Source organism: Lytechinus variegatus, chromosome 19 (assembly GCF_018143015.1).
Source record: "Lytechinus variegatus isolate NC3 chromosome 19, Lvar_3.0, whole genome shotgun sequence".
Taxonomy (NCBI): Eukaryota; Metazoa; Echinodermata; class Echinoidea; order Temnopleuroida; family Toxopneustidae; genus Lytechinus; species Lytechinus variegatus.
The window spans coordinates 9,387,764-9,499,435 of NC_054758.1; the positions used below are offsets into that span (position 1 = coordinate 9,387,764).

At 35.8% G+C, this 111,672-nt stretch overlaps 3 protein-coding genes across 3 annotated transcripts; all 3 read right to left on the bottom strand.

The window, feature by feature from the left end:
- Positions 1-1,334: 1,334 nt before the first annotated feature.
- On the bottom strand, positions 1,335-61,409 carry LOC121405893 (receptor-type tyrosine-protein phosphatase beta-like). The gene is made up of 38 exons (XM_041596885.1): positions 61,179-61,409; positions 60,511-60,765; positions 59,668-59,922; positions 58,892-59,146; positions 58,140-58,394; positions 57,355-57,609; positions 55,824-56,078; positions 55,073-55,327; positions 54,354-54,608; positions 48,410-48,679; positions 46,493-46,765; positions 45,453-45,722; positions 43,934-44,230; positions 40,353-40,622; positions 39,409-39,660; positions 36,826-37,089; positions 35,984-36,241; positions 32,241-32,507; positions 31,597-31,872; positions 30,492-30,764; positions 26,593-26,892; positions 25,127-25,390; positions 22,788-22,918; positions 22,196-22,288; positions 20,717-20,789; positions 16,969-17,121; positions 16,214-16,327; positions 14,101-14,224; positions 13,219-13,286; positions 11,789-11,915; positions 10,850-10,960; positions 9,790-9,871; positions 8,329-8,419; positions 7,392-7,603; positions 6,401-6,523; positions 5,504-5,658; positions 3,902-4,037; positions 1,335-2,973 (listed from the first exon to the last, which is right to left on the bottom strand). The coding sequence occupies exons 1-38, from the start codon at positions 61,393-61,395 to the stop codon at positions 2,821-2,823; spliced, it is 7,737 nt and encodes a 2,578-aa protein (XP_041452819.1). The 5' UTR covers positions 61,396-61,409; the 3' UTR covers positions 1,335-2,820.
- A 1,236-nt stretch (positions 61,410-62,645) lies between these two features.
- On the bottom strand, positions 62,646-63,700 carry LOC121405892. Its single transcript, XM_041596884.1, has 2 exons — positions 63,372-63,700; positions 62,646-62,950 (listed from the first exon to the last, which is right to left on the bottom strand). Exons 1-2 carry the CDS (start codon positions 63,679-63,681, stop codon positions 62,646-62,648), a joined length of 615 nt encoding a protein of 204 aa, XP_041452818.1. The 5' UTR covers positions 63,682-63,700.
- A 4,131-nt stretch (positions 63,701-67,831) lies between these two features.
- On the bottom strand, positions 67,832-74,205 carry LOC121406264 (receptor-type tyrosine-protein phosphatase beta-like; the record flags this gene model as incomplete). Its single annotated transcript, XM_041597283.1, has 3 exons — positions 67,832-68,887; positions 69,517-69,792; positions 73,953-74,205. Coding segments are annotated over 3 exons (996 nt in total), but the record flags the coding sequence as incomplete, so codon positions are not given.
- Between the last annotated feature and the right edge of the window lie 37,467 nt (positions 74,206-111,672).

A 111,672-nucleotide genomic window follows, 5' to 3' on the forward strand; every position in this document is an offset into this window, starting at 1 on the left:
ATTCTACAGAACAATGACAATCATGGTACATGCAGTTTTCACACACAAGCCTTCATCCATTCACGCTCAATGTTATATACCAAAATAGTTGTAAAAACTAATTCCCAACATCTACATAGGAAGGTGTACATCATACTTTTAAAGATAAATTCCAGTTTTGGTAACGATCTCAAAATGACTTTTTACAGAATCTAATATAATGACCACCCAAGTGTCTGTTTGTATGAATAAAAAATATGTGCCGAAGGATTCTGGGAGAAATTGTGTAATTGCTGAGAAATAAGCAAAATAAGCGCGGATTCGGTCACTTCCGTCGGGTCTTTATTCCAGCAATAATAATACACTGTCCCACGTGTGCCTATCTGTGTTGGTGATGTTCAGTGTGAACATTTTTCAGCGTAGATTTCAAGATTTCACAAAGTTCAGTTTATTTAACTGTACCAGATCTAGATCCTTGATGATATACTGACAATTAAGCCTGGTTTTATAGACTTTCTCATGAAATCAGTGTTTACTGCAACTACTGGTATTTATCTTTCAAGAAATATAAAATAGTTGTCAATACTAAATTCATGTACTGAAGATAATGTGCATATACACTGAGGGTGAGTAAATATCATCTGAATCACATATGCGTACATGTGTAGTACATGTATATCTGTCATGATGATTTTTTTTTTAGTTAAATTTCTGATAATGCTGTCAACATTTCATGCTAATCATAAACATGCCCTTCATTTTTTTAACATAATAAAGCAAAACACACAAAAATCATTTGAAATTCACATGCAAAAATACAGAATATATCTAGGTCTTCATATGAAATTCTTCAGATATTCTGCTCTGTCATTACTTTTGGTAATGATCACATACATATGTACCTGATTTCATAACAAACAATATACAAAAAAATTATAGCAGGAATGTTTAATATAAAGTATAAAAATGGTTACCACCATAGGCCCATATTCTAATGACGGGTTTGATTTACACTCTGGTATTAAGTTGCGATTTAACTATGGATAGCAATTCGAGAAATTTATCAGCTCAACTTCAAATAATTATCAACTGTCTGGGAGCGAGCACAGTTGACATTTCAGAAATGTACAACGTAAACAGACATATGACATTTTTGGCTTTCCATAATTTTAGCGCAGATGTAGACCATGGTCCAAGTTAAACCTGGGGCCCGTTGCAGAAAGAGTTGCAATCGATCGCAACTCTAAAAATAATGCGCAACTTGATTTTCAACCAATCAACAGTGCGCATTTGGGAGTTGCGATTGATTTTTGGACTTGCGTTTAAACACAACTCTTTCTGCAACGGATCCCTGGCATCAGAATACGGGCCATAAAGTCCCTCCGTCCTCATCCTGTTTTGCCAAGATATTCCTCATATATCCACATGTGCTCCATACATGCAGTGAAAATAGAACAAAAGTCTGACCCGAGGTCACAGGTCATGTCATAGCTCAAGCCATTGTTTCCCATTGGTGTCGATGCGACACGATGCAGAAAGACTTCAGAACAATTTTGGCAAAAGTGTGGGATATATTGCACCATCGCAAACAACATACCTATATTCATTATCTTTTGTTCTCCAAGATGTTTGTTCTTTTAACAAAGCAAAACAAATCAAATATCAACATTAATACGCATTATCAGTAATACATATATCGCTAAATAATATGCAGTCTACATGTTTGTCAATTACAGAAATTTGACTATCTTTGTGAGCAGATCTTTGTTTACCCACAACCTACATTATGTGTTACATTCTCCACTCCCGGGGGAAATACCAATGTAATTATATGTCTTCATTGTCTAAAGTTTGCTTAATAATTGCTACAATGCATGGTAAAAATCTCGTAAGCTCTTTTTTATCAAATGAAAATTTATTTTATGAAAATAGTTGTAATCATACACACATATATAGAACTACATGTAAGTAGAAGCGTGAGACAAAATGTACAAAATATAAAGAGTGTCAGTAGAAAATTAAAAAAGTGAAAGCTACTGTGTTTTTGAAAGATACCATAAATTCAATTAAAAAAAAACAAATTGTAAGAAATGTGGCATGGTTGTTTACAGTATCATATATAAACATTTAACTACATGTATGAATTTAATGGAAAAAGAATGACTTATTGATAGCAAAGCAAGTGCTTGAAAAAATACATGTTTCCACAAGTCTGGCTATTAGCCAAAAAAACAAACATTGTGATTTAGCTTAAATGGCAAACATTAGAGAAGGCAACTACATGTAATTGTTTGACATTCCTATACAGCCTTGGATCACTTCATTATCACACAAATTCCCAGAATGAAACAAAGCATAAACACCCTTTATTGGCAAGCTGCTGAAAAATGTGAAAAAGAAGCAATTTTTTTGGTGATGATTGGCACGATCGAACCTCTAATTATTTGTTATCTTGTGATTCAGATATCACAAACTACATCAATGCACCAGACTTTTTTAATATTCTTCTTCAAAGCGGGAAGCTCCATGCAAAGCGCATATCGGAAGGCAGTTCAAACTTTTTCAAAAGCTGTTTTGTTGCAGATGAGACTGTCTCCTCTGTTTCGTAACAGTCCATCCCATGATGCATTTGGACTCTTACAGACCTTCCCATGATGCAATCCAACCATCATAATCATTCCCATGATGCATTGCAACTATCATAAACCTTCCAAGATGCAATCCAACTGTCACAATCCTTTCCATGCCGCATTGTAACTGTCACAATCCTTCCCATGATGCACTGCAAAAATCATAACCTTTCCCATGATGCATTGCAACTCTTATCTTTCCAACAATGCACTACACAGCCTGGTCCAGTAGATTCTGACTGACGTCTTCGTGACCGAAACCATTAGCGGGGAGATTGACGTAGAGGCTTTCCCCGTTATCGTTTTCATCGTCTCCTCGTCGAAGGAGATCCATGACGCACTCGTGAATGAAGATATATTGTTTCTGTTCGACAAGCATGATTTAAGAAGACAAAGGACATAAGAACGATTATTTATTGTAACAATTTCATACTCCTTTCATAAACCCAATTATGCAGCTACCAGCAGCATAATTTGGTCGTAAAATCGGAGGAGGACCAGAGTTATCCGCATTATTTTGATGCTGCAATTATCTGCATAATAGCAGCATCGAGACCAGATTTTGACTCTATGAACGCATTTCAAAAGTAATGCGGATAATTGCCATAGAACGGTCACAAGGTCACCCTTCTCCAACGCATCCGAGGGAGTGTGTGCGGTTGCCATGACGATTATCCTCCTTTTTCAGGATGGGCACCCGTAAAAATAGTGCGGATTATTTTCGGAGTTTATGAACGCAATTTTTATTGAATTATCCGCATTACTTTTAGGCGGCTAATTGGAGGATAGGTTTATGAAAGGGGTATAAGTATATTATAAAGTTACATTGTGCTTGCCACAATTTTCAAATAGTCATGTAAATTAATCCATTCTTGCAGCCTTGGGTAAATTTTTCGTTTCAATAAGAACAATGTGCAATATTCATCAAAATATCTAAAAATTTATATATTTTTTATGTGATTCACATGAGAAATCCAATTAATGTTTAAGGCTTTGTTCATAGTCAAAAGGCCACTGCACAAATCATTGGTCTGTGACCCAAATCTGAGAATTGAAATATCCAGAAAATTCATTTTGCCCAAATAATTGAGGGCCTGGCAGCCACTGTGCAGCGCCAGATCGACGAGGCTCTATCCATCAAATGTTGAACGCCAAACAGGGTAGCAGCAACTCCCATCTTTTTACGTCTTTTGGTCTGGCAAGGCCGGGGTTTGAACTCCCGACCTCCCGGTTGTGAGACGGACGCTCTACCAACTGAGCCAACAGAACACAGAAAGAAAGGAATACCATACCTCAGTCTGAACCATGTGGTTCCTCTGCATCCTCATCTCACATATGATACCAAAGATATCAATAAAATCATTCTCTTGCATGGCCTGCATCAGACGATCAAGGGCAATATACGTCCCCGTCCTACCAACACCGGCACTGCAATGACAATGGCAATACAATATTAGCATTGGTATTAGAGAGTGCGCCTGTAATCCAAGCTATTTGGGGAAGTTAAAATCTAATGCAGAGGTTCGAAGTTCGAGCCCTGGTCACGGCTTTTGGATGGTGGCGTAAAAGGTCGGTCCCAGATGTAAATAATCATATCTGATTTATACACATCTGTCAAAACTCAAATACACTCACATGGTAATAGTAGTAGTACTTGTAGGAGTATAAGTAGTAGTAATAGTAGCAGTAGTACATGTAGACGGTAGTTGTAGTTGTAGTAGTAGTAGTAGTAGTAGTAGTAGTAGTCGTAGTAGTGGAAGTAGTAGAAGTAGAAGTGGTAGTAGTACTAGTACTACTACTACTACTAGTAGTAGTACTAGTAGTAGTAGTAGTAGTAAAAGTAGTAGTAATAGTAGAAGTAGTAGTAGTAAAAGTAGTAGTAGTAAAAGTAGTAGTAGTAGTAGTAGTAAAAGTAGTAGTAATAGTAGAAGTAGTAGTAGTAAAAGTAGTAGTAGTAAAAGTAGTAGTAGTAAAAGAAGTAGTAGTAGTAGTAGTAGTAGTAGTAGTAGAAGTAGTAATAGTAGTATTAGTAGTAGTAGTAAAACTAATAGTAGTAGTAGTAGTGGTAGTTGTAGTAGTAAAAGTAGTAGTAATAGTAGTAGTAGTAGTAAAAGTATTAGTAGTAAAAGTAGTAGTAGTAGTAGTAGTAGTAGTAGTAGTAGTAGTAGTAGTAGTAGTAGTAGTAGTAGTAGTAGTAGCAGTAGTAGAAGTAGTAGTAGTAGTAGTAGTAGTAGTAGTAGTAGTAGTAGTAGTACTAGTAGTAGAAGTAGTAGTAGTAAAAGTAGTAGTAGTAGTAATTGCCATTGTTGTAGTAGAACTACAGGTACATGTAGTAGCAGTATTATCAGCAGTAGAGCTACTTGTAGGAGTTATAATACTAGAGGCAAGTACATGTAAAAAGGGCAAGAGAAGTAGTAGCAGGATAAAGGAATAGTATAGGAAGTAGTAGTAGAAGAACTAGGAGGAGGAGTAATACCAGCAACAGCAGCAGAAATAGTAGGAAGTTGTAGTTGAGTTATCAGAAGTACATGTAGTAATACTGGTACTGATAGTTGCAGTGGATCTACATGTACCTCTAGTAAAATTAATGAGAGACACTTATCTAGTTGATGCTTAAATGCAAATTGTTTTCACTGTTCACAAATGTTGCAAAGCAAATGACTTTTACGATCTAATTGCATGGTCTACATGTACATACAGATAAAGTTGTATCCTGTTGGATTTATAACTTCAAGAATTACCGACTGCAACAGCGATCACCGTGATCAACACTAATTCAAGGACATTTTCAAAATGAAAAAGAGAAAATGAAAATGAAATGTAAGGCAAACTAAAAATGAGGTTGATACTTTCCGCGAAACCAGGAAATCATGGCTCCTGAATGCCTGACTCACCTGCAGTGCGCCACGATAGGTTGTTCGCTGGCTCCTTTCCGGATTGCTTCGCGGACCGTCCGGACGAAGTCCAGCATGGTAATAGTCTGGTCTGGTACCCCGTGGTCGGGCCAGGACATGAAGTGATATTGGGTAAGCTTTCGAATTTCATTCCCCTAGAGAGAGAGAGACACACACAGAGGACATTAATAAATGATAAGGATATGTTCAAGGGGGAATTTCACCCTGACAAAAGGTTTGTTGTAGAGATACCAGAAAAAATAATGACAAATATAGGTGAAAATTCGAGGAAAATCCATTAAAGATTAAGAAAGTTATCACAACTTCAAGTTTTTGATATGTGACGTCATATACAAGCAGCTGCTAGTTTATTATACTTACCTGTGCTACATTTTATTTTCTTTAACCCAGCGATCATACTGTTGTATACATGTACTTATACAGAAACAGGCAATAGTTAATTATATTTACCTGTGCTACACTGAATTCTCTTATGACCCAATGATCATACTGTTGTATACTTATACAGAAACATGCAATAGTTTATATTTACCTGTGCTACACTGAATTCTCTTATGATTCAATGATCATACTGTTGTATAACTTATACAGAAACATGCAATAGTTTATTATATTTACCTGTGCTACACTGAATTCTCTTATGACCCAATGATCATACTGTTGTATAGCTTATACAGAAACAGGCAATAGTTTATTATATTTACCTGTGCTACACTGAATTCTCTTATGACCCAATGATCATACTGTTGTATAACTTATACAGAAACAGGCAATAGTTTATTATATTTACCTGTGCTACACTGAATTCTCTTATGACCCAATGATCATACTGTTGTATAGCTTATACAGAAACATGCAATAGTTTATTATATTTACCTGTGCTACACTGAATTCTCTTATGACCCAATGATCATACTGTTGTATAGCTTGTAAAGAAACCTGTATCGATCCATAGGTAACAGGATTGTAGTCGGCTGGCCAATATTGATGACATTTAATCTGAAATAAAGTCAGTCAAAACATAAACGATCAAAATTGACATTCACTTGCAAGATACCCAACATCATTTGTAATATTTTCATTTTATCATTGAGATTTGTCCCACAAATATACCCTTAAAATTTAGTACTCACCATTAAATCTTTAACAAAATGACCATTAAATCATTTGAACATGAGATATTAGTAGAATGACAATTGGCCCTATATTGGTGACATTACATTTGCTGCTGCAACACAGTAGAGTGTTTGGTTAAGAACAATGTAAATATAAGGATTAAGGTTTATTTAGTTTTAGATTTAGATTTTGCGCTTGGCTTAAAGTGCAGATTTTCCATCAGAGAAATGGTGGCCAGAGCAAATGTCACAGAACCCCCATGTGAGTATTAGACCTATTTCTGATTAGACCAACATGGAATTACATTTATTAAGAGCTGGCCGTAACATAAAGAAAACAAACAATACAGGAACAAGTATCCCAAATGTTATCTAGAATTAAAAACAGTGCCATCCCTAATCTTGTACGTGTGCTTAACAAATACTACAAATCATTACTGGAATAATTTGAAAATTCTTAAACGACTAATATATAAACATGCTTAGAAATTGTGAATTCTTTTTAATAACAATTAACTTATTGTGTTTTTAGAAGTTTTATTATGAATAATTTTATCAATCTATCAGAGGCATTCTCCTGTTATTCATTCATCTTTATCAATAATTTACTGTGCAAATGGATGTGAATAATTGTAATTGTCTCTGTATTTTTCTTACCATGTATTTTTAATTGATACCCTGTAAAGCATGTGTAATTCAGTTTTTACTGCGATACATGTCTATTGAATAAACCATTAAATGAATCGTCTAACCTTGCCCTTTTCTACCAGTTGAGTTAACATGACAATGATTGAAGTATTCTTCTCCCAGATCATCCTCCAGACATCGTCGACCGTCCCCGGTAGAGGACCTTGGCAGGCGATGAATTCTCGCGGAGAGTTGAATCCGGGCATGTAATTTGCGTTGATGTAATCAGAGTCCGGTTCATCGGCGAGCGCTGCCAGCTTGACACGCGAATGTTCATCTGTTTCGAGAAGTGAGGTTTCAAAATCAGGGTGAAATTCAATTTTCATCATTGCGAATAAGCATTGAAATACTCGTTTTGCTACAAAATGGGCAATCCATACAATACATGTATGTACATACGTCCGACCCTCTACAGTATATGTGGGACATTCATGACATTTTCTGTTTCTGATTTCTGGTTCTTTTGACAGCCTGTAATGTTCTCAAAGGACCATGACTTGGTCAGTTTATGAAGAGAAGTAAGACTTGAGAAACAAGATTGTCGCTAAGACGAGCACATACTACGCCCACCTGTAACACGGAAAATGGAGTTATTGGTCAAGCAAGAAAAGTGGAAGGTGGCGACTTCACCTTTGACCTTCTGACCTCAAAATCAATAGAATTGCTGGAATCTATGCTGGTATCATACACACCAAATCATATGAGCCTACATTTAGGTTAAGTTCAACTAGAGTTATATCGCGTTTACAAGGACTTCAGAAGGGTAAGATGAAAACATGTCACTGTGACAGGCTTCCTGGGATCAATGCTAGTATCATACACACCAAATTACATGAGCCTGGGTGAAATTAAACTGAAGTTAACGTGTTTACAAGGACTGTACAAGGGTAAGATGAAAACAAGTCAGTGTGAACTTGACCTTTGACCTTTTGACAATTAACCTAGATTTAAAGGACTCTCTCATGAAAACAAACAAATAAGCAAATAAATAACTATACTCACATGGAAGAATATTGGTGAATCTATTCTTGGCCCTATTAACCATTTCTGTAGCTGCAATAATGGCCTGGTCTTTACCAACTTGACGAATTTCCTATTTACATGGAGAGAAAAGTGATAATTCTTTTAAAAAATCTGTATTTTATTGTTCCAAATAGACATGAAATAAAATACATGTACTCCAAAAAATTTGATCGTGGACCCGGCAGCCGCTGTGCAGCGCCAGATCGATGAGGCTATATCCCTTTGATTGTTGAATACCAAACAGGGTAGCAGCAACCCCAATCTTTTAACGCCTTTTGGTCTGACGCAGCCAGGGTTTGAACCCCCGATCTCCCGGTTATGAGACGGATGCTCTATCAACTGAGCCAACACACCGGTGCATTCTATGAACAGTAATAATAATAACATGCAAAATTTGTATTTTTCTAATCTTTATTTATTGCAACAATGCCAGTTGGATGATTGACAATATGAAGATGAATACATGTATATCACAATAATTATCATCAATTGTTTGGTGTCACCTATGCCTAGGAGGTGAAAAGCGAACTGAGTCACTACTTGTATGACCTGCAGGTGTCTCTCCTCCTAATATACATGTAAGTGATTGGGGGAGTGCAGGTGGACCACTACACCAGGGTTAAATTAAATTTGATAGATAAATACTTAAAAGACGAGTGTGAAATCCATAAAAATATAGACTGCAAATGCATATCAGGATGAAAAGGGAATTGATCAGCATCAGTAGTAAAAAAAAGAAAGAGAAGAGATGCAAAGTAGATGAAATATAATAGAAAACAGAAGAGGGATGATGAGAATGAAAGAAGAGAAGAGAAAAAGAAGAAAAAATAAATGAGTGTACATTGAATATCTCAAAAGGCAAGCATTACATGTACCTATTCATAGTTTACAAAATACTCAAATATAACACTTTATGAAGTAAATGTTTCTAATCGCACATCGTCTTCTATAAGAATTAAGATCAGACACTATGACTGATTTACCTTGATGTAAAATGTTTCCTATGCATTTTGTTATACCAGCTTGGGGTTGATGCAGCAGAAGGCTGCGCTACCGAGTTTTCTACGGGAGTTACTTCAACAGAATATAGTGATCATGATGATGATAATGGTGATGATGATGGTGGGGATGATGATGGCGATGGTGGTGATGACGACTATGGTGATGATGATGATGAGGATGATGATTATGATGATGTTGGTGATAATTTCAATTATGATTATGATGATGTTGATGATGATGACAGCGGTGGTGGTGATGATGACGACGATGGTGATGATGATGGAGGCGGTGGTGATAATTTCTATTATAGTGATGATGGAGATGATGACGATGAATAATGATGTTGATAATGATGATGATGGTGAAAATGGTGGTAATGACAATGATGACGATGATGATACAGGAATTACTTCAACAAAAACACAACAGAAAACTTACATCATACTCCTCTGTGAATCTTAAATCTGAATCTGCTTTCATCCGCTTGTAATGGTCCTCAAAATCATTTAGGAGAATGGGCCTGGAAAAATAATAAACAAAGCCAAAATCAAAAGCTTCTCCAAGACAATACCTTAGAAAATGTTTGCAATAAATGATATTGTAGAGATATTGGATACAATATCAGAGCTTGTATATTGAAGTCTGAAGAGCATCAAATTTTCATTTTCATTTCATTTATTGGTTTCTGCAATACTTTTCATAAACACTTTAACAAAGAAAATATAATATTATATATATATATATATATATATATGTGTATAACTGACAAGCAAAACATTGAACAAATTTGCATTTTCTATTAATACAATATCGATTTTTAGAAGGTTGACAGTTTCTTTCTACAAATGATATGATTTTGTGTGTCAGTAATATATTCAGAAATAAGCACAAGATTATTATCATTAGTACCAAGATTATCATTTTCATAAAACGGTAGTAAATATATTTTTACTTGGAATTTCAAGAACAAAATGCAAAGGACAATGTTTGAGTAAAATAAAGGAGGAGACAATTATTACATAAACATCTGCTACTGTATATGATGGGGCTAAAACATTCGTGGCTGGCCTGATAAAACCTCGCATCTCAACATTAAAAAATTTGGATGGCAGCTTAGAAAAGGATGTATTTTAAAAATAGAGCTATTATCAGTCCCATATTGTCTGAATACAGTCTCCTGAAACGTGTGAAGAACTCTTTCGACGCAAAAGAAGGTTGCTACCTATGTTATGTAGCTTTAAAATCTAGCTTATTCAGAGCTGTCATCAAATATTTAAATTTTGAAATACAAGGTGTTATCCACCTAGCCATAAGGATGCGTACCTGCCAACTCTAAAAGTCAAGAAAAAAGAAATTTCCACTAAGATGAACATCCCTAAATTTCCTTTTCAATACAAACGCATGGGCTAAGATGGCAAATTTCTTTTCCACCGTATAGGAATATTCCCATTTTAATATGAACACTCAGCAAGTATGAATGACGTATGATTATACTCACTTAGAATGACTCTTTCTGTGCATTGAGCTGCCGATTTTTCGCCGAATCTTATTCCGATTGCCCATTTCCATATCGGGCCCGACAAAGCCGGGGTTATCGCTACCTTCCAAACTTCAAAAATAAAGAAAAGGATTCAGATTCATCAGACTGGGTATCAATCAGATACGTGTATTACAATTGATAAGCTACTGAAATCAAACATTTTGAGAGGTTTGGGACACATACATGTACATGTATGTCAGAGAATTCCGGCAGTTGTTACAGAAATATGTTTCCTTTAAACATAATAACTATAATATATACATGTAATATATAGCATTTATGAGGTGCTAATTATCTAGTTACCTATCCAATGGCGCTCTGTATATTACCCCGGCTTCAGCTTCAGCTGCTAAAGGTGCTTGGTGCATTCAAGGAATTAATCCTGCTGGGTACCCATTCACCTCACCTGGGTTGAGTGCAGCACGATGTGGATAAATCATATAATTTTGTCCCATATTACGTGGTTGAAATCAGCACTGGGCATGGGCGCACCAATTAAAACATTATAACAAAAACAGATGAACATTGAACAGGTGCTACAGGCTCATATTACCCGTTTGATATCTTTTACAAAGTAAATTAGCTAATAAGGGTTTGTCTCACAAACAAATCGACCAATCAGATGACAGAATTCATGAAAAAAATGACCCACTAAGGGGGTGTTGAAAGAAAATATTTGCCATTAATCACAAATATTCTGTTTTACAATTTTACAATTGATTGATCACTTTTAACCTAAGCAAATCAGATTACACTCCATGTTTCAAGGAGCAGAGTGGCAATCAATCGCAAATTTGCAATTAATTACACAACATATGCTTGATTTCGGGAACGAAAATAGACTTGCAATTGATCGCAAATTTCTTGCAATGCCCCAATCGAGATATAAGTCCTTACCTTGGACGTGGCGATGGTTCCTGTCCACGTCGTTTCCTCACAACCACCATAGAAATCACAACAACCATAAGGATGGTAACCACTGAGACCGTTACGCCAACTGCAATGCCAGTCGTGTTGTCTTTATCTGAAATATTGGTGGAAAAGAAAGAATTTCCTTACAATAACATTTAAAAAAAAGTCTCATTCCTAGATAATAATAATAATAATATAGGGTATTTATATTGCGCACATATCCACCTTGTTAGGTGCTCAAGGCGTTCCTATATTACCCGGCTAAGCTAGGAGTTCATAGCGGACACAGGTTTTTAAGGAATTACTTCCTACCGGTACCCATTTACCTCACCTGGGTTGAGTGCAGCACACTGTGGATCAGTTTTTATAACTTTGTTGTGAAATAGTGTCAAGGATGAGTTAAATCAAAGACTCACTCTAGGGTAAAATTTTTACCCATAAGTAGCTCTGAATGACTACAAATAATCTAAGAAGAACACAGGATTCAAAGAATTTCACAAAAAAACTCAAACTGACAATACAAAATGAACATAACCGCGCATTAGCAGAAAATCTTCTGATTAAACATGTTTGCATTGTTCGTGATGGGCCGACTGCAGTGGATGGGTACAACTGAAACTGTACTATTTTCTAAGATTTTCATTATTTACCATTGCTCTCTCTGTATATAAATTTGTTTTCAATAACAGTAGATAACAAAATAATAAAAATCAAAACTTTTGGTTTAAAGTCATTTTGCATTTATGAACATTTATGTACAAAAATCACTTTAAATATTCAAGATTATTCAGAAAATCAATAATCTAACTCGGGCAAAATAACAACATTTGCATTTTACCTCATATTTGCTTGTTGCTCCTAAAGAGTAGCCCTTAAAATGAAAGGAATAGCCCCTAAATTCCGCAATCCCCCAAATCAGGAAAAAAAAGCCCCTTAAAAAAATCATTTTCCACCCTGTATTACAAGATAACCTTTCAAGAATGTGATTGGTCCACAATGTTTCGCACTATTTTGTTGTATCATACATGTATCTGATTGAGCAATAATATACATGTAATAATATACATGTAGGATTTGTATATTGCATGTATCCACCTTGCTAGGTGCTCAAGGCGCTCCCATTTTACCCCTGCGAAGCTAGTCTACCGATTCCAATGCGCACAGCTTTTTGAGGAATTACTTCCTGCCGGAACCCATTTACCTCTCCTGGGCTGAGTGCAGCACAATGTGGGTAAATTTCTTGCTGAAGGAAAACGCGTCATGGCTTGGAATCGAACCCACGTCCTTCAGATTGAGAGACGAGAGTCTGAACCACTAGACCAGGAAGCCACCTCCCCCTAATGTATGGTACAAGTATATCACACGCTAATCAGCTTAATTGCAAGTGTGAACAGACCTATACACAGAAACCTTACCTGTTTTCACTGGTCCGAACGTGCTTGAAGTTTGGTATCCTTGTTCATTATAAGCTCTGAATGCATAACTGAAAAGAATTAAATTCATATTTTAACGTCCAAAATAGATATCTGAAATAGAAATACCCTAAAAACTCATTTTGCCCGATTAATCGTAGGATTGACAGCCAATGTGCAGCGCCAGATCGACGGTGCTCTACCCCTTACATCATTGAATGCCAAACAGGGAAGCGACAATTGCCATCATTTGGTCTGACCCAGCCGGGGCTTGAACTCTTGACATCTCGGTTGTGAGACGGACACTTGACCAACCGGTCGATGTATTCAAAATTTAACAATATGAAGTATCAACAGATAGTATCTATATACATTGTACCCGTAGTATAGGATTGTCTGCGATATACATGAAAACGTTTAGCTGGTAGCTTTAATAAGTTTCTAATCCTGCATTTTCAATCATAAAATTATTTCCATCATTTCAAAAAACTTAACTTTAGGGAAAAAAATACTAATCTTATTTACACGTGTTTGGATAAATCAGACACATCATTTGATCCACTTTTCTACAAGAAAAATATTTTCATTCATTATGTTCCACTTATCAAAAATGGAATTCAACAAAGAGCTTCTCAAATATTACATCAAAACTTTTAAAAATTCATGACTTTTGTTACTTGGTGGATAATCGTCAAACCTTCACCTACAATCTTTTCTTAATATACATGTATAATTAACACAAACTTATCATCAGAGTAAACTTCGCCTTGAAGGAAATGTGATTTTCATTGTCAATTTCATATTTTTTTTCTCAGGAAAAGGCATGCAAATTTGGCTTCTCTTTTTTCTGATACACCAGATAGATTTAACTCCTGACATACTCACTAATATATAGTGTCATCATTCAAAGGTTTGTTACAGTACTCCTTGGAGCTTTCAGTAACACAGCTATTATCACCTATGACTACAGTAGCTGCTTCATTTGTTGTTTGTCTCTTACGTCTAGATTCTGGTAAGAAAAGAAAAATCGTCAAAAGGGAGGGAGTATTTCACAAAGATTTAGATGTGATTTTTGAAGTTTCTGCTTAGTGCCAAAGCGCAGAGGGTTATGCCCAAGATCAAATAAATGCTACCGACACTCCCTGTATCCCAAGACCATCCCAGAATTGAACCTTCTTGGTGAGGATGTCAGAAATTCTACAGACGTACATGTAGGAGTATTCAAACTCAAACTTAAAAGTTTGGACATAAACACCCTTGTCTCAAAAGCACACTACCAAAATTAACTGTGTTTAGCACTTGACCCCCTAAACCCAAACGTACGCGACAACCAGATACTGGTGATTGTACATGTACGTCAACGGACAGATACAGACACTATGCGATCCAATGCGACACAATTTTTTTAATAAATCGCATTTTTCATTAAACATGAAAGTACCAAGAGATAAAATTATTTCATTTGAAGTGTGGCATAATGAAATCATAATTTTGCTTTGCAGCAAGCCATTTGGTCAGAGTAAAGTCCAAATTGGCTTCAAGTTAGCAGATGACGACGTCATTAGGATTTGAATTTTCTTTTATTCCTAGGAGAATTGAACTAGACTGAATTTCGATTGCAACAGTCAATGGTTGGAACGTTCATATCATACAATTTCTTTGAAATTCGGATCGCAACGAATCGCGTAGTGTGCGCCAGGCATTATTAGGGTTGATATCAAACATGCAATCCATCAACTGATAAATATGCAGTAATGCGCATCCTCTGAGCATGATTCTACCATATAGTTAAGATATAGCGCACACAATTTGATTTTTTTTTGTATGAATAAAGTCACACCTTATCTTTGAAAAAAAAAAACAGTGCTATAACACATATAATATCAATTGAAGTTAATTAGTGATGAATGCAGAGGATTTTTTATATTACTACATGCACCTTTGCTTGAACCTGGGGGCCATTTCATAAAGCTGTTCGTAAGTTAAGAGTGACTTTAAGAACGACTAGTGATCCTTTCTTACGCGCTCAACCATCGCCAATGAATATATCATTTACCACATGAAAGGATCGCCAGTCTTTCTTAAAGTTGCTCTTAACTTACGAACAGCTTTATGGAATGGACCCTTTGTCTGCCTGTTAATTCTGTGAATATAGAATATATTGTAAATGCTTATTTGACTGATCATATTTACATTCAGTAAAACCATGGTTCAAACATGGCTCAGGCATCCAGGCGGCCCATTTCATTAAGAGTTACATGTACAACTATTGTAACTTTGTTATTGTAATTACCATGGTAACCTAGATTTTGATTGGCTGCTGAGTCATGTTACCATGGTAACCTTGATTTTGATTGGTTGCTGAGTCATGTTACCATGGTAACTACAATACATTAGTTGTAACTCTTTATGACTTGGGCCGCGGGTGCAACAGCCCCACAACTTATTTTATCTTGTTTATATGTGCTCATGCATGGCTGAACCCACAAAACAATACCCTCATCGCAGCTTTAAAATGATATATAACTCACTACTAAAGGATATTTGTAACCAGCAAAACAAAGAGCAGAACATTGACTAAAGGCCTGGTCCCACTGTCCAACGGACACAAAACGTTCTCATAATGGATACAGTGGACAAGCAATATTTCGGGGTGGCTCCATCCGTTTTCATCCGCTCCAGACAATGGGCAAACAATGAAATCACAGTGGACGGATGCTCGATGGATATATAGCGTATGAAACACGTTTGCAAAGAGTACACAACGGATACATAATGTTTTCCAACGGATGGTAAGACTCTTTTCCGTTTTACATCCTCTCTGCATCCACAAGTGCAGTGGGACCAAGCCTTGACACCGTAGAATATTACTTTTGAAAAAAAAAGAGAGATTAAAGTGTTCCGAGGTCAAGCCCAACATCAGCCTCATTTTAAGTATGGTGTTATCACAACCTCAAGTTTCAACACCATACTTGAAATCACCCTTCATTGTTCTTACCATATGTAGCAGGATATGGATATGGGTTATTGATGGAGGTGATGTAAGCAGCCCAAGACTGAGCTCGAGCCTCATCGAACGTCAGATTAGTCGTGGCAACAGCCGGATCGCCAGCTAAAAAGAAAATTTCACATTTTACTCAATAGATAGGTGAATTCTACTAGTAATAAAAATAATAATCATTATATAATAATACTAATACTTGCTTTTACATAGCACTTTCATAACACATACTTTAACAGAATCTACAGTAATGCAGATTTTTTAAAATTTCATCTATTCATTTATTTTGTGTTACTTGTGTTGGGTACATTCTACAGAAAAATCAAAGAAACAGATCAACAAGGATTGAGAAAAATTGAATAAATAATAAGAAAGTTATGAGCATTTGAAGTTTAGATCATTATTGTAATGTAGATCCTCCAAAATGCAATGCGACAAAGATGGGTGATATCACATGTGAACAACTTTGCCATTACTTTTGTACGTACTTCACTTAAAATGCCCCTTTAATCACATCTATCAGTAGATCATGTATTCTTTCTACAGGAATGCATGTAATGCAGATTTTAAAAGAATACATTATGGATAAAGAGTTTTTCTCACCATAAGAGCAAAAATAGACATTTTGGGGGCATTGATTGTCAGGGTATAGCTGTGGCAACAGCCGGATCACCAGACAAAAAGAAAAATTCACATTTTACTCAATAGAGTTATTTGCGTTGGGTACATTCTAAATCTCAATTCAAACTTACCCACTCTTGTGATGATGACGGCAAACGTCAGAAGTTCTCCATTGTCATGGCTGAACAGATCCTCCGGAAGTTGCACGGTGAATGAGGTGGTTGAAATATCAGAGGTCACTTCATTATCTTCATAAGGATAGTCGTCAGGCACTGGGGCAGGTTCTGTGGTAAGATGTGGTCACAGACGTTTACCTTCACTTTTTTTTCTCAACAATCAAATTCATATTACATCACATACCTTCTTAATCTTATATCATACCTTGTACCCACGTTCACGATTCAAAAGGCATACGTAATAGTAGAGAAATCATAGTTATCAGATCGTATCAGATCTGTTCAGGGCTGCGTAACACAAAGGTTTGCGATGGATTGCAAATATGAAAGAACTGTACTGATTGGTTCTTGGTCAGCGATTGATCACTAATCTTTATGTTACGGAGCCCAGCCCAGATCTGTTGGGGCAATCGAACTGATCATAGAAACAATTTGAATGGTTCAAAAAATGTCCGCGATCTGTTATGAAAGGCCAGTCGTGGCTTTCGTAACAAATAGCAGGACAGGGAAAGGAGGTACTACTACCTTCTTCAAATTTAACTGATATCCAGAGTGTACAGATGAGATCAAAATTTAGTGAACCCCACTGCAAATTGAAGTCTCTTTTGTGTCACCACGTGGCGAAGTACAAAAATGGGACTGAGGTACAAAGGAGTGATTATTGGATATGGAATTGCTCAGCGATGATAAAATATCATTACGGTGTCACCTGAACATGCAGAACTGGAACATGGAATCAGGGTCCCGTTTCGTAAAGACTTGTTACAACAACAAATGCAGTTTCTTTAACAAATTTACTACCAGCCAATCAAATCGAAGGATTTCAGTAGCTTTCAACTTTTATTGCAAAATTGTTATATAACCAGTTTCATGAAACGGCCCCGCCGGAATATGTATAAAGATATACATAGAGGTTCAGATAATGGAGAAGAGACTTACAGCTCACGACGTGGTCAGTCCGGAACAGGACTGCTAGATGGTGGAATGAAAAGAGAAAAAGGTAGAAACTGGTGGAGGAGAAAGAGTTACAATGTAGATGAGAGACAGATGTATCTTCTGTAAATTAAGGTAACATCCTAAAAAGGACTGCAAACCACGGACCCATTTCATAAAGAGTTACAACTATGATAACTTTGTCATCATGGCAACTACCATGGTAACAGGGCTCCACAGCCAATCAGAATCAAGGATTCCATGGTAGCTACAATAATGGCCAAGCTACGATACATGTAGTTGTAACTCCAATATCAAAAGGGTCCGGGTCCTGTTCCAATGAAGACTTGTTACAACAACAAATGTACAATAACAAGTTTACAATCACCCTATCACACTAAATGATTTCGGTATCATTAAACTATTATTGCTCATTTGTTGTTATAACAAGTTTTACGGAACGGGCTCCTAATGAGATGCGATGACTTGGTGCAGAAGTGTTCTTGATAAGCCCTAGCAGTGAGGAGTAGATGCAGATGAGCAGTGGAGAAACGATGCGACGAGGAGTCTCGACGTTCATTGAATGGGTGCACCTGTGAGGGTACTGGCAATGAACCTTCACTGATAAAAGACATCTACTGTATGGACCATTCCCTGGTGCTATGTCAGGGTCAAGTGTTGTTTCGGTGTCAGATATCTGAGTGCATGAACTGTGACATGTAATAGAAGTGTTCAGATAACAAACAAGGGACTTCTGGAAAATTTGAAAATGTTGCAACTCAGCGAGGTCGTTGAACTGTCTCTTCCTATATGCAAAGTGCATTTTGGAGTCCTAGAAATGGCGGTACTGTCATACAGGGTGTACAATGAATATCTGTATATTTCTGTAAGTCATACAACAGATTCTCCAAAAGGATCCATCCAACATCTTTGGCAGATATCTATTAAACTGCATGAACTGTAACAAGTGATAGAAGTGATAACAAATAAGGGATTTCTGGAAAATTTCAATAAGTATGTTGCAAATCAACGAGGTTGTTGAACTGTGTCCTCATATATGTTCAGTGTAATTGGGATCCTAGAGAGAGAGGGGGAGGGAGAGGTGTGGGGTTGGCGTTGAAACAGGCATCTCAGTCAAGGAGAGAAAACAAACTAATGCATATCAGGAACGTGTCCACCCAAGATTTCAGTCTGTTTGTGAAATAGATTCTCCATCAGGATCCTTCTTACTTCTTTGAGGCAACAACTGAAGGTTCCCATTGCTGGCAGTTTGGTGGATTCAGTGGACAGGCCCAAAGTCGCAATGCCTCATGGGAAGAAGTCGGCATCTGTACGCTGCAGGCGCTAGTACTTGTGCTTGCATGCGATTATGCTGCGCTGGCCGATGTGACGTGGCTCGGCTGGCTTGCATATGCTGTTTACAAGGGTCCAGGAGGTGGCCAGAGAGAAATTTGCTGCATGTTTCGATAGGATTTATAGACCGTTCTCGGTGAATTCTTTCTGTGCTTTTGCAATATGCTTTTCATTTTTAAAGCATCACAGTCAAAGTAGCACTGTGCACCGCTTGCATGTGATGTCGACCAGGGTCCCGTAACACAAAGGTTAGCGATTAATCGTATGCTTGATTTTTACGATTGATCATACATTGTAGTCAATGCAATCAATCGTAGAAGAATGTTCTACGATCATTGCTAAGTTTTGTGTTACGGACTCCTGAAGTTAGAAATTGGCCTGAGTACTGCAACCGATAGATGGCCCACTGCACTGGGAATCAATCTAATTGAAGAAAAATGTGATGAAATGCATTTATGTTTAAAAAAAAGTGTGTGAGAAAAAAAAAAGAGTCAGGTTGGAGAACGGATTCTCTGAAAATGATCCTTGCAACATCTTTGACACAGCAAGAGAAGCTTCTGATGGTTGGCCATTAAAGACCAATGAGTTGACAAGCAGTTTTAAAGAAAACATGGATAAGAAAAGGGGAAAAAAGAGGTTTTTTAACAGGTTTTCCTAGTAGAATCTGTCCAACATTTTCAACACAACACAACAAGAGAAGGGTCAGACTGCTGACAATTGAAGAGAGATGCTTTGAAAGTGATCATGAAAAAAAATGAGATGAAAATAATACTAAATATGAAGAGAACAATTCAGGTTATTGAACAGATAATCCTAGTAGAATCAGTCATTTGTCTTCAATACACCAATATATGATCCTAATCCTTGATCTTAAAAAAATGTTATGAAATGTAGTTACAAAAATCAGGGAAAAGAACAGAAAAGAGGTCTATCTGGAACATGGACTCCTGGCTATTCAGTCAAGATTCAGAAGTAATTCCTCCCTCGTCCCAGTCTTCCCGATACTTTGTAGTTCTTCCAATCCTCTACACATTCCCGCTGGATGAATTACCCACAATCCATCACAAGTCCTATTTACTGCTTTTGTACAATACCATGTTAACAACATTCTGCGAGTATGAAAGTATGCACTAATTTTCACCATTCCTGCGTAGGTACATTGTAATGTAACTATGCAATCTCCTTTTGGCGCATAAAAATGAAGTTGACAGTGCAGCAGTATAAAAATTTAAGTCCAATTTCGTTTTTTTTTTGGTGACAATAAATGAGGGAATGACGATGAGGAGCAGCTAGATGATCCCTCTGATCTACATGTACATGACGAATGCAGTTCACAGCTTCATGTCATGCCCACCAATTCTCTATTTTCATTTCATGTTTTCCAGTGGTTGGAGGAGATAATAATAATACACATTACCTTCTTGGAACGTTGTAACTGGCTCAGTTGACGTCGCGTTACTTTCAAAATCCCCATCATTCACTGCGATGATCTGTCAGAGAAAATACAAACATGTCAACTTGAGCAGAAATGCCAGTGATGATTGTCTAAAAATAAGTTCAAACGATTTCAATTATTATATTTCTTTGACGGCCCCTCCTGGGGGCATAGAAGAAAAATAACAAGATATAACAATGGTAATAATAGGCATACAAAAAATACAAAGGTAACCCCCGAAAAAATAAAAAGATAGGAAAAAGAATCAAACATGATGATAATAAACATATGTACAATACAAGAGCAATAATAGTAACTGGCACACATTAACCCACCCCAGAGGGTACCCGGAAACCGGCACAAAGACACAGACCCCACTGAGCAGGTGTGGGCCCAATCCAACAAATCATGCCCAAATACGCAAAAGTAACAAAGACAGCAACTACATTTGAGATGACATCAACATTTTGACATAATGAATTTACAAAACCTTGACAGATTTTTCAAGTCTTTCGTATTTGTCATATTAAACAGCTTGTGTATTTTAATCACATTTGGTCTGACAAGATAATACCCTCTAATCAAACATTATCCAATAAAATGACCATCAAGATATATGCTAAATGATTCTGGCAAAAAGTGTGTAATTGCTGAGAAATTGACAAAATAGGTATGCTATTTTTTTCCAGGTTTTGGGTCATTTTCAAAGCAATGAAAGTGCACTGTCCTACATGTACCTTCATTAGTCAATTATTTGTTTTGTACAATGCCTACTTAGCTTGTTGTACGCGAGCAAATGGGAGGCTGAATGTCAAACATTCGTAACGTTGCACACACAACGTACCATCCAAAATGTACTGTTGCACGGCTTTTGGAGGTGACGTGGCAATATGGTTTAATTCATTGCGCTCAGTAAATATGAAGTTGCAATACGCTTATAAGCCTGCTGGCTAAATGTGCAATGCTGCCTAAGGTCATGTGCACTTGTGGGAGTTTGCTTTTCGCCTTCATTTTTTTTGCTCCCTCTCCATAGATTACTGCATGAAAAAAATGTTTTTTCATAAATTCGCTAAACTCCGAGGCGTTGTACAACACAAATGGCGAATATTCTTAGTCGTGCAATGTTGCGTGATTTCGCATTCGGTGAAAGAAACACTCTATTCAAGAGCATCTTTCTTTCACCTCGTGCAAAATCTCGAACCGTCGCATCCATGCCTATTCGTTATTTGTATACTGTTGCATTGGTGTACTTGAAAAAATTATTTTACAACAATGAGATATGACAGGTGCACTTGATGACCCACAGCATTTTAATACATTGCACCATATTTCTGTTACCAATCTTCATAGGTGTGGGCTCATCCTTGACCTTCACCTTGTTTTCAAATTATACAAAGAAAAATATATACAAATGCAATATATGAATGAGAAAAAGGAGCGACATTTTTTTTTTTTACTTACTTTGAATACGTATGTGAACCCTGCACGCAGGTCAGTGACTGTCACAGTCAGTCCTGTTACATTGAAGGAAGGAGGCTCATGATCAGATAGGCCCTGTAGATGAGTAATAACAGGTAAATGATATGTTGTAGTGGAATATTGGCACCGAGATCACAACGATTTGTTTCAACTTGGGAGTAGAATGCCTCCATGGAGTGGAATACAAGAATATGAGAGCAAAATATATACTTGTACAATGGCACAGCCGCTAATCGGCATCACTACTACAATCATTATCATGATCATAATCAGTATCATCATCATCATTATCACCATCATCATCATCATCCCTCTTCTCCTCCTTGTCAACACCATCATCACCATCCGGACAACCACCACCACCAACACCCAACAAACACCATCATTAGCATCATCATCATTATCATCACCACAACCACCATCATCAACATCACCATCACCCCTCTTCTCCTCCTCATCATCACCATCTGCACAACCACCACCACCACCATCATCATCATCATCATCATCATCACCATCACCACCACCACAATCATCATCATACACTGTACATGTATATGCAATATTGACTTACATCTCTTGTTCCAACATAGCTTATAACATAATGTGTGATTTCACCATTAGGTTCTGCTGGAGCCTCATACGTGAGAGTGATGGTGTTTTTATCTATTACTTCTGCCTGAGGGTTGCGGACTTGACTTGGCGCTGTGCAAAAAAAGGAAAAAGTTTTAAAAACATACAAAGAATGTCAATAGGAACTGAACTGACAAACAATATGTGTGGTCTCTAATTGAATGTATGTGATAAATAGCTAATATTAAAATATACCTTTTTGCGATAACTATTAATAATAATAATAATAATTGGATTTATATAGCACTTTTTGCCCGAGGATACAAAGCACTTGCTATCATTACCCCGGCTTCAGCTCGAGCTACCATCACCGGTGCTCAGTGCATGCAAGGAACTAATCCTACCGGATACCCATTCACCTCACCTGGGTCAAGTGCAGCCAGTGCGGATAAATTTCTTGCTGAAGGAAAACACGCCATGGCTAGGCTTCAAACACATGACCCTCTGTTTGAAAGGCGAGAGTCAGAACCACTAGACCACGACGTGCCCATCATAACACAGATAACAAATAAGCATATAATGTTGTTTGTAAAGAGAAATTAAAATATTTTGAGAGGAAAACTACTTTTTTTTCTTCTTTACATGATTACTGTGAGAGAATATACTGAGAAGTAAGTTATATCTATCAATTGGGCCTATATGACAAAACTAACTTCTTGGAATGTTGGTCACTGGTAAATCATGAGCTGGAAATGATTGAAAACTTCAAGTACATGTACACGTAGAATCCCTGTTGGCTTCATAGGGAGAAGAAAGACCAAGCACGTCGAATTAGAAATTTTAAATCATTAAAACATAATCTATATATAATATTTTCAAGTTTACTGGATGAATCACAATACGCATGGATTCTCAGCACGTTGCATTATGGGTAAGGCACCCTGGCCAGATTTGAGTACCTAAGGATTTGAGGTGGCGCTCTATTCAAAACCCATCTAAAGCTTTAGCAAAAAAATTAATACTGTAAATAACATTAAAGTATCATCTAAAAAAACATTGAATCTTTTTTTCAATAAAAAAAATATCAAACTTGAAGTAATATTAATAATAAGTCATATTTCACCCAGGATAGACACTTCAGTTTGGAAAACTGCAGCGGACCCTGCTTAACATGATAATATTATCCTGGCCTTGGCACGGTTGCATCTAGTACCCTCTCGTAGTTTTTTTTTCTAAACGAATGGTTATTTGGGAACTTACCATAAAAAAGTCAGTAACAACTCCAAATGCCAATGTACCCTTGAACACCAAGACAAACACCACAACATCAGTATTTACATTCAACCTTACCTTAACACCAGTACCAAGACAAACACCTGAATGTCAGTATGAACATTCATCCTCTTAGCTTAACATCAGCACCAACACAAACACCCCAATGTCAGTATGAACATTCATCCTCTTAGCTTAACATCAGCACCAACACAAACACCCCAATGTCAGTATGAACATTCATCCTCTTAGCTTAACATCAGCACCAACACAAACACCCCAATGTCAGTATGAACATTCACCCTCTTAGCTTAACATCAGCACCAACACAAACACCCCAATGTCAGTATGAACATTCACCCTCATAGCTTAACATCAGCACCAACACAAAAACCACAATGTCAGTATTAACATTCAACCTAACCTCAACACCAGTACCAAGACATACACCCCAAGGTCAGTATGAACATTCACCCTATTACCTTTACACCAGCATCAACAAAAACACCCAAATGTCAGTATGAACATTCATCCTCTTAGCTTAACATCAGCACCAACACAAAAACCACAATGTCAGTATGAACATTCATCCTCTTAGCTTAACATCAGCACCAACACAAACACCACAATGTCAGTATTAACATTCAACCTAACCTCAACACCATTACCAAGACATACACCCCAATGTCAGTATGAACATTCATCCTCTTACCATAACACCAGCACCAACACAAACACCCCAATGTCAGTATGAACATTCATCCTCTTAGCTTAACATCAGCACCAACACAAACACCCCAATGTCAGTATGAACATTCATCCTCATAGCTTAACATCAGCACCAACACAAAAACCACAATGTCAGTATTAACATTCAACCTAACCTCAACACCAGTACCAAGACATACACCCCAAGGTCAGTATGAACATTCACCCTATTACCTTTACACCAGCACAATACCAACAATAACACTAAGCAAGAGCACCAAGACAAACATCAAACACTAAAACCAACACCGCACTAGAAATCACCTACTACCGTACATGGAACAGATTATCAAAACTCACTATCGGGTAGAGTTCGGTTGCTTCCCACTTTCGGTTCACTTCGTTCATCACCGCTGAGGGCTACTACGCTAACACTATATATCGTCCCCGGGGTAAGGTCAGAGATCTCCGCAGACGGGTGAGTAAGGTTTCCATTAAACACAACACTCCCATGGTTTGGTGTAACCGTGATGTCAAAGTTGTCAACATCTCCGACGGATTTCCACACGGCGGTGAGCGTCCGCTTTGTGGGGGTAATGCTCAACTCGGTTGGAGTGGCAGGAACTGAATGAATAAAGTTAGAAACAAAGTACTTATTATTTGATTAATATTATTTATTTGCTGGTCGGCATCACCCGTGCCTATGGGTTATGAAAGCGAACTGAATCACTACGACCCGCAGGTCTCTCCTCCTGATATAACTGATTGGGGGAGCACAGGTGGACCACTACCCCAGAGTTTCCCCGGTGGGTTCTTCATGTGCAAAGTTGGCGACTGTTCTTTATACATGTACAAATGCCCTCCATTTAACATCCTATCCAAAGAATGAATTGTTTTCCACTGTAACAGAGCCTGCATCTATATCTATGAAGCAAGGGAAGGGCTTGTTAACACACAACACAGTTTTCAGTCATCTACTGAGGGTGGAATTGAATTCACTATCTTCCATTCAAAGGGCAGATGCATAGTTGAACAAGACAACTTGCTCCAGTAGACAAGACAAGATTAAGCATTTTAGGCAAAAATATCATTGAAATAATCCTATACTGCAGAGGATTTGCTCTTAATAATCCCTGACAATACAAAAAAATAACAGGACAGCTGAAACTCTAGTCCAATGAGCCAGTTCACGGTTAGCTCATGATCAACTTTTCTCAAATGACCTTTGTGATTTTTCATTAGGATAAGCACTATCATTTTCAAATGTAGTTGTTGCATAAGCTTTACCGGTCGAGTATTCAAATTCTGAGAACAAAAGGCATTGTATAGACCAGGTGACTAGAATCGTACATCAGGGATAAAGTTTGGAAATCTGTTTATTGTCTGCCTTTGGCACATTTGACTATTGTTTAGGCTACTGTCAAATATCGGTGATTATGAAGGCTCTATTTATTACTTTTCAGCTTGGATGTGATAAAATGAATATTTTGATAAGAATACATGAATAATCATCAAATCACAAATGCCTATGTCAGTGAATTTAAAAGCCACCTTCATGTTTTTTCTCAAATGACCCTTTTCTGCTCGTGTGCAGTTTACAACCGTGAACAGGCTTATATATGTCTATCTGTGTGAATGTGACCTTTTGAAGAATTGAGTCAATTACAACAAATATTAGTTCTTATGTAGGTCTATCATATACCCTCACACGTCACTTTGAGTTTTTGCAAAACTAGAACTAAATACATGTATCATCTTTAATTCTCCTCTTTCCCTTACTCTTTTTCATTTCAGCTCCTTTTTTTTAATCATTTATCACAAATTACCTGTTCTTTGTTCCACTGTCTCTGCTGCGCTATACTTCAGTGTGGCACTGTCCACGTCGACCCCACTCACCGACACCACAGAGAAGGAAAAGTTCCTCCCCTGGACCAAACCGGACACTGCGGTAGAGTACTCTTTTTTATCTGATACATAATACACTCGGATTGGGTCCTGAGTATCAGGTTCAAAGGTCAACAGGAAATAGTTGTAGACGCAGCCTGAGCAATCTTTGAGACGCCACTGTACAGTGACAGTGGTTGTGGTGTAACTGGTCACGGAGATGTCTTCAACCGACTCGGGCACTGTAATGCCGGATAGAAAATAAACACAATGATCAATCAAATTTTCTAAGATGGGCAAATGTTTGTCAATTTTTTGCGCACTGAATTAATACTATGGAAAACTGCTTTCATAACATTTTCGTAAGATTTCCAATTTGTACCACTGACACCGATAATCGCTCTTCAGATCTTATCCAAGAAATAGACACATTTAATAGCTTCTCTGCAAAGGTTAGGGAAATAAATGATTGATTGTTGAACGTGCAAAATTGCTCTATTCCTGTGCACGGGGGTAAAAGGCAGATCAAAAGTAGGTTCATTATTATGCTCTCTCTGGGAGATAGAGGGCGCCCTCTAACCAGCAACGTCTAAATTTTAAGTAAAGCACACTCGGCACATCGTTTGGCCAAGGTTTAACTGATGAATTAGCAAGCATGCTGCTGAGATTAAAGGAAACCAAAACCCAAGAAGAGAAGCAATCTTTAATAGTGGAAAGAGTAAAATGAGAGGAACAATTTAAAAAAGTTTCATCGAAATCGGTTATGAAATAAGCAAGTTATGGGAGTTTGAAAACTTTTGTTGTACTTTCTATGGGCATCCTCCAATTGGCAAACGTGCTTCAAAATGGCTGATTTTGTGGACAACTCTCCATTTGTTTTGTACACAAATTTTCAGATTTTCCTCATTATCTTTCAAATTGCATCTTGCCTCCTTCTGAGCACAACATATGTCATGGGAAAATATAATCCACACCATATAGGTCAAGGTCAGGAGGAGATAATATGAAATAAGTAAAATAAAGGGGAAAATCTGAAAATATGTGTACAAAACAAATGGAGAGTTGTCCACAAAATCAGCCATTTTGAAGCACATTTGCCAATTTGAGGATCCACATAGTAAGTACAACAAGACTTTTTAATCGTCCATAACTTGCTAATTTCATAACCGATTTTTATGAAACTTTTTTTAAATTGTTCCTCTCATTTTTCTCTTTCCAATAAGATTGCTTCTCTTCTTGGGTTTTGGTTTCCTTTAAAGATATGAAGGGGGCCCCACATTTGCGCACCTAAAAGATTAACTTGAATTTGTCTTAAATTCCACAAAATTTTTCAGTTGATAATGTTCCTTATATTCTTATAAGTACGCCAGAAATCTTTATGATTTTCTTGGAAAAAACCTTGCCCAGTCATTTTCAGATTGAACAAATTAAATAATGGTGCCTCATGTCTGCGCACCCATTCACTTCACACGATTTTCAGGCAATTTGTTGAGAAAGGCTGCATTTTGAGGCCATTATATGAAATGCATAAAGTTAAATATTTTCACCATTTTGAGTTGGATTGTTTAATGAATATCTATCACGTATTGCAGGTGAACATTCTGTAGCATATCTTCTTTTATTAAAATCTAAGCTTTTTCGGTATTGATATTTTCAATACCGGTATTACTAATAGCTTCAATACCGGTATACCGACTAATACCGAGTAAATTCCCAATTTATTGTACAAACAGTGTCCAATGTTTGTTTAGCCCTGATATGGCCTCGGATAAAGAGGGGATGCTTGTGGTCAGCTGAGGAATGCTCAGCATGGTCCGTTCTCATTGACAAAAACTTTCTTTCTTTACCAAAAGTTATACGATCATGCTCTCTCCCCAACGAGAGCTGTGAATTACCTGTGCATGTGTGCAAAATTATTTCAGCAAGCACATGGTACGAAATCAATAAGTCAAGTTGCCAAATGCTACACGGCACAAACTCACTGCTACTTACTTTGCTAAACGTGTGTACATGCCCTAACTTCCAAGCACCAAAATTCCCTGCTAAAACTGTCAAGGATATATGCGTGATTTTCCCTTCACCGGTCTGACCCCACTCATTCACATTCAGATTCGCCCCTTTTGTTTACCACTCACATCAACACGTGTTCGTCGAAGGTTCAAAGTTTGTTGACCTCAAATTTTGACGTCTCGTACATAACTTTTCTTATAAATGTCCATTGTGTTGAACCCCCCCCTCTTGTGAATCTCCACGTTGTCTAAAAGTAAAACCCTCCCCCCTAAACTTCTTATCCCCGGCTGCCTCTTTCTCACTCATTTTTTCTTGCTTTTGTTTTTCTTTATCTCCCCAGCCCCTTAATTCTTCACTCTCTCTTTCCCATCGGCCCATTCTCTCCCCGTCACCACCCCTCTCTTACCACGAACAATCAACATCCTCCTCTTCTCCGAATCTCGATCTTCCCCTCTTTTTTTGTCAATTTCATCTTTCACACATGCCAAATTTTAGTTGATCAACATCTTATCACGCCACGAGACCATCATACAATCAATCCAATAGTTTATTTTATTTTATTCATGACCGCACATGCACAAAACGGATACAACACCCATCACAAATCACACAAATATTCTCAGCCACTTTCTTCCATTTACAATCACTTCACAGATCAAAATAAACAAAGAGGGATGGCGTAACATTTTTTTCCTGTTAATTTTATCAACATTTTCTGTCATTTTTTTATTTTCATATTTAATTTATTTATTCATTAATGTATTATTTTTTTCTTTATGTATTTATTTATTTTTTTTTTGGGGGGGGTCAGACGGTTTTTGTAGCAGGCTTATAGTATAAAAGTAAACTTGTCATAATTGAAACAAGTCAAGAGCAGTCCAGAAAAAAAACATTGCATAAAGAAAAAAAAGTGTTAATCCCTGTGGTTTGTCTGTCAATGCACAGCACCCCCCCCAAAAAAAAAACTAAAAAAAACTCAGTGGATATTCCAATTGATACAAGAGCAGTCCGAGAAAAAAAACTTGCATAAAGAAAAAACAAGTGTTAATCCCTGTGGTTTGTCTGTCAACGCCCCAAGCCAAGGTTGATACTTTGTTGAAGCCCGCAATACACCACGTGGTCAAAAGGCAGGCTAGGGAGTGTTTCAAAAAGAGTTTTGTCAGTGATTTTGTTTGTGTAGAGGGATGATACAAGCTATGAAACCCTCGCATGTGATTGGCGGAAAGCAAATCTGTTGTTGAAACCACTGAAAAAAACTCTTCATGAAATGCTCTCCGTCTCGGTCGACTTCGTTGTTTACTGTAGCTGTGTACACGAGTGCATGGAGCTGAGCCGACATGCACCCCAGTAGCGGTGGGGCCGAGGCCTTATGCAGCGGCTAACGGAGCTCAGACAGTAGTTAAGGGGCGATGTATTCATTTCGAGGTTAGATTATTGGATTCTGATTTCATTAAATACGTTGAGAGAGCCAAAGAACTTATTGTTTTGGCTTAATTTTACTGTAAAAATACCCATAAACGACAATACAGAAGAAAATACCGGTATGATATTTTCAACTTTTGGTATGACGGTATTTCGGTATTGAAATTTCAACGGCGGTATCCATACCGGTATGACTTTCATACCGAACGGTATTACTAATACCGGTATATCGAAAAAGCTTATTAAAATCGCTCAGATATGCGTACGCAGACGAGGGGCACTGGGCAGACCTTTGGGCACCTAACCATACATGTACATGTAATTCTGCCAGTTTGCACATAAACTGAATATTATGTGTCTTTGTAAAATTTAGGGAAACATCCTTATTAGGAATGATTTGAATACACACCTGCCACAAGAGAGATGATACTTGAAGCTCTAGAATTGTTGGATATTCCGACCTCACTAAAGACTTGCAAACTGTACGTAGCTCCTGGATAAGGCAGGTCTACACAAGCTGCAGAATAGGATTCTTCATGTGTATCATTGATGGTGCGTGGGTCAGCAGTGCCACTGGAACATTTGATACTGTAACTCTCTACCGTGCCATTCTGCTTCGTCCAAGATGCGTTGACTGACGTCAGGGTTGAAGGTCCTTCCTCTAGGACAACTCCCTTTGGCACTACATACATGTGGGTGAAAGATAATGATAATACAACAAGAGTCAAACCAGTCTATCAAGGCCACCCAAAGAGACAGAAATAGCGGCCATTGGAGACAGCATGAACATTAACGTCAAATTACAATATTTACATGAGTTTCACTGAACTCGGAAGATACACGTAGCTATCAAATTTGTTTGCATTTTTTGCAATAACATACATTGATACAACCAAGCACCTTTTCAAGGTAAATACCCCCAGCGCTTCCATTAAAGCCATCACCCCAACAAGATTTGATAAAGATTTCATACATAGGCCCATATTCTGAAGTCTGTTTTAACTTAGACCATTGCCTAACCTTGTGCTAAAATTATGGAAAGTCAAGTCTTACAAACTGTTACAATTGATCCAATCAATTGTAACTCTATAGAAATCCATCAGTGTCATAATTCTTTCTAAAGGAAATTTGCACAATGTCCTTTGCAAACAAAGAGAAGCACAGTGAATTTTCAAGAAAACAATAATTCCATAATTATTTTTTAAAGTGAAGAGAACTACCCTAGTTTATTAATGTTTCATAGGGCCTGTTGCAGAAAGTTGCGTTAAAATGCAACTCAAATTATCAAGCGCAAGTCCATTGGCTAAAAACTAAGTTGAGCAAGATTGCAACTCTCTCTGCAAAGGGCCCCTACACAGTTAAGAATGATTCTCGAGTCAAATGAGCTGGTATATTGATCCACTGATTGTTAAAAATTGTAATCAGCTATACACAGTGAAAACAACCAAGAGCAGAGTTTAAATCAAACCCAACTTCAGGATACGGGCCATAGTTTCCAGTACCGGTCCACTTACATGCGTAGATTTGAATGACTCCGGGGGCGCTCTGCTTGTCCTTGCTAATAGCGACGACAGAGAGGGTATACTGCTCTCCAGATCGTGGTAACTCTGTGCAGTATGCCGTCAAGGTCCTCCCTTTTTGACTCTCGTTCACAGATATGGACGCTGGGGAGGCATTACCATCGGAGCATGTGATATTGAAGGTATTCACCACGCTGTTTGGGACTGTCCATGTAGCGGAGATGGTCGTTGTGTTAGAGTCGCCCTCTTCAAGGTCTACAGCCTCTGGTACTGATTTCAAGAGAGCATGACGAAGAAAAAATGAGGCAGGAATGAAAAAGAATGAAATCCCTAGTACAGAAGATATAGATTTTCATATACAGTTGTGCTAAAAAAAATAAGTGAACCCTGCCAGAAAATGAACATATTTTATTAAAATGTTCATGTTCTGTGGGATTCTTCTTCAGCCAATATATCAATATCATATTTTGGCCCCTGTAAAACTAAATCTACTGTCAGTGAAATCTGCACAATTCTTGGTTCAATCTATAGACTCAAAAAGACCTATGTGAATTTAGTCTGGCCTGTATGCACAGGCCTGTATGCACCCGCTCCTCCAACAAAACTCTTTCTCTCTCGTATTCCTGCGAAAAACTTACATGCCGTGATTGTGATCGTGACCGTCTCACTACGCTGACCGTTGCTGACCGATGTCACAGATATCTCGTAGTCATCTCCTGGAGTTGGAAGATTGTCACAAGATGCTATAAAGCCACCAAGCAGGTTATTCTCAACCGATGAAGAAGTTCCATTTGAGCAGCCGACCTCATAGTCTTCCACGATTCCATTGGGCATATCCCATGTTGCAGCTATAGAGCTCGTCGTCACATGCTCGCTTGCTTCCTTAAGTGTAACAGCTTCAGGTACTGTGAGAGAGAAAGAACCAAATTGGACAAATAAAGGGATATCTGTTCATGTCATCTATTATTTGATGTTTCACTACTACTTGTATATGAAGTTAAATTTATAATTAAAGGATCTTATGAAGGTTTCGGTAACAAACAAAAATTTGGGAAGTAGCATTAAAGATGGTCATACTGATGCTTTTCGACATGCACTCATCGGAGTAAAATTACATGAATGAAGAGAAATTTGAAACAGCAGCATAGGCATTCTACACACATGTGAGAAGATCACAGCCAATTCACAGAAAGCTTACGCTCTCAATTTCGCGCGAAATTTGAAATCGCAGCGTAGGCATTCTACACACATGTGAGAACATTGCTTCCCAAAGAACGATTAAGTCCTCACAATGTACGCTAAACCCAGTTTAACGAGGCAAAGCGATCTTGAAAATTGAATCGCGATAGGGTTTTTCTGAACCCTTCCAAGACCACTTGACTGTTCTCCTAACATAATAAACCAGTTTCCAGTAAACCAGTACATGGACAGTAATGAGAACAGGGTCTAGGGCCGCAGAAAATCATCGCTAAAACTTGCAATGATACACATGTACATGTTCAATGGCGCAGTATAAAACATAACATACACCTTTTTTACTAAATACATATCATCATCCATCATGATCCATGACATGATAGCATCTCAAACCTTGGCATGAAGAAAGTGATACTTTTTTACACACTTTAACCCACTTTGTGATGATGCATGGAAACATGATAGTTGGGATTGAATAAACGTTGGAAAATTAAACCTTGAGTTGTCGGTTGAACAGTGCATCTGTTACACAAAACAAAAGGAAAAATGAGGCAATGATGAACTTGTCAGTCAATAACATCTCGGTCAGACATGAACATGAGAGCAACGTGATTCATTGATGATTGTACAGTAATGTACACAGCTCACTAAACTATACATGAAGATACCATACATGTAGTTCAAATTACTAGGGGTAATCACAATGCACTCTGTTGACTAAATTCCACTGTGTCTTTTTTTTATCCTCATTAAAGAGGAATCAAAATTTGGTGATATAATGTGTTGGAGAGGAGAAAAATACATTAAATACATGTATAATGGTGAAAGTTTAAAAGAAATCAGATTATAAGCAATATGAATGTTAAGGCTATTTTCAATTGAAATTGAGATCCCTACAAAGATTATCTAAATTCAAATTGGCAACTTGGTAACAACCTAAATTTGGCTTGGATTCTCCTTTAAATGCACAATTGTGGACATCAAGGCATTATTTCAAAGAATAAAAACTCACTTCATCCCTTGGTCATTTTCTTTGTTTGTGGTATTACAGAGCACAAATGGATAATTGAGACATGTAATATTCTTTATGAAATTCAAATCCAGCGAATGATTTTTTTTCAATCCTTACATGTACTTCAAATTGTTTTACTCACTCATGCCTGAACTACATTTTTACATTACTTTAAGTCATATGATACATGTACATAAACATGTAATTAACCATGTAATGTAAAAATGATTTAAGGATCTTTTGATGTCAAAAGTAAATGCAATCACAAATAGTCCCATTATGCAATCATTGGAAATGGTTTGAATTAATAAATGCTATCATAATTATGCAATCAATAGTGTTTGTCCGACTACAATGAATGATACCAATTCCTTCATTAATGAACTACTGATGCAATCTAAACTGAATACCCCTGGACGATACCAAGACTTGTAACCCTCAATACCAAATGGTTTGCTGTGAAATGTTTGTGCAACAATTATTACGTAATCAATAGGTGACTGTTTGACTACAATGAATGATATCAAAGATGCAATCAAAACTGAATTCCCCTGGACGATACAAAGATTGTGACCATCAATACCAAATGGTTTGCTGTGAAATGTTTGTGCCACCATTATTAGGCAATCAATAGGTGATTGTGTGACTACAATGAATGACATCAATTACATCATTAATGAACAATTAATGCAATCAAATCTGAATACCCTGAGATGATATCAAGACTTGTGACCATCAATACCAAATGGTTTGCTGTGAAATGTTTGTGCCACCATTATTATGCAATCAATAGGTGATTGTGTGACTACAATGAATGATATCAATTCCATCATTAATGAACAATAGATGCAATCAAATCTGAATACCCTGAGATGATATCAAGACTTGTGACATCAATACCAAATGGTTTGCTGTGAAATGTTTGTGCAACAATTATTATGTAATCAATAGGTGAGTGTCCAACTACAATGAATGATATCAATTCCATCATTAATGAACTATTGTTGCAATCAAATCTGAATACCCCTGGATAATAACAAGACTTGTGACATCAATACCAAATAGCTTGCTGTGAAATTTTTGTGCAATCATTATATACAATCAATAGTTTTTCTCTGACTACAATGAATGATATCAATTCCATCATTAATGAACGATAGATGCAATCAAAACTGATTACCAATAGATGATATCAAGATTGTGACCATCAATACCAAATAGTTTGCTGTGAAATGTTTGTGCAACCATTATTATGTAATCAATAGGTAATTGTGTGACTGCAATGAATGACATCAATTCCATCATTAATGAATTATGATGCAATCAAATCTGAATACCTCGAGATGATATCAAGACTTGTGACCATCAATACCACATACATGTAGTTTGCTGTGAAATGTTAATGTACATGTAAATGGACATCAGTGGTAGAGGTACATGTATGGATAAAATGAATGACATCAGTCCATGATCCACAAACACTAATTCGCCATCATGCTAATGCTTTTGGGTCCACGTAAAGGAAACATTTCGCTCTTTTCATAAGGAAATTCCACTATTGGTGCTAGATAGCTTTCTATCATCAAAGTAAAGGCGGAACAGGATCATAGCTGAAATGTGCAGGATGTTACTTATCACTCTATGGGGCACTGCAAGAAACTATCAACACAAGAGTAAATCCCTTTATCAAGCATATAATGCTGCTAGAAGAAAGTTGAATTTTGTTTGAACTTGAATTAACTACAAATTTATTTTTAATCAATGAATTTATGCTTGGATTTGGGAATTACATGCAGGCTTAATTTGGCAAATGAATCCAAGTTTCTTGTAATGCCCCATTGCTATAAACACTATGGCCCGTATTCTGAAGTTGGGTTTAACTTAAACTCAGGTTTAAAGTTGTGGTTTAAGTGTGGATAGCCAATTGTTACATAAATCATTTACAGTGGAGATACCATACTTCAGCTCATTTGGCTCTCAAATCATTCATAATTGTGTAGGCTTCCCATACTTACACAACTTTAAACCCAAGTTTAAGTTAAACCCGACTTCAGAATACGGGCCAATGAGATGTAATTGTATTGAGCTTTCTGGAATGTTGAGCAGCTGGGTGTTATTATGCATCGATGATGATGACGAGTATCCAATGGCATATTTCAGTCGTTTACTCACAAGCTGTCAGTTCGATCATGGCTGAATTTTTCTGCGTATTACTAAGACTAGTGACCATCATGGTGTAATTATCTCCCGGGTTGTCCAAACCGTCACACGAGGCAACATAATCATACTCCGCACACACATTGTTAGTCTTGGCGGTACCGTTACTGCAATCGACTTCGAACTCGTCAACGACTCCTCCTGGGAAATCCCAGCCAGCAGTCACTGAAGTGGTCGTCGAATTGCCAGCTGCAAGCTCCACACTAAGGGGTACTACAGGTCAAATTTCACAAGGGATAACTTGTATTCATTTACTTGCATTTTACTTTAATACAGGAAGTTTTAAAAATTATTCATGTAGTGAATTAAGAATCAAATATATATCCAAAGTTTTAGCGTTAGTTCTACAAAGCCCTAATTAGGAATTTATTGATAGCTCTCAGAGAGTAAAGCTAAAAATTTCAAAGCGACCCTTTTTTAACAATTTTTGACACAATCATGCCTTTCTTTTCTTTTAATTCTGGTCAATTGTTAAAAAAAAAAACAATATTTGAAACAATCGTGCTTTTTTCTTTTAATTCTGGTCAATTGTTCAAAGGATTATATTGCGAGTGACTTCCACTCTTTACAAAAATGTTATATAACGTTCTCCCTCCATCGCACAAATATCAATACTTTTTTTTTAAAATTAATATTGAATATACACCACTACCTACAAGCTGTTGGTGCAATGGTAGCACAATTATTTTCTCCATTGCTTAAGTTTGTATAGCTGAAACTTGTATTGCACAAATACAACACTGCATTAATATCAGTACATGACTTTTTAAAAATCTATTATCGCTGCTTGCACTCACAAGCTGTCAGCACGATGGTAGCAGGATTAATTTCTCCGTTGCTGGAACTCGTAACAACCATGGTGTAATCATCTCCAGAATTCCAGACGCCCTCACAACTTGCAATGTAGCTAAAACCTTCACCGGCTGTCAGTGTCGTGTTACTCTCGGTGCCATTGCTACACTCGACCTCAAAGATTTCCACCAACCCCCCAGGATAGGGCCACATGGCACTCACAGAGTTTATTGTTGAATCATCGGCAGAGAGACTGGCACTAAGAGGTACTGCACAGTAGACGTCAACATTGAGAAGTCAAGTCTAGATTAGATGTACTTAAAATCAAGTTGGTCAATTCTTGATAAAAAGTGGATGCAGTCTCAAATATGACCTTATCAGGGTCCAAGTCTTACAAAGAGTAATGATTGATCCGATCAATCGTAACTCTATTGAAATCCATCAGTGTGATAATTTTTTTCTACGAAAAATTTGCACAATGTCCTTTGTATGCCAAGAGAAGCGCAGTGAATTTTCAAGAAAACAATGAATGCATGAACATACTATGTACATGTAAATCATAGCTAGAAAATATTTTGAACAAACATGTATAATAGATGTTGACGTTGCTGGCCGTCCATAGTTGCGATTGATCAGATCAATCGTAACTCTTTGTAAGACTGGACCCTGATTGATACGGTCAACCACAACTATAGAAAGCTAGAAATATCAACATCTAAAATGCATTAAATTTTTTGTTTAAAATATTTTCTAGACATGATGTATATTCATACATTCATTGTTTTCTTGAGAATTCATTGTGCTTCTATTTACAAAGTGAAAGGGCATTGAAAAGATTTTTTAATAGAAAAGAGTATGACATTGATCGATTTCCATACATGTTGATTGAATCGATGCAACTGTTTGTAAGATGGGTCCCTCATCATATCTGTCTTATAATAAATGTATTCCTATTCTGTATTGAAAGATCTGATTTTACTAAATGTAGGAATTGAACTTACATATTCCTCTCTTAGTTAGGAATTGTCATTTAATGTTTTTTTTTGCTTTTTATTGTTTGTCTGTTATGCTTCAATACATGCTTTGAATTTTGTGGAAACTGAACATATAGGTCTTCTGGCTTTATTAGGACTGTCAACCTAAACAAGGAACATTTCAGTATTTTCAAAGCTGGAAACAGAATTGGTGAGGAAAGCAGAATTTTCAAAGAAATACCATGGGGCAACAAATAAAACCAAAACTTAAGTATTTTGAACAAAAAATTCAGTGTTCTGATTTCTTTTTCATTTTTGCTAATAAATATTTTGACCACTCATGTCTTGTACTGCATTACATACATTTTAAAAATGAGAATGAAATGAACACAAATAGAATAAGATTAAATTTAATTAGGCCCCTTCACATACATTACAGTATTCATAAAAAGTCCAGGAAAGTTTGTTCAACCCCTTGGCATCTACATGAATTTCAATATTTGCAACATGTGGATTAAGATTACACCTTTCTTTTGTTACAAAAAGCTGATAATAAATTACACTACCAAATGCTTTGTAATTCTGTATTGCCTTAAAATTTGCCATTAATCTGCTTCGATTCAAAGTCTGAATGGCAAAGTAAATATTTTAAACCAAAGAAGGGAATTGGTACATCAAAACAAACCCAATGCAACATATGATTTCCAAAGTGGCAATTTACCAATTTACAGCTCAATCAATTATTGAATGAAATAGGTCCAATAACAGGTCCTTGTGGTACACATAAGTGTTGTACACTTACAAACACTGTATACATGTATTAGTGGCAAGTTGAATTATTTTCTACAATGTTTCAATTTGATCTATCCATAAATATAGCAAAAACCTAAAAAAAAATACAGATCAGAAATTTCCACGATATGAAGAAAAATGAGTTACTTTTTATGGATTAGGACAACCTACATGTAAGACTTTTATCACATGCAGAGTTCATAATTATACATGCACCAGTGCTAGTGCAAAGTATCCACATGTATGTGAATTCACACATGCATAACAAGATGAACTTTATCACATTACTTATATGTGTAGCATTAACTTTCCAAATATAGTCTATATTAGACCATAAAATGTACATAGACGTTTGGAGATTAATAAAGCAAAGTGTAGAGAACAAAAGAACTCATAACTCGTTGATATATCTATCAAAACAGGATGTGCTGGCGGTTCTTTTGTCTATTTTTTTTATTTGGTATAAGATTGCAGAAATTAGTTTGATATTAATGATATTTGGCAATTACCAATAAATATCACTGTTACATGCATATTCGTTTCAAAAGTCTGGTCAATAACAAATCAGCATATATCGAAATCTGTAATCAATCAACAGACAACAACAATAAAATGAGGAACAAAGGGACAAGGAGAGCAATAATGATAACAATAGGAATAAGAATATAAAAAGAAGAACAAGAGTATTAACAAAAACAAGAACATTGTAAGTACAATAATAGCTACAAGGACAAGAAAAAGCACAACAGAGGAACAACAGCAACAGAGGAATTAAAAAAAAAAACAGAAGAGCGACCCAGACCAAGAAGAAGAATTACATACCTGCAACAACATATTCAACAGCAGCTGGACTCTCCCCGTTGTTTTCCAAGGTGACGACACTGACGGAGTGATTCCCACCGGGTGTAACCCCAGTGCATGTCACCTCAGTGGCTGAACTAGGAAGAGAGCTTGGGGGAGCGGTGCCATTGGAACAGTCCACTCTATAGCCATCAGGTCCGGACAACACACCCCAGGTGACTGTAATGGATGTTGTGTTGGATGAACTGTTCACAAAGGCAACTATTTCAGGAGCTGTACGTGTACAAAGTTACAGAATCAGTGTTAATGATAATAATTATCATAACAATTTTTTATTTACCCAGCGCAGCCACTTTATTTAGGAAACTAGCCTACCAGTGGGCCCTGCATAATATGTTATTATTACCCTTATCATATTTGGGTTTCATAATGAGGATATTAACCCTTCGAACGCTGTCGATGCAATCTTGCACATTCGTACAATCAAATTCAACAATTGTAACAATTAGTTTTCTCCTCTACCTTCAAATGTGATAGGCTAATAGAAGGCAATAGTTCTTGGATAACAACTATATACATGTAATAATGATAAGCATCAATGGTGCAATATGGAAATCCAGTGAATTAAAGAAAATAACATGAAAACAATTGTCATCATAACCCCCCCCCCAAAAAAATAAAAATAATTCAGCGTGCAAAGAGTTAAAGACAAGTAGTTGCAGTAAACACTGTTTTCATTAGAAGTTTTTTGAAACCATGGTTAACGGTCACTATTTCATCCTACATGTAGATCTAAAACTCTGGTACAGTTACACTAAATGAACTTTGTGAAATCATGAGATCTAAGATTCAGCATCCTGAGCCCTGTTACCATGGCAGTCGTCATACTGGCAACGTTAGCATGGTTTTAACTCTCTACGAAAAGGGCCCTTGATTAGGAAATTCTGGGAACACTTGGTACTCACTTGCTGCGGTGATGGTGTCAGTAATAGCGTTATCTTTATCGCCACTGACACTTGTCACACTGATGTTATATTCTGCCCCAGCTTTTGGTACATTACAGGTTGCTTCAAAGGTGCCATTTGTTGCATTGCTTTGGTAGAGAGGGAAGTAAGTGGTGCCATCAGCACCACAGTCTACTTTGAAAAAATCTTCATATCCAAATGGATCTTCCCACTGTACAGCAATCTGTCTGGTTGTGATAGAGGTTGCTGTCAGGTTTACAGTGTTTGGATCTACAGAAACAGAAACAATTTCTGGTATCAAATACAAATGAATCTAATTGAATAAAAAATACTAATTCCTTTTTGAGAGAAAGATTTTTCATTTCGGATGTTCCATGTCTACCAAGGCCAGCAATGCTTTTCGGAATCTTTATCAACTTTGAAGAAAGCATAATCTATTTTCCCTCTCTCTACCTTTTACATGTATGTATTTTGCTAATTTATTTTCAACATATTTCTTTCTTTCTCTAAAATAAATTTTTTTAATGGCTACTTAAATGAAATTAGTCTTGACACTATTCAGGTCATAGTCAGCAAAAAAATTGTTTACTTCAATCATCAAATAAATCATTAAAACGATTATGAATTATGTCCAGCAACTATAATCATGATTTTAAGCAATTCTCAGAAGTGTAAGTCCTGATGTAATGAATTTTATCTCAAAAGCTGTTTTAGACAAAAAAAAGGGAAAAAAAATACAATGGCAACTGCTTTTACATGTTAAGACTATATCACATAAAACTTTATAGGGACTGCTAACCTCTCAACCAGGTTCAGTAAAGCATTGACATATTAACTCTTTGCCCGCCAAGTACACTATCGCCCCTGCGCCAAATTAATTTTGGGGTGCCGTATGCATTGTGTGCGAAATGTGACTTGAGTCGTCGTTGGCAGTCCGCTGTATGTGCCGCGAGTCGTCCGTGGCGGGCAAAGAGTTAAGATTGGTCTCAAATCGTGAATCTTATTAATTGATGCTGAAAAGAGGGTCAATCAAATGAAGGCTTTTTAATTGACTTTCCATACTCAACTCTTTGCCTGGTTTGTTCGACTAGAATCACATACAGCAGACTGCCAAGTTTGGCTCAAGTCAAATTCTATTAACAATACACACAGAGTGCATTAAGTCTATAGTTCATACACACATATATACACAATTGTAAAGTGTACATCACATTTTACTGTCTACACACAAAGTTTTTCTTTACAAGAAACCAATTGAAAGCTATCGTGAGCTGGATTAGCAGAGTCCATGCAAATCCCTTCTAAAAGATGCACCTTGAAATCAATGTGGTGCAGGAGTTATGTCTATGGTGGGCAAAGAGTTAAGATAGATTGGGCCCTGGTCATTCTGCCCTTTTCTAGAGGAACATTTACACATTACGTCAAACCCCCTTTGGAGAAAGACCACAGTTCAGATTGCAAACTTTGGTGTTTTACCCCAATTTTCATTTGAAACTCTCAATAACATTTCCAAGCCCCGATAAACCCTTCTTGGCCAGGTAATCCCTGTTGTCTCAATTTCACCTCCACAGGCCAGTAAATGAGCGTTGAGCCAAGGACGAAATGATAAACAACAGCTGTGCTATTACGTAAGACTTCTCTGCCTGTAGTAGGACCTTCGGAATGAAATTATTGTATTCGATATTTAATCACGTTTTCAAAGGCATATTGTATTCAGAAATCCAATGTTAGTTTCATTTTCAATTTCGAACGAAGAAAATCGAACCTCGAAATAAGGAAAGTAAGTAAATAAAATGGCGGCATGCTTTGCGCTCGGGCTGTTGTGTTATCTTTGGACCGAGGTCAAGAAACAGGTGTTTTGATACTTAAACTTGGGGCAGTGGGTTTGTCGTACTTGGAGAAGAAAATTGATTGAGGAAAATTGGGGTATAGTGTTCTCAAATGGAGGTTATTGTCATGCAGTAGCATACTACAGGACCTTTGAAGATAAATACCAGTTGTGGTAGCAATCTCAAAATGAGTTTGAACAGAATATAATGAAATTACCACTAAATGCGTAATTGCTGAGAAATGAGCAGAGTAAGCATGGAATTCCATTGAATTTTGGTGTCACACATATGTGCTAGTTATTGTTTTGTTATCATTTTGTATTAGTTATCATCAGAGTTATCGTTTTTCCACTAAGATTTTATAATTTCACAAAGATGAGTTGATTTCAATGTACCAGATCTAGATCTATGATAATATGGAGGCATTTAATCTTGATTTTACAAGCTTTTTCATGAATTGTTTGCTGCAATTACTTTATTTTACCTTTACCTTTAAGATTGTAGCTGCATTTTGTTCCTTAAAATTTTGTAGAACACTTGTTTGTTTAAAGCTGGTATCAGAAGTTACAATAAAGATAGACGTCATTGGAAAGTGTATATAATCAAGGTTTATTGTCACCATATCACAAAATCTATGCTGAAAAATGATCATGGTAAAGATCACTAACACATACACAAAATAGGACATCTAGGCCCAGTCTTACAAAGAGTTACGATTGATCTTATTAATCTCAAGTATGGAAAGCCAGCAATGTCAACATCTGAATTGCATGTTTGTTAAAATTATATTCTAGACACGACATATATTCATACATTCATAGTTTTATATAAAGAAAATGTGTGATTCTCTTTATTCACAAAGAACATTGTGCAAATTTCCTGAAGAAAAAAATAACGAAATTGATGGATTTTCATATACTTGAGATTGATTGGATCAATCGTAGCTCTTTGTAAGACAGGACCCTGGATTCGTGTACTATCGCTGCTTGGAAAAAGCCCCTCAACAGGCTTGGAATGCCATGCTTATACCTTGGTCACATTTGCTCTACGGCGAGTCGAAAACAGCCGTTTTAACATTTTTTGTACCAACTACATATAGGTGGTTTGAATTAAAATTAATGATAAGGCTGTTTTCGACTCGCCGTAGAGCAAATGTGACCAAGGTATAACTCTGTCAATTTCCCAGCAATTACACATCTTCTACAAGAATCATTGGAACACATCTTTGTTTTATTTATTCATACAAACACACGGGTGGTCATTCTACTGGATACTGTTCAAACTCATGTTTATTAAGGAGACCGCACACCTTACGATTGGTCTGTGACTCAATCTTGGAATAAAAAGTAGTAGAATTTGATGCTAATATTGAGACTTGGAATACATGTATCTTACTGCATAGTGTTCGAAATCATCGTATGAATACCTATGTTCAAATCGTTCTTCTTAGAATAAAAGAGAATTTAATACATGTATCTAATCGTAATGACGTCATAGCAGTCATACGAATGGCTACGATTTGAACCAAATTTGGCCTTTACTCCAAAATAAGGGCTTGCAATCTTTCAAAATGGTCTTATTAGAATTCTTTCAATTAATTTTTACCTCAAATAAAATGATACATGTATGCTCCATTCACATCTTCAGAAAATGAGCAAAATGCGATTTGCTCCAAAATCGGATCGCGAACAGTCATACGGTGTGTGGTGGCCTTTAGATTACTACCACACCTGGCATTTATGTTTAACTTACAAGTGTTGATTGTGATGGGCGATTCAGCACTGTTCTTTGCCTTTCCAAATGCATCACCACGTTCACCAATACTGACTGTAGTCACTGAAAGGGTGTAGTTTCCTCCAGGTGTCGGAAGCCTAGTACAGGATGCCTTCAGGACATCTGAGGGGTTGACTTCTGGTGGTGAAGGGTCTCCTCCATCTGGGCAAGTGACTTCATAGCGATCAAATTCACCAGTGACATTACTCCATGATGCAGTGATAGAATCTGTACTGATCGTGTCACTCTTTTCCATCAAATTGACTGATTCAGGTACTATAAAAAAAAATTAATAAGAAATGTATTTTTACAGTCTTATTTCCATTATTTGTTGAATGTGTTTATTGTATTAACCATGCACGTGGGCAAGATAGAATTTCACATATATTTTTCCTCAAATAATGATATTCAGAGAAGCATGTCCTAGAATCTGAATCAAGGCATCATTCAATTCTGTTGAAAGTCATCATCTTAACAAGAAATATCACTGAACGTGATTGAGGTAGTACATGTAGTTGAGATTTTCCTTTTTTTTTAATGACATTACTATGACAGTGAAAAAGACATAAGCCCGTCTCACACTGAGCAATCAAATGCAACACGATTTTTCAAGAAGTTGTATTTTGCATTGAATATGGGAGTTCGAAGAATTAAAATTATCTTCTTTAAAGTTTGGCATAATAGAAATAGTAAAATCATATTTTAACTTTGCGGCAAGCCCTGTGCTCCAAGTAAAGTCCAAATCGGCTTCAAATCACAGGCGATGACGACGACATTACGATTTTGAATTGAATTTGTTTTTATTCATTTAGGGGGGCTTGAACTGGACTGAATTTTGATTTCAGTAAGTCCTACCACTATTGAGAAATCTGATAAGTAAGATTTTAATAGTTGGAATGTCCATATCGAATGTTATCACAATTTCTTTGAAATTCCGATCGCAAAGAATTGCATAGTGTAAGCCCGCCTTTACTCAACACACAAAATATTGGGTTTGACTGTATTCACATCAAGACTAATGTGTGTTCTGTATGGGCATTCAGCAGAGACCCAGGGAAGTACGTTGATTTGCCATGTTAGCACAAATTGCCACCCGACATCCAAACCATACACCGATACACATGTAACCCTTCAAACTTTGTTTCACAGGGGTTAAGGTTAAACAAGAAATAACAATGATACTTAACAAAAGGAGCTAGGAGAGGGTGTTTGCAAATATTCCACTCCATGGGGAGAAATACACATATATTAATACTGAGGAGGCGTGATAGCTCAGTCGGTAGAGCGGTAATTTCAGATTCCAGTGACCCGGGATTCGATTCCCACTAAGTGCGCCTTCGTAAGGCATTACCAGTTCCCTCAGAGAGGATCTTAATCCTTGGTCCTCTGGTAGCTTGCTCACATGCATTCATGCATTCTAAGCAATCACCCGCTCCCCCCATAAAAAAATGGAGTTCTAAAATAAATATTGTAATAATAATAGTGAAAATATACTAACGTGCCACAAGATCGATGTATGCTGATGTGCTAGTGTTACCGCCATCTACTATACTATACACAGTCATCGTGTACGTATCGCCTGGTACAGTAAGATTCATGCAAGAAGCCGTGTAGGATTCCACGGAAGTGTTTCCAATGGTCGCAGGGGATGCATCACCACGGCTACAATTGATTCTGTAACTATCGACTCCACTATCTGGCTGTGGCCAATTAGCGCTCACTGATGTTGTTGTTGAATCTCCTTCTTCGAGGGCAACTGCAGCTGGCGCTAAAGAGAATATATAATGAAATTCTTTCTTAATGTCATGCAAAAAAAATGGTATATTGCTTTTATTCTCATTTCATAAATGCTAAAGTATTTTTAAAAATGTTTACCAAGAGGATGCAACTTTGAATAGTTTCATCGAGAAATCTTAAGATCTTCACTTGAGATCTTCAGTTTCCCTTGAAAAAGTCAATGGAATTTGTTTCTTTGCCCTCTTTGCCCAGTTTGTTCGACTAGCGTAACATACAGAGGATGTCAACTTCGACTCAAGTCACATTTCATTTAGTGTGCATCAATTCTATTGTAATACACTCACTCACACACAATAGTGATGAATGCCTCACATTGTTCACGTACACACAAAGCTCTTCTTTACTCTAACCAATCAAAAGTAATTGTGAGTTCATTTGCATAATCCGGGCAAAACCCCTGCTGAGGTTGCAACCGTAAATTAATGTGCCACAGGAGGGATCATGTCCTTGGCAGGCAAAGAGTTAATCATTCACTTAATATTACCCAACATAACTAGATTTTAAATCTGAATAGTTATAGCACAACAGTTTACAGAAGGCAATTTTTTTTGAGCTACTTTTCGTGAGCTACTGCATACATGTACTGTACATGTAAATCTGCAACATTGGATAAGCTATTAATAGTATTGTAGTGAATGATGATTTTTTTCCATGGTTCTTTTTTATTTTCCAGGGCTCTTCTGAGCATTTTGAGGGTGTAATCGCCCCTTGTAATTTTCCCCCCTGGTTTAAAGTACTTACAGGCATGAACTCTCACAGTGCTTTCAGCACTCTGTTTTCCGTAGCTACGGGCAACAACCGTGAGGGAGTATTCAAGTCCTGGGGTCGGCAAATCGACACAGTATGCTGTGAACTCTCCATCAGCCTCATCCACAGAACTAAATTCAGGAGCTGCGGTGCCATTAGAGCATGTGATAATAAAGGTATCCACCACACTGTCATTAGAGATCGTCCAGGTAGCAGAGATGGCGGTATTGTTAGACGGACCTTCGTTCAGGGCCACCGCATTGGGTACTAATTTGAAAAGGACAGAATAAACCAATAGCAAACATCAACGATAATACAAATCTGGTTTTATGGAGCGCAACACCGTCCAAACATATTCATGGTGCTAGCCCAACAACAGTTCTCTTCTATATAAACAAGATATGTAATGCAAAAATAATCTGCAAATCATTCTTACACCACTTAAGAGTTAGAAACATATGCTAAATTCAGACCGTGTTTATGCTTCCACTTTTCAGGCCAGAATCGTTTCCAAACGTGATTAGTCCAAAACACGGTTGCGTCCATGCTTACTTTCATTTAAACGCTGTTTCAAAACGCAGATCGTAAACTCACAAAAAGGTGCTTTTGTAAACGTCGTTTGACCAGAATCAGGCTTTCTGGGGAAGTATAAACAGAACCACGATCGTAAACGTGTTTAAATGACATCATTTGGTAAATGCTTCCGGTGAGACGAAAATCCGCAGGCAAATACAGTCGTATTGCTCCATGTTATCTCCACGTAGTTTCGAAAAAAGGCGCGCCCAATTTGACCTCGCTTTACGATGCGAAGCCAGCTGGAGATCATGATTTGCTCTGAAAAGTTAAGCATAAACAGCACTCCCAGAACCACGTTTACGATCAGCGTTTTGAATCGACGTTTGAAATCGCTGATTCTGTAGTGTCCTCGCAATGGAAGCATAAACACACCCTAGGAAAATAAAGTAATTACGATTATTTATTATTCATTCAGTCTCAGTTCTTGCAGCTACAGCACTATAATATTCAAACTTCTTCAATGTTTCTACTGGGTGCCTTCCTACTTCATTTTAATCTTTCTCACACCTTAGAAACATAAACACTGAATTTCTTTTGAGAATTTAGACATTTGACAGTTTAAATCAAATATTAGAGAAAAAAATTAATTGATTTTGGCCTCTTGTTGGGGTGGACTTGTACTTTAAAAAATGAAATTTTGCGAGATTGTAGACATTTGACAGCATACATGTACATACATGTACACTCTACCTGGAATATTAAAGAAAAAATATACCAGATTTTTCATTGGTTTTGGCCTCTTGTGACTCCTTGTGAAAATTTTGAAATAAAGGGTTAAAATGTTAGCTCTTATTTTGTGGATATGAAAGGCACATTTAATGTTTCATACATATACATTGTAATAATAGTATCCCAGGAATGGAGCAAGAACACTCTGAAACTTTGTGAGATTATGGATGACCATTTAGTTCAAATACAAGAAGAATGATAACATTTTAGAGCGGGGGTTTCGGATTCCGGCGACCCGGGTTTGATTCCCACCTGGGGCCCATTGCAGAAAGAGTTGCAATCAATCGCAACTCTAAAAATCATGCACAACTTGATTTTCAACCAATCAACAGCGCGCATTTGGGACTCGCGATTGATTTTTTGACTTGCGTTTAAACGCAACTCTTTCTTCAACGGGCCCCTGGTGCTATAGTAGTGCCTGTTGGTTAGCATTTATCCTCACTACCAAATCCCTCAGAGAGGACCTTGAGCCTTTGCTTTTGAATGTAAAAAAACTCATCACAATCAAAATCGAATTTTGGGATTTTATATTGGGTAACCTTTTGGAACCCTTATGAATATGGGGACAATGTTACCATCTACATGTATCTTTAAAAGACAACTTACAAGCAGTGATGGTGATGTTTGACACTGCACTGCGTTTGGTGTTACTGACTGTAGTCACAGACATGGTGTAGTTATCTCCAGCAGGAGAAAGACCAGTACAAGATGCTTCCAGGGTATCTGAGCGGTTGACTGTTGGTGGTGAAGGGTTTCCTCCATCTGAGCAAGTGACTTCATAGTAATCAAATTCACCACTGACATTACTCCATGATGCAACAATTGTATTGGTGGTGACTCGACCAACCTCTTCTTTCAAATTTACTGCTTCCGGTACTGCAAGAAAATGTAAAATTTTAAAAAGTAAAAAAAAATGAAATATAGGGAGGGTATAGAGTAAATAGATAAGTAATAATAAATACAATAATTATAATAATAATAGCAAATTTTTATAAAGCACTTTTCCCATAATGGCTCAAAGCGCGTTACAGCATATAATGATAATGAATAATTACATGAATAAAACTCTATGGGGGTTGTATTTCAGAATCTGGAATCTATCCATTCCTTCCAAAGTATTAATTAAGTTTTCATTCCACATTGACTTAGTCTTAAAATATACATACAACAATATATTTGTACTGTTACAAGATAAATACAAATTACAAGACGATACTTTTAACTAAGCTTTAATACAGCATTAAAAATATCATCCCTTTAAAAGTGCTCAATTATCAATTACCCATTTTCTATTTTTGTACAATTTTAATTTGATAATATATTAACTCTTGAATCTTATAGCAAATATGAAAATAAAATATGGTAAGTGAAAGAAAAAATTAACTTGTGAAATAGTTCAGCTCCATAAATCTATCTATTTAAGAACAGTTGAAGACATATGTGCATCAAATCGTACATGTATTAACGCAAAATCTACCGTTGTCAGAAGAAAACTTCAACACCTCAAAATTCAATGCATGAAAAGAATGAAAAAATTGCAAAAAATGGCAAAGAATACAGGTACATGTTCTTTTCAAAGCTGCTGCAATACAGAATGAAAAAAATGTGGTTACATATGCAAGAAAAATTCATAGTAAAGTCATAATCTATTGCATAGGCCTACATGTATATATAATCTACAACTGTAGAACCCTAAAACAGAAAACATTTCATAAGGTCAAGAAGAGATGTACATGTAATCCAAATACACCCTACTAAACTGTGTGGAGATAAATACAATGAAAATATGTGAAAATATGCTCCTCCCCAAAAAGGTTTTTTTTTAAATGTCACCAGCACCTGTAATCCAAATGCAAAATAACTGTGTTAGGATTGCTGCTTGAATGTTAATATGTATATGAAAATAGATTTGTCATTAAAAAGAGAAAAAAAAGGAGAGAACAATTCCCGACACCTGAATATATGAATTATCATAATCACTTACGCATTTCATGAAAGTAAGATAAAGCAATACACTTAAAGCTGTATGAAACATCAATGACAGAATGATGGTTTTGAGTTAAAGCATTCACTCATAATCAACTGTATAGCAGCAAAATGAGAACACATGTCCAATTATTGCATAAATGAATAAGTGTGTGCAATGCATCATGGGAAAATTAAAAAAAAAATTCATCCTGCGAATCACACCCATCATTGTTAAAGGTGAATATGAAAGCAAGGGAGCATTTCAGTAAACAATCTGAAGGAATTCATCAGTGACTTTAACAGGCATATACCGATCAGTGGTGTTTCACAAAGATTCAAATATGACTAGTTGCACTGAAATGTCTAGTTGCATGTGATCATGCAAAGATGATCCACACAACTGCGTATTGATCAATAAGTTTGCGTGTTGCATATCATGTACGTGTCAGCATTTAAGTGCGAAAGTCATACTTAAATCTCTGTGAAACACCCCCCCCCCCCCCCGATGTGAGGTTTCAGTAGATTCTACTTCACTTCTTAACCAGCCAAAGAACTGACTTCACATGACCTTCATTTCTTTATTTAAAAAGAATCCAAATTGGGAAGAAAAATAGGTATACATATATTAATTAGAATTGTGATGTTATTTTGGTGTGAATTAGAAAAAAGGCCATTTAATCTAGAAAAAAGAAGAAAGTGTTAAGTATTGCAGAGTAAACAAGACATGTGATAAAAAGAACAATACCACATACCGGGGGGGGGGGAGTACAATATATTGCTGTACACAAGCGTGACCCAAAAACGCATTTAAAGGGGTGTTTTTTCAGTTTTGGATGCGGTCTGCACATGGACTTGTTAAGGCTATCAAAAACACTGATTTTCAAGAAAAAGGGTGATTTTGAAAGACTGGTCAATGGTTAATCGTGGGGTCAAATGTATTTAGGGTATTTATTTTCCCCAAAGCTTTTTTTAAAGACTAGCCAAATGTGTTTAGGGTATTTTTTTCCCTCAAGCTTTTTCCCCTGAGGTTTTATTTTAGCGACAACTTGTTTAGGGGCCAAAATGTGTAAATAAAGCCAGCGAAAAACTTGTTTAAAGGGTTATTTTGCACACAAAGAAAAACTTGTTTAGGGGTGTTTGGAAATTCCTTGGTCATGCGTGTGTACAGTATTATATTTGACTCCCTCCCCCCAGACCACATACATGTAGTATCCTTGTCCCTTCATTAATCGTATGAATATAATGTACAAATTCAATTTCATACAAAGAAGTAATATTTGAAAGAAAACCACATACATGTAAGTGAATATAAAATGCAAATAATAACAATACATGTAGAAACACACAATAGGCATTCAAAATAGTTATTAAAAGTACAACCCAAAAACATTTTTTGAGGAAAAAAAAACAATTGTACAAAAATGCAATGAATCAAAGGGAGTAATCTGTCAATAATGGTAATGGAAAGACAACAAATAACTATATAAATAAGGTACAATACAATCAAGAAAAGTGTGTGTTAGCCATATAAATATACAACATGTGAATTTAATTCAAATATCATGGTATGGTTACAATTCAACAAATGGTGAAAGATCATAAAAAAAAATCATACCTTTACATGTATGTCCCCAAGAAAACCTGATAATACCTCAGTAAATGGACAGTAAGCTTCAACTTTATTTAACAACAGATCCAATAACCATGCTATGGAATAAAGCATCGTCTGGAATGTTCTGTTGTGTGGACTTAAAATACCATCCATTCCTTGTTTTTATTTGGAAATAAGTCATAATTGACTATTTTTGCCACACACTGTATGAAAAGTAGGGTAACAATTTTATTTATTACCAATTACATTTCATAGTAGGCTTGGTTAAAGCATGGAGGTATATTTCTTTCTATCTCCATAATGAAGGACAACAATGGCACATAAGGTTTTGTGTCAAATAATACACTCTAATTATAAATGCATGGCATATACATCTTTCAGTGAAATACATACACTGTGTCGTGATAATGGCCTGATAATTTAATTGAATTTACCAGGAATGATTGCACAAATAAATGAATTTAAACAGAAAATTAACTTACAATGCAAATATCACAGTAAATTTGCACACCACCAAATAACTTATACAGTACATGTTTGGGTAATAATGCAGTGAAATCTACATTGGGGTGTGGTATTGATGAACATACAAACATGTTATTACTACAGCATTGCAAAAATATATATATATGTATATGTATTGTTGAATATTGACCAGAAGTAAACTGAAACAGTCCATGGTGACATTGAAGTTAGAATTATATACAGTCTATCTGACAATCAAACTGTATCATATTGCACATATGCGTGACCACAGTATCCCACAATTCGGTCATGCAAGTTTTCAGTGAAAAAAATAAAAACTTGATGTAACAACTGTAAGTATATATTGAAATGTTTTATGTAACAACATAAGACTAAAACCATGGTGTAGTCAACATAAACATACATGTACTACAGGTATAAAAGTACAATGCAGTAAAATCACACATACAGTTTTTATGAAGTTCCTGTAGACTTATCGGTACCGTCACAAGAAAGTTGCACTAAAATAGATGTGATGGTACATGTAAAAATGAATGCCCCACATTGCTGTCTATGCATTGTGACCTCATATGTGCAAGTTAAATGGCAGATGTAAAAATGAGAACTTTACGTACATGCATGTTTAATACCGCAAATCCCAACTATGGAGACACTATGAGTAGAAGGTGCAATGACTCGTACTCCTGCCAATAATCGCAAAATGATAATATCCCTCACTAAACTGACTAAGTTTGCCAAGTAAAAAGGGAGGATAATTTTTTGCTAAATCGTGCAACAAGGTAGAAATAATGACACCAATAGGTCAAATTAAGTTGAATTACCAAGGTCGAACTACCACAGTGGAATAGCCATGGTTGAACCACAGTTGAATAGCCATGACTAAACCACAGTTAAATAGCCATGGTTGAACCAGTTAAATAGCCATGATTGAACCACAGTTGAATAGCCATGGTTGAACCACAGTTGAATAGCCATGGTTGAACCACAGTTGAATAGCCATGGTTAAACCACAGTTGAATAGCCATGGTTGAACCACAGTTGAATAGCCATGGTTGAACCACAGTTGAATAGCCATGGTTGAACCACAGTTGAATAGCCATGGTTGAACCACAGTTAAATAGCCATGGTTAAACCAGTTAAATAGCCATGATTGAACCACAGTTGAATAGCCATGGTTGAACCACAGTTAAATAGCCATGGTTGAACCACAGTTGAATAGCCACGGTTGGACCATAAATAACCACGTTTGAACCACAGTTAAATAACCATGGTTGAACCACAGTTGAATAGCCATGGTTGAACCACAGTTAAATAGCCATGGTTGAACCACAGTTGAATAGCCATGACTAAACCACAGTTAAATAGCCATGGTTAAACCAGTTAAATAGCCATGATTGAACCACAGTTGAATGGCCATGGTTGAACCACAGTTGAATAGCCATGACTAAACCACAGTTGAATAGCCATGGTTGAACCACTGTTGAATAGCCATGGTTAAACCACAGTAGAATAGCCATGTTTGAACCACAGTTGAATAGCCATGACTAAACCACAGTTGAATAGCCATGGTTGAACCACTGTTGAATAGCCATGACTAAACCACAGTTGAATAGCCATGGTTGAACCACTGTTGAATAGCCATGGTTAAACCACAGTAGAATAGCCATGATTGAACCACAGTTGAATAGCCATGGTTAAACCACAGTAGAATAGCCATGGTTGAACCACAGTTGAATAGCCATGGTTGAACCACAGTTGAATAGCCATGGTTGAACCACAGTTGAATGGCCATGGTTGAACTACAGTTGAATAGCCACGGTTGGACCATAAATAACCACGTTTGAACCACAGTTAAATAACCATGACTAAACCACAGTAGAATAGCCATGGCTGAACCACAGTTAAATAGCCATGGTTGAACCACAGTTAAATAGCCATGGTTGAACCACAGTTAAATAGCCATGGTTGAACCACAAATAACCAGTTAAATAACAATGGTTGAACCACAGTTTGATAGTCATGGCTGAACCACAGTTAAATAGCAGTGGTTGAACCACAGTTAAATAGCAGTGGTTGAACCACAGTTAAATAGCCATGATTGAACCACAGTTGAATAGCCATGGTTGAACCACAGTTGAATAGCCATAGTTGAATAGCCATGGTTGAACCACAGTCAAATATCCATGACTGAACAACAGTTGAATAGCCACAGTTGAACCACAGTTGAATAGCCATGGTTGAACCACAGTTAAATAACCATGGTTAAAAGGGTTGAACCACAGTTAAATAACCATGGTTAAAAGAGTTGAACCACAGTTAAACCACTGTAGAACCACATTTAAAACCATATTCAACAACCATAGTTGATGCAGATGAATAACCATAGTTGAAAAACCAGTTTAAACTAAAAAAAAAACGAGCAAATGTGGCAGGAGCTAATGCATGATTGCCATGTTCCCAAATAAATCTCTTCCATCTACTCACAAGCAGTAAGGACAATTGAAGCCGAGTTTCTCTGCGAGTTACTCAAACTCGTAACTGTCATCGAGTAATCAGCTCCTGGGGTATCTAGCCCCTCACATGAGGCAAGATACCCCATGCCTTGGACTGCGGCGATCGTCCCGTTGCCATTGCTGCACTGAATCTCAAATTCTTCCACGACGCCTCCAGGAAACTGCCATGTTGCACTCACAGAAGTTGTAGTAGAGTTACCAGGGTTAAGGACAACCTTTAGTGGTACTGTTGTTTGGTTGTGAAAGAAGTAATTCACATATTATGGAACTATACAAGTGAATAATCAAATCCTAAGAAAGTACAAGAAACGAAATGAATTTTAAGAACAAATTCTATCAATCTTAAATCCAAAGTAATCTAAAACTTCATTATTTTGCTTCAAAGAGGAAGCAACAATGATGATAAAAGAAATAACAATTGAGAATTTCTAATCAATCTTGATTAATATTGCTACAGAATATCGGAGGTTGGATCATCTAGTAAGAATACAGTAAAGATTTAATCAAGAGTTAAAGTACATTTACAACCCTGATTTCCAATTTTATATTTTTAAAGAATATCAATTTGAAACATCATTCCCACAATGAATCACATTCTACATGTATATTCTAATGTTGTTTCACCATGTAATCTTATGGTATTCTAGGTGTGATGCCAAGGAAGACATCTTGGGTTCTATGGACACTTACAAGCTGTGAGTACGATGCTTGCTGAGTTTCTCTGTCCGTTGCTAACACTCGTAACAATCATGGTGTAATTATCTCCTGGTGTATCAAGGTCTTCACATGAGGCAAGATATCCCATGCCTTCAACACTACTCATCATTTTAGTTCCATTGTTGCACTCAACTTCAAACTCATCTACTACACCTCCAGGAAACTCCCATGTTGCACTCACAGACGTTGTGGTAGAGTTACTGGCAACTAAGTTGACGCTTAGGGGTACTAGAAGTGAATATTGTATGGAGATAGTTTGATTGTCATTATTGTAAGGAATTGATGTGGGTTTTTTTACACTAAGAATGACAATTCGGTGCGGTTATGAATTGATCTATATTAGCATAATGTACATTCAGAATGATTGCTGAGTATGCTTGTAATGTACATTAATAAGAGAGAAAAGAGTTGTTTGAAAAGCAATCTTTGTTCTTACTCAATAAAAATCAACATACATTGTATGACATGAGTAATTCATGTTATTCCAAGATATTAGTAACAGAATGTGGAATATTGTAGACAAAATTAAGTTGTCTCATTTTCTTATACTTTTGTAGTCTCACAATCAAGATTTATAACAAGACAGAGAAAAAAACAATTGGTTTATGTGTAAAAAGTGATTTTGAACTACTGTTAGATGAATATATGTAGATGTATGATAGTGAACAGATGAGTTAAGGATGACTCAGTAATCATAGCAAAGTGTTCTCCTTGGATCACTTACAAGCTGTGAGTACGATGCTTGCTGAGTTTCTCTGTCCGTTGCTAACACTCGTAACAATCAAGGTGTAATTATCTCCTGGTGTATCAAGGTCTTCACATGAGGCAAGATATCCCATGCCTTCAACACTACTCATCATTTTAGTTCCATTGTTGCACTCAACTTCAAACTCATCTACTACACCTCCAGGAAACTCCCATGTTGCACTCACAGACGTTGTGGTAGAGTTACCGGCAACTAAGTTGACGCTTAGGGGTACTAGAAGTGAATATTGTATGGAGATAGTTTGATTGTCATTATTGTAAGGAATTGATGTGGGTTTTTTTACACTAAGAATGACAATTCGGTGCGGTTATGAATTGATCTATATTAGCATAATGTACATTCAGAATGATTGCTGAGTATGCTTGTAATGTACATTAATAAGAGAGAAAAGAGTTGTTTGAAAAGCAATCTTTGTTCTTACTCAATAAAAATCAACATACATTGTATGACATGAGTAATTCATGTTATTCCAAGATATTAGTAACAGAATGTGGAATATTGTAGACAAAATTAAGTTGTCTCATTTTCTTATACTTTTGTAGTCTCACAATCAAGATTTATAACAAGACAGAGAAAAAAACAATTGGTTTATGTGTAAAAAGTGATTTTGAACTACTGTTAGATGAATATATGTAGATGTATGATAGTGAACAGATGAGTTAAGGATGACTCAGTAATCATAGCAAAGTGTTCTCCTTGGATCACTTACAAGCTGTGAGTACGATGCTTGCTGAGTTTCTCTGTCCACTGCTAACACTTGTAACAATCATGGTGTAATTATCTCCTGGTGTATCAAGTTCTTCACATGAGGCAAGATATACCATGCCTTCAACACTACTCATCATTTTAGTTCCATTGTTGCACTCAACTTCAAACTCATCTACTACACCTCCAGGAAACTCCCATGTTGCACTCACAGACGTTGTGGTAGAGTTACCGGCAACTAAGTTGACGCTTAGTGGTACTAGAAGTGGATATTGTATGGAGATAGTTTGATTGTCAGTTATTGTGAGGAATTGATGAGATGGTTCTTTACACTAAGAATGAAAATTTAATATGGTTATGAATTGATTAAAATTAGCATAATGAATATTTAGGAGAATGATTTGGGGACAATTCTATTGTTTTTTAATAATTTCTGAGTTTGATTGTAATAAGAAAGTAAAGAGTCATTATTTGAAAATCAATCCTTATTCTTCCTCAATAAAAAGTGACGTACATTGTATGATATGAGTAATTCTCAATGTTTTTCAAAGATATTATTAAAATAATGTGGAGTACTATAGAGGAAATTAAGTTGCCCCTATTTTCTCATACTTTTGTAGTCTAATGATCAAGATTTATAGCAAGACAGAGAAAAAACAATTGGTTTATGTGTAAAAAATGATTTTGAACTACTGTTGGATGATTATGGAGATGTATGATAGTGAACAGATGAGTTAAGGATGACTCAGTAATCATAGCAAAGTGTTCTCCTTGGATCACTTACAAGCTGTGAGTACGATGCTTGCTGAGTTTCTCTGTCCATTGCTAACACTTGTAACAATCAAGGTGTAATTATCTCCTGGTGTATCAAGTTCTTCACATGAGGCAAGATATCCCATGCCTTCAACACTACTCATCATTTTAGTTCCATTGTTGCACTCAACTTCAAATTCATCTAATACACCTCCAGGAAACTCCCATGTTGCACTCACAGACGTTGTGGTAGAGTTACTGGCAACTAAGTTGACGCTTAGGGGTACTACAAGTAGATATTGTATGGAGATAGTTTGATTGTCAGTTATTGTGAGGAATTGATGAGATGGTTCTATACACTAAGAATGAAAATTTAATGTGGTTATGAATTGATTGAAATTAGCATAATGAATATTTAGGAAATTAATTTTGGAGACAATTCTATTTTTTAATGTTTGCTGAGTATGACTAATAAGAAAGACAAGTTATTGTTTGAAAAACAATCCTTGTTCTACCTGAATAAAAATTAACAGACATTGTATGATATGAATAATTCACAATGTTGGTCCAAAATATTAGTAATAGATCAGAATATGGAGTATTGTAGAGGAAATCACTTATTCCTCTATTCTAATATTTTTGTAGTCTAATAATCAAAATTTATAACGAGAGAGAGGGGAAACAAATGGTTTACATGTAAAAATGATTTTAAACTACTGTTGGATGAATATGTAGATGTATGATAGTGAACAGATGAATTTAGGATGATTGATATCTTCAGTAATCATAGCAAAGTGTTCTCCTTCGATCACTTACAAGCTGTGAGTACGATGCTTGCTGAGTTTCTCTGTCCGTTGCTAACACTCGTAACAATCATGGTGTAATTATCTCCTGGTGTATCAAGTTCTTCACATGAGGCAAGATATCCCATGCCTTCAACACTACTCATCATTTTAGTTCCATTGTTGCACTCAACTTCAAACTCATCTACCACACCTCCAGGAAACTCCCATGTTGCACTCACAGACGTTGTGGTAGAGTTACCGGCAACTAAGTTGACGCTTAAGGGTACTAAAAGTGGATATTGTATGGAGATATTTTTTCAGTTCTTTTGTAAGGAATCGATGAGATGGGTTTTTATTGAAATTAGCATAATGAATATTTAGGAGAATAATTTGGGGGACAATTCTATTATTTTTAATGATTGCTGAGTATGATTGTAATAAGAAAGAAAAGAGTTATTCTTTCAAAAATCAATCCTTATTCTTCCTCAATAAAAAGCGACATACATTGTATGATAAAAGTAATCCACAATGTTGTTCCAAGATATAAGTGATAGAATGTGGAGTACTGTAGAGGAAATTAAGCTGTCCCTATATTTTTATACTTTTGTGGTCTAATAATCAAGATTTATAACAAGATAGAGAGAGAAAACAATTGGTTTGTGTGTAAAATTGATTTTAAACTACTGCTGGATGAACATGGAGATGTATGATAGTGAACAGATGAGTTTAGGAAGACCTATAGCTTCAGTAATCATAGCAAAGCTTTTTCCTTCGATCACTTACAAGCTGTGAGTACGATGCTTGCTGAGTTTCTCTGTCCGTTGCTAACACTCGTAACAATCATGGTGTAATTATCTCCTGGTGTATCAAGTTCTTCACATGAGGCAAGATATACCATGCCTTCAACACTACTCATCATTTTAGTTCCATTGTTGCACTCAACTTCAAACTCATCTACTACACCTCCAGGAAACTCCCATGTTGCACTCACAGACGTTGTGGTAGAGTTACCGGCAACTAAGTTGACACTTAGGGGTACTAGAAGTATATATTGTATGGAGATAGTTTGTCAGTTATTGTGAGGAATTGATGAAATGGTTTTTACACTTAGAATGAAAAATAAATGCGGTATATGAATTGATTGACATTAGCATAATGTATATTTAGGAAAATAATTTGGGGACAATTCTATTGTTTTTAATGATTGCTGAGTATGATTATAATAAGAAAGTAAAGATTTGTTGTTTGAAAAGCAATCTTTGTTCTACCTCAACAAAAATCAACAGACATTGTATGAGATGTGTAATTCACAAAGTTGTTGCAAAATAATACTAATAGAATGTACAATAGAGTATTGTAGAAAAAATTAAGTTGTCCCAATTTTCTTGTACTTTTGTGGTCTAATAATAGAGATTTATAATATAGAGAGAAAAAAATTGGTTTATGTGTAAAAATGATTTTGAACTACTGTTGGATGAATATAGAGATGTATGATAATGAACAGATGAGTTAAGGATGACTCAGTAATCATAGCAAAGTGTTCTCCTTGGATCACTTACAAGCTGTGAGTACGATGCTTGCTGAGTTTCTCTGCCCGTTGCTAACACTCGTAACAATCATGGTGTAATTATCACCTGGTGTATCAAGTTCTTCACATGAGGCAAGATATCCCATGCCTTCAACACTACTCATCATTTTAGTTCCATTGTTGCACTCAACTTCAAACTCATCTACTACACCTCCAGGAAACTCCCATGTTGCACTCACAGACGTTGTGGTTGAGTTACCGGCAACTAAGTTGACACTTAGGGGTACTAGAAGCAGATATTGTAATGGAGATAGTTTGATTGTTGGTTATTGTGAATAATTGATGAGATGATTTTTACACTAACTTGAAATTAGAATTTCATGAAGTGGATATTGGATGGAGATAGTTTGATTGATGACAAGGTTTCTTACACTCAGTAAAAATGATGATTTAATGTGATTATTAATATTTTTTTTTTTTGGGGGGGGGGGTAGGATTACAATCCCCAAAAGATGCTCTCTTTCCAAGTAAACTCCTTGCACTTCCAAGATAAATCAACATTCTTCATAAGCATTTTCCTCACATTTCAAAATAATATCAGTGAATTTGTAGGGCATCGCAATAAAACGTCGAGTCTCTTTTGTGTTTTAACTGCTATTGTGTAATGTTACTTGCTTTTCTTTCATATATAACATTGTAAATATTAACCAAGATTTATATAAAAAGAAAGTAACAATGTTTGGTCAATATCTAATAATAATTTCATTGTACTGGTGGATGAATACATGTAGATGAATATTATGATGGAGAGATGACTTAAAGATGACTGATGTCTTCAGTAATCATAGCAAATTGTTCTCCTTGGATCACTTACAAGCTGTGAGTACGATGCTTGCTGAGTTTCTCTGTCCGTTGCTAACACTTGTAACAATCAAGGTGTAATTATCTCCTGGTGTATCGAGTTCTTCACATGAGGCAAGATATCCCATGCCTTCGACACTACTCATCATTTTAGTTCCATTGTTGCACTCAACTTCAAATTCATCGACTACACCTCCAGGAAACTCCCATGTTGCACTCACAGACGTTGTGGTAGAGTTACCAGCAACCAAGTTGACGCTTAGGGGTACTAGAAGAGGATATTGTAATGGAGATATTTTTATGGCAATTTAATGTCATCATCAATAAATGGTAAAAGTAATTCCTACTTTTGTTGATAATAAAGAAAACTGTGGTAGATCTACATGTCTGTAAATTTAACTAGACTGGAGAAGATAGATTTGTGGTTTTTTTTAAATGATGTTAACTAGATTTAAACAAAAACATATTGTGAGAATGTGATATCGAATCATTTTGAAGATAGGTCCTGAAAAAGTTGAATACTAGATGGGCATACTTTGTTACATTAGCAAACCTTGATACATATTTTGGTTTTTGTTTCCTAAGAGTGTACAAATAGTAATAAATGGGACACAATCAGAGCCATTGCTTATTAGAATAATCCATAAACGTTTGGTAATGTTTGATGTTTTGATCACTTACACGCAGTCAAGACAATGCTTGCAGAGTTTTCTCGCTCGTTGCTGACACTCGTGACAACCATGGTATAGTTATCACCGGGACTCCAGACACTGTCGCATCTAACCAGATAGCTCTCTTCAAGATCAGTTTCACCAACAAGCACTGTAGCATTACTCTCTGTACCATTGCTGCAGTCAACCTCAAAGAAATCAACCAACCCACCAGGGTAGGGCCACATGGCACTGACAGATGTCGTCAAAGAATCTCCCTCAGAGAGGTTTACGCTAAGAGGCACTAAATTGCAATTGAATGTACATTTACTAACATGTGGACACTGGTTACATTGACATTAAAACCCCTGCTTAAAGAAATAGACTGGTTAAAATTTTAAAAAGAAAATTGAGTCATCAAAGGTACTGGACAATCTGCAAAGGTAGGGCCACATGGCACCAACAAAAGTCCTCAATGACATCCTTGTAGTGAGTTGCACTGTAATCGAATACACTTTACATGGTACAAACTACTTAACTTGCAAAAGATTAAGGAAAAGAGTTGTGTGTAATTGAAGACATCCATCTGCTAGTAAGAGAGAGATATCAATTAGATTTAGACAAGCAGTCAAGATAAAATTTTCCTAGCAGGCAACCATATTTTTTTACAAGCAAGCCATTTTCAATTAACATAAAAGCAAACTGTTGGAGAAAAGAAAAATGTAAAAAAGAAAGACAACAATTTTGATATGAAATGAAAAGCATGTGCAAACAAAAGGATTAATTACTCATTTGGCAACACATGCACATGAAAAGTAGATCAAGCATGCAAGCACAAAACATTGATTCTCTGGCATTTCGGATAATATAGAGTATACATGTAATATGTAAAGTTCCTATCAAGCACTGTAAAATTCCTTGTTGCATTTACCAATTAGGGAAAGGATAATGAGGCAGCACATAAATTTTGAATGGAATCAGGCAACCTTGGTAAATTACATGTACGAGAAGGTACATGTATTGGCCATGCCATGTTCAAATTCACATGCACCAATGATAAGTACATGTACATGGAAAATTGAAGATGGAACTGAAAAGATAATTCTTTTATGTGGCCTGCATGTACAAAGAAAGCTGTTTCTTTAGAATGACAGTTATGGGGACATCTGAGAGAAGAAACATCATCACTCTTCTATGCAAACATAACCCAATGAAGAACATTCAAATGGGGAGATTTCTAAAATCGATACACTTTGACCAAAATCCGAACAAAGGGTCAGCAAAGCGTTTGTATTGACCTGTAGCAATAAATAGGGGTGGCTGGTAAGAATGTATTTCCTCTTTATAATGCATCAGCAAATTGCAAAGTTTGAAAAAATTTCCAATCAATATTTTTTTTTAAGTTTACTAAAGAAAGTCATTTCTTATAAGTTAAATATTAGCATTGAAAATGGAAACAACATATATGTACATGTACATTAGCACAATAACAAACCAATCAAGAAATGTCTTTGTTTATTTTTTCCAGTTTCAACTTACATGCTGTCAAGGTAATGGTTGTTTCATCTGATCTCTTTCCATTGCTGATACTGGCAACATTCATTGTGTATTGATCTCCTGGAGTTGTAAGATTTTCACAGGACGCTGAGAAAGTACCATTACCAGACTGGTCTGGCGGGCCCACCACATCTCCAAGACTACACTCGATATCATAACTGCTAACTTCTCCTGTAGGTTTCATCCATGTTGCACTAACTGAGTTCACAGTAGAGACACTCTCATTCAGTACTACCGAGTTTGGTACTGTGATGAAAACAGAGAAAAGGCAGATTTATTTTTTTGGGGGAAAGTATTAATTAAAGTGTAATTTGTCTTAGTAAGGGATTATTTAGTATCTGTAATCATTAATTTCATAACATTGCCCCTTCTTATATTTTCTCTCTCATTCATCCCTCTTCTACATGTACTACTCGTACCGGTCTTTGCTCATCTACTTCCATCAAAGTAAAAGAACCAAGAACAAAGAGGACATGGGGTGACAGAGGATTCTTTGCTGCTGCATCCCGTCTCTAGAACTCTCTTTCCCCACATAATTCAAATCTCATCCTCTCTTCAGTCATTCCAAAGAAGTTTGAAAACTGATCTTTAATATGTTGCATCATTTCTAAATAATATCTTTGTAAACTCCAATACATTATAAATGAACTTTCAATTATGAACTTACATGCTGTCAAGGTAATAGTTGTTTCATCTGATCTCTTTCCATTGCTGATACTGGCAACATTCATTGTGTATTGATCTCCTGGAGTTGTAAGATTTTCACAGGATGCTAAGAAAGGACCATTACCAGACTGGTCTAGCGGGCCCATCACATCTCCAAGACTACACTCGATATCATAACTGCTAACTTCTCCTGTAGGTTTCATCCATGTTGCACTAACTGAGTTCACAGTAGAGTCACTCTCTTCCAGTACTACCGGGTTGGGTACTGTGATGAAAAGAGATGAAAGGCAGATTTTGTTTTTTTTCTTCATACTATAACAATACTTAACCCTAAACAGGCCAGGCTTTTTTTAGTGTTAACAAGCTGGGGGAGGGTTGAATCAACCCCCCCCCTCTGCTGCTTATCACATGAATGCCGTGAAAATTGTAATAATTGTGTGGGATGTACTTTTACCCTCATCACACAGTACTTCCACATCTAAAATGTTTCACTGAGATGGCTACTAAATATTATTTTCTTTATATTTCCTCAATGATTAGCTGGTTAAAGTTCAAAACTTTGGGTAAATCGTGACTAGGAATAATTTACGTTTTGCCTCTCTTTGATCCATATTTTGGCTCCTTATCACAAAGGTTGGCAATCAATCACTAAACAGTTCTGGCCAATCAAAATTAATGTTACATATACATGTATATGTGTCGTTGATCAGGAACCAATCAGAAGTGTTCTTTTATGTTAGCTATCCATCAATAACCTATCTGTTCAAGGTCCTTAGCAAGACTGTATTAGACCAGACAGCATGAAATTCAAACTAATCACAAAACCTATTAAAGGCAAACAAATAATTCTTATCATTTCAGCTATCTGTTGATGACTTGTTTACACTATGAATCAGAAGAGGAACAAGTATGAGACTATTAATTCCTACTGTCAGATATGATCTCTGTGACCTCTGACCTTTAACCTCAAGAAACTATATCCTATCCTTTTCACTCATGACCCAAGATTAAAGTTGATCCGCCAAGCAGTTCTTTTATATTTATCTGGAACAAAAACGTCATGGAGAGACATGCTGACAGCAACCACCAACCATTTACGAAGGCATAAAAATAATAATAATAGCTGGGTAGCACTTTTTGCCTGAAGATACGAAGTGCAACTGTTAGCACCCAACTTAGGCTCAAGGAACAACACTTGGAGCATTCAAGTAATTTATCCTGCCAGGTACCTATCCACCTCACCTGGGTCAAGTGCAGCAAAGTTTAATATAATTTTTTTGCTAAGGAAAAAGATGCCATGGCTTGGATTTGAACCCACGACCCTCTGCTGTAAAAATGAGAATCAGAACCACTAGACCATGATGTGCGTAAGGACTTGAAGGGACTTGTAAAACGTACGTGTAACCCACACAGAGGACCTTATTAACCTTGGTTGATGGAAACATACAATGTTAATAAACTTTTAGACACTTTTGACTCCCCAGAGTTAGACCATGGTCTAAGTTAAACCTGAATAGGAGGATCCTCCTATTTTCACTGAAGAGATACTGCTCCATAACTTCATTTCTGATAATCTAAAAGGGAAGCAAGCTTAGGCTGTGTATGATCTCTCTCATTGAATAAATTGTTGCCTTCCCGCACAAAGGCAGTTAGCGCGTAATGTTCACTGCAAGATAACGGCCCTTCCGCGGAAAGGTGACGTGCAGTGCGCGCTAAACGGCCTTGGTGCAGGAAGGCGATGCGCAATGCACGCTTACAGCTTTTGTGCTGGAAAGGTGACTACATGCTATAAATAGGGGGTCATTTTGAGATTATATCAATCGGTAATTCAGAGAATAAATAAGCCTTTCATTTAATTTGTATAGAGAATCTAAATATTTAGAGAGGAAACGTACTTGTTTTGATACTGATTAATACAATCATTGCAGTATGAATGTACGGAGTGTATATTAGTATATTATCATTCAAGTGGGTCAACATAATAAGACTTAACTGCTCAGAATGATGCATTATGGGTTACAAACCTGACCAGATTTGTATTTGCTATATTGATACTTTGGCCCATATTCTGAAGTCAGGTTTAACTTAGACCATGGTCTAACTCTGGGGAGTCAAAAGTGTCTAAAAGTTTATTAACTTGTATGTTTCTTATGTTTACTGTGCACTTTCCTGATTCATCGATGGTGAAGGTGATCATTTATTCATACTTCTTACACATTTATGAATGATATGAGAGCCAAATGAGCTGAAATATTATATCTCTTCTGTTAGTGAATAATGTAACAATTGGCTGACCATACTTTAACCACAGCTTTAAACCTAAGTTTAAGTTAAACCTAACTTCAAAATATGGGCCTTTATCTCTAATTTAATAAAATCAGGGGTATAGAGGAAGTAGTTTGCACATGAAACCAAGAACGTCCTTCTTTGCAAATTCCCCCGGGAGCAATCATCGGTGCTTGACCTCGATCCTATTCAAACTCATTGAAATATCATACTCCATGAAAAACAATCATCAGCCCTTGTACCTTACACTTATGAATGTTTATAAGGGGCTTTCATGTTCCAACAGAAACTCCCCAAAATAAATAGCGATCTGTATTCAAAAGAATCGAAAATCCCTAAGTGCATTCAAAGTCTGAAATATTATACATGTATCAACAAGAACTTTGTTTTGTAAAAACTTTTTATCAGACTCGTATCAGGGTGTGACAAAATTTTTCTCTGCCAATAAATTATAAAGGATGGTTCGAAGACATGTATTAAAAACACTTCAAGCTAAACGGGAGTAGTCACAGTCTATAACAATGTACAGAAAAATAATATTTGCATTGTTGCTAGATCATTGCAGATTCGGATCTTTATGGTACTGAAAATGTGAATATGAAATATCTAAAGGAACGCTAACGAGGAAATGGTAGTCCTGAAAAAATTAAGAAAAAAATAGGATCTGTAAAGTTCATTCTCCGATGATGAAAATGTTGAAAACAGCAATGAAGAACAGCCAGTTCCCCAAAATGGTGTGATGCCTTGGATCAGAAAAACAAGTCTTCTTTAATATTCAGGACATGGACATGTTTGGGTATAACCAGCTCAGGCATCAAGCCAGATAAATTAACCCAACTTGAAAATTGTTTCACCAAAATAAAAGTGATCTTTATTGCATTCATTTTTTTCAGAGAAAATTGTATAGATAATTCTACCCCTTTTTTTCCGATTCAGCGCCCTATAACCTCAGGAATCATTGAAGTATTGCTCATTTGTGATAATTTCTGCAAAGTATATGATACATATACATGAGAAATTTGTGGCTAACCCCCCCACACACACACATTTTGCATATCAAACACGAATACAAGTGAGTGGTCGAAGTCAAATCTCTTGGTACAATACAAATCTGTTCACCTTGGGTGAAATTTGATTGAGATGATTTTAATATATATATATGTTTCAATGAATATTGTGTTTTTTTATAATGCCTCCGGGTAATGTAGGTGATTATAGTAAAATGCTGACAGAGTCTACTGTAAAACTCAGGGTTCCCAGCTTCACAAGAAAACAAAACTCCCTGATTTTTCCTTGATGAAGTTTAAAAATTCCCTGATAATTATTCAAACCCATTCCCAGTTTCTTATTTTTTCTAAGTTGTTGCCATGAATTACATGTATTTTCAGTATAAAATCAAAAATGTAAAAGTAATTAGTGCCACCATAACCAGTCACTCAATGGATATTGTTTTGATATGCAGCAAAATATAACAGAGTCTGATTGAACCTATGCTTTCGACTTCTGGGCCGATCAAAATTCCCTGATTTTTCCCTGATTTCAAGTATTTTTATCAAATTCCTTGATTTTTCCCTGACTGCAAAAAAGTAAAATTTGCCCTGATTTCCCTAATGGACTGGGAACCCTGGGGCCCTTTGCAGAAAGAGTTGCAATCGATCGCAACCCTAAAAATCATGCGCAACTTGATTTTCAACCAATCAACAGCGCGCATTTGGGACTTGCGATTGATTTTTGACTTGCATTTAAACGCAACTCTTTCCGCAACGGACCCTGAACATGCAGTATGATGTGCAAGTGACCAAGTATATAAACAAAAATGTGCAATAATCCACTAATTTTTTTAACCAATGAGAACTAATTGAAATGGATGTAATACAAAAATAAATGTAATCTCCCAACCACCTTTCTGTACACTAACATTATTTCAGACGGTGTAGACTGCAATGATAGATTTCATAAATTGTTTAATGGTTTCTCGCTTGACAGATTATTTCTTAAATTGAGTGAAATAGTGCAAAAATGGTAGAGAAATCCATGAATAGCATGATACATCCCGTAAACTTGAAAATATTTTTTTTCTATGGAAGAGAGATCCATAAGAACATTTTCAAAATGGCTTCAGAATCTGGATGGAATTTTCAAATACATGTAATGATCCAGGGAACCAAGAAATATCATTAAATGGTACATATATCCCTGATTAATGAAATATGCAGTTGGATCCATTTGAATATAGAATAAAATGGCATATAAAATCTGTAAGATATTGTGAGAATATACACGTAATAATGTCATATCCATGAAAGTTTTAAAATGGTATTTCATCCATGAAGCATTGTAAAATGGTCAAAAGGAATCTGTGAAATATTGCAATAACTGCAAAGGAATCAGTGAAATATTGTAAGGACGGTCAGTGAATTTGTGAAATATTGTAAAGTGGAACAGAAATTGGTGAAATATCACAAAATGAAAAAGAAATCTGTAAAATATTGTAATGGTAAAAAAGGGATCTACAATGTATGTAGTATAGATTTCAAAATGTTTAGGAATCATGAAATTGTGAACTATTAATACTGTCATTATACACATGTAACCAATGAATATCGCAAATACTATAGGGATCGATATAAACAGTTCATGAAAAATGGTGTTGTGCTTTAATAGAAAAAGGGTGCAAAATGATGTACAGTGTAATTTATAACACATTATATTCATAACTTTTATACTGATGTTTGAAATAGAGATTTCAGTGTACTGTAGAGAATCAGTATAGAGAATTTTGCAGGGATCCATGAAATAATATGCAACGTCTGAGGAAAAGATTACGAAATGGGGAGGAATCAGCAAAATATTGAATAATAATGCAGGAAATGGCCCAATGATACTGCAAGATGGTGCAATCTAGAAGAATCAGCGAAAGATGACGCATGGAGTTGGTCAGAACTGATGCCAAGAAAAACTTACAGGTGTACAACTCAACCTTTGAGGTAGCATTCTTGTTGCCACTAACAGACACCACAGAGAAATCATAACCAGTCCCTGCGGTGGGTAGACTCTCACAAGTCACTTGGTAGGTGAGGTTGGCCCCTACATCAGTTATGATCTCAGGGGTTTCGTCATTGTCATAACAAAGTACCTGGAAAGAGTCTATTTCTCCTGCTGGATGGTCCCACATAGCAGTGAAGGACGAGTTGGTTGAATTACCTGCTTCGATAAGTACCATATTTGGTACTACAATTTGCAAAACAGGACGAAATAAATAAGTGTAAAATAATAACTTGATTCTGACTTCCATCAGGTGCTTCAATACCCATCCAATCCTTCAGTCAGAAAATACCCATTAGGGCACTTTCTGACTGGGAAATCTTCCCAGATCAGAAAATACTGGAAATTAGTAGGTACTGTAGTGACAAATAATCCTTTTTATTAATTCGAAAATAACTGATGTCCTAACTTTAATTTCATTTGATACCATGTGAACACCACCCCCTATTAACTTGATATAGATGTCAGCAAATATGCAGATTATTTTTTAATCTTAGTATGTGTTGAAGAAAATACTTCAGGACACAAGTCTAAACAAGTTTGCAAAATTTCAAGAACTTTCCCTAAGATTTCTAAAAGGTTGAAAAGTCTATCCTGGGCCTCATACTAAACAAAATGCTTATTTTTCCACAATACCATGATAATATTTTGTCTCTATCATTACATTTAGACTAAAGATTTTGAACTGTAGGAATCATATAATTGAACTGAGGAAAATTTGAACCATAAAGCCGACTCCTAATTGGTCGCTTGACTTGGTATTTCTTCCTCTGGTACAAAGTAACATTTGACTTCTTGTTCAGATGGAAACTTACAAGCTGTGATAGGGACAGTGGATGCATTACTGTTTTCATTTCCACTCTGTGATGTCACGGTGATGTTGTAATCAGCTCCAGCGGTCGATAGTCCCTCACAAGATACCATATATGAGTTACTGCCATCTTCCAATATTGGTGAATCCGGATTTGCTGTACCGTTTGAGCATAAGATGATGTATCGCTCGACATTCCCTGTTGGCTTGGTCCATGTGGCTGAGACAGATTCATTTGTGGCTGCAGATTCAGTGAGGAGGTCTGCTACAGGAGAAGGTCCTGCAAGAAAGAAGAATAGGAAGTCAATAGTGATTATTATTCAGACTAAGGGGCATCACTATATTTGGCCTGTGCTCAACCTCAAGAACTTCAATCAAAAGACAGAGCACACAAAAGCTCATCTGCTAAAGCCAGGATAGTCGTGTTGTATTCATGTATTCATTGTAGCTCAAGAGCCCTGTCGCTATTAAGACTGGTTCAAGCAAGTGTTATAATGCACAACAATTGGCATAATTACTTTTCACTGCTCATACAGCAGGGAATGCAAGCATGAATTGTTAATTCGACAGACATTGTTTCATCGTTGATGAAATCCCTGGAATAGATTCAAGCAAAAATATCATTGTTGAGAAGAGATGTCAGGTCTGGCATGTATGCAATAGCCAGGGCTCGACACTAGCGGTGGTCTGACGGTCCCAGACCGGTAAAAATCGCTGTCGGGCCAGTAGATTTTCAGAAATTGGAAGATTTACTGGTCCGACATGACCAGTAAAAAATATCATTGTCGGGCCAGTAATTTTTCCAAAAATAGCAAGATTTAAGGGTCCGACATGACCAGTAATAAAAACCATTGTTGGGCCAATAACTTTTCCAGAAATGGTCAAATTCACAGCAAACCATTTCCCCGTGAAATTCTGCAATTCACACACAGAATACACACAGAATGAATCACACGTTAAGTGTTACTAGAGTACTATACAGTACATACAGCATGCATACAGTGTACAGTACATGTAGTCTGCCACACAAACCACATGGTAAATTCTCCACTGGCCGCACGAACGAAGCCTGGCTAAACTCTGGCAGAAATCTCTCACATAACTGTCAAAATCCAAGGTTCATACTCATGAAAGGCTCTTATAATGTCCATATTTCCTAAAAATTGGAGCAACTCTGTCATTTGTAAGCAGTAAAAGGAGAAATTTTCACTTCTGTTTTGGTTCAAACAGATCGGGTTTCGGGTGATATCGTCTGAATACATAATAGCCCCACATATGCATTTATGTGTGTGTTGATACACTAATGGTATCTGACTTTCTTTCGTAGCTATTTTAAATGAGAAAAGAAACTGATAAATTATTTATAATAGTTTTAGCTTTCTTCCTATCTTTCTTTCCTTCTTATAAATCTTTCTTTGTTTCTTCCCTCGATTTTTTTTGTTACTGTCTTTCTTTTTTAATTTCCCTTGTTTTCTTTAATTCATTTTTTCTTTCTATCCTTTTATATATTTTCTATATATTTCCTTTTTCTCTCTCTTTCTGATATTTTCTTTCTTTAGTTTTTGAGTCCATCCATCCTATATTCATCTCTTCCCTTCTTCCTTTCTTTCCTTCCTTCTTTTTACCCCTTTCTTCATTCTTTGTTACTCTCTTTCTTTGTTTCTTCCATCGATCATTTATTTACCCTTTCTTTTTTATTTCTTTTCTCAGCCCTTTCTTTCTTACATTCGTTCCTTTCTTCTATCTGTCTTGTTCTTTCCTTTTCCCCTTTATTAATTATATCATTTTACCTTTCCTTTCTTTTTTTGACTGCTTGCTTCCTTTCTCTCCTTTATTTTTTCATTCCTTCCTTTCTTTGTCTCTCGGTCTTTCTTTTTTTTCTTCCTATCATCTATTCTTTTACCTTTTCTTTTTTTTATAATTGCTTGCTTCTTCCCTTCCTTCCTTTATTTATTTCATTCCTTCTATCTATCATTTTACCTTTCCTTCATTTCTTCCTTAATTCCTTCCTTCTTTCAATCCTTCCTTCCTTTCTTTCTTTTGTCCGTCTTTCCATCTCTCCTTTTACCCTTTCTTTTTTATTGCTTCTTCTTTCTTTCCTTTACTACTTTCTGGATTTGTTCTTTCTTTCTGTATTGCTTGCTTCATTTCCTTCCTTGATTTCTTTTTTTCTTTTCTTTCTTTCTTTCTTTCTTATATTTGTTCCTTCTTTATTCCTTCCTTTCCTTCTTTCCTTCTTTAGTTCTTACTTTTTTTTCTTCCTTCACATCTATCCCTTCTTTACCTTTTTTCTTCCTTCCTTTCTTTTATTCTTTCTTTCTTTTCCTTCCTTCCTTCCTTTCTTTCTTTCTTTCTTTCTTCGTTTCTGTCTTGCTTTCTTTTTGTCCTTCATTTTCCTTCATTTTTATTTTTTTTTTTGGGGGGGGGTAACGAAAGGCTAGAAAAATAAACTTGCGCCTTTTCTTAATGTTTTCTTTATTTTGGGGGACCAGTAGATTTTAGGTACGGACCAGTAAAAATTTGAAAAACTGGGTATCTACTGGTCCGACATGAATAGGTTGGACCAGTAGAAAAAATGGGTTAGTGTGGAGCCCTGCAATAGCATACACAGGTGCCATGGAACAAGAGTGAGGACTTTAGCATCCACCCATTTTCTTTTTGTCCAAACCTTTTACAAAGTATAACATGTGGAGCGCCTCTGGCAGTCTCACCTGCATTACATGGTTCGATATAGCAACAATGCTGACTTTGATAACAGCTATTGAATAATTATTCACAAAAAACATTAATAAGATAATAAAATACTATGTCCACTGACCCAAAATAATTCATTCATACTTGGTTACCCTTATGTTTCATGACCTAGATCCGATGCCAATTCAACAAATACCCCAAACACGGCCAAAGTTCAGTGACCTTATATTACCTTTGATCTTGGTCATGTGACCTGAAACACGCACAGGATATTCAGTGATACATGGTTCATCTCATGTCCAAGTTTCATGAGCTAAATCAATAAACTTCAAAAGTTATGATGGCAATTCCACAAATATCCCCAACATTACCAAAGTTCATTGACCCTAAATGACATTTGACCATGGTCATGTAACCTGATTCTCGCACAGGATGTTCAGGTGGGTGTTGCATAAATCTGTAAGTTAAGAGCGAATTTAAAAACAACTGGTGAACCTTTCTTATGCACTAAATAAACACAGAAGAACATGTACATGTATAATGGTGAACATCATTTAACACAAGGAAGGATCACCAGTCATTCTGAAAGTCGCTCTTAACCTCACAGCTTTACGAAACGGCCCCAAGGAATACTTGATTGCTCTTATGTCCAAATTTCATGAACTACTTCCATAAAATTTGTAAGTTATGATGACAATTCCACAAATACACCCAACATGGCCAAATTTTTTGACCCCAAGTGACTTTTGACCTTAGTCATGTGACCTGAAACTCAGGCAGGATCTTCAAGTGATACACCATTACCCTTATACCTATGTTTCATGAACTAGGTCCATATACTTTATGAAGACATTTCCAATATTCAACCTTGGTTAAGATTTCAATATTAATCCCCCAACATGGTCTAAGTTCACTGATCCTAAATGACCTTTGACCTTGGTCATGTGACCTGAAACTCATGCAGGACAATCAGTAATACTTGATTACCATTATGTCCAAGTTTAATGAACTAGGACCATTTACCTTTTAAGTTATGATGACATTTCAAAAATTAACCTTGGTCAAGATTTCAATGTTGACGACACTGCTGTCTAAAAAGCGGCGCCTACAGGCTCGCTCTACAATGCAGGTGAGACAAAAATTACCATCTGATAGTGATTTTCTGCATAGTAAGTCCCCCCTCACTTTCAATTCTATTCTGTGGCCCCTAAAGAATTGGACTGAAATAAAGTCACCTCCATATTTACGATAATGCAAATCTAGAGAGAATACACACTGAGGCATTCAGGGATGAGACTTGTGTCAATGGAGAGAACGGTATGGAGGAGGGGGCAACAAAAAGGAAAGAGAGCATGTGGTATTAAACATAATCAATGCTGTCCTATGGCCCCTGATACAGTAGTGTGAGGATATATCTGATGAGATCTGTATAACGGTAGGGGGAAACCTCAGTGAAGTGGTCCACCTGCTCCCCCCACAACCTGATGAGTTAAATCAGGAGAGACCTGCGGGTCATAGTGATTCGATTTACTTTTTCACCCCCAGGCACAGGTGACGTCACACAATAATGATAACAACGACAACAATGATAATAAGCCGTATATTCAGCATGGACTTTTAGAGTGTTTTTAGAGTTGTATATTTTGCATAATTTCCTATGTCTAGAATGGATCAATACTAGCAATGAAGCTAAATCCATGAAATGTGAAAAGAATTAAAAGAATGAATCAAACATTTGAGACTTACTCGTTCGACTCTGGACTAGATCACTTTGGACTTCATCAATTACATTTCCAGCAATGACGGAAACATTGTACAGAGTCCCCGAAGTTAATCCTGGGATGGTATATTCGGTAACGGAAAGGTTACCTGATGTGCCAATGTCAGTACCATCAGTTAAAGACCATATGACCTCATAAAATGTAGCATCAGAAACAGGTAACCATGTTACTTTCAAAGAGTCCTCGCTTCCTTCATTTAACACAGTGACATCTGGAATTTGAGAAAAGAGAAATAAAAATTATCTCTCAAAATCAAAAGATTCAAACCCCCGAAATATGTTACATAATGGATAAAATAAAACCTATGTGAATGAAGTTGAATCGCTGTTCTTGATGATGATAATAATAATAATAATGATAATACAAATAACAACAATGATAATAGTAACAATTATCATCATCATAATTCAATAATAATAATGATAATAATATATAAATGCAAAAGCTTCAATAAAGTATACAAAGAAATATTTTCTTTTTTGGCTATTAAAAAAAATATGAAAATTGGCAAAGATATAAATCTATTACATTGTTGCCAATGGATGGAGGGGAAAGATCTGTTCACCATGCCCCCCCCCCCTCATTACTTCAACAAAAATGGATGGACAGCCTTGTATAGCATCACCTTACAATGATGCAACACGGTACATGTAATAACGCATGTAAAGGAAAGGTGTGGATAACATTCACTCAGAAATGGATACGGTCTGGGAAATCCTGTCAACTGAATGTGGTTGTACTCATGGAGGAAGTGTCATGAATAAATTGAACAGTTTTTATCAAAAAAATGGAGAGAGAATGGCCATATATCATAGTTTTAAACGCAATGTGTTTATTTTTTCATTCGAATTATTATTGCTACTTAATTCATGGTGTTAAATACAACACACACACACCTTCAACTGTTAAAAATATGGATTTTGAACATGAAGCCAAATAGTGGTAACATAACAAAGACTGGAACTGACACCTTTAATTTAACACTACGTGGTTTCAGACCATCTCCAAGTTCTTCATTTCCAGGTGTTTTCTGATTGGGAAATTTACCCCGATCAGTAAATAACAGGTTATTTTGGAAATGTGAAAGCAAATTACGTGAAATGTCCCCTAAAGAAAATCCCAGATAAATAGACGGTACTTTTTAAAATATACGAGAACTTTGGCGGGGATTTTTCCAAGGTCGCAGGTATTTTGGCAATGTGAAATCAAATTACATGAACTTCGGCGCAGGTGCCATGGGTGGCCGCTGGGCTAGCAATTTTAAATCTTGTGCCTCGCTTGCTAATCAGACCATAAACTACGCATGCTCATGACTTCAGGTACTTTTCCCGAAAGGTATGTTTCGAGGCAGTGTGAATGTGGGAATAATTTACAGGTATTTACTTGCCTGAAAAAAAGTTCTCGTAATTTGACAGGAATTCTTGTGATCGAGGTGGTTTGAAACCACCTACTGGTGTAAAATTTTTGGTGTGATTCTTTGTGAACATCATGTGTGAACATCATGGGTGACCATGGAGTTTTAACACCACACGTTTTGGCAGTTTAGCACACATGGATATCAATTGCACATAACGCATTAATATTTTTTCAAGTATTCATGGTTCAAAGAACGGTGTAAAACATGTACAAACTACTGGGCCCGTCTTACAAAGTGTTACGATTGATCCAATCAACCTTGCATACATGTATATGGAAATCCAACAATGTCATAATCTTTTTCCAGGAAAATTGAACAATGTGCAAGTAAACAAAGAAAAGCACACTGAATTTTCAAGAAAACAATGGATGCATGATTATACACCATATCTAGAAAATATTTTTTAAAAATATATGCATTTTAGATGTTGATGTTGCTGGCTTTCCATAGTTGTGATTGATCGGATCAATTGTAACTCTTTGTAAGAAAGGGCCCTGGTCTGCTTCCCTACACTGCAAAAACTGGTTTGATTACAATTGACACCAGCTAGTATCCACAGAGGACCACTCCCTGAAGTGTTAGAATTACACCCTAGGGACTGAACATAACACCAAAGTGTTACAGTAACAACCAAAAAGTGTTGCAATAACACCCATAGGTGTTGAACCTACCACAAAACTTTATTACTAGAGCAACTGGCGTGTGGCCCTCATCACTAAACACCGGTTTCTATTGTGCAGTAAATGGGGAGGGTGGGGGTTATTAAAGAGCAAGTCCATTTGAATAAAAAGAGAAAAATCCAACAAGCATAATGCTGAAAATTTCATTAAAATCAGATGTAAAATAAGAACGTTATGACATAAAACAGTTACATGCACATCCTGGTCGGTATTCAAATGAGATGGATGATATCATCCAATCAATATTTCTTTTGTACTTTATTATATGAAATATGAAACATTCTGATTTTCTCTTCATGTGAATCAAGGATTAATTCTTCCCTGAACATGTGGAATTAGCATTGTTTACAGAATGGATCAGTCAAGTACGTCCTTATTTTAAATCTGTAAGAAAAATAAATATTGTAGAATTCAAACAATAAAAAAAGGAAATAAGTGAGGGACATCACCGACTCTCTCATTTGCAGATCACTGAGTTGTGCATATCACTGTTTTGAGAAAAATAAGTGAAACTTTAAAACGTCAAACTTTCTTATTTTACATCCGATTTTGATGAAATTTTCAGCATTATGCTAGTTTAAGTTTTTCTCTATCTATTCAAATCAACATTTTTCTGGAGTAGACTTGACCTTTAAATTGAAAACATTATTAAGAAAAAAGATTTATTTGAGTTAAAGTAGCCCTACAAGACTGAATCAATATACAACCTAGCTTCCACGCACGAGTGAAACGCATGCTTTTCCCAAGAAGTTATCAAGTACATGTACAGGCCAAGAACTCATACTCATGGAAGTTTTCTGCCCCTTGAAATGTGCTTTCGAAACCTCATTTCAGGATATCAAGAGATATTAATAAAACATTGATACTTTAATAAACTTTAAATATCAGTACAAATTCAAAGATGATCTTCCTGGTATCGCATCACAATTTGCTCTTTGTATTTTTATGACAGCTTCACAAAATTTTCTTTGAATATATACAGAGCATAGTTGAAAGCTTTTCTTTAACAATCAGAAGTGCTACTCAAATTTGAGAAGTATCAAGATTATTCCCTGGGAAATAATCAAAGACCAATTTACTTTTCTTTCTGAGGAGTGATTATCTTAAACCCTGGATAAAAAGCTTTGGTAAATGGTTTATGTTATACCGAGGTTTTTTACCCGACTGCTAAGAAAGCACGAATGCCTGTGAGCAAGCAACCAGGGGACCAACGGCTAAGGTCCTCTCCGAGGGACCTGGTAATGAGGATAAATGCCTTACCAAAGGGCACTAGCGCACCACTTGGGAATCGAACCCGGGTCACCGAAATCCGAATCCCCGCTCTACCGACTGAGCTATCGAGTATCATCTGACATTACTAAATTTTCAAACATTACAATTCATATTTGGCATTGCTGCGTGTCTGGTGCCCCCCTCTCCATTTCCATCTTTCTTTCAAAATGGGCTCTTTGCAATGATCTTTTGAATATCAGAAAATCCAGGGTCCCATATTAACACAGAGGTTAGCGATTAATCGTACGCCTGATTTTTACGATTGATCATACATTGTAGTCAATGGAATCAATCGTAGAAAAAAGTTCTACGATCATTGCTAAGCTTTGTGGTACTGGCCACAGAGTCCAGACAAAGATTATAATTTTTAGCCCATACCATGAATTAGATGTTGTTTGAAGGTTTGCATGGTGGCATGTACAATTGCTGATGTGGTTTACGGTACACCATGTGGAGTGTTATAGAAACAGTGGATAGAAGAGAAGAAGTGGATAGGCGAGAAAGTGGAGATTTGAGAGAATTCTTTCTTGAAAAATAGTCCTGAAAACGACTGTAAACCCGAAACGTCGAGTCTCTCTACTACTCATCATCTCTACTCGCCGACTCAAGCCAGCATCTCCTCATCAGCTCTACTACTCAAGCTGTTCTCACTCAACATTCCTTCTGGTTTACAGTCCTTTTCAGGACTATTTTTCAAGAAAGAATACTCTACTCTCAAATCTCCACTTTCTCGCCTTTCCACTTCTTCTCTTCTTCTATCCACTGTTTCTATAACACTCCACATGGTGTACGGGCGTAAACCACATCAGCAATCATACCATGAATTGTAATAGATTTACATAAGGGCATGTATATAAAAAAAATAAGACAAAAAATATCTTATATCAAGTGCAGAAATCTTAATAGAATTCCAAGTAAAATCTGGAAATTTATCCTGTAAAATGCATTTTTATTTCTTATCCTCCACATCATAACTGTTATAGCATATGAAAAATGAAAATTTCACTTCATTTATTTCCATATTCCATTAAAAAGAGACATAATTATCAAATAACAAACAAGAATATGTACATCATGTTTTATTGTTTGAAATAGACATGAAATTAAAAACTCAGAAAACTTACTTTGCCCAATATATCGTTTGGGACCCAAACAGGAATCCAATGACATGACCCATTCACAGTATAGTTGTATATCATGAACTGTGAAATGTATTTTTTTTTCTTTCTGTTTTTCAGTAACATACAGATAAAATTATTTTTATCACAATTATTCTCCAATCGAAGCTGCGAATTTCAAACTTCGGAAGATGTTCTCCTAATCTGGCAGACTACCTGTATGGCTGGTAATGTGTAGCAAAAAACACAAGTATTGCTGTTTTGAAGGTCAAAAGGTGAACAAATACAAATTTAATTTGTTATTTTCACTTTGCAGTTAACCAAACAATAAATGAGTAATATCCTGCATCAAAATAGGCATTGACCTAGACCAATTTCAGGAATACCACCTCATCAAAATTCTTTGGTCATTATCAAACTGTAACAAGGCAACAAGGAAATAAACGTCTGTATACACTTTTCAATTTCCAAATACACCATTATGCTTTTCACACTGCATTTCTTTAATAACCCCATATTATCTTTTTTTTGTTTCAGACTGTCTTTCTTAACACCATACTATTTGCTTAGCCGGGGTTAACGCTTTAACCTCGGAATATCGCACAGCTCATGAATAATGACGATTTTGCCATACAGAGCGTGATTAACATGCAATTTTTACTTCTGTGATTGGCTAATGCTTATATAGCTCGGTTTCATTTCACACTGCATCTATTAGTACCGTAATTGTGGTGCTAGCACCATAATAAGCCGGCTAACTGCTTTTTTGCAGGGCCAGATAGTACCATACTATGTATCGAGCTAGCCCACTTTGCTAAAATGTAGTGTGAAAACAAAGCTTAACCCCGGGAAATATGTGCAGTGTGAAAAGCATAAGGGTGTGCTCAATGCTGATTTTCAAATTTCAACAGCAACATGAATCAATGACTAAAAACCCAATTACAAAACAGGGAAATAATGAGAAACAAAGGGTTTGTTCAATGTTCCTCATTCCCCGTATTTAAGATCGCAGTTGGGAGGTTATTTTAAATGCCAAAAAAGATACATTTGGAAATGCTATCACGTCGGATTTTAAGACTTTCAGCATCGTGAATGCGACTTTGAACATGAATGAGTAGTGAAACTTTCCTCTCGCAGTGGAAGCCTACACAGGCGGGTGCCAGAATTTACCTTTTTGTGATGGGTCAAACTGCACTGTGCCAACGAAAGCGGGAAATTTAAAGACAAGATATTCTCAACGTATAATCGGCTTAAGAATTTTGACACCGAATGGTACATCACAGATCATGTTTGTGTTCTGTACATGTTAAATTGCGTTTTCGATCATGATTCATGTTGCTGTTTAAATTCGACATTGAACACACCCTATATTTGTCATATAGATCTACAATGTAATGTACTCAGATGATGACATCATAATTTGATGACCTTGAAAAGCTTTTTGGGATATGTCCATAATAACATCCATACTTGACATGAAAATCAAGGCAACTGACATGCCCAATTTTGATATAAACCTAATAATAATACCCAATCACCTCACCAGGGTTGAGTGCAGCACAATGTGGGTGAATTTCTTGCTGAAGGAAAACACGCCATAGTAGGAAATCGAACCCATGTTACTCATATATTGAAAGACGAGATCCTTACCCAATAGACCACGACGCCCCCACAAAACAAATATAATTAGACCCACTTTTTCCAGACACAGCACAGAGAGTTATATTTTCAATTTGTTTATTTGCCATTCTATAGGTTATTTATTTTATGTATTATATGTTTCTATTTGAATGAATAATTGTAAATAACATATTATTTATTATTCACTCTTTTATATTTTGTATAACAGCACTTTGAAACTTTGCGTAAAGTGCTACATAAATATCAACTATATTATTATTATCATTCATAACAAAAACTGTGTACGCATGATTTTAGTTCCTTATTGGGTTTTCCTAAATTCTTGTTCAATAATGCTTTTGATAATTACTAGAACCACTTGGCAGATTGTATCTTCAAAGCAATAAAGCAGTCGCAAACCAATATCCTGGTAACTCTTTATTTACACATAGAGATATCTAATGTAATCATTTCTTGAGGAGGCGTGATAGAATAGTCGGTAGAGTGGAATTTCAGATTCCAGTGACCCAGCTTTGATTCCCACTTGGTGCGCTGGTCCATGTTGTTATGGAAGTCGTTGAAATCCTCATTACCTGGTCCCTCAGATAGGACCTTGAGCCTTCAGTCCTTTTATTGCTTGCTTACAAGCATGATTGCTTTCTTAATAGCCATCAGGTATATAAAAGAAAATTATCACCATCCTTTTTACCTAAAAATATACTGATCAGTGACCCACCCCCCCTCCTCCCCTGATGGCTTAGCCTAGGGATTTTACATCCTTTCCAATTTAATTTAGAAGCTCAAGATTTGGGCAAACTCTTGGTATAACTCTGTTATAAAAAGATGGTAAACTAGATACCCACCCACCCCCTTCCTCCTAAACAAAAATTAAATAAAGAATTAAAAAAGACAAAAAAAGTTAAACAAAATAAATAAATGAAAAATAAAATTAAAATGTTTCTTATGTTTCCTGTGCTTTTCCTCATAATCTAATGTAAACGAAAACTACGTTATTATTCCAAGACATTTCTTTGTCAAGTGAGCTGATACATTGAACCCATAATGTGACCAATCTCTCTCACCAATTCATCCACAGTCAAACGAAGACTTAATACTTTTAGACTGGATTAATTTGAACCAGACTTTACATACATGTAGGCCTAAATGTACCAGTGTGTCTGTAATGTAGAATATCTTTTTCTTTACCTGGTGCATCAATCGCCATGGATTCCACAAAGAAACAAATCTGTAAATCAAACAAAAAGAGAAAATAAAATAGGTTTAATTGTGAAGGGGTTAGGGATGGTTGCTGTGTACATAGGCTTGTCTTGGTCAATTAAAGTTCCTGGACTTTGGATTTGAAGACTGGTTTGAATACATATACTGCCTGGGTTTGATTTGGTTAAAACCTGGCAAAAGCTTTTCAGTAGATGTGAATTATACTTGAGTATCATAACATTCCAATCTTTATTTCAAAGTTTATTTGAGAACTTTAATAGTTCATATTTTACAACTGCATGTATAATGTATGCATTTACAACATAGAAATCTACAAACACCAACTTCCAACATATCCTGAAATTTTTAGACCATTCATTGCTTTGGAATAAGTTTTATTAAAAAAAGAAAAATGATGCAAAATCACAAGATACATGCTTTAAACAAATATTTTCATTTCATAACTTCCACATCATGACTGATTTGTGGCCAATTAACACATTCATGTACAGTGTGATTTGTTAAAGGTCAAGTCCACCCCAGAAAAATGTTGATTTGAATCAATAGAGAAAAATCAGACAAGCATAATGCTGAAAATTTCAACAAAATCGCATGTAAAATAAGAAAGATATGACATTTTAAATTTTCGCTTCTTTTTCACCAAATAGTTTATACATGTATATTCACAATTAATCAACATGCAAATAAGAGAATCGATGAGTCCCTCACTCACTATTTCTTTTGTTTTTTATTGTTTGAATTATAGAATATTTCATTTTTTACAAATTTGACAAGAAGGACCAACCAACTTGACTGTCCAACCATAAAATGTTGAAGGAGGGTAATTCCACATGTTCAGGAAGGTAATAATCGTTGTTTTCCGTAACAATGAGGAAAAAATCAGAATATTTCATATAATGAAATACAAAAGAAATAGTGAGTGAGTGATGTCATCAGTTCCCTCATTTGCATACCAGCCAGGATGTGCATATAACTGTTTTGTGAAATTAAACGAAACTTTAAAATGTCATCACTTTCTTATTTTACATCCGATTTTGATTACATTTTCAGTGTTATGCTTGTTAGATTTTCTCTATTTATTCAAATCAACTTTTGGTTGGGGGGACTTGTCCTTTAAATACCCCTAAAGTCTACAACACAGATAAAAGGATTTGCAGTACTGTGAATTTATCCTAATCATCAAAGGAATCAACAAAGTTTCTTTTTCACGACTTGCAAATAATTTTAATGGATCTGTGTTCTTGTGACCTGCATGTTCATGTACAGCACAGTACATATTGTACAACACCTACTTATTAGTAGCTTGTTGTACGCGAGCAAATGGGAGGCGGAATGTCAAACATTCGTAACGTTGAACACACAACGTACAGTACCATCCAAAATATACCGTTGCATGGCTTTAGGAGGTGACGACACAATATGATTTAATTCATTGCACTCAGTAGAAATGAAGGTGCAATAACCGTATAAGGGTCATTTCACACTAAGTGTACACTTTTAGTCTCACTGGGGGTCAAAAATGAAAGTTGTTGTTGGGTGAAAAACTTCACAGATTCTGAAACTTAAGGATATATACCTTTAATATCTAAAATTACAGAGCGTCAAGTTCATTTTTACATGTTTAAAAAGTTAACTGAAATACGGTAAGAAAAATAGGCGTCTGGAGAGGACATTTTGTTTAACAAGAAACACATCAACTTTATAACCCTGTAACTATTATACAAATGGTTTTGTGTTCATTTGTAGGCATCTGTATTGCTTATCAAATGTCAATATACTCATTTCACCTTCACGCATTCTGTATTCTGCCATGAAATTAGTGTGTGGTATGGCAAAATGAGAGACAAAGGGGTAAAATTTATGTAATAACATCATGGAATCCATTTTTTTCTTTTGATATAGCTTCAAATTTGAATTACACTGTTTTATTTAGGTCTAAACTATTTATTTAGGGGTATAATTATCAAGTAAGTGGGAGACCTAATCAAACATGAGCTTCCAAACCTTCATTTATCTCAGTATACTGGAGAGGACAATTGTTTAACAATATTCCCTACATGTATGAACTCCAAGAATGTGAGTTAATATGTGAATAACTGTGCATCAATTATATTTTATATAACATGCCAAATGTTACTGCAATGTTACAGAGCAAAATGACACATTTGGGAATAATATAAACTACAAAGTTTTCACCTTAAATGCAACTTAAATATAACATGTCAGAAAATATGGCCCTAATTTGTTTAAGTTTTTAATAACACACACTGACATATCAAATAATCAGTATTTTATCATTAAAGTGATACCTCTGAAGTTTCTTGGTGTGTTCATTATTAATGTTATTTAGATTTTTGTAGTGTGAGCCCTCGAAGTGTTACTCATTGATAAGTTCTGGAGAGGACATTTTGTTTAACAGTTTATTTGAATGCAACTTTCTTGCTTGGAACTAAATTATTTGACATTCTTTGCTTAAGAGAAATGCAAAGTAAACATATATACCCTACATACAACAATATAAGTAGTATTTACAGGTGTAGGAATTTTATCTAAAACATCAGCATATATTATCCAAACCAATGTTCCTTGTATATTTAACTGCTGGTGCAGTAGTAAATGATGAATGCTTAAAACACTTAAAAATGCAGCCCATTTGCCAAAATGAAAACTTACCCAGGTGTCCTGTAGTATTATAGGACAATGTTTAACAAAGTACATGTACTATTAATTATTAAAATACATGTAGGCCTACCTTTAATAATACTGGCATAGGCCTTTCTTTTTTCATAGTTATCAGGTCTTCATGAAAATAACGTCACATAAGTGCACATTTAGCACCTGCTTTTCTTTGACTATGTTAGATTGATAAAAAAAAAATTTCAATTATTTACCATTATTACTATAATATTAGTAGTAGTTGTAGTAGTGTTTTATTATTATTATAAAAAAATGTTATTATTGTTGTTTTTGTTATCATTATCATTACTATTATTATTAATAACACTATCATAATTATTATGATTATTATTATTGCTATTGCATTCGAGTTCATATAGAACAGTTAAATGGTAGTATGGAAATGCAGAGAGTGACTTAATACCCCCGTCTTTGGTTTTTTAGCTGAAGGAACTTAATTATTTTAACCAACTTTAAGAAGAAACCCTGAAAAGTGTTGCACTGTAGAGAGAGAAAAAAAGAAGCTAAATCTGCAAAGAGGTCTCCTTTCGACAGTGCTAAAATTTATGCGATATAAACTACTAGGCTACTACTAAGTAGTAAACTCCCACATAATTTGTGCCTGTGGATTTTTCAAAAAACTATACATGTGTTGCCAAGATGATATTCAAATTGCACACTGGAACCAAAGACAGAGGCAAAGTGGTCTGCAGGAAAACTTGACTCCTGATTGTATGTGACAACTTGAATCACACAAAGAACAAAGTGTTGGCAGCCTGATGGACTAGCAATGCTGTTTAAAAACCAGTATATTTGCTGAAGCAATACCAGTTCTTAAAGCCAGACAACAGATCAATCTGAAGTAAAATTTCTTGCGACCTAGCAGGGAAAAGGTCCAGTTTTAAGGGATCAGGGTTTTATAAAGCATGTCTGAATGCAGGTAAAACACAAAAGGCAATTGTCACGAATGGTTCAATGTCTTCCACTCCTGTTGCTGCTGCATCAGGTATGATGAATTTCTGTGTTTCACTAATGAATCAAAGTGATCACAGAAACAGAAGCCTTATTCTGCAGTCATTTTTTCAGAAATCAAATAGAATCTTTTCAAGGCGCATGGGGAGTGTGGCTGCATACCAGCTCCTGGAAGATGCTCCTCTTGATGAAAGTAGCATGCCCACATCACTATCAACCATGAGCCATGATACTGTCCATTTCGGTGAGACTGGCTAGTGCTTTGCTCTTGAGAATGAAGGGGTCCTTTACCCAGGAGAAGTAATTGCAGTAGGAAATATGGGTGACTACCAAGTCATAGTCACAGAACGAGTGCACTGATAGTGACCAAATCCTAGAGATAAAATTTTCTACCGCAAGAAAAGCTTGAAGATCAAGTAAGATAAACCAGATTTAACCAAAAATCACAGCCATTTCAGGTCTTCTGATCACACCTTTCTCAGACTTTTCATCAATAATGATGAATGAAACTGTATCTTTCGTTATACAAGTCAATATGATTATTGCATATGGCCAAATGCTTACTACAATAATTTCTACCGTTTTGGTACTACATGTACATGAACATTGCTTTCAAGTAGAAATATAAATTATATGATTAACCTGGGTGAGAATTACAAATGGATACCAACCAATATACATGTACATCTGCATTTGATTTTAGTTTGGTAGAGGACAAAGGGTAGCACTTTCTGTTTTCATATTTTTTTTGATTGGGGTATATTTTCTTTCACCAAGAAATGTAATAGAGAAAATGTTTTGGTCAGAGTAATTTAATTATCTTTTACAAGATTATTTTGTTCTTCAAGAACATGTAGTTATAATGTACAAGTATCATCAGATAGGTTTGCTTGATTCACGTGTTTGGTTGGATAAGATTGCACAGTTGAGTCGAGATGTATTTTAAATACTCATTTTGCTAGTTGTTAAAAAAAATAATAATTTCTAAAATCTTAAAGGGCTAACTACGGTTAAAATATAAGTGTCTCCTGAGTGAACCACAGAAACTTGCAAGTAATTTAATTTTTAAAGATAATAGAACAATATTTTTCACTCTGCACCACTTCACTTAATAAAATGTACTATAAGTAACAAAAATATTTTACTTGAATGTTGACGATTAACCATATAAAATACATGTAGGTTATAAGAAACAGTTTTACGCCCCAAATATTGAATAATTATTTATCTAAATATTCAGCTTCAAGCTGTTAGAGTTTCATGGTCAGGGGCATGACAATGATTATGTAATGTGTAACATGATGAGTAAAACTAATTTTGGTAAAATTGTCAATCATTATGTTTCTAAAATTTTGAACTTTTACATGTACACTTGTGAACCTCTGCCAGAAATCACATACCCATTGCCCACTGCTTAGTATGTACATACTGTACAGTGTATGAGGCCTTTTTTAAATAAAGACATGCTCTTATTAGTACCAAAAGTTTGTATAATTTCCAAATTTTCTGATAGACTTGTTGAATCAAATTATAATAATATACCAAGGTGTATTAAGAAATCACACACCTTGTACAGAAAAGAGATTGTCAAACTCCATGGTAAAAAATGTGGCAATTACAATATATTCTAGGGTGCCTACAATGTGTCATTTGAGCAACATGGAATTGCCCTGTAGTAAGAACCATAATGCCAATTAGCCACCCTATAACTTACAAAATAAAAATAAATCAGTAGTTAGCTCTAGATATGTGTACAAGTGACCCAAGAGTAAATGCAACCATCGTGTTAAAATAAATGTCCTCTCCAGAACAACATGAAACCATACAGTTTGCTGCTTGTAAGGGTAGTATATAAGTGCCAGGATCAGCAGATTTTGTCATTTACACAATTACAAATAGTATCACATTAAATTTTCTTGAATATCCAAACATGGTGTGAGAATGTTTTCGTCTGATCCTCCTATATTGCCCAATTATATTGATAATGTAAAATATAATTCAATTGAGAATGAAATTCTCATTATAAAAATGATGTTTTATGAATTATTTCTCTGTGACCAACAACAGATCATTATTTTCTTACATAAAAGAAGGGCTTTTCTTGTTAAAATTATTATTTCTGTGCATTGTTAAAAAATGATGAACCTTTGTGCTGGAGAGGACATTCCATTTAACATTGCATAAGTGTGAATTACTCACCATCTATATGAATTAAGAGGGAAAAATGAATCTCATTGTGTTGAACTGAAGTATACTATTAATTCTATACCACAACAATGGGTATCAGGTTCCTTAGTGCTTCAAAAAATGAAAAAGTCTTGCGTTCTGGAGAGGACGCACTTTTAACGGAGAAATGATACATCAAAATAGCCAAGAGATAAAAAGTATCCAGCAAAATAGAGTCAAAGATTTGACATATGTCTTGACTTACATGCATTCTGAAGATTGAATTAGCAGAGTTTTTGCACAAATTTATCAATTTTATTCACTGCTGATGACATATTTGTTCTGGAGAGGACATGTCCTTTTTGTTTAACGGAGAAAACACATTTTACAAGAATATTCATAAGTTTCTCAATTATAGGTCAAATTCGATCAAATAAAGTTTATTGTATTGCTTACTAGTTGTACTTTTCCATAACATTAATATTCAACACATCTCTCTTCAAATTTATCCAAGATATCAATTAACTTTTTTGAAAATGTTGAATGAGACTCCATTTTCTGTTAAAAATGCACAAAAAATGCCGAAAATTAACAGAAAAAGTACTTGAACCATCATGAAATTGCAACTGTAGATTGGAATAGATCAGGTGCATCAAACCAAACTGCAAGTACAATCAATTGAATGTTACAAATCAGCTAAAATAGGGGAAAGTCCATTTTTTCAAAAGTGTACACTTAATGTGAAATAGCCCATAACCTGCTGGCTAAATGCGCAATGTTGCCCAAGGTCATGTGCGCTTGTGGGAATTTTGCTTTTCGCTTTCAATATTTTGTTCCCTTTTCATACATGTATATTACTGCATGGAAAAACTCTTGTTTTGTTCATATTTTCGATTCTACGGCATTGTACAACACAAATAGCGAATATTTTTATTCGTGCAATGGTACGTGCAAGATATCGCATTCGGTGAAAGAAAGAGATGCTCTATTCAACGCGGCTAACGCCTCCTTGAATAGAGCATCTTTCTTTTCATGCAGTCATGCCTATTTGCTATTTATATACAGTGTACACAAACAACTATTTAGAAACTGAACAATTTATCCAACTGTATACATGTACTGCCATGTAAAAATATTTTTTACTCGAATATGACACTTTGAAAATAAAATCTTTTGGGCCTGATATAACTTCCATCATAATCTGATGAAAAGTGGCCAATATTAACCACTTTGACACTGTGACTTTGTCTGCACACATGTGTACAAAGGTATTCCCTTGGTTTTCACACTTCATACAAAAGTTAATCAATACATAATTGACCATAGCTATGTTCTATGGAGAGTTGGAGACCATACTAGCAAACAAAAAAAGCTTGTTAATTTTAATGTAGATCTAAAGTTACAAAATATTTGAATGTAAATCCATAGAAATTGAAAAATAAAGAAAGATACCAATGTTCTGCTCGGCTGAGTACTTTTCACAGTCGCTCTGGATTTATTTGGAATCCTTGAAATCTAGAGTTTACAGTGTGCGACAATTTCAATAGTTTTGCTGAACAGGGAAATCCCCAATGGAAGCAGACATGTCGTGGACACAATAAGCTGACTAAATACCAGTACACGAAAATATCTGGTCAATGAACATCCTATTGTGTCACTGACTCTGAGCCTACTTCCGTCTTCCCTCAAGGTATTTCCATGTTTTAGCTTTCTCTATTACTTGCATTTTTAAATATTCATCATTCAATATATACATGTATGCATTATCCATGTAAGTAACTGGGAAGACAATATTATCATTATTATATTATTTGGCAGAATATCAAACAAGTAAAATACAATGATAAAAATAGTTGTTACAATAATACAGTAACACAAAAATAATAAAACACTGGATTCACCTGGATGAGCTGCCAGGCATTGGGCAAAGTTTAACCAAATAACTAGGCCTATAGTCCGTGGACCGCCCTAACCCATACCCCATCCAGGTGAATCCACTGTAATACTTCCATTCAAAAAAAACATAGCACAAATTAATTTCATTCAATCTGTTTGACTCAGAAATTTGACTTTGAAGGAGGCACATACTTAAACACCTGAAATCTGGTATAAAAAAATTGCTTCAATCTTAATAGGCGAATATTCATTTGACCAATAGAAAAGGTTGATGTTTTGATACACACATAGGCCCATATTCAGAAGTTGGTTTTAACTCACAAATAGAGGCCAAACATTTCAAAATTTTGTTTACATTGTATGCTTCTTGTGTTCAATGTGCTTTTTCCTAATTTTTGAATAGTGAGGACAACTATATTTATTTGAGAGTCAAATGAGACTTCAGAATACGGGCCATACATTTATACAGTACTGACTGTATTAAAATACATGGAACATTCAACATGCACATGATGCAAAAGAGGGAAGAAAATGTACATCTAACCAGCTTTAGAAGCAATCCCTTCATGTATGCATTTTTAATATAAATATCACACATGATGTAATCAAAACAATGTCCGTTTGAATAATAATGAAACTGTGAGTTTCACTTGCGAAAAAATCAGGAACAAGGATTCAATATTTATGAAATATGGTATTCTTTAATTATTTTCTCATTATACACGTACATGCAATGTGTAAATATATTTTACTATTATCCTCACTGTATATGTGAAAATACCAATGAGTGTAAAAAAACTCCTGTAGTTTCATCAAGAGGGTCCTTATCATTGCCAAATATTCAAAAATGGAAATAATTGATAAAATATGATTTCATAAAATACAAGAGAAATTATAAAAATGTAAGATATAAAGTCCATGAACCTGCTGCATAAAAGTTACCATTATATGGTAATGTCATCCAATGATAACTACCATGGTTATACTGATCAACAGCCAATCAGAATCAAGGATTTCCGGCAAGTTACCAATGGATAGCAAAGTTACCATAATGGTTACTTTTATGCACAGGGCCCTGCTCCCTAATTCGCATACATGTTGAGTATTTTAAATACACAACATAATTCAACTTTTTATTGATAATAATTAATACACAAAACTTTTAAATTACAAAATTCTCTTTAATTTCCATCTGATTTTGATGAAATTTTAACATCATGCTTGTTTGATTTTTGTCTTGAATATGTACAGCTTTCATTGTAATGGGCTTGTAGTCCCGGGCTTGTCCTTTACTTGAATGGGAGGATATTTTTCGTGCATATTTGGTATAAAGGGATCCTAAAGCTACGCACCACTCATCACAATTTCAATGGCAACATGTGCAGTCTGTGTGTGTGTGGAACTGTGACTGCAGAGCAACAAACGATCCCTAATCAATTTTTCTACAGGGGCTGCTATAAATCACTTAATGCACAAAAAATAAGCAACTGTATCTATTTATAATTTTGGAGTTATATTCACTTAAATTTCATATTTTCCTAATCTGAACATATTTTAGATTATTAATGCACAGGAAATTCTACATACATGTACTATCTCTTTGCATGATAAATTGAATGTGTACATGAAACTTTAATAGGACCCCTTTTACATGTACATCAGGCAGCGAAATCAAGAGTTGATTGGAAAACATGGCGGGATTTTCGTATTCCTGAGTTTTATGATATTTTCTTCTTGGTTAAGAATCTTTAGAATATTTATCACAAATTAGTGACAAATAATTTGTTCAATACTAAAATTGGCATACCGGTATTTTTTTATAGTTTGTAAAAAAAGTGCATAGCTTTAGGTCTCCCCCCCCATCATACAAAATATAGAGAAAACCAATACAAGTATTAAAAGGCAAGGCTCATTTCATTATAAATCCATTTTAGTTTAGAGTCACATATAAACTGTAGATTTATTAAAAATGCAGGCACATGCAAATATTTGAAGAACACTTCAAAAACTGAAATTCATGCATTCATGCTTATGTGCTTCATACCTTTTAACAACGTACATGTACTGTGCCTACCGGTAAATGCGATATTAGAAGTCGGTGATTAAAGAGTCATTGCAAACCTGGGCAAAAGCAATATATGGGGGGGAAAAAATGTTTGTTTGCTTTAACAGAGGAAATACACTATAATGATGGGGTTTTTTTCACATGTAAGTTTACCCTGACAAAAAAGTACTTTATAAATAGCAGAAAAAATAATAGAAAATATTGCTGGTCTTCAGGAGGGAAATCCATCAAATATTTAACAAGTTATGAGATTTTGAAGTTGTGTGACCTCGTATGCGAGCACTGCCTGGTCTAGGGTTGCAAAGGGCTGGAAACTTTCCGGAAATTTTGGAAAATTTCCATGGAAAGTTTCGGGAATTTTCAGATGCCGGGAATTTTGGGAATTTTCGGGAATTTTCATTTTTTCACAAAAAGTCATAACTTGTGTTTTTAAATACAAAATTGTAAATTGATATCCTCAAATATTATATTTTCATTTGTATTTAAACTATTCTTCATTCTTTAAATTGTCCAGGGTATAAAATATTCATCAAACTGTTCATAAATACATTATAGTACACTGTACATACATGTATCCAGTAACTTGATGGAGCATAATTTACAAAATGAAGATTTTCAATTCAACGTCAAGGCTTTTTTGTTATGTAAGAACCTGCCTTCCATTTACCATTACATAATAACATGTTAATAGAACAGTGCCCCTACATGTAGTCTGCACACACAGTCCCTTATTGAAACTTTGATCCACAAGTGGGTCTTCACACAAGACTAAACACGAATACAACTTTCTGTTGAACACAAGCATTCTGTACACAAGTCATTGGCAGAAACCTTCTAAAAGGCTGCATATTCAGACCACTTTCCTGGAGTGAAGGGTTTTTCACTAGTCTGCTGTGCAAAGCCTCCAATCGAGTTAAGGGTTTTAAAGTGCAGCCTACTCATGCCTTGTGTACTGAAGGCCCTCCCTATCAGGAAACAGCAAGATTTATATGTGCTAGTCTTTGTGGACACCCACATGTTGATCAAGGTTTCAATCAGGGTCTGTGCCTGCAGACCAGGAATGCATAGCACACTAATCCCATCAGCAGCAATGGCGCTGGCTTGAGTCTTTAAATACGAAAACTCAGGTCTAGGAATGAACAATGTTAAATAACTTATTTATTTCTGAGATGCCCCCTCCACCCCCCCAAAAAAAAATGGGGGGCAAGTAAGAAACAATATCATGGCTGACTTTGAAAAAAAATCAAGATAATTTTTCATAAAGGGGGAAAAACATGCACTGAGTTTGTTGACCTTAAATGAACTTTGACCTTGATTGAGATTGAGATTAGTAATTTAATATCTTTTGTGATATTAAATGACAGTCTCATATCAGTTTCATTTGATCTAGTATTTTGAAAACAATGAACAGAACATTTATTTCTAAGAGGGTTAATTGAAGTGAAATAGAATTTAAGCTTGAACCAGCAATACCGCCGCAAATATCACCAAGTTCTCACTTCTGCTATGCAGAAATAAATGAGAAATATAGTAATGATAGTAAAGTAACATTAACGCTTGTAACAATGTTAATGATTCTCATTATCTGCAAGAAGATCAGAATACCTACATTTAAAAGGCATCATTCGAAGAACAATGTACATCCTTGTGTAAAGCATGCAGTGTATATGTACTGCCATCACACGTACCATTTACTAATACAGTAAATCAACTGTTACGTGAAATTCATTAAATTCTGCGTTTTCACTGTCTTAGCATAATACTTGGCTTGAAATTTGCTGACAAAGCACAATCAAGCATCATCTCAGAGGGTACTCCTTTAAATTCCTTCATATAAATATCAGAAAATTGCTACTATTTAAATTCCCAACATGTCTTGAAAATTCCCATCATTTCTTGAAAATTCCTGAAAATTGCCGAAAATTCCCAAAATTCCCAATAAATTCCCGTTTATTCCCATGGAAAGTTTCCACCACGAAAATTCCCGGGAATTTTGCAACCCTAGCCTGGTCCAATTATAATACAATGATCTAAAGCTCTGCATTTTTGTTCCTTCTAGAAGTATGATTTTATTGAAAAACTTCACACAGAACTTTACGGAGCGTTGCGGCACAGTGATTAATCGTCTGGGGGGGTATTCTGAAAAGTCTCGTAAGTTTCCACTTAAATTTCCTTTTATAAAGTTACCCATTTAATGGAGTGCTAATGTACCTCCAAATTCGTATTCTGAAAACTATTAGCGTTCAATTAAGTCCCTTTAGGCCACTCCCTACTGAGCCGAATTAGCCAATCAAATGCGCTCTTACAACGTAAAATTTTCTCCTAGCGCGCAGTGTCTTTTCACTTTGCTGCCTTGCAGCGCAACGCCCGGCTGCTGCAGGTGCACTGCACCACGATCTTGATAAAAAGAATTTTTGCTGAAATGCTAAAGCATTTGCATCTGAGATTAGAGGTTCGTTATGTTGTTGAAATTAACTGTTGTCTTTTCCCTTTCTCTCTCATTTATTGTACCTTTGTGCTTTTCTCTTTTTTTTTCGAACACGTTCTGATTTTCACATCCCCCTATTTTAATCCATTTGTAGCTTTCTTTCTTTTTCTTTTTTTACAATATTTTATTTGCCTCTGTCTCGGGGCCATGATGGGGGGCTTCTTCTTTAACTTAATTCCTACTTATTTTAAAAACTACATACTTTTCATTTATATGAGAAATCTTCTCCAACAAAATTTGAATAAACATATTTTAAAAATCAACAAGCATTATTTAAAAAGAAAGCCGAAATTTTATTAAAATTTAATGTACAAACGTTATGACATTTATAGGTTTTTATAGGTGGGGAAAACGTTGGCTCACTACTCACTATTTTTGTCTTTTGTATTTTATTCTATATTCGTTTAAATATTAAAGGGGTCTATGCTTATTTTTTTCATTGTCAGAATCAAGGTTAATTCACCCCGCACATTGCTGCATCTACCAAGATTTGGCAATTTCATTATTGTCAAAAAAAAGTGCGCAAAAACAAAATAATTTATGAAGCTAATAATAAAAGAAAATATAGAAAAATAGTCATATTTTCCCTATAAGTGGGCAAAAATGGGCCCAGCTAAAGCCGGGGTAATAATAATAGCAGGGCCCGCTGGGAGAACAGTTTTCGGAACTGAAGCAGCTTCCCTGGGTAAATATACCTATATTATTATTATTATAAGTACACAATTTCTGTCTCCTTTTTCCCCTTTTCTAATTTCTTTATTACCAAATACAGTCCCTATTCCTTATTTTACTTGTTTCTATATACCACATTTCCCCACCCCCCTTTATTCTATTCTTTTTTTAGCTCTCTCCTTTATTCTCTTCCTTCCTCCTAGTATTAAACCGATTTAATGATATTTATACGAAATGAAAGCCACATTTAGCAAAATATGATGAGACTTAATGCCTTTAATGGACCTCTTATCGCCATTATCTTTCCCCACTGGAAAGTCCGCTAATTGAGCGCTATGAGACTTTTCAGAATACCAAAAGTCTCCTAACTACTCAATTAAGTCTTCGCGCGGTCATAACGCGTACTGTTGCAAGTGGGCGCAATGCAACCCTGCCAAATAAAGAAAGGGGCACTTAAGTGACTTTTCAGAATACCAAAATGCTAATTGAGCGCTAATTGAGCTTTCAGAATACCGCCCCAGACTTTGAAACAGAGGGTCGTGGTTTCGAATCCCAGCCATGGCATAATTTTCTTCAGCAAGAAATTCATCCACATGGTGCTGCACTCAACCCAGGTGAGGTGAATGGGTACCCAGCAGGATTAATTCCTTGAATGCATGAGCGCTGAAAGGCAGCTCGAGCTAAAGCCGGGGTAATAATAATAATGATAATAACACGCCTCTGAATAGAATCGTTCTAGATAGATGGCGCTATATAAATGCCTATTAATATTTGGGAGAAGTAATTTCTACAAAATTCAAAATATATTTCATGTTTACATGTGTAGGCTATATTAAAGATCATGATGCCTCAATACCACCGTTTTGCTGTATAAAGGAGCATGTTCTCCTTGTTTGACTCACTGTTGATCAAATACACCAAATGATATCACATATTTTCAATATTTGCTTTTGTGAATATGGGCACAATATGGCGGTTTAACAAAAGCCTTCAGAAGTCCAAAAGTATGAATACAGTCTAAAAAGAATGCTTTAAAAGTTTACACAAAACCCGCTGGAAAGAGCCAGACAGTGATGTATTCTACAAGCACAGACCCAAATTCACACTTAAAGCCTGTGTATAGCTTTGGTAAAGGGTCAATAATGTGATTGATAATCGAATATCATCTATGACAGTCTTACTGAAGCGTAGAAACCTTTAAATATTTTTCCAACTGCACTTCTCTGAGAAAATTTGAAATATTCAAAAAATCTTGGAAATATAGTGCCCTCTCTCAGCGATGCTTGTTTTAAATTAAAAAATGGGCATTCAAGCACTTATCTTATAAATTTAGTGATTAGATATCCAAAAGTTACAGACAAAGAACATATCTTGAAAGTTTCAGCCCATTCCATGATTTGGAATAGGATTTAATTGAAAGACAAAAACACACAGATATTTTAATTTGATCGGGTGACCCGATCAAGTTAAATTTCCATGTAAAATCACAAAATTTATCCGGTGAAACACATTTTCATTTCATATCCTCCACATCATAACTGTTATAGGGCGTATCCATTCATATTAGCTAGCAATGAATTGGAATAGTGATAGGTGCATTTTGGTAGATTTACCAAAACTATACACAAGCCAAGTGTGGTAACTAATGATCTCAAAATGAGCTCGAACAAAATCTAATAAAATAATGTACATGTTTGTAAAATATCTACCAAATGGCTCCAATGTAATTGCTGAAACTTAAAAATGAGCAAAATAAAAACGGAACTACATCAAATGTTGGCTGTAGATCCAAGCAACATTTGGCCCAGATACGTAATGTGTTTTAGAGATCACAAGTGTTGTCAGTTTTCAGCTATGATTTAATGACTGCACCAGAGTGACAATATTTTGACAATTTGATTTTTAGAGACTTTTTATGAAATACATGTATTATAACTGTTTGATGCAACTGCATTCTTTTACCTTTAAAATCAACAAGCGGAAACACAAATTTGGTGTAAATTTTTCAGTTTCCTGGTTGATGGTGACAGTGAACCCTCTTCCTCATATCATCTTTGCTCATATTTTCTAGGAACATTTGTAATACCAGGAAATAATCGAACTGATTTGAACTCATAGGTATTCGGTTCCAAATTACCATTAAAAGCATATGAAATATGCGGTTCAAATTTGATGCTCATTAAAATGTATTTCTGCAAGCAGGGGTGGGGATGTTCCCACTTATTGCATAGAAATGTGCATAGTCAATGTGATACATATGACCTTTGACCTGTTGAATCCAAATGTTAAGTTAACCTGTATTGATTATGATGTACATGTATTAGGATGATGGGCTAATTGAATATTTTGCACAGACATAAAGAAGCCTTTTGTTTTTGCAGTTGGCATGAGGAGTAAAAAGGTCATTTGAGATAACCATCAAGGTGGTTTTCAAAGTCACCGACATTGTGAATTGATTATTCAGGTCTTCTCCCTTGAAGTACATGTACATATATTTTTTTTCACATCCAAGCTGATTGGTAAGTTCCAAAATCTTTGATATTTGACAGTAGCGCAAGCGCATACAGTACATGTAAATACACCAAGAGCATACAATGCAGGGGCCGCGAACGGTTTTGAAAGTGGGAGGGGGCTGACCGAGCAAAAAACCATGATCAGGTCATTTTTACCTGTACTTTTTTGTGTACACGGTTTGGGAAAAATGGGGGGGGGGGGTAGCTGAAGCCCATCAAGCCCCAACCCCATTTCCACGGTCCCTGCAATGCAAGAGATTTCTGTACTTGTTCGCAGGTGTTCTATTCATGTCGTTCTCTCTTAGAATTTGAATACCATATGATGCTATGTCAGGAAAGCTTCTGCAATATGTTCGTTTGATGGAGTTGCTGCTTATAAAATGAACAAGTGGAATGCCTCTGGCCGTCTCACCTCCATCACGCAGTTAAATATAGCAGCAGTGCTGACTTTGAAAACTACTCTAACTCGCACAAGATGTTCAGTGATACATGGTTACTATTATGTCCACTTTTTATGAACTAGACCAATAAACTTACAGAGATATGATGGTTATTTAACAAAAAAACCCAACATGGCTCAAAGTTCATTGATCTTTGACCTTGATCATGTGACCTGAAACTCGCACAGGATGTTCAGTGATACTTGATTACTCTTATGTCCAAGTTTCATGAATCAGATCCATAAACTTTCAAAGTTATGATGGTAATTCAACAGATACATCCAATTCGGCCAAAGTTCATTGACCTTTGACCTTGGTCATGTGACCTGAAATGCGCACAGGATGTTCAGTGATACTTGATTACTCTAATGTCCAAGTTTCATGAATCAGATCCATAAACTTTCAAAGTTACATGTATGATGGTAATTCAACAGATACCCCCAATTCGGCCAAAGTTCATTGACCCTAAATGACCTTTGACCTTAATCATGAGACCTGCAACTTGCACAAAATGTTCAGTGATGCTTGATTACTATTATTTCCAATTTTCACGAATCAGATCCATAAACTTTCAAAGTTATGATGGGAATTCAACAGATACCCCCAATTTGGCCAAAGTTCATTGACCCTAAATGACCTTTGACCTTGGTCATGTAACATAACACTAATGCAGGATGTTCAGTGATACTTGATTAACCTTATGTCCAAGTTTCATGAACTAGGTCCATATACTTTGGACCGTCATTTCAAAAACTTAACCTCAGGTTAAGATTTTGATGTTGATTCCTCCAACATGGTCTAAGTTCATTGACCCTAAATGACCTTTGACCTTGGTCATGTGACATGAAACTCTATTAGGATATTCAGTAATACTTGATCAACCTTATGGCCAAGTTTCATGAACTAGGTCCGTATACTTTCTAAGTTATGATGTCATTTCAAAAACTTAACCTCAGGTTAAGATTTGATGTTGACGCTGCCGCCGCCGCCATCGGAAAAGCGGCGCCTATAGTCTCACTCTGCTATGCAGGTGAGACAAAAATGGGAAGGGCCATTTGAGAAAAGTTACAAGTAACTGCGAAGGGGCTTTATTTAGGGAAAAGACCTCAAAGACAGATGAACTGATATAAAAAAATATTGCAACCCCCCACACACACACACACCTTATTGCAGCTGCATGATGAAATAGATTCAATTATGAAAATATGAGTCCATATTCAAACATGATATCATTCTGCGTTTTTAACTTCCTGTTCCTGAAATAGCCTTTTAAGGTTTACAAGTACATACTGTATGTGCACTTGTACAGAAACATGGGTGGTTTCTGTTTTGATTAACTATAACTTTATTAACATTTTTCTATTATTCCATATGAAACATAGTTTTAATAGATCAATAGTAATACTCTTACATGTACTCTCACAATACCCACCAAAAGTATTTAATAATTGAGAATCTAAACCAAAGTTTTGAATTAAACTAACAATACATGTTGCAACAAATGATCATTTTCGTAGTGCCTGGTACATGTATATATATGCTAAATTTCATGAATATCCCTGTTTGTAAAGGGTATGCTTATAAATCTACAAATTTCACTCAACATTTTTTTGGTTTCATTTCATTTTGCACATATAAAAAGCTATACAAATTTCCCTTGCCTTAATTATCTTATTCTATTTTATCTTTCGGCAGTTAGCTTAGTAAATTTACTAAACGGTCTGTTTGAATTCCTCCAGTATACTGCTCTTAAGTTATTTTTGGCTTGGAAGTAAAACGTACTACAAGATTTTAAGACAATTTCCCTTTTCCTCTGAATTCAGAGAACTACTTATTTTGTAATATGAATAATTTTGTTGGATATTTTAGTTCCAAAAACAGAAAATAAGAAGGGATAAATGACAGACAGTAGAAGTAACATGATTCATTGTCAAAAATATCAAAAATAAAGAGGGATGTCAATAGGTTGTGGAGGAGCTACAAATTCAAAAACATTTGTTTAAAACTTAGCTTGTGATTATCAAAGTAAATGATCTACAAAAAAACTATTATATCAGAAGTGGAAGATCATTTCTTTGAAGATATGCTGGTTTGAAGTTCAACCTCAATTATTTTCAGTGAAGCTTGCCTGAAGTTTTGAAAGAGATTTTTTTCCTGACTCCTACATGTACATGTATTCTGAGATTTGAATTTACCTGCAATGACAATAAATTTTTTCATTACTGTGAAAGTTTGAGATCAATCATTCATTCGACTTGGTGTCTGCACTATTCTTTTTTTAAATAGTACGCTTCATATACATGTACATGTACTTCCAATATTTTTTTATTTACATCAAATGTCAGGACAACAAAGATGTTTTTTGTTTAATGGGATACATGTACAGATGAGTAGTAGTCCCGTTATTATGCATTATACAAATATAAAGATAAAGGATGAATATATTAAAAATAAAATAGATTTGCTGGTAATTGATATTGAACCTCAACTACATACTTTATTGATTTATGATACAATAAATTCACTATCGTGGCAATATATATTCACAGACCAGGGAAAAATATTTGCTTGTTACTGCACTGCGTTAAATACATTGTAGCTAAAATTTTATGATACAGGCATGTTTGTACAATAAACTTGTATGCAAGGATATCAGTTTGAGTTTTGATAAGTGAAAAATACACATTTTTTTCTATGGCAATTTTGCATACATGTAGGGCCTATAAATACATGTAATAACATGCGCAGCAATAAACATCTAAGTTTGTACAGTGTACATACATGTAACTAAGGAAATTTTGCAAGGTAGAGAAGCCGCACTATTTTCACTAGCTTCCTTCAATGGCTACATCGTAAGGTGCCATGAGCCTAATTACATCAAAAGGGCTTAAGATAATTGTTCGACCCAACCCATTCAAATTTTTTCAATTTGATATTGCTGATTGACAAAAGTGTATGAATATGATTCAAAATCTAACACTGATTCTAAGAATAGTAACTACTGAACTTCCTTTGCCCAAATTTGGAAGATACATGTAAGATTTGGAACTATTTTTTGACTGGCAGAAAAATTGGGACTATTTTTACTGTTTCAGTTGATGAATTTGATCGCATCATAGTTGTATTCATAAATGGTGATTTATTTTGAAAATGAGCTGGCTACGATACCCTTTTCTGATCAGATATGGAATGTCAGATACATGTATATATATCCTATCTAAAAGTACTAAACAATCGATCCTCCAATTTCACATTTATTTTTTATGATTTTTTTTTTTTTGCCATTTTAACACACAAGTCTAGTATGGGGAATGTTATATGCGCATGACACCGTAATTAACTAGAGCAGGCTGAGTACCTATTATTAAATAATGATTTCCTAAAATGAAGTGCTCTAAAATCATGTACAGTAATAAACATGGTACTCCTACAGACCTACAGATATCCTGTGAGTCTGATTACGGAAAAAAAGTAAAGATGATTTTCCGTTTGATGTCAGATCATCACAACATGTACATGTAAAAGGATACTCTGGGCTGAAAGTGTAAATGTTGGGTAAAGTTCACAGAGCAAGCTGCCGAAAATTTCCTCAAAATCTGATACCAAATAACATACATGTATTTATTGAATTTCAAATCTTTTGGCACATCGTCATGAATATTCATTATGGTTGGTTGAAATTTGAAACATGATATTTGAGAGACCCCCACCCCTGTAAACTTAGGACAAGCTCTCTATTAACTATAGGGAAACCTCATTATTTTCACAAGCTTCCCTCAAAGGCGATACAGTACATGAATAGGGCAGCTAAAGTTACTAAATGATTTCCTGAAACGCAATGCTAAAACAATATAAATATGACACCGATGATACCATACTTCTATCCTGCAGATGTCCTATGAATCTGATTACAGAAAATAAGTAAAACTAAAAACGACTTCCTGCACGACATCATATCATCACTGTTGGTACTTACAAAGTGCAATACATGGCACCACCTCATTTAAAAAATGAATTGTATTATCGAGAGACTTGGGACCCCACTTCATACAGATCATTACATGGTAGAATGACGATTACAGTATTTCTAACAAACATACAGGTACATTGTAGGTACATGTAACTCAGGGATTTTGTTTTTCAAGGGCAAATTTTGGAGCCAACTTTCCCAATTATATAATACCAGGGCTCTTTTGGGGCATTTCGGGGGTGGATTCGCCCTGAACCCCAATGTTTTTTTACACCAGAATTTACCATAATGGCAAAGTTCCTCTATGAAATGGGCCTCAGAACTATTTTTTGAAAATACTGGCTCCTTACCCATAAATGGAACATTTTGATTACTTGGTGATTGTTACAGACATAGTCTTTTTTCTGACATGTTTCATTTAATTGGTGGTATGTATGAAAAATATAAAAGAACTTTAGTATGCCATTTTGAATATTACTTGTAAAAGTATTCATCACATCTTATTATTGTAGTTGTTATTCATGTACATGTACACTGTATTCATTTTAATTGACAATTTATTCAATATGAATAGCGAATTTAGATCTGACTTGGCAAGGGGGAATAAATGAATGATGAATCCAATATCTGACTCTGTTGCAGCTAGGTTTAACAAACGTGTGAGATCAAGTTGTTGCTATGTACATACTTTACAAAAAATGAGGCAAAATGGTCGTTATCATGGTCATGTACCGTACTCAGGCTGTAAAGTGTAATTTGATCATCTTCATGTACCTTGATAAATCATGATCTGCGAGCAAATATTGTATCCTCCCTCAGTCAATACCAAATAAACCTAGCAAATACAGTGACATCATGCCCATTAAAAGATAACCGGGAACTCAATTTAGCAAACAGTGAATCAAATTTAAAGAGAAATGCCAGTAGTTGCAGTAAACGCTAGTTTCATGAGAAAGTCTATAAAACCAGGCTTAATTGTCAGAATATCATCGAGGATCTGAATCTGGTATGTGTAACTTAAACTAAACTTTGTGAAATCTTGAAATCTACGCTGAAAAACGTTCACACTGAAGATCACCAACACAGATAGGCACACGTGGAACAGTGTATTATTATTGCTGGAATAAAGACCCGACGGAAGTGACCGAATCCGAGCTTATTTTGCTTATTTCTTGAGCAGCAATTACACAATTTCTCCCAGAATCCTTTGGCACATATTTTTTATTCATACAAACAGACACTTGGGTGGTCATTATATTAGATTCTGTAAAAAGTCATTTTGAGATCGTTACCAAAACTGGAATATATCTTTAAAGGTATGCTGGTTTTGGTAACGATATCAAAATGAGTTCATACAGAATCCAATGAAATGACCACCAAAGTGTCTGTTTGTATTTATAAATAAAACATATATATGTGCCAAAGGATTCTGGAAGAAATTGTTTAATTGCTGAGAAATCAGCAAATAAGCACAGGATTCGGGTAGAGCGTCGGGCCCGACATTCAAAGCAATAATTATACACTGTCCTACGTGCGACTATCTGTGTTGGGGATCTTCGGTGTGAACATTTGTCAGCATAGATTTCAAGATTTCACAAAGTTCAGTTTATGTAACTGTACCAGATCTACATGTACATGTAGATGACATACTGACAATTAAGCCTTGTTTCACAGACTTTCTCATGAAATCAGTATTTACTGCAACTACTGGAATTTCTCTTTATGTGGGTGTAAACCTACTCTGTACACGTGCATATTACCAAGTCCTGCAATTTACATGAACTGCACTTGAAAATCACTTGATGATCTGCTACATGCTTCATGACTTTTCTATCGCGGATTTTATATGACACCATTAAATTCCAGGGTTACGCTGTATGTACACATTGCCCATAACATTTTCAATATAGTGATAATGATCAGTATTAGCTCAGAAGCGGAAGTAGCACAGGAGGAATGGCACTCGTCAATACTGTATATGGCAAAATATTTGCATAACATACGTGTATAAATGTACTGTAAATTTATCAACCTATGCAGGACTCCATGAACAATTTTTTTGTTTTATATCATTAACCTTACATTTTAGGAGGAATTGAGGAAGAACACAAGAACCTACACTGTACATGTACATGTACTTGCAGCTACTGTATTCTTAAACAGTATGAATCAAATTCAAATCAATTATTTTATCAAAATTTTCTGAATCTTAATAATTTTTAAATAAAATTAAGATTCTTGTAAATTCTTAATTTCCCAATAATCTACATGTATAAGGGTAAAATTATAATTTAAAATTTGTTTCACATTTGATCAATTTAGAGGAGGGTACAGTTGAATCAACAATGGAATATATTTTATTTTAGTATACCGGTATATTTCACAAAAATTTAAGTATGACTTAAGTTGCACTTCAGTGCCGACACGTACAAGATATGCAACGAACATGGAGAGGCAGCGTAGCTCAATCGGTTAGAGCGCATGTTTCGGATAAGATTGTAGATCTCAACGTGAGGGGTTCGAGTCCCGCTAATGCCGAAACGCGTCTAACAAAAAAAAAAACAGATGCTATAGCGTTGTGTGTTATCGTGCCTCACCACTGTATTTAGTGCAGGTGTGAATGCAGTTAGAAAACACTCCGTTCATCGGAAAGGACCCAAATGTTGGTCCCGTGTATAGGAGAGTCATAACCTACATGTATGCACGTTAAAACCAACACTATTCGTCAAAGAGTAGGGTGTTTACCCGGTGTATTGCACCTGCCGGTCCCGGTAAGTCAAGTCAATCTTGACGTTCATATGCCATAATAATCAATATGATTGTGGGCATTAACGGAAAGACAAGACTTGCGATCTTATTGATAGATATGCAGTAGAGCGCATCCTAATGACATGATCTGACAAATGCAGTCAAGCATTTCATTTCCACTATTGTATAACACCCTAAAACTTGATAATCTCGAAGACCGTAGATCAAAACAGTTGGCTCTTTCTATGTATCGTGCTGTCTACAAACTTGCTCCTGATTATATTTGCAATACATGTACATTTTTCATTTGTAACACACCCTATAATACCAGATCTGGAAAAACCCAATTAAGGTTAACGCATCCAAAGACAAATTATGGTAAAAGATGCTTCGTCTACCGAGGTGCCCAAATATGGAACTATATTGAAAAGAAAATCCCTCCTTGTATTACTATGCTCATTCCCCCTCATCCTGATTATTGTTGTTAAAAGCTCCTGCATCATCCCCCCCCCCTCATTTCAATCCCTTAGCCCCTGCTTGAGTATAGTTTATCTTTAAGTTATTTCTCTAAATTAATTGGTTTACATTTATTCCTTACTTTTAGTCCCCCTATTGTTTTTATATATATTTTGCTTTTATTATCATATTGTATTTTGTTTTTTTTTGCCTTTTATTGTATGTTCTTATGATTTATGTCATATGATTTTGTGTTTTTGTAATTATCATGTTTAATTGTTTATTGTACATTTTTATTGTTGTGTGTATGGACCCCTACGAAAAACAGTATGTGCTGATAGTTCCATCCCACAAGTGGTAAATAAATAAATAAATAAAAAAAATCATACATGTACACAGGTCAGGATCACATTAGTCTCCATCGGGGTTTAATGCAAACTGTCTTGCAAATGTGCAAAAACTCTTGCACTGCAACTACGTGTATTACAATTTGCAACATACCCTGTATAAAGTACATTTTTTTTGCTGTATGTATTAATATCAACTTTGTAGAATACATGTATTTTAGAATGGCACATACTCTGCACCAGACCTGCAAAATACAGTACGACAATACACCAGTCGGTGGACTGTATCAGAAGAGAAGAATTTAGGAACTTAGAATTTCAAAAATAAAAAAAATCTGTCTGAAGCAAAAATTCTCAAAGCAAAAATCATGATTAATTAATAAAAATGAATAGCCAATTAAAGCATAGACTAAGGCTTCAGTCTCTGTACATTGTCAGTGGTTTTTCCGAATTCCGCTGAACTACATGGACATAATTACATGTAGCTCCACTCACCAATGGGCATGATAGTAAAATGCCAGATATAAATCCCCAGAAACGACAGTTTTTCCATCTAATTATTAAAAGCAATTATAACTCAATCCAGGGCTCGAATTAATCCAAGGCCATCCAAGGCCATGGCCTTAGATGCCCTCAGAAATGGCCTTGATGCCCTTTCAAATATTTGAAGACTTAAAGCCCAAATAACTGCCCTTTTTTGCTGTGGCCTTGGTGCCCTGCGGTAATCCAGTGCATGTGCCCCATTGAAAAGTGCATTTATTATTGATGCCCTTTTTTTGGTGGCCTTGGATGTCCCATAAAGTGAAAACTGCCTGCCCTTTCCCTTCAGTGCCCTTTTAAAAAATGGCCTTGCCCCTTTAAATTCTTAATTCGAGCCCTGTCAATCAATGTTGAATTTACATAAATAACAAGAACAATGAATGCACATGGAGATCTAGACTAACAAAGGGAAACAATACAAACTGTACAAAAAGGTTATCTGTAGATACAGGGGAGTGTACAATAAATGAATTTGAATGAATAAAGAGGTTTATGTTTAATTGAACAAATACAAGCAGCTTATACAAGAATTTCCACCTCCATTCACGTTGTACACAAGTACAAGTGCTCGTATACAAATCGATGAGTGGTTCCCGAAACCATGATTTGGCCATATTTTATTACCGTACTTCTTTATTATGCAGACATTTGGTCTAGCTGGACTCTAGACAAGACTCTACAATGTACATGTAGTTCTAACTCCCAAACAAGCGTGACAAGCCAAAAATTGGCTAACTACCGTAGTATGAGTGACCATGGCATGACTTACCAATATTATCAGCAACAGTCTGTATCTACATCTATGCTTTATTACTTCCATTTTGAATCCTAAAGCTTCAGCCTGCCCGTTACTCCTGCTTGTGATTGAATTAATTAAAATCCAAGATAAATCTCCCAATGAAGACTTTGTAAAATAAAAACAGTCTCTGTCTCCAAATTGGAGTCCAAATATAAATAATTGTTTGTCCAAATCTTTGAATCCCTTGCTGTTTGGGGTTTTCAATCAAACGTTTCAATCCATTTGAATAGAAGACCAGGAATCTGAAGCTGTATTCATTAAACTTGTACTTAAATTCACAATAAGGTCAAAGTAAGAGAGTCTACGTCTGTTTATTTATCCTCTTCATCCAGATCCAGTTGACCGCATGCCGTACTATTCTGGAATTCGTACGGGAACGGAAGTCCACGTCCAGTTTACGCCCCAACCACCGGCCTAGATATTCAATGCTGCCGTACACGCCCACCGTGCCGGGAGTAGGAATCAATGCGATGCTTCTCAAATGTAGCAATAATAACGTATTATAACTTGGCTTCTACTGATTATCACAACTGCACAATGTACTTCCCCACTTTACTTCTTATCAGTCATGTCAGTTGATATATCTATTGTTAATCAAACTATAAAGCACTCTAAACTTCAAAGAGGAACTGTCGTTCAAATTCCATCTCGAACTCCACAGCGTTTCATCACTTCCTGGTTGGTTGTGCTAGACGTTTTCAATGCGCTTTGTCAATTTTCTTGGATACAAAGTTCACTGAAATAAATGCCTTTGAGGCAAAGGGGAAGGCAAAGTATGAGCAATAAAAAATGGCTGATGATCGACCAATATTGGCTTATTTTTCTTTTTCAAAAGAGATTTTGATCTGTTTTAGTACAGAGGAAACAACCCCCCAAAATATGAAATTAAATCAATATTTCACCATGACAGGGATGGCAGGGATGAAAACACGTAGTGGACGGGCCCACTGGAAATAATCTACCGAGCTTTATCCATGCAGTGCAAGTAGTCAGGCAGCATATGTCATGATTTACCGGCTACTTCGACAAATTGGCTAAGTCTGATTTTTCACTTTTATGTGATTGGTGACATCACAAGGATCAACTTTCAACTTGGTGACAAATTTCTAATGGTCATCTTGACCATGTGAGGGGTCAAAATGGGGTCAATAGGGGTCAATTTTTGGAATTGCCCCGATTGTGTCGAGTTATACATCAAATTGTTTGTCTGGTTATACTGAACAAAAAAGTGTACACAATCATATACTCTTGACCTCCCGTAAAAAAAGTTATGACCGGAAATAGCAAAAGGTCAACGAACTTTCGTTACATTGTATATATATATGGCAAATTACACTGAAGGTGTTAAGAAAGCTATTTTCCGGGGGGTTCTTACTTTTCTTTTTCATGTTTGTACTTTTTTATTTTCGATTTTAATAAGTTCACCTTCAGAGGTCCTTATCCAGAAGATATTAGGGTCAAGACAAGGTCAGGGAAAGGTCAAAGGGTCAACATGTAGCTGAAATACCCTAAAAGCGACTAGAATCGTAGAAGTCTCATTTTTTAAGGGTTGTTTATTTTGAAAAGTCTGTATCTATAACATTATATAAATTAAGATGCTTATCTAGGAACAAAATAGATTAACAGAGATAGACGTCGAATGCGTTTAGTGTGGTATCATGGTATTGCAAGAATACATTGAAACAACTTGACAAACCCTTGTGCCCTTATCATCTTCATGATGTAATAAGTGCAACCAGCTCTTTCCGAGTTTCTTTTTTTTAAGGAAATCAATTTTAAGTTCAATTCATTTTCAATTTACTAGTCATTGATATGTAAAGAAACATTTCCTTCATTGCTTTGTCAGAATATTTCAATCAACAGAAATTATTGTATTGTAGTAGGGTATAAGTGTAATAATATGTAACAGAATAAACATCGATTGACCAGTGCCCCAGCTCCTAAGAAAGATGCATAACATTTCATTTGGATTAACTTAGGATTGAGGATGATATTATAAGTTGGGCTCCAATTGCTCCTTAATTCAAAATGTGTGACGGTTATATTATTTCTGACAAAGAGGCAACATCATGCAGGCATGCGTATTGTAGAAGTGTATGTCAATTATGCTGATGTGATATATTCTGACCATTACTCGATCTCTGGAGCCAAGAAGGACTACACAATTCTGGTGTTGTGCTGTTCTGAGCTAATCATCGGGGCCGCTTTTGCATATTGTAAAGAGAAATTTATAGATTTCGTGCATACTTTTGGTCAATTATTATGTATCTTTCAGTAAAAAAAAATATGCAATTTTCTTTTACAAATTCTGGGGACCGCTGCAACCTCCGCCCGCTGCGGCATGGCCGTGGTTTACTTCAATGAAATTTGATGTGATTATTCTTTCTGGCAACATCCAGGTAGTTCACAAAGTAGGAGAAAAAAAAACGACAAAAGAACATATACCCCAGTACATGACAATATTTTCTGTTGATTAAAATATTCTGTACAAACAAATGGATGAAATGTTTCTTTACATATCAAAGATCGGTAAATTGGAAATGAAAAGAACTTGAATTGAGTTCCTAAATCAAGCAACTCGGAAAGAGCTGGTTGCACTTATAACGTCATGAAGATGATTTGATTTTTTATAGGATTTGTCAAGTCGTTTCAAGGTATTCCTGCAATAAAACATGATACCACACTCAAACTATTCGACGTCTATCACTGTTTATCTATTTTGTTCCTAAATGAGCACATTCTACCCCCTTTTTATCTAATGGATAATGTCTTCTTAGAGACTTTTCAAAATGAAGAACCTACTTCTAAATTCAAACCGCTTTTATATGTATTTTGGCTACCAATGAGAGTTTGTTGACCTCTTGACCTTTCCCTGACCTTGTCTTGACCCTTAATATCTTCTGGATAACGACTTCTGAAGATGAACTTATTAAAATGAAAAATAAAAAAGTACACACATGCAAAACAGAAAAACGAAAATATTAGCTTTTTATCACCTTCAGTGTAATTTGCCATAAAAATATACAATGTAACGAAAGTTCGTTGACCTCTTGACATTTCCGGGCATAACTTTTTAATGGGAGGTCAAGAGTATATAGTTGTGTACACTTTTTTGTTCAGTATAGCCAGACAAACAATTTGATATATGACTCAACACAATCGGGGCAATTCCAAAAATTGACCCCTATTGACCCAATTTTGACCCCTCACATGGTCAAGATGACCATTAGAAATTTGTCACCAAGTTGGAAGTTGTTCCTTATGATGTCACCAATCACATAAAAGTGAAAAATCAGACTTAGCCAATTTTTCGAAGTAGATGACATATGCTGCCTGACTAAAGTGCAAACTGTGCAAACTTGTGCAAGTTGAAGCAGTTTTGAAGAAGTAATCATTGGGGTGAATGGGCATAGGCGGCGGAAGCGGGAGGGACGTGTCCCCCCTAAATTTGAGGAGGGGGACGGCCCCCCCCTAAATTTGTTGTTGATGACCTTTTTTTTTTTTTTTTTTTTTTGCTTGTCAAATTTTTTTTCCTACGTCCCCCCTAAAATTTTTGGATTGAGAACCTTTTTTTTTTTTTTTTGCTTGTCCCCTCCTAAAATTTTTAGCTTCCGCCGCCAATGTGAATGGGTATACTATAGTGCGCCACTGAATAGACTAGATAATCGACGCCTAATGAACGGTATATAGGCATATTAAATTAAACTATTAAATCAGTGATCCAGATTGGAACATTAATAGAGACTAAAACCCGACTAAAACGGAGCAACTAATAATTGATTAAAAAAATTTGGCCCCAAGTATAATATTCATAAAATATACGATTTTCAATGATAGGAATTTTTGCAATGTTTCTACAACGACATTGTCATAAACCCCGGGCATAAACCTTGAAATAGTCATGATAGTGGTGTGATTCTAATCAGGAGATCACATTTTGCGTTGCATGCGTCAAGTTCTGAAAAGAGACCGAGGGAAAGTGATTACTAAAGGGGATTTCCCCCAAGAGATATCGTTCGAAACCAAATTCAACTGAGACGAAACCCTGCTTTTTTTCCCTTCTTTGGTTGATAATAAATTTGGGAACTGTGGATTGATCAGATATTCATCTTTACAAAGGATGTTGATCAAGCTCTTATATCTCCCTTTTTCCTTCCTTTTGTTCTGTCTTTGGCTCTTTTGTTTGTTTCTTACTTTCTCTTTTTCTTTTCTTTCTTTCTCTTTTTCCTTTCTTTCTTTCTTTCCTTTTTCTTTCTTTTGTAATATTTTCATTGGCTCCTCCTTTCTTCCTTTCTTTCTTTCTTTCTTTCTTTCTTCCTTCCTTTCTTTCATTTTTTTCTATTCATCGATCGATCGATATTTCTCTCTTTCTCTTTTTTTTTCTACATTTTTTATTGTTTATATAATGTATGTTTTTTATTAATTTCAGAACCAAATCAGAGGAACGTTTCATCAACATTTTCGTCCGACAAGCTGTCAGATCTGACAACTCTCCTTGATAATGATTGGCTGAGAGTCACTGTTACCATGGTAACTGTCGGATAAAACAGGACTTGTCGGATAAAACGTCCGACACGGTCCTTTCATGAAACACTCCCCAGGAATTCATTAGAAATTTCAAATTCCCCTCTCTCTCTCCCCTCTCTTTCTTTCTTTTTTTTCTTTCCTAAGCTTCCTTTATTCTCTGTTCCTTCCTTTCTTTTTCCTGTTTCTTTTCTGTTCTTTCCTTCCTTCTTTCTTTCTTTCTTTCTTTCTCAGTTCTTTCTATCTTTCTTTTCTTTCTTTCTTTTAGTATGAATTTGTTAATTATATGCCTTAGGTATTGTATACCTAATTGATTGTTACATACTATTTGGATTATCATTAATATGGTATACAGAATTTCATTGGATCGCCGAAAGATTCTTCTTTGATGACTCGTGCAAATTCTGAATCTTCAAAATAATTATTTACATCCAAATTTTATACCCCAAATGTGCATGCTAAACCCGAAATAACATGGGTACAGAGACGGACTTGCTAATGTTTTTTTTTTCAATCTTTATTCACTGATGAAAGTATAAATACAGTATATAAATCAAACAAATAAACACGCTTTATAAATCCATGTCAATTTTAGAGTAAGCCAATGCAAGCTTAAGTCAAAAAATAATTATTCAGTTAAAGATTATAGGAGTGCCACAAGAACCTGTTATCGGACCTATTTTATTCTGTAATTGAGAGATCTATAAATTGGAACAGCTAGAATACTCCATCCCGCCCTGTACCATTAGATTACAGGAAATAAAGAACCGGGTAACGCCAGGGCGAGGGGAAAGAGAGAAAAGAGGTGTTATATAAAAATAATATCTTATAAAGTCTGTTACTGGTCATCTTGCACGTAAGAAACCGAAACTGGCGAATGTTTTTTTAATCCTTGCAGTTTATAGTTCGATGAAGAAATAGGGGTAGTCCCACCGGCGGATCCAGGAAGGCACAGCCGGCCAGTGACCCCCCCCCCCCCCTTGAGAGCCATCATCAAAATTTGTAATGAAATTATCCCCTTTTATCCAAGACTATAGTGTGCCCCCTTTTTTGAAAGTGATAATAAC

Excerpts from the sequence above, each read along its gene's own strand:
- LOC121405892 (XM_041596884.1), bottom strand. The coding sequence starts at position 63,681 with ATGAAGAAAAAAAACAAAATCTGCCTTTCATCTCTTTTCATCACAGTA. Across the intron at positions 62,951-63,371 it reads AACTATTACCTTGACAGCAT|TACCAAACTCGGTAGTACTG; the intron begins GTAAGTTCATAA and ends TTTTCATCACAG.
- LOC121405893 (XM_041596885.1), bottom strand. The coding sequence starts at position 61,395 with ATGTGGCCCTACCCTGGTGGGTTGGTTGATTTCTTTGAGGTTGACTGC. Across the intron at positions 60,766-61,178 it reads AAGCATTGTCTTGACTGCGT|TACCCCTAAGCGTCAACTTG; the intron begins GTAAGTGATCAA and ends ATCCTCTTCTAG. Across the intron at positions 58,395-58,891 it reads AAGCATCGTACTCACAGCTT|TACCCTTAAGCGTCAACTTA; the intron begins GTAAGTGATCGA and ends ATCCACTTTTAG.